Below are 144,179 nucleotides of genomic sequence, written 5' to 3' on the forward strand. Positions count from 1 at the left end.
GCGAGCGCCTTTATCCACCGGGGGATTGCCGAATAGCCCTTGGCCGCCCCACCATCGAGGGTAGTGAGGGTGAAAAGATCGGGACCGGGCAGTAAAAAGTGCCTCCCGTGACCTTGTCAGCTCTTCATGCACTTCCGGGAAGAAAGGAAAGGGGCGTGGCTTTGAGCGGCACCGTGAGCCCAGAAACCAGTCACTGAGCCGCGAGGGTTCAGGGAAGAGCAGTGAGTTCATCATCATCTCCACGTCAGCCTGTGACTGGGCAATCAACCCTGAAGGGAGGAGCCCAGCTGAGGCTTCCAACTGGACGAGCCCGCTCTCCGATGCTGTGCTCGAGAGCTCATCACTTCCGCGGGCTCCGAATAAGAGGTCGAACTCGCCATGAGACGAGCCGGCGGACTCATCCGGAAGCCCGATCGGGGCAGACGAGCATGCTGGGGAATGGGAGGTCCGCGGGGGGATACCCGGCAGAGGCGGTCCCATTGGGGTCCCCAAATCGCCCCCAGTGCTAGCCGCGATGGTCTCATACCCGTGGGTGAAAGGACCGAGGCGGGAGCCTCTGGGGTGGCTTGCTTTCTTACGAAGGCAAGCCGCGACCGCAACGTTGCCATGGACATATTCTCGCAATGAGAACATGACCATCCACGAACGCTGTCTCCGTGTGAGCAGTGCCCAGACACGAAAGACAGTGATCGTGACCGTCAGAAGGCGAGAGATAACGAGTGCAACCAGGAATAACACACAATCGGAAAAGCGTCTTTAAAAAGACACGTCTTTAAAAAGACATTCAGTGTGTGCCGCTCTTTTAGAGAAATATACTCTTTTAGAGAAATATACTCTTTTATTTCTGCCGAAGCACCCAGGGGCATTCTCTGCAGTGCACCAGTGCAGAGGGGGAGAAGCCGCTGAAATGCGCCATCAGATCCAGCAGAGGTGAATGAACAGTAGTATTCAGCTCAGTGAGCATGACCATTCGGCTCTGAAGAGAAAATCTGAATGAGTGGTTGCATACCAGCTCCTTTTATACCCGTATGTCCGGGGGAGTGGCATGCAAATACCACTCGCCAATTCTCATTGGCCTTTTATCAAAGACCAGAGGTGTCTAGGGCTCCCAAGAGTGACCCCTAGTGTCACTACATCGACACAAGTCGAGTGAGTGACAGATAGGGAACAAGTATCTGTTATCAGCACATTTTTTTATATTTTCTCTTTAAAGATATTTTCTTACTAATATACTGTTATAAAAACATACACAACTTGTGCAATCCTTTGTGATTTTGAGCATTGACTGTTTTTATTATTGATCGCCAGATGGCATGACAAAATGTTACTTTCTCAAAGAAAAAAGACCATACATGATGCTAATCGGGGAGGAAGTAATGTTTTTTGTAAAGCTTGTAATTTAGGAAGAGAGGGATTTTTACCTTCCACTATTATTTAATTATTTTATTTTTTTGTAATGTTTACGTGGATATACTTCCATGTTAATTTATTTAGTCCTGCAGTTTGACGCCTCCACATAATAAAAACTTAAAGGAAATGGTGACCAGTTACACCATCAATATACACTTTCCCTAAAAATATAAATTTGAATCTAAACACTTGCCATTGACAAAACGTTTGTCAACTACTGTAGGTACTTTTGTTTTGGAATTTGAATAGTTTTATTTATTTATTTATTTTCAGTAACAACACCACATTTGTAAGGTGATGGAACAAATTTGTCTCTTCATGCTTTCTCTGTCAGGTAAGAGTTATCATATGTAACAACATTATAAAAGGCATCAAAACAATTAAACAAAACCAAACGTTTGTGACTAAATGAACTCTACAGTATAACATACTGTACTACAAATCTACACATTTTTTATATCTGTGGTTTTTATACTTTAAACATATTTTAAAACTTCAATATTCTATGAACCTGGAAGGTTTATAAACATTTTAATGTCTCTATAGTTGTTCATACACAAAATTCTTTACGCTTTAAATTCTGTCCATATGTTAATATGGTCAATTTCAGTGTCTGTCCAATCATACAACAACTTTGTGAGCTAGTATTACACTTTACATAGGATTACGTACAAACATCACATCACTTTGGAAAAATCCGTACACATCCATGTCCATACCACTGACTTGAATTCTGATCTATATCACATGCCAGACCTTTGATTTCAGTATCAGCGTTAACTGTGGTGTATATTGTAGCACATTCTGCAGACAACACTGAATAGATTAGTGAAAACTGGATGTGTTGACATGGTGGTCAGAATTTCAGTATATAAAAACTATCACTGGTTGATCTTTTTAACAGGCCAAAAGGAAAATAGAGTAGTGAGAGAAACTACACAAATAAAGAGAATCTTAAAAGAATATTCTGGGTACAAGTTAAGCTCAACTGACAAACATTATTGATTATCAAAAATAAAATAAAATAAAATAAAATAAAATAAAATAATACTCATTCCTCCTTTTCTTTAAAAAAACAAATAGAGATTACACTTTCAGTGGAAGTAAATGGGTACATTTTTGGAGAGTTTAAATGCAGAAATATGAAGCCATTTTTTTGTCATTTTTTATGGTTGTTTAAGGGTTTGTGGCGTGATGTCTAGTGATCGACCAGTATGGGATTTTTTAATGCCCGATGCCGATATCAAGAAAGCAAGATGACCTATAGACTGATGTAATGGCAATGTATATATATTTATATAGAAAACAAATAGTAAGTTACATGTTCACTTTATTTAGCATAGTCATTTTTCAATTCCACACAAAACTTTAAAAAAAAAAATACTTTTTGTGTGTTTTAGATAGTAGATAGCTGCTTCGCATGCTTTCTGTTTAGTTATCCTATTTGCATGAAAATGTTTTAAAGACATTTATAAAAGGAAGAAAATGACAACAGTGTACATAACCACAGACAGATGTGCACATTAGCAATAACATTTTCTCACAAAAAGACCTAATACATTATTATTATTATTATTATTGTTGTTATTAACAAAATAATAAACATTATTATTATAATTTTTATTCTCATCATCATCGTTATTATTATTATTATTATTATTATTATTATTATTATGATGATGATGATGATTATTATTATTATTATAAATATTATTAGCCATTATTATTATTATTATTGGTATTATTATCATTAGCTTAGTAGCTTAGTTGACAATGGTCATTTAATGCAGTGAAACTTTCTCATCCACTATCCTATATACAAAAACCCAGTGTTATGGGGTTACATAATATTTAATAACTTTTAGCAGCCAAGCATATTTGGAATTACGCAATGTGGAATTAGTGAATGCTGTAGAATGAGATTAACTTGTATTGAACCTGGAATATTCTGTTAAGTTTTATTGAAAATATATTATAATTATTATGTTAATAATGTTAATTTTACTAATATTTATTTATGTTCTGTTAAATAGAACTCAAGTGTGAACTCCCTTCAAGAGTGACTTTTTATTTGTATAACCTGTGGAGTACGATTTTAACGATTTTGAACTGCCATCTTAGCAGCAGCAATATGAGATGTTTAATTGTATCATATCACAGTTTAAATCGCAATATTTGACTAAATAAGTGCATTATCAATTTTAAATTGTGCAGCCCTGGTTGCGACTCACCAGTTGAGAATCACCACTCAACACTACTGTCAGAGTTTTTTGCTTTAATGTTATATTTTGGCCACTAGAGGCCCTCATTGTGTTTCATTTCAGTTTCCCGCCATTTTATCATGTGTTATTGTTTTCACATGTGCCTTGTTCTGGGCTGTGTATTTAAGTTGATCACTTCCTCTTATTTCTTTGCTTGGTTATTTTTGTTCCTAGCCAGTTGCTGCCATAAGTCTGCTCTAGTTCTAAGTACTAAACCTTGAAAGCCTTTTGGATTGTTTTTTCCCTGTGTTTATTTTTGCTGTTTTTTTGGTGTCTTTTTCCTGATTTCTTTGGAGATTATTTTTTCCTCCTTTTTGGATCCTTTTTGGACAAAAGTTTTTTTCTGTTTTGTAGTTGACAGTAAGAAGTTGCTTTTTGTACCCTTTTTTTCTATTTTTGTTGTTAAACTCTTCTGAGTTCATTTAAGATTGCGTCTGACTATTAGGTTCAACTCTCTTCTGTGGCTCAGTGGTTGAAATTAAGACTTTTGTGCCAGAGACCCAAGTTCGCATCCCGGTTCTGACAACTACAACTCTATTCTATTCTATTAACAGGAGTCCTGTCGCTAACTCTGTCCATCACATATGACTACATTCTGATTAAACAGTTAAAAACATGGAGAGATGCTCAAACTTACTGCCAAAAGAACTATGGTGACCTGGCCACTGTTCAAAGTAAAGAAGACTTCCAAAGTCTGTGAGAAGAAGCAGATAAAAATACATTTTTTTCAATTGCCTGGATTGGATTGTACGATGATATTAATAGCTGGCACTGGTCTTATCAAGATGAAAACATTTGAGAGATGGTATCCGGGAGAGCCAAATATCTTCGGTGTGGGAGAGGCGTGTGGTGCACTAGGATCTAATGGATTTTGGAATGACTATCCATGTAGTCTAGTAACATATTTTCTATGTTACAACGGTAATAAACATGTACACAGGGTTGGGAGGGTTACTTTTGAAATGTATTCCACTACAGATTACAGAATACATGCTGTAAAATGTAATTTGTAACGTATTCCATTAGATAACTCAAGGTCAGTAACGTATTCTAAATACTTTGGATTACTTCTTCAGCACTGGTAGATTTTTTTCACTTGTTTTGACTGTAATAACTCTGCCAGTACAGTAAGACAAAATACTCGTTAAAAATACATTCTCTGAAAACATTTACATTACGTTTATTCATTTGGCAGACGCTTTTATCCAAAGCGACTTACAAGAGAGGAAAACATAAGCGAATCATCTTAAGGAGACAGTGGTATAAAAAGTGCTGTATTACAAAGTATCACTAGCATCATAATAGTATTCAAAATAGAATAAAGTGCAACAGAATTTATTTATTTATTTATTTTAATGACTGGTTAAGTGCTCATGGAAAAGATGTGTTTTTAGTCGTTTTTTTGAAGACAGAGAGTGAGTCAGCTTCACGGATGGAGTTGGGAAGGTCGTTCCACCAACGTGGTATGATGAAGCTGAAAGTCCGGGAAAGTGTTTTGGTGCCTCTTTGTGTTGGTACAACAAGACGACGTTCCTTAGCTGACCGCAGACTTCTAGTGGGCACGTAGCTCTGCATAAATGATTTTAGGTATGCTGGAGCAGACCCAGTAACTGTTCTGTATGCCAGCATCAGAGCCTTGAATTTGATACGTGTATCAACCGGTAGCCAGTGGAGAGAGACAAGGAGTGGTGTAACATGTGCTCTCTTTGGTTCATTAAAGACCAGACGTGCTGCTGCATTCTGGATCATTTGGAGGGGTCTAGTTGCACATGCGGGAGGCCTGCAATGAGAGCGTTACAGTAGTCTAGTCTAGTTATGACAAGTGACTGGACAAGCAGTTGTGTGGCATGTTCAGAGAGGAAGGGTCTTATCTTCCTGATATTGTAGAGTGTAAATCTACATGGTCTTGCGGTCTTTGAGATGTGGTCTGTGAAATTTAGTCTGTTGTCGATGGTTACCCCTAGATTTCTGACCAATTTGGAAGGCGTTACTGTAGTTGCACTCAGCTGCGCGGTGATGTTGTGTTCAACATCAGGGTTGGCGGGAAAGACAAGGAGTTCATTCTTGGCTGGGTTGAGTTGCAGGTGGTGCTCCTTCATCCAGGCTGAGATGTCCGCCAGGCAGGCAGAAATTCGAGCAGTCACTGTGGTGTCGTTGAGCTGGAAAGACAAGTAGAGTTGCGTGTCATCAGTGTAACAGTGGTAAGAGAAACCATGTGCTTGAATGATGGGTCCCAGTGATGTTGTGTATATAGAGAAGAGAAGTGGCCCAAGCACTGATCCCTGAGGTACCCCAGGAAGTAGCTGATGTGGCTTGGATACCTCACCTCTCCAGGCTACCTTGAAGGACCTACCTGAGAGATAGGAATTAAACCAGTCAAGCACAGTTCCTGTGATGCCCAGCGAGGAAAGGGTAGAGAGTAAGATCCGATGGTTGACTGTGTCAAAGGCTGCAGAAAGGTCCAGCAGAATCAGGACTGATGATCTGGATTCAGCTTTCGCTCATCTCAGCGACTCGGTGACAGACAGCAGGGCGGTCTCGGTGGAGTGTCCACTTTTAAAGCCTGACTGATTGTCATCCAGCAGCTTGTTCTGTGAGAGATAGGCAGAGATTTGATTGAAAACTGCCCTTTCAAGTGTTTTTGCCATGAATGGTATGAGAGAGACTGGTCTGTAGTGTTCTATTTGTGTGGGATTAAGTGCGGGTTTCTTCAGCAGCGGGGTTACTTGAGCCTGCTTAAATGTAGTGGGAAAAGTGCCTGTAAGTAGAGATGTGTTAATTATGTGTGTGAGTGCAGGTAGGATGGATGGAGAAATGGCCTGGAGAAGGTGGGAAGGAATGGGGTCAAGGGAACAGGTGGTGGGGTGGTTGGAGAGGAGGAGTTTAGAGACCTCAGTGTCAGTCAGAGGAGAGAACATGGAGACAGAAGAGTTGCATACAGGAGACAGGTGTTTGACAAGGTGTGGTGCTGAGAATGTATTGCTGATGGCTGCAACCTTATTAGTAAAAAATGTGGCGAAGACATCTGCTGTCAGTGATGTGTTAGGCGGTGGAGGGGGAGGGCAGAGAAGTGTGTTGAATGTTCTAAACAAACTGCGAGTGTCTGTGGTGCTGTTGATCTTGTTCTGGTAATAGGAGGTTTTTGCAGATTTGACATTATCTGAAAAAGTTGCAAGCAGGGACTGATATTTATCTAGATCTGTTGGATCTTTAGATTTCCGCCATCTCCTCTCAGCTGCCCTGAGGTCAGTCCGATGTTCACGAAGGACGTCAGACAGCCAGGGGCTGGGTGGTGTAGCACGTGCTGGCCTAGTGGAGATAGGACAGATGTTGTCTAGACAGGTTGTTAAAGTAGAGCTTAGTGTGTCTGTGGCAGTGTTTACATTAAGCGTGGTAAATATATTTTGTGTAGGAAGAGATTTAGAGACAGCAGTGGAAAGGCGAGAGGGTGAGAGGGAACGGAGGTTACGGCGAAAGGAAACCAATGGTGGAGTCTGTTTTAATGTAGATGGGAGTGTCATGTTGAATTGAACAAAGTAGTGATCAGAGACATGTAAAGGAGTAACAAGAATATTTGAGTTGGTACAGTTACGTGTAAAGATGAGGTCCATCTGGTTGCCCGATCTGTGAGTTGCTGTGGTGTGTAGTTTGTCCAAGTCAAATGAGGCCATGAGAGTATTCAATTCAGTGGCCTGGGGCTTGTCTTGGTGTATGTTGAAATCACCAAGAACCACAAGTGGCCTACCATCCTCCGGCAAGGAGGACAGCAGGACATCCAACTCCTCAAGAAAGTTTGTCAGCTGACCTGGAGGGCGATAGATGACAACAACATGGATTTTTGTGGGTTGCATTGTAGTAATAGCATGGAATTCAAAACTAGTATTGTTACATAGTGCAGAGTGTGGTGAAAAAGTCCAGTTGTTATGAATGAGCAAACCTGTTCCCCCACCCCTACTGGTGTGTCGAGGGGTGTGAGAGAAGGAGAAGTTGTTGGAGAGAGCAGCAGGTGTTGCTGTATCCTCTGGACGTATCCATGTTTCTGTCAGTGCCAGGATGCTGAGGGTGGACTGCGTGGCAAAGGCTGGAATGAAGTCAGCTTTGTTCACAGCTGACTGGCAGTTCCAGAGTCCCACTGAGAAAGAGAACGGAGCAGGTGCTGCAGTGCAAAGTGGCCGTAGGTTATGTGGGTTGCATTTGGTCTTGCATCGATGTCGTGTAAACTGTCTGTAACAGATAACAGGGATGTGCTTGAAGGCATGTGTTATTCGTGAAGTAGACATGTTAGTATATAGAAGGAAAAGAGATACAATAACAAGATACTTAAGTGCTATGGTGAGTGGCGCCTTGTCGGTGTCCTTGCTCGGTGGACTCGCACAGGTAGACTCGCTGGTCTTTACCCAAGTAGGTCTTCACATGATGAGGGCTTTACACGAGGGCTACCACTTCCGCTGCCGCTTCCGCGTCAGTATTCGAGTCAAATATATACACGATGATAATGAGCCGTTCAATGAAAAAGGCAGGACACGCCTTAATGCTACTTAGCACAACAAAGCTAGTCACGTGGTCAGCTGAAACTAAGGGTCGCGCGAGGTGACAAGTGCAACTTCCGTGCACTGCAAATAAATTATGCTGCACTTTAGCAATAAATAATACCCTAAAAAAAGTGAAGCACTGTTTATAAACACTAAAAACCACGATAGTTTTACACACACACACTGTCCAATCAATGCTAAATCTAGCAGTGAGTAACCTGGGACAAGTCAAAAACAATATAGCACACACACACACATACCAACCTTCGTATAAGCGACGTGGGTTCAAGACAGTAAACAAACAGCACAAGTCTAGCAATGAATACCACTCTTCAACAAAGTAAAACAATGAAATAAACACACTTACACGCAACTGCAGACTCCTGTAGATAGATTGCTTATCCTGAAAAACCTAAATATCTAATGCAGTGTTGTTTCTAAAACAAAATCAATCAAATTGTAATATTTCTATAGGAAAACAAAACAAAAATTATTATCAGGAATACAATTTTTGCCCTAATATCAAAAGTCTTACCAGAAAAAAAGAAATTGTGATCCAACGTGAATTTTCTTGATAAAAAAAATATGATCGTGCCTGGTAACATGTGCATGTAAAATGGCTAGAAATAGCATTTTAGCTTAGCGTAAAGTTGACACAAGTTTTATTTCTATTTCTTCTGCTTCAAACTTACTTCAAACTTACTTCTCTGTCTGCTCATATGAATGTAACACATCATAAGAAAGTGTTTCACCGCTGTTCAAATGCACTTTGGATCACATCATTTATATGTATAAATGTTTTCCATCTGAAAGGACTAAATATTAAATGAAACAAATGACAATAAAATCTCTTCAGTAATCAAAATACTTTTTGAATGTAACTGTATTCTAATTACCAATTATTTAAATTATAACTGTAGTGGAATACAGTTACTTATATTTTGAATTTTAAATACGTAATTGTAACACTTCTCAGTGGAAGGAGGAGGCGAGAAGCAGATTTCCTGGTTTAGGTAAGGATTTTTATTTTCCTCTCTGCAGCAGGTATACACTCTCAGAGCTTTTATGTTGTTCACTAAGCTAGTCTAAAACTACACAAACCACTTCACAAAATAAACTCTCAACATTGCAATAATTAACTCTTCGCTTCACACTCGGGTCTCTGGTGCCCAGGCTTTCTCTCGTATACCTACGGTGTGGCTCTATTTATGCCGCTCTCCCCGTGCTCACTGAAATTAGAGACATGTGTTAGACATAATTTAACTCAGGTGTAAGCGCCCTTACCGCTTTCTCTCTCTCCGGAGAGATGCTTGACCACGCCCCCACTGCCACATATCCCCACCACCCGACTCAGGCCGGGGCAGCATCCGGCCTGCCTACCACTCCCCCCCATTCCTGGAAAGGAAGCCGGCGACAGCCATCTGCGCCCCCGGTCTGTGGACCACCTTGAACTTAAATGGCTGAAGAGCCAGGTACCAACGGGTGATCCGGGCATTAGTATCTTTCATGCGGTGGAGCCACTGGAGTGGGGTGTGATCGGAACAGAGGGTGAAGGCCCGCCCCAACAGGTAGTATCGGAGAGTGAGGACCACCCACTTGATGGCAAGACACTCCTTTTCTACGGTGCTGTACTTAGTTTCCCTCAAGGAGAGCTTAAGGCTAATGTACAGCACCGGGTGCTCCTCCCCCTCCACCACCTGTGAGAGTACGGCCCCCAGCCCCCTGTCTGAAGCCTCTGTCTGTAAAACAAAAGGGAGAGAGAAGTCAGGTGAATGTAAAGCTTTAACTTGCGTGAACGCCCGCTGACACTGCTCCTTCTACTGGACCGGGTCTGGAGCTCCCTTTTTAGTGAGATCAGTCAGCGGACTGGTGACGTCCGAATAATTAGGCATGAACCTTCTATAATAGCCAGCCAGCCCCAGGAACTGTCTCACCCCCTTTTTGGTCTTGGGTCTCAGGCAGGTCACAATCGCCACTGTCTTGTCAATTTGGGAACGCACCTGCCCGTGGAACCCCAGATAACGTACCTCCACCCGTCCAATCGCGCACTTCTTTGGGTTCGCTGTGAGTCCTGCTCGGCACAGCGATCTCAGAACCGTCCTCAGATGTTGCATGTGCCGCTGCCAATCATTGCTATAAATGATGATGTCATCTAAATAGGCAGCGGCGTAAGCTGAATGCGGTCTGAGGATTCGGTCCATGAGACGCTGAAACATAGCCGGGGCTCCAAACAAACCGAACGGAAGTGACACAAATTGGTGTAATCCAAACGGTGAGGAGAAGGCGGTTTTCTCACGGGAAATTGGTGTCAAGGGGATATGCCAATAACCCTTCGTCAAATCCAATGTCGAATAAAAATGAGCAGTGCCCAACCGATCGAGCAACTCATCAACGCGAGGCATTGGATATGCATCAAATTTAGACACCGCGTTGACTTTCCTATAATCCACACAGAATTACACAGACCCGTTGCTCTTAGGCACTAGAACAACTGGACTGGACCAATCGCTGTGGGATTCTTCTATTACCCCCGTATCGAGCATTGCATCCAATTCTTCCCGAACGATTTTCTTCTTGTGTTCGGGTAATCGATAGGGGCGGCTACGTACCACAACCCCCGGCTCAGTCTCGATGTGGTGGTGGATGAGGTTTGTATGTCCCGGTAGAGGGGAGAACACGTCCACAACCTCCTGTTGCAACCTAGCAACCTCTGCAAGTTGACTCGGTGAGAGGTGGTCTCCGCAAGTGACCGGGGTGAACTGTTTATGTTTTGAGCTCACCTCCGGTCCGAGCTCCGCCTTCTCGGGAACTACCGTAGCCAACGTCACGGGAACCACCTCCCTCCACAATTTCAGGAGATTGAGATGGTATATTTGATGTGTGCCCCCTCTATCGGTTCGTTTAACCTCATAATCGAGATCTCCCACTCGTTGTGTGACCTCAAAGGGTCCTTGCCACTTGGCGAGTAATTAAGAGCTCGATGTGGGAAGCAATACAAGCACTTTATCTCCCGGTGCAAATTCCCTTAGCTGAGTTCCCCTGTCATACAGTCGGCGCTGTCGTTCTTGAGCTTGGAGCAAATTCTATTGTGTTAGCTGTCCCAAAGTGTGGAGGTTTGCTCTAAGATCAAGAACGTATTGAATTTCATTTTTGCTGTTTGAAGGTCCCTCCTCCCAGGCCTCTCGCAATACATCAAGCACACCGCGTGGGCGTCGCCCATACAGCAGCTCGAATGGGGAGAAGCCAGTGGAGGCTTGCGGGACCTCTCATACTGCAAATAAAAGGGGGTCGAGCCATTTATCCCAATTTCTAGCATCGTCGTGCACGAACTTACGAATCATGTTTTTGAACGTTTTATTAAATCATCCCACCAGGCCATCCATTTGAGGATGATACATGCTGGTGTGAATCGATTTAATATTTAACAACTCATACAGTTCGCGTAGTGTCCGTGACATAAACGTTGTGCCCTGATCGGTGAGGATTTCTTTCAGAATCCCCACCTGGGAGATTATTTTGAAGAGTGCCTCCGCAACACTGCGTGCTGAGATGTTGCGAAGAGGCACTGCTTCCGGATATCGCATTGCATAGTCCACCAGGACCAATACAAAGCGTTGTCCGCATGCTGACCGTTCTAATGGCCCGACGAGGTCCATTCCAATTCTCTCAAAGGGGACCTCGATCAAAGGGAGAGGACGCAATGGCACTTCTGGGGTGGCCGGTGGGTTAACCAGTTGGCATTCGCGGCATGCCGCACACCACCTGCGGACATCGCCGCCAATGCCCGGCCAATAGAAACGGGCTATTAGATGGGTCAGTGTTTTCCTTTCTCCTAGGTGACCCGCCATGGGATTATAATGAGCTAACCGCAGCCTCCACTCTATGCTTTTTCCCCCGGAATTTAATCGTCATGGTCACCACCGGATACTTGTGAATATCCCCGTGTACACATTTCACCTTCACCGTTTTAGTTGTGACCAGTGCCTCGAGTTGAACCAAGCGTTGGTGGATAGTGGTTTGATTACACCTGGTGTCCACCAACGCTTGGTGAGTACCCCCCTTGACACTTACCGGTATCCGGTACGCTCCGGCCCGGTCGGGGGCAGCCTGTGGGAGGTCAGAGACCCGAACCACCGTCCCCAGCTCCATCAGAGGGCACTGATCCCGGAAGTGGCCCGGGACTCCGCACCTCCAGCAGGCTGGCCCAGGCGCTACGCCTGCACTTGCGTAGGCGGGCGCCCCCGCTGAGGGGGAGAGCGGCAGGGCATTGGGATAGGGGAAGGTGTCGCCTCCCACACCCGGGGAACTGGTCTCAGGGGCTGAAGTCCTCCTCGTCTGCGTGGGGTAGGAACGGGACCTGGAGAGAGAGCAGAACAAGAGGAGAGAGGGGAGGGGGATGAGACAGAGGGAGGAGAGAGAGTGTAGGAGGGCTCTTCTGCCCTCGGGATCGCCGCCATGTGGTCCTCCGCAAGCCGGACGGCTTCCTCCAGCGACGCCGGGCGGTGGCACTGGACCCACTCCGCCGTCCCTTTTGGCAGCCGATGTATTAACTGTTCTAATACCACCTGGTCGATAATTCCGTCGACGTTGCAGTCCCCTGCTAGCAACCATCTTCGGCAGGCGCCACAGAGGCACTGGGCGAAGGAAAACGGGTGGTCAGAGCTCTCCAACTTCAAGCTCCGGAAGAGTTGATGACTTTCCTCCGGAGTGCGACCAACCCGTTGCAGGATGGCTCTCTTTAAATCTCCGTAGGCCAGGAGACTCGTCGCTGGCAGTTGTTGAGCTGCGAGCTGGGCTTCCCCGGACAACAGTGGGATAAGTCGGGCCGCCCATTGGCCGAGCGGCCAGCCCCAGATCTCGGCGGTCCGCTCAAACAAACCAGGAAGGCCTCGGGGTCGTCCGCCGCCCCCATTTTCTGTAATGCAGGTGGGGGTAATGGCGTGTGAGTGTCCGGGATCGCAGCTGGGGACACCTCCTGGCTGAGGAGGCTCCGGATCGCCTGCCAGTCCTCGGCTTGAGCACGTAGGAGCTCGACAAACCAGCGATCTTGATCTTGTCGGAGCTCAAGCAGTGTTTGCTGGTGGCTCTGATGTAGGCCAGCGAGGGCTTGGAGGATCTCCGCCAACTGGGAGGGCTCTACGGGGCGACTTCCATCCATCTTCAACCAAACTTCAATCCCGGGTTTCGGCACCAGTGTAACACTTCTCAGTGGAAGGAGGAGGCGAGAAGCAGATTTCCTAGTTCAGGTAAGGATTTTTATTTTCCTCTCTGCAGCAGGTATACACTCTCAGAGCTTTTATGTTGTTCACTAAGTTAGTCTAAAACTACACAAACCACTTCACAAAATAAACTCTCAACATTGCAATAATTAACTCTTCGCTTCACACTCGGGTCTCTGGTGCCCAGGCTCTCTCTCGTATACCTGCGGTGTGGCTCTATTTATGCCGCTCTCCCCGTGCTCACTGAAATTAGAGGCATGTGTTAGACATAATTTAACTCAGGTGTAAGCGCCCTTACCACTTTCTCTCTCTCCGGAGAGATGCTTGACCACGCCCCCGCTGCCACAGTAATCCTGTTACATGTATTCCGTTACTCCCCAACCCTGCATGTACACTCATTCTTTATTAACAATTTTTTTTTTCAATGTATGATGTAAATCTGTGCCCACAAATCATAACATCCAGAACACTTAAGGTCATTAGGTAATCTCATTCATTCCTTCTGTAATTTGAGTGAAACAGGCCCCACCTTCAAAACGTAACTGACCAATCATACCTATAAAGTCTACGGAAGTCTTGTGTGTTCAGATTGTTTTACACAGAATTTTATTAAGAAAACAAACAGGGTCAAATATGAATTCTCACAAGGGAAAGTTCACCCAAAAATCATCTCAAATCAAATTAAATCCTAGTAAACTCATGTAAACAGACACAAATCCAGGTTAATAACAGCGAACATAATTGGTTCCAGTATTATCACACAGGAAGTCGGCATGTTGTTTCAGAATGTCCCAGTACCCTAGGGTCAGCCACATTATTCGGACTCACTGACAAGTGCCATCTCATATCAGACATTTTTGCATTGGCTCAAGCAAGTTTACCTTCCTATGTGGCGCATAGCGTCAGCAGCATGGGAGAGCATAATTTGGATGTTGCATTTCTCCCCATAACATTTTTACTCCACTGATGGTTAGGTTTAGGTTTGGGGTTTGGGTTGTGGGAGTTTATAAAATATGCATTCCTATTCACTAGCCGCGTTTCCACTATTGGGCCAAATGAGGCGTGCTAGTGCTTGCCAGGGCCAGTTGCATTCCCACTGTAACTTCCAGGGATTCATTGTGCCTCTTCGGGGCTTTCTCACTGTCAGCGGCCAGTGGCCTTTGGCCCGCTGTTTACTCTTGGGCCAAACAAGGTCAACTGGGGACTGAGGCAGGTTCAATGTCAAAGGCTGTTTCGCTGAACTTCCCAGGTTGTGTATCCAGTATTGCTGTCAGTCGATTACATTTTAAAATTGTGATTAATCGCATAATTTTTTGTAGTTAATCGTGATTAATCACATATTTTGAAAGTACTGAAATGTGACTATATATACATCTTTTCCTGTCAAAATGCATTTATTTCCAATCTTAGGAAAGAAAACTGAACAAAATGTAATAATATAATGCTTTATTAACATTTTACAGGTCTACCACTGTATAAAGATGCACTTAAATAGCATCAATTCAAGTAACATTAAAAGTTTCCCAAGAGGGAGTTTGACTAATTGACTAATATACATACATACATACATACACACACACACTCATACGTAGAGCAAATCTAAATACAATTCGGTTATGTACAGTACAAGGAAATGTAATGGCAGAAGAGGTAGGATGTGTTGGATAATATAAAAAGACTAAGCTGTGTATTGCACAATAATTATTGCTCAAAGGGGCAGTTTTAACTGTTCATGAGATGGATAGCCTGGGGGAAAAAACTGTTCCTGTGCCTGACGGTTCTGGTGCTCAGAGCTCCGAAGCATCGGCCAGAAGGCAACAGTTCAAAAAGGTAGTGGGCAGGGTGAGTGGGGTCCAGAGTGAATTTTCCAGCCTTTCTCTTCACTCTGGAAGTGTATAGTTCTTGAAGGGGGCAGGGGGCAACCAATAATCCTCTCAGCAGTCCGAACTGTCCTTTGTAGTCTTCTGATGTCTGATTCTGTAGCTGAACCAAACCAGACAGTTATTGAAGTGCAGAGGACAGACTCAATGACTACTGAGTAGAACTGTATCAGCAACGCCTGTGGCAGGATGAACTTTCTCAACTGGCGAAGGAAGTACAACCTCTGCTGGGCCTTTTTCGCAATGGAGTCAATGTGGGTCTCCCACTCCAGATCCTGTGAGATGGTAGTGCCCAGGAACCTGAATGACTCCACTGCTGCCACAGTGCTGTTTAGAATGGTGAGGGGGGACAGTGTTTGGGAGTTCCTCCTAAAGTCCACAATCATTTCCACCGTTTTGAGTGTGTTCAGCTCAAGGATGTTTTGACTGCACCAGACAGCCAGCTGTTTAACCTCCCTTCTGTGTGCAGACTCATCGTCATCTCGGATGAGGCCAATGACAGTGGTGTCATCTGCAAACTTCAGGAGCTTGACAGAGGGGTTCTTGGCGATGCAGTCATTGGTGTAGAGGGAGAAGAGTAGTGGGGAGAGCACACATCCCTGTGGGGCACCAGTGCTGATTGTACAGGTGCTGGAAGTGAATTTCCCCTGTCTCACAAGCTGCTGCCTGTCTGTCAGAAAGCTGGTAATCCACTGACAGATAGACGTGGGAACAGAGAGTTGGTGTAATTTAGTCCAGAGAATAGCTGGGATGATGGTGTTGAAAGCCGAACTGAAGTCCACAAAAAGGCATATGTCCCTGGTCTGTCCAGATGTTGTAGGATATGATGCAATCCCATGTTGACTGTATCATCCACAGACCTGTTTGCTCGATAAGCAAATTGAAGGGGATCTAGAAAGGGTCCAGTGATGTCCTTCAGGTGGGCCAACACCAGTCTCTCAAATGACTTCATGACCACAGACGTCAGGGCGACAGGTCTGTAGTCATTAAGTCCTGTGATTTTTGGTTTCTTTGGGATGGGGATGATAGTGGAACGTCTGAAACAGCATGGGACTTCACACTACTCCAGTGATCTTTTGAAGATCTGTGTGAAGGTGGGGCCAGCTGGTTAGCACAGGATCTAAGACATGCAGGTGAAACGCCATCTGGGCCCTGTGCTTTTCTTATCCTTTGTTTTCAAAAGGCGTGGCTCACATCATCTTCACAGATCTTACGTGCAGGTTGAGTAGCAGTAAGATCTGTGAAGATGATGTGAGCCACATCATCGGCAGTGGTAGCTCAGCGGTTAAGGCGGTTAAGGCTCTGGGTTACTGATCAGAAGGTCGGGGGTTCAAGCCCCAGCACTGCCAAGATGCCACTGTTGGGCCCTTGAGCAAGGCCCTTAACCCTATCTGCTCCAGGGGCGCCGTATCATGGCTGACCCTGCACTCTGACCCCAGCCTAGCTGGGATATGTGAAAAAGAAGAATTTCACCGTATATGTGCAAAATGTATAATGTGTGATAAATAAAGAAAATTATTATAATTAATTAGGAGGGGGGAGGAGGGGGGTTGCAGGAGGTGTTGGTGTTTGTGTGAAGTGAAGGTCAGAGTGGGTGTGGGGTGTGAGATTGGGCCTTTCAAATCTACTGTAGAACATATCCAGGTCATCAGCCAGTTGTTGGTCCACCACAGGGTTGGGGGTAGGAGTTCTGTAATTCGTAAGTTGTTCCATGCCACTCCACACTGATGCAGGGTCGTTAGCTGAAAACTTGTTTTTCAGCTTCTCAGAGTATCTTCTTTTAGTCACTCTGATTCCCTTATTCAGTGTGTTCCTGGCCTGATTGTACAAGACTTTATCCCCAACTCTGTAAGCATCCTCTTTGGCCTGACGAAGCTGCCTGAGTTCCACTGTAAACCATGGTTTGTCATTGTTAAATGTTAAATACGTCCTAGTAGGAATGCACATATCCTCACAGAAACTGATATATGATGTAAATTACGATGTGATGCCTATTGTCCTGTATTTTAGCGGGCGGTGAAATGTCCTGTCTTAAAGGCTTTGTGTCCCATATTGAAGCATAAAGGGGCAGACAGCAAGACTCTTGAAGACAACCCCTTCCTGTACAGAAGCGCTCAAAATGCTTAAGCCTTCCATCTTGCATGAGATATTCAATACTTAATCACGTTGATGTGGCTCGAAGATGATGTGTGTTACTGCACCTTAGTGCTTCTCTTTAAAAAAATAAAAAACTTTGCTTTGCGGGTCCCCCTGGTGGATCGGGGGCCCTAAGCGGTCACTTCTACCACTTATAGCTAGAAACGGCCCTGTAAAATTATCATTCTGAACAATTCTAACGATCCTACAGCTTGGTCATTATTATTGCTTTCCCTTCAAAGTGCCCTGTGAAGGCATCATTTATGCCATTTGGAATGCAGTATGTCTTCTTGTCGCAACAACTGGTGGAACAACCTGTTGCACACAACAAAAAACACTTGAAATCCGATCGGACCGTTCAGACTAATGGTCTGATTTTCATTGGATTCCAAACCACCTATGAATGTGGTTTGGATCAGGCTTTGTAAAATTAGATATTATGTGTTTTTGTCCTATTCAGACTACAAAAACGTAAACGTATTTAAGTTAAAACAGATTTGTTCTGCTTATGTTAATGCTTTATGCAGTACATGCCATTGAAGAGACAGTAAGTCTATCACTTCCTCACTTTCATTAACATTAAAAATAAAATATGCTGTTACTGTGAATAAGGTCTACAGTATGAGCTGTTAATTAACGGTTGTCGACCCAGAGATCCCATATCGGTGCATCATGAAGTTCGACATTACTGACGTGTCGCCATATTGGATTTGTTCTGTTTACATGAGTGTACAATGATTTGATTTGAGAGGTAATAATAACTTTAATTTCAGTTCTTACAAATCTCACATCTTACAAAGTTATTGAATGCCTTCAGAAGACTTGTCTAACTACTTTTATGATACTTTTGGGTGCTTTTTAAAGCTTTAAAGTGATTTACCATCCAAGATGAAATCAGTGAATGGAACATAATTTAAAATACATTATTATGTATTAAGTCATAATGACAAAATATTTATTGGTGAATTATTCCGTTAAAAGGGAACATATTCCTTTACATAAAAATTTGGACAAACTTTCCACAAACTTGCCACTCATTATTTTTACATGCAAATGAGCTTGCGATTCGCCACAAATGTTTGCCGGTAGTGGTGAACCTGCAGCACACTTTTGGCAACAATGAAGAGTTGCTGCAAAGCCAATAGAACGCAACTCTGGTTCTGGAAGTAAAAATCGCATTAATTTATCCCATAGACAATTGATTTTCAATGATAACTTATAAACCTTTAAAGACAAACCTATCATGAGCTACGAGGTTGTTCATCGATGGTATATGCTTTCATTGAAGCTATCGTTTTTTATTCAATGACATCATTCGCAATGCTTCATGGGATTGCAATTTGTGCCCTCATGAAAGATGGTAAGTACACAGCCTTGGACCTTTGTCTTATCCGATTTTCAAATCCAGATGGTTGAAAAGGTGGGCGGGCACTGTTGCACTCTATTTGCATGTGAAAATAATAAGTGGCAATAATGAGTGGTGAATTTGTGGCAGTCCCACCCCAAATCCCACCCCAAACACCATTGGTTGAGCCTGTTTACACTCTTCAGGAAGTCAGTCTACCCAGTGGCTTACTTTTAGTTTTCTATGCATAGAAATATATATATATATATATAGATATAGATATAGATAGATAGATAGATAGATTTTCATGCATTTCACACCTTGACTCTTCATTTTTAATATTTTACAGAGCAGAGCAACAGCACAGACAAATCAGTTTTTGTTACTCAGTCAAAGACTTGGCTTGATGCATAGAAGTACTGCAGACAACATTATACAGACCTGTTCACCATTAGAAATCAAACTGACCATGACATGTTAGCAAAGAAGATTTATTGGATTGTAGGTCGCGTCTGGATTGGACTATTCAGGGACGCTTGGAAGTGGTCAGACCAGGCCAAACTTACAAACTCATCTGAAGGGACTGTTCAACATCTGATTGGAACAAATGAAGACTGCTAATATAGATTATTTGGGTTACATTGAGGACTGTGTCTGCTCTACAACTCTTTACTTCTATTGTGAGATTGGTAGGTCTGAGCTGAACTTCTTTTTGTCTATTCTTTCAATTTTGTTGCTGTTGGGGGACAAAAGTGTCACAACATCATTAAATTAATAGTTCAATGTGACGAGGAGGAGGGTGTGGCCGGGCCGTGATGGAGCACGGCTGGTGCTGAATCAGCTGATCAGCCGGAGAGCGAGATAAAGGGCGGCCGGAGACACCGGTTCAGGAGAGAGAGAGACGCACGCGTCCATGTTGCATATGTGTCTTTGTTTGTTTATGTTTGTTTTATGTTGAGCTTCTTATTAAACATAATGTTTACTGTTCAGCCAGTTCCTGCCTCCTCCTTGCCCATCCTTTATCTGTTACAGTGGTGCCGAAATCCGGGAGAGAGGAGGGACGTGCTGTCGCGGAGTCCTCGCTGCTGCCATCTGCCAGGGGAGCAGCCACAGCCATCTGCCTGGGGACGGAGGGGTTGCTGCCGGCTGCCGAGAGCCGGAGGAACCATGGCCATCTGCCGAGAAGGGGAGGAGTGGTTCTGTCCGCCAGAGGCCAGAGGACTCGCTGCCGTCTGCCAGAGGAGAAGCAAGCTGGCGTCCGCCAGAGGGCGGTGGAGTGGTTGAGGGCCGGGCAACAGCATGTCCGGGAGCCAGCGAGCAATTTCTTCTCTCTCTCTCTCTCTCTCTCTCTCTCGTGTCTCGCTCGCCCTTTCCCTCTCCCCACACCTCCCCTCATCTCTCCCCCAGGTACGTAGGATGCGGGGGGGACAACCGGCTGACAGAACGGCCGGAAGGGCAGCGTCTCCCCTCCAGAGATGGGGGGAGGGGAGTTAGTCAGACCGGTGGCACCCCAGCCTGAATCGGGGAGGAGTGTGATGAGTAGGAGGGTGTGGCCGGGGCATGATGTAGCATGGCCGGCACTGAATCAGCTGATCAGCGGGAGAGCGAGATAAAGGCCAGCCGGAGATGCCAGTTTGGGAGAGAGAGAGATGCACGTGGCCGCGTTGCATATGTGCCTGTGTTTGTTTATGTTTGCTTTAAGTTGAGTTTCTTATTAAACTTTATGTTTACTGTTCAGCCGGTTCCCGCCTCCTCCTTGCCAGCCCTTTATCTGTTACATTCACCCAATTATGAAAATTATGTCATTATTTCCTCTTATTTTGTTCCAAATTCATATGCTGTTAATTTTTATGGAAAAAAAAAATCACACTTTTTTTCATACAACTGTTAAGCTCCAAAAAGGAGTAAAAACACATTTAAAAAGTCATAAAAATAATCATCATGACTAGCGTGCTGTATTTCATGTCTTCTGCAGCCGTACGATAGTTTTGTGAGAAACTGACTGAAATTTCAGTCTCAGCTAATTACAAAATTTTATGGCTTCTGAAGACTTAAAAAATAGTAAACAGTTCATGTGGACTACTTTTAAGGTATCCTTTTTGTAGCTTTATAGACATGTTCATTATGAACTACATGAGGATGAGTAAATGATGACAGAATTTATATATTTGGGGATGAAAAGGCAGATCATGAGACTGGAGGTAAAAGCCGATCGGAATGTGAATGATGCTACATTGAAGGCTCTCGTCTTACAGAAGGTCACCCTCTTCTAATGCTCATATTAACACAAAAACAATATTTAAATTTTAATTTATTAATTTAGCAGACACTTTTATCCAAAGCGACTTACAAAATGAGGAAGGATGCAACATGACTCAATTGCATTGCATTATTTTTCTAGTAGTAGTAGACACATATGGATTTTTGCTGATACCAATATCTTGATATAAAGATGGCAGATGGCTTATATACACCGATTAGCCAAAACATTATGAACACCTGCCTATTAGGCTGTTGGTCCCACCGAGGCATGGACTCTACAAGACCCCTGAAGGTGTCCTGTGATGTCTGGCACGAAGACATTAGCAGCAGATCCTCCAAGTCCTGTGAGTTGCGTGGTGGAGCTGCCGTGGATCGAACTTGTTGGTCAAGCACATCCCACAGATGCTCAATCGGATTGAGATCTGGGGAATTTGGAGGCCAGGGCAACACATTGAAATCATGTGTGCAGTGTGGCAGGGAGCATTTTTGAGATAATATTGTGATATTTCCTAGTGTGATGATTAAACCACTAAAGGCTGAGATTAACGATCTGCATGTGCTGCATTAGTTTCAACGGTACATGAATGTCAGAGGCCACTGCTTATACACTAACCGCATCATTAACATCACGTGCACTCTGTGTCTGCATTAATGATAAAGAACAGAGCACTTTATTCACTATGAAGTGCATAGCACATGCAGACTACATATTTAAATCATTAAATCTAATTTTGTGGTTTAAGAAGCACATTAGCCCATATAGCGAACTGCTATATCATCAGTTTTTCTCAGCCAAAATAATTAATTAAACTTTAAAATCTGGAATTCAGAGAAAATAAAACATAAAACACAGAATTTGAGATAAAAATAAAACATAATTTGGAAATGTATGCTGCTAGCAGTATTTCATAGGGCCCTAATATTTTAATATCAGCAATATACCCAAAATTGCAAAAATTTACACATATTGTACATAATACTTAATAAAAAGGCACAATTAAATAAATAAACATAAATAAACAAAATAAACATTTGAAAACAGAAATTGTTTATTATCCATGGACAACTAAGTTAATAAGTCAATCAGACAATGTTATTGGTCTGTCTCTAAAAGTGAGAATTACAAACAAAACATCCAAATGCATTAGGGAAAACATATGTGTTTTTTTTTTTTTTTTTTTTTTTTTTTCCATGAGATCCACTCTGAGTAATCAAAACTTCTTTCTGTTGTTCAGTTACAGAAAACGATGAATGCACAGGGCTGGACAGAAGATGTCACTGTGACATGGATGAAGCAACAAGACGGTCAAGTCTTCCAGAAGACAATTACATGACTACCAAAAAGTAGTAATGGAAGCTCTACTTGCTCTGCCCATGAATTCTGAACTCATCTTTTGGCTTAGTGGAAAATGTATATAAAAATATATATTGCTTAATTTAGTTTTAGGGAGTATACTTCTGAATTATTAAGTTATGTAACAAGTTGAAAATACACGTAGGCTACATTAAATTCAGCAGATACTTTTAAAGTTATTAATAGCTGACATATTTCAAATATTAACATGTATGTTTTAGCATTGTAATATTTCACTGTTGCAATTGTGTTCATAAAGAATAAACACCTGTTTGAGGATAAAATGTTTTATTCTTTCAAAGCTTTTAAATTTCATAGCACTGATAATTAAGTAATTTAATTTACGGAATCTTATTGCACTTTAAAAATAATTAATTTACCAGTTGTTTGTGTTGACAAAATTCTTAAAAAATCATTTTGAATTAGACTGATTTGCTAATGAATCATTCAGACCAATAAGTAGGCAGTGACATAAAATTTTAAGAATTTGGGATTCAACCTTTACAGCTTTTACTGATCAGGCTTCCCCGAGTGATGGAGGCCAAGGTGGTAGCCAATCCGACAGAGATTGTTCCCCTGCTAGGTGAGGGAATGTTGTTCAGACAAGTTGAGGCAGCAGGTGGTTGTTCCTGCATACTATGGGAACGCCTACATTTAGCGATGGGACACCTGGGGTAAATGGAATTGAAGCAGCCATTCGTCAATGTTTTTATTGACCACGGCTTGGTGATGAGATACAAGAGTGAACTGCAGAATTTCCAAACTGTGTGCAAAATAAATCAGTATCAAAAGTAAAGTAAGTCAAGTCATTTTTATTTGTATAGCGCCTTTCACAACACACGTGGTTTCAAAGCAGCTTTACAGAAAATCATGCGTTAACAGAAAATGAAACCATAATATCTATAAAGTCTTCATTGTGTAGTTTGATTAAATTCGATTATGAAGTGTGTATAAAAATAAGTAATTAAATAATAATTGTATTTAGAAACCCAGTGAGCAAGCCGAAGGCGACTGTGGCAAGGAACACAAAACTCCAGAAGATGTTGATTAATGGAGAAAAATAACCTTGGGAGGAACCAGGCTCACTGTGGGGGCCAGTTCTCCTCTGACTAACATCATGAATATAATGACAATATTACTTATTTATGTGCAGTGCAAGTCATGGTTTAAAATGAGTAAACTAAGTAAGGGTTAAGGGCCAGTGTTTAAACAAAGATTTTGTAAGAACTGTAAGATTAACTACTAATGTCTTTGAAGTTCATCCTGGATTAACTGCAGAAGTTCATATAGATTCATTGTCCTTTGTTAGATGGTTGATGAAGGCTTTTGTTGGCAATTTATTGATAGTCTATGTATTCCATTTTAAGAGTGTAGTCCAACATCACAAGTCATTATTAACTTTGATAAGTGAAGTCTCTTTACTGCGGTGTGGCCTAAATCCTGACTGAAATTGTTCATATATACTATTTCTCTGCAGAAACATAGTTGGGAGGACACTACCTTTTCCAGAATTTTCGACATAAACGGGAGATTTGAAATCGGTCTATAATCAGCCAATTCTCCAGGATCAAGTTGTGGCCTCTTAATAAGTGGTTTGATAACTGCAAAAGGATTGAAGTCGCACGTGAGGAAAATTATGAGACACTTTTTTCTGAGGTACTGTGACAGATGATTGCATAATTCCAATTTTATTTCTGATTATTTCAATTTTATCAGTAAAGAAATTCATGAAGTATTACTATTGCGCTGCGACGGAATATCTGGTTCAGTTGAGGCTTTAATCCTAACCAATTTTGCCACAGTACTGAATAAACACCTAGGATTGTTGTGGTTATTTTCTATGAGTTTGCTAAAATATGCTGACCTGGCAGCTTTTAGTGCCCGTTTGTAGCTACAGACATTATCCTTCCATGCACCGCAAAATACCTCTAATTTTGTATTCTTCCACTTGCACGCCATTTTTCGAGCAGCTCTCTTGAGAGCATGATCATTGTACCATGGTGCGGGGCTTTTTTCTTTAATTTTCTTTAATCGAAGGGGGGGTGACACTATCAGGAGTGCTAGGAAAGACAGAATTTATATTTTCTGTTATTTCATCAAGTTCTTCTAGACTTTGGGGCTTACTGAGTATATGAGATAGATCTGGAAGATTAATAGTGAAGCTGACTTTAGTGACCGAAAGGTAATGATCTGAGATGTCATCGCTCTGCAGCAGAATTTCTATAGTATCAACATCAACTCCATATGACAGAATTAAATATAGCGTATGATTATGCGGATGAGTTGGTCCTGTCACATTTTGTCTGACTCCAAGAGAGTTGAGAATATCGATAAATGCTAATCCCAATGTGTCATTTTCATTATCTATGTGAATATTGAAGTCACCAACAACTAAAGCTCTATCTACGGTAACTACTATATCTGATATGCAAATTCATCAAGGAAATCAGAATAAGGCCCGGGTGATCTATATACTGTAGCAAGGGCAAAAGACGACACATTTTTTATTTATATCTGATGGTGTTATATTAAGCATTATCAGTTCAAAAGACTTAAACTTATATCCTGTCCTCTGAGTAACATCAAAAACTTCACTGTAAATTGTTGCAACACCTCCTCCTCAACCCTTCAGATGAGGCTCATGTTTATAACAATAACCTGAGGGAGTAGACTCATTTAAACTAATATATTCTTCCGGTTTAAGTCAGGTTTCAGTCAAACAGAGCGCATCCAAACTATGATCTGTAATAATTTCATTTAACAATTAGTGCTTTGGTTGAAAGAGATCTAATGTTTAGTAGCCCTATCTTTATATGATGTTATCTTTTTGGTAGTTCGAGGAATAGACACAGTCTCTATATGATATCTAGGTGATACAGTCCCTATGTGTCATAGTTTATGTGACCTGTGTGATGTCTCAGGGCAGCTAGCAGACGTACAGATTAGCCAGTTTGTCTGCTTCCTGACCTGGGCCCCAGTTAGTCAAATACTATCACTATTAAGACTATGAGCCAAATTAGTAGAGAGGAGAGCGGCACCTTCCCTGGAGGGATGGAGTCCGTCTCCCTTCAGCAGGTCAGGTCTACCCCAAAAACTCTTCCAATTGTTTATAAATCCTATGCTATTCTCCGGACACCACTCAGACATCCAGCCATTCAGTGACACTAATCTACTATAAACCTTGTCACCAAGATGAGCAGGGAGGGGGCCAGAGCAGTGTGTATTACAGTGTCTGACATCATTTCTGCAAGTTCACACACCTCTTTAACATTATCTCTAGTGATCTCCGACTGGCGAAGCCGGACATTGGTAGTGCCGACATGAATAACAGTTTTAGAAAATCTATGTTTAGCATTAGCCAGCACTTGTAAATTTGATCTGATATCAGATGCTCTGGCACCCAAAATGGATTTTACAATAGTGACTAGAGTCTCTATTTCCACATTCCTTACAATAGAATCACCAATTGTTAGGGCTCTTTCAACATGATTCTCAGTGGGTGCAACACTGAGTGGGGAGAATTGATTGGAAACCTAGAATGGGAGAGTAGTGTCGCTTAACAAGTGTGTATGCCGCCGGGACGTCACCCAGTCGCCCTGCTGCGGGGGCTCTAGAGCCGGAACCAAAGTGTGTGTGTTGCTCACTGTACTACCCGCATCCGAAACAGTATCTACCGGCTTCTCTTTTTCACTGACCTCCACTAGCGTTCAGATGCGGGTCTCTAACTCATTAACCTTCTCCATCAGCCTGACTAATTCCTTACTTTTATCACATGTGAATCCCTCACTGCTGATGGAAGAAGCTATAGTAAACATGTGGCATGTAATGCAGGAAGCAATAACATGAGCGGATGCCATGACTTACCACAATTTTTTGTTGTTGTTGGTTGTTCCAGAGGTCAAAGATGCAATAATCTGCATAACAAAGAGGAGAAAACGGGTGCGCGCTGTAAAATGCATGCAGTTTAACCACGATAAAAATAGAAAGCGGATGCACATGAAAAAAATGCATGCATTTGAATTGTGATAAAAGAATAATGCAGGAGAAAACCTGATGCACGCTGAAAAATGGCAGATATTAATGATTAAAAGCTGAAAACAGATATATAAGCGATGCTAAAAAAAGCTTTTTTATCCAAAGCCACTTACAAATGAGGAACATAGCAAACAATTTCCCCTATAAAGTTCAACAACATCTACGGTGTTGTACTGCCAAGCTCTTAAGGTGGATGGAGTAGTATAGGTGCTATAGCGCAGAAGAGACAGACAGAATTGTATGCTTTTGTCACTTGAAATCATCTGGGTGTCTGTTCTGACTTTTCTGAAAATCTGAAGCGTTTGTCCAGATTTTGAAAGTCGTAATCCAGCCTTAAGCAGAAATGCGGAGCATCCAAGAGGAAGTCTCTCATCGTAATGTAGAACGCAACTCATCAATCACTAGGTCTAGTATAAACTCATATAAACATTCTCAAATTACAATATTTATCTAAAATTTTACACATAATAATACAAATTTTGATCAGAAAACTGAGTAAAACTGACCAATTCCATTTTGAAAAAGTAGCAGAACCACTCTTGTTGATTTAACTCTTCAAGCCCATTTAATCTCTTGGTATTCACTTCGTCACAATGCATCAGAAGGATCCCTTATATATGTACAAAATCAGAGTTGACATACTGTAGTTAAGTTTAGTCAGTTTCAATGGCTGATTTCTGCCGTTAATTTCTCCTTAATTTGTTCACCGGTTCGATAGATCTTATTCTGACAACTTTTGCTCTGAGCTCAAATTTCCCGCCACAATGGGTAGAACAATTTCATCACACTGTTTAATCTGATAGGGTTTTGATCATCATTTTCTGTCTGATTTGTTGATCTTCTAACTGCATTTTTATTTAAATAAAATGTGCATTTATCCTGTTATTTATTCATCCCCCCTTAGAAGTTATTATTAGTAAGTTTTTAATTGTAATTTAATATAATGTCATTTTATTATAAAGTTAATATCATGATATATATTAAAGATTCATTGTCATTATTTTTATTATTGAATAATTGTGTACAACAGGACTAGAATGTACAGTAAATGTGTTTATTCGTGGTTTCCAAGTGTATGATGATTAAAATGTATTCGTTATACGTATTTATTTGTATTGTGTATTAATTGTGTAAATATGTAGTCATTGTGGCTCTTTACAAAACAAAACATGTCAAATTCACAATCATTAATATATCAAAAAATATTTTCATTCTCATGAGCTACATAAATATGCAACATTAAAATAATAATAATACAAAAATAGATAAATAAATAAAAATTCCATGTTATGCAAACCTCAAAATTAACAAAAAAATACACTGCACAAGATGACCTCACGGAGGGCAATTTTGTAAAATTATTGACAGGGTCAGAAATTAACTTTTCAAATAAGATTTCAGGGGCATTTTATACTTTATAGAGCTTTTTTTTTTAACCACAAAAATATATAAAGTGTATCCTTTTATGTCAAATACTTAAATTGAATTAGTCCATCAACATAAATTCTTAATCTCACAGTTTAGAGCCCCGTTGTACCCTACATCAGGGGTTTTCAAACTGGGGTCCAGGCAATGAGGTGCTAGGGGGCCCGTGGAAACATTTACCAAATTTTACATTTATTACAGTTTCATTCTGCTGTCTAAAGATTACAAAGAAATTTGAATTTAACTGGAAAATACTTTTGTTCAGGTTTATACATTTTACATTACTTTAATAGTGGGTAGATAAAATGCAGTGACTGTCACATAGACTCTGTTTTATATCTGTGTAATGTTCTGGATGACCGCTAGAGGTCGGCATCCCTGTTTTCTGTGCCTTGTTCCCGTTTCCTGTTTGTATTCTCTTATAGGGTTTGTAGTCCGTTGTAGTTCTGTTCTTTGCATGTTATCCTGTTTTGTATTCAAGTGCACTAGTTTCAGTTCTGTTTGTTGGGTTGTTAATGAATGTTCTGTGTACATGGTTTTGTGTGCAACGTACAGTGTAATGGTTTGCTTCTGTCTGTTCCCATTTGTTCCTGTGCAGATCTGGATTTACCCGTTCTGTATTTGGATTATCCCGGCAATTGTTACACAGACAGCTTGATACAAAGTAAACATTTTCCAGAAAATGTTTTTATATATATATATATATATATATATATATATATATATATATATATATAACTGTATACGTGTGTGTGTGTGTGTGTGTGTATATATAGTGTATATATATATATATATATATATATATATATATATATATATATATATATATATAAACTCAGCAAAAAAAGAAATGTCCCCGGACATTTCTGGGGGGAATGGCCCTAACCCTCACCCTCCGATCCAACAGGTCCCAGATGTGCTCAATGGGATTGAGATCCGGGCTCTTCGCTGGCCATGGCAGAACACTGACATTCCTGTCTTGCAGGGAATCACGCACAGAACGAGCAGTATGGCTGGTGGCATCGTCATGCTGGAGGGTCATGTCAGGATGAGCCTGCAGGAAGGGTACCACATGAGGGAGGAGGATGTCTTCCCTGTAACACACAGCATTGAGATTGCCTACAATGACAACAAGCTCAGTCCGATGATGCTGTGACACACCGCCCCAGCCCATGACGGACCCTCCACCTCAGAATCGATCCCACTCCAGAGTACAGGCAAACACGAGTCCGACCATCATCCCTGTTGAGACAAAACTGCGACTCATCAGTGAAGAATACTTTTTGCCAGTCCTTGAACAGTGGTGAAACACTTATGATTAGTTTCCTTCATACGAGCACGGTCACACTGTTGTGAGTGCAAAGTTTTTTTTTTCTAGTAAGACCTTTGATATTAGGGCACAGATGTACTGCAAAAGTTTTATTCCTAATGAGAATTTAAATATTGTTTTTCCATAAACCTATCTAAAAATCCTAAAAACAAGATACATTTACTTTAGTAGAAAAACTACATAAGATATTTAGGCTTTTTTAGAGAATGTATTTTTACAGTGAAGTGTATATTTTTACTTTATTTATTTATCTTGTTTGTAGTGAAAACACATGAGAAAAATCTGCCAGTGCTGAAGAAGTAATCCAAAGTATTTAGATTATGTTACTGACCTTGAGTAATCTAACGGAATACATTACAAATTACATTTTACATCATGTATTCTCTAAAATGTAGTGGAGTACTTTTTAAAAGTAACCTTTCCAACCCTGTATACACAGTATATATATATATTTATATTTATTTATTTTCTTGGCTTTAGTACAATGACAATGTAAAAGTCATGTGTTAAATTTAGCAAAGAAAAATATTTTTATAATATCATGCTTATTTTTCTCCCACTGAATAAATGGGTCATTCATTATACATGAAAATAATATTGCTGCCTTTATCCTATTTTAGGAATGGGGTCCCATTGTCATTCTTATATTTAGAAGGCCCTGGCATCAAAAAGTTTGAAAACCCCTGCCCTACATAATCTGCAGAAATAATATTTATATTTCATTTTAATAACAGAACCAAAATAGTGTTTAGTGTCATTTCTGAAAAAGCCAGAGAGTGAAAAAAGATGAATACACAGGAAGAGGGCATTATAGGACAGGACGAACAGAATGTGAGAACATATGTGTACTTTACCACGCTAACAGGATTTTACAGTTAAAAGGAGGGGCAAGGAGGAGGCAGAACTGGCTGAACAGTCAACGTCAAGTTTAATGATATAAATTAACTTAAAACAACATAAAAAATAAGGACACACAGACACACATGCAGCGTGGCCACGTGTGTCTCTCTCCCTTTTGAACTGGTGTCTCCGGCCCCCCTTCATCTCGCTCTCCCACGATCATCTGATTCAGCGCCGGCCGTACACACTCACAGCCCGGCCATGCCCTCCTCCTCATCATACAGGACAAAAATAGAGGGAAGTCAAAAATGTCTGTATTTTAACGTCTGTTTGAACAGTGAGGAACCTTGGCAGAAGAGAGAGAGAGAGAGAGATTAAATTCAATGGGATGCATTAGAAGAGGTCAGATTGTCTTGTGTATCCAGTGACAGTGAATCTATAACACGTATCAGGTAAGATATTTCCTTTTGATCATATGGCAACATATAGCTTTAATCAAAACAGAACTTGATTAAATTAAAGGGTTAGTTCTGTCACTTTATTATTATTATTTTTTTCCCATACAAGTGATTGGTGAATGAGGCTAACATTCTGCTTTTCCTTTTCTCCTTTTGTGTTCCATGGAAGAACAAAAGTCATATTTGGAATGACTTTAGGGTGAAATGAAGACAGAATTACTAATATAAGCAAGGCCTCAGTTTGTCGCACAGCAGTGTAGAATGATAAAATAACAAAACTAAAAAAATTAAATACCATTTGTCATCAACAGCAAGTTTTAATGGTATGGTTCAATTTACTGAGTTTGAATTTACTATGAAGCATGATGGTGAGGCAGATGGTCTCTTCATAAGTAGAGTAGGGTCCAGATGGTCCCTCCTTATACAGTTCTCACAATAAATAAAAACACACTTATATATAATATAGTAATATATCTAATTAGTATCAAATCTAATAAATGTTGATACATTATTCTCAAAATATTCAACTTTAATCTCATAATTTTGACTTCATTCTCAAAACATTACAACTTTATTCTTGTAATTTTTATTTAATTCTCAAAATATTCTGCTTAGTCACAACATTAAAACCACTGCCTAATATTGTGCAGGTCCCCCTCGTGCTGCCAAAACAGCACCAACCCGCATCTCAGAATAGCATTCAGAGATTATATTCTTCTCATCACAATTGTACAGAGCGGTTATCTGAGTTACCGTAGACTTTATCAGTTCAAACCAGTCTGTCCATTCTCTGTTGACCTCTCTCATCAACAAGATATTTCCATCCGCAGAACTGCCGCTCACTTTTTTTTGTTTTTGGCAACATTTGGAGTAAAATCTTGTAATTTTGTCTTTATTCTCAAAATTTTCCGATTTAAATCTCGTAATTTTGATTTCTGAAAATATTGTATTTAATCTCGTAATTTTTACTTTATGCTTAAAATATTCTAGTTTAATCTCGTAATTTTGACTTGATTCTCAAAATATTCTGACTTGAATCTTGTAATTTTGACTTTATTCACACAATATTCCGACTTTAATCTCCTAATTTTGATTTTATTCTCAATATATTCAACTTAAATCTTGAAATTTTGACTTTATTCTCAAAATATTCAACTTTAATTTCATAATTTTGAATTTATTCTCAAAATCTGGGCACTAAAGCAAAACTAGTTTAGTTATTTTATCCAAAGCAATGAGCAATGCATGCAACAAGTCATACAAAAGACAAAACACTTATACCAAAGACGGTCTTGCCCAAGTTTCCCAGCCTGTCTCTTTTTAAATCTCTTTAAGGTTCTGGTAAATGTTGGAAGTCATTTTGATCCGGCACGGAGCATCTTCCTGGCTCCCAGAAAAGGAGTGTACAGCTTCAGTTTCCATGTGGTCAAAGTTTACAACAGACAAACAATACAGGTGAGTGTAGCACACTATACGTGTTCAATGGTAAGATTTATTAAAGTGCGTGTGAAATTATATGTTTTTTTGGCTTTAATGAATTAATGGTAGCATTAAAGTCATGGCTAATGGATTTAACATAGGCATATTATGTTTGAAAAAATGCTAGAATGTCTGCCTTTTTCAATAATGGAAACCGTTGCTTCATTGTTTAATCGCACCATCTTCCTGAAAATCAAATTGAAGATATCTTTATTCTGGCGCTCTTTACTGCAATTATTGGAACACAGTTTACTCAAAACCTTGTCATAAAAAGCCAACAGATTCCCCAAGTTTCTTTTTCACTCGGCCTTCATTCAGGTCAGTCTGATGTTAAACGGTTGGCCAATGATCTCTGCTTTTGCTGGCGATCAGGACATGACACGCGAAGCAGCGACTAATGCAGGTCTGGTTACAATGGAGAGAAGAGACAATTCCTACCTCAAACTGGAGAGAGGAAACCTGATGGGTGGCTGGAAATATTCCACGTTGTTGGGTTCCTGGTTTTTCCCTTATAGACAGAACGCAAGAGAAGTGCATGAAGAAAGCAGAGACGATGACAGAAAGAGAATATGCACAATGATGCAACACATTCTCGTAATGAAATGTCACTTCTCATTTTTACCTGTGCACCCCAAAACGTCACTCTGCTGCTGTTTTCAACTCAAGGATTGTTCACCCAAAAATGAAAATTCTCATGTGCTATTGTGCAGTTTTGGATAGTAATACACATGTAATCTGGATAATCTAATCAGATTACAAAAAATAATGATCTTGTCTTTAGATTACATTACATTTTAAAATGTGCATAATCAGGTAACAGTTACTTTTTATGGACAATCGACTCAGGGACTGACAAACAGAAAAATCGTTGTTTGATTTGACATTGCTAATGTTTAATGAAAGGAGTCTAAATTGGTACTTAATACACTTACAATTAGAATTTCATTAAAACATTCGAAAAGTAATCCAACAGTAATCAGATTACTTTAAAGTGTAATGTAAAAGATTACATTACTGATTACAATTTGTGTTATTTGTAATTAGTATCAGGTTACATTTCAGGAGTAATCTACTAAACTCTGCTCTTGCACATATAAAAAATGTATGTAAATATAAAATCGGAAAGTCGTTTAATGCGTTTACATTACCACACATTGTCAGCTCAAGCATAATCGGTGTATAAACATGAATATGACTGCGCTCATCACATTTTTCAGCTTAGCTACAACAAATATTTCCCTATTAAAGGAGGAGATTTCCACCTCCACGTCTGTATTAACGGAGAAAGTGGAAAGGCGGAAACATACTCTACGCTAGTACGTGAATGCTTCTAACTTTCAAAGCTCGATTTTGTGCGTAGTTGCATCCTAAATGTGTCAGATCGCAATTCATAACACAACGCAAGTACGCGTTTTATTCTCAACGTTGCCTCAAGGTGCGCTATGGCGAGATTAGTGCGAACTGTCCGCTTCTACTGTTTTTTCTCTTTCAAGTCAACTACTGTCATAGCGGAGCAACAGTTTAAAGAGAATATTGCAGAGCAAGTGCATTAAAGTAATTATATGCATAGCAATTTACTAGAATAAATAACAAATCCACAAGGAACTCTATCACATCCTTGAATACTGAGGTTCGTTTCTGCCACTCTGCGAAATGTGCTCACATCTTCATTTGCATACTGAAGTATAGTTCAATGTGGATCACATCCGCTTTGTAAGCCAATCATAAATTGACCATGACATCAATGAATCATTGTTCGAGTTTTTTGACAGTCAGACACAATTTCTGGCAAATACTATAGATCGATACCTGCAAAAGCAGTTTATTCAGTGAACTGAAGCATCTCTGTTATTGGCTTCCATTCAGATAGAACAGACTCTTGTCTTTCTGTTGGATTCTGCGGCATTATGCAATTTTTGCTAACCTACTAAGTCTGTGTTTCATGTCATTAAAACATGTGATAATATGCAAAGACTGCCAAGGTTCTAACATAATAAAAGAAAATATCGCCAAAGCAACGTTTTGGTTGTGCAGGATAACAGCAATATTTTTGTAATGAGACTATCCTGGAATGATGGGTCAAGGGACACCAGGATACTCTTCAATAAGGTTTTCGACAATTCTTCATCCTATATTTTGTGTACATATATTGCTGGATATTATTCCTTTGCATGTTAATGCTTGTTAATACAGGAGGTTCATCCATAAGAAAGACCTCATAAAGCTCATGAATCACCGTGTTGTATTGTACCATATTCTGAAGTTCAGAGTGTAAATATGGACACAGGTGGCTACGGTTTCAATTTATCATCATTATGTGCCATCTGTTGTTCTGGCTGCAGACGTAATAGACCTAAACAACGATCTTTCTCCACGGTGCCCAAGAATAAGTGGGGGTACATGTAAATGTTGGCTACTGGAACGCACAATAAAGGACACATGCTTTTTTCCTGACATAAGATGTATTATTGTGTTTAAAAACAACTAGACAGAATGCAACAAACTGGAGTAGAAAGACGGGGTCTTTAGTAAACTTGGACTACTTTTAACTTGTGTTTTATAACATGATGTCTTAAAAAAGCAACACTAGTGGTGTGATGCTTAAAAAAAACAACACAAAAAGCAACTCAATGGACTGATATGTCAATACAAGTATATATGGCACACCACACTGTCAGCATACTCGTTAAAACTCCATTGCTAAAATATCAAAATAAAAAATAAGTTGCCTAAATTAGTCATCTTCGCTAATCAGCTCTTAGGTTGTCAGATAACTAATCGACCAGCGTGACCCATCTCTAGTGTGCAAAGTATTGGAGTGTTTCAGACAACTCTGAATGTTCCCACCACCTACTTAAAAATAATGACTGGAATGCCGCTCAAACTTGGACATGTGACTTGTGAAGTCAGGGTAGATTGATCAACTCCAACCTTAGCAAGAAGCATCATTTGACATCATTTCTGAGATGGCAGCAACCAACGAGTATTATGCAACGATATAACTTTGAAGTGTTTTCACTGCACGAAATGCATGAACATTCAATATACAAGAAATACTAGAGGATGTTAAGAAATGTTTTGGTGTATCAGTCAATGCCTGCATTTCCCCTATTTTGCTCGTTCAGTAGCTACTAGATAGCCAGCTAGCTAGCATCTGGAAGACTTTGCATGCCATTATATGTGACATGTGTACATGTGTCATGTGACTGACCAGACTGATCTCACAGTGAAATCAAAACAATAGGTTAACTTTTAAAAATCGGACTGTGCTTTCCGAAATTCAATTCATTGCCCCCAGTGGCCAAAGCAGTAAGTGTTGTTGGGCATATGGCCACGTGAGAGCTCCATTTTCCGGGTGTAATGTCTACAGATGAGTGCCAAAAGTGAGTTGTTGACCATAAGTGGAATACAAATGAGGGGGAAAATGCAGCTTCTGAATCTAATTTGTCAACGATTATGCGAACGTGATTACTTCCTGGTTTCAACGTGGGATCCAAGCCCGGGTCTCCCAAGCTGGAGATGCAATGTGCTTCCAGTTCAAAACAAGGGAAGGTTAACACGCAGGAGCCAATGCAAAAATGTCTGATAGGAGACAGATCCTAGTGTAACTCTCAGAAACAACATGCAGACTTCCCACGTGATCATGTTTGACTGACTGGAACACATTGAGGTCAAATGTGGGAAATTTCAACTTGAGTATTCCCACCTCAGACTTCGTAGGTTTTTATAGTCAAAGTATAAATTGGTTTCATGGTTAAAAGAGTATTTTTCAAAAGGCTGACCGCTTGATTGTTTGCAAAAAGTAACAGCACGCGAAAGTACAGTGTGCCCAAGCCTTAAGAGGTTTCTGAGGAAACTACAATCGGTACCTATTATTACTACTACGTCATCCTCCCACCCAATCCACAGCATTTTGTCCTGAACACCAGGAGACACAAGTGGTGCTGATGATGCAGATCTGTGCCAAAATAACAGATGGGGAGACGGGATTTGGAAAGCTCAGAATGCCAGGACCCTGTTGACTAAAACCACACGCACTGTCAGTCTTGATTCGCACAATGGCTATTCTGTTCTCTGCGTGATACTGGCATACTGCCAACGTTTTGCTTTTAGAATACAAATATTTTCTCCATCCGATGATACAAATGGAAGGATTAGGCCCAGGATCCAAAATCATTACTTGGCAAGCACAATGAGTAAATTAAACGTTACTCGCAAGTGGCTGTTAACTTGATTTAAGCATGATCTTTGTTTTTGTGTTGAAAGCAGTTTTCACGTCTACACTAATCCACTGAAGTTTGAAAACGCATTCATTGTGGATGAGTGTACGGCACCTCCAGCGTTTCGAAAACACTTTCCATTACCACATACTTTGGAAAATGATGATGTTAGGGTTAGGGAAACACGAGTTTTCAAATTTCAATTGTTTAGTGGACGTGACCAGAGACTCATCTCATGTAAGTAAAATGTTGTAAATGACACAATGACCTGTACCATTTGACATTAAAAGGGGGAAAACAGCTAAACAATCCCATTATCTTTGAGGCAAATACACATTAAAATACAGTTTCATGGCTGTTAAATTTACTTACCATAGGGAGAAAAATGTTTGGACCCCAATTAGACCTATTAAGAATGAGCCTGAGACATCTTTGTAGAAAATATAAAACATTTAATTTAAGGTAAGCTACTGTAGGTACTTTGTTAGCAATTTTTTTTATTAAAACAGTAGCACATATCACAGTCTGTCATACTGAAAATGCCACTCACATAATGTGCTCACTTCCAGGTTCAATACAAGTTAAGCTCTATTGACAGAAATTGTGGTATAATGTTGATTACCACAGAAAAATCAATTCGACTCGTCCCTCCTTTTCTTTAAAAAAAATAAAATAATAAATAAATACAGTGAGACACTTACAATGGAAGTCAATGGGGCCAATTTTTGGAGGGTTTAAAGGTGGAAATCTGAAGCTTATTATTTTATAAAAGCACTTACATTAATTGTTAAAACTAATGAATTATTTGAGCTGTAAAGTTGTTTAAATAGCCGTTTTTACAGTTGTTTTAGAGTTTACGGCGTGACATTGTCATTGCAACGAAGTTGTAAATTAGAGCTTTACACAGAAAATGTTAGTAAGTGATTTTATCATAGTAAAATCATGTTAACATACATATTGTTTGTCTTGTGTCTATACTTTTGAAACAGTGAGTATTTTAATGTTTACAGATTTGTGCTTTTTTTTTTTTTTTAAAGAAAAGTCCATATACATTTTTATGCCACAAATGCTGTCGATTGAGCTTAAAATGCATTGAACCCGGAATATTCCTTTAAAAATTTAATTGCCCCTACCCTTCGCCAATATTGTGTAACACGTTAATTTGGGAATGAGGGTTGACACATACTTCAATTCACAGCATGCAGACTTTATTTATTTTCAAGATTTAATGGATTTTTTTAAATTTATTTTTTTTAAGGTAAACTATAAAAAAATAATGTTCCTTTAAAATAACCTGGAAATAATTTCTGTAATGTTCTGTTTAAAACTCTCCAAACACACGGGACTTAAATGAGAAAACAGCAAAAGCTTTTCTGATAATATTAAGGCAGAATCGCTCAGAAACATTTTTAATGCTGGATGAAGGATCAGTTATGTAGAAAAAGGAAAACCAACACACTCAACCACATCAACAGATAAAGTTTATCTGAGGAGAGCGTAAAAAAGCCTTTGGGCTTATGTCTTCTTATACGAGTTCTCTGATTGATAGTGAGCTCTGTTGGCGCTAGACGGAGCTGTCTGGTGCCTTTGACGGGATCTCTGAGAAATGTTCATGTAGTTGTTGTTGCCAATCTGAACTGCACTGACGTTGGACATATTAATGGAGACGCCGCCTGAAAGGAAGTCAGAAAAAAAAAGAAAAGTTATCAGTGAAATAGTGAGTCACTAGTTTCAGTTCCTGATTGCATTAAATGTGACATTATTAGCAATAAAACTGACCTGGTGTTGATGATTGACGCTGTAAGGCAAAAACAGACATAAAACAGAAAAACAAAGGTTTGTTTGTTTGTTTGTTTTTACAATCTGAGGGACAATTTGAAATATAGTTTTAAATACTACGCATTATTAATTTGCTTTGCTTCAGACCTGTGGTGTTTTGTTAAAGTGAGGCACCCCAGACATGACCGGACGATAAAAGGATTCTATGAAAAAAAAAATAATAATAATAATCACAAATTCATAAATCATCAGTAAACAAAAAAAAAAAAAAAAGAAAACTGTAATTAATTTAACCTTTTTTTATGCCCTCTGCATTTTTATTGGCACCTGTTTCCTAAAGGAGAAAAAACAAAAACAAAAAAAAAAACAATTTACACATTTAAATAATTACATTTTGATCTACTATTATTTATTAATATTATTTTAATCCTTATTTATTAGTATATACTGTTATCTGATTTCGATTTGTTTTAAATTACAAAATGTATTATGAAATATTAAACATTTAATCATATTTAATATTATTACAATGACTTTGATTTGAATAAAAACATATTATTTTCATCTGGCTTTGCAATACACTGCTAAAGTCATGTTCTTTGAGGTTGTACAGATTAGTAAACATTATTTACCTGTTCAGGTGGAGGACCTGTGACACACGACAAAACATGAGGACGTACTTCTAAAAGATGAACAAAATGTCAAATACCATGAGAACATTTCTGAAATTGCAAGCATTATAATACTGTTGAATAGTTTCCAAACACAAATGTGATGAGGATTTCAGTGTATTTTAACATTTTTGCTTCATGTAGAATAGGATGTATATAATGGGACGTACTATTCTGTGGTTTAGGGCTGATTTGGACCGATCTTAAACCGGAACAGATGTCATCGTCCTAAAATAATTGAGAGAAACATACAAATTCTGGTTAATAATCCATCTGTTCAGAGTAAAATAATAGGGCCCAAAGAAATAATAAATAAAAACAACAAATGCTTTGTGTACATCTCCTATTTTTTGCACATTTCCATTTGATCTCAATATTAATATAAAGATTTAGCAAGTATGAATTAGAAATCAAATCATTTTATACCAGTTGTTTGAGAACATCATGAACAGCATCGTTCACTCCACGTTTGTGCATGTCGAAGACCTTTTCAGTCACATGAACACAATCTAAAAATGGCAAATGGGACAATGAGGTGAGCATATACTATACAGACAAAAACTGCTTAGAAATGCAACAATCCAAAATATTTAAACAGCATTAACATATTAGAAAATAGTGTACAACTCATAAGTGGCCTTTATGACACTTTTATGATGTTATTGAGTCCTTTTTGAAGCTTGAAAGCATCAGTCCCGATTCTCTTCTGTGTTCCACAGATGAAGAAAAGTCTTACGGGTTTCTGTCATTAAATGACCACATTTTCTGACCTCTGAATGACGGTCTCTGGTTGGGTTCTTGAGTCCAGCACGCTGACATGAGCTGAACTATATCATCCAACCCTGCTGCCACACTGCAGTCGATTAATGTCAGATCCGGTCTCTCACCTCGAGGGATATGAAAGCGTACCAGGACCGAGAGAACATCTATAAGACACACAGAGACAGAAGTTCGAATAAAAACAGTAGCGTACAGTAGAGTGTTGGTTTAGCTCAAGTGTGCTTACTAGCGTATGGCTCCTTTCCAGTGATGATGGACCACAACAGCACACCGTAACTGAAGAGAACAAAACACACATCAGATCAACTTTTGTGGCTCAGAAACAGCATCTGCATTTACACAGACTTTTTAAAAAGGAGGCAGTTTAAATACACCAAAAAACAAATCCTTGCTTCAAAGCTGATTGTTAATTCTTTTGTTCAAGTTGACAGAAAACAACACTGGCACTTACAATGGAAGTGAATGGGGCCAATTTTTGGAGGGTTTAAAGGCAGAAATGTGGAGCTTATAATTTTATAAAAGCACTTACATTAATTCTTCTGTTAAAACTTGTGTATTATTTGAGCTGTAAAGTTGTTTAAAGCATCGTTTTAGGGTTTAACGTCGCCATTGCAACAAAGTTGTAAATTGGCTATAACTTTACACAGATGCGGTTAGTATAGTAGATTTTTATATCAACATGAGCTAAAAACAGAAAACAACTAACATAGAAAGCCTGGACTTTGTAAGACCCAGGAGAGGGCATATGAGGTTACTGAAATTGCTGATGTTGCAAGAAACACTCTGTGCACTCAGCTGTAGCAGAGAAAATTATACTGAGACATGAGAAAACTCTGGGAAGCACAGCAAAGTTACAGATTAACACAACCAATAATCAAAATAACTATATTATGCTCAGATTGTGATATATTATTCACTCAGAATGTATACTTTCAGAATAAATGAATTTAAAAGGTTTTTTTTTTTTTAAATGGAATAAAAGCCAGGTTTCCACCATTAAAAATAAATCAGAGGCTCTGTGAAATAATAGTGGCGAACAGAATCCACTGGATACAAAAATATTAAGAGGGCATAGACATGAGGTAATGCTAGATAACAAACTGTATAAAAAAGGAGGGTCAGATCTCAGCTGACATCTCGGGTTTGTTGGTTTGCTCAATAAACTCTAACCTTTGACACCTGGAACTCCTGACATCGAGAGTTTTCTTACAGAGAGGGGAGAAAAGTTTTCCACGCTCCACAACATTAGTAAGTGAGTTTATCACAGTAAAATCATGTTAACACACATATTATTTACATCTTGTGGCTATATTTTTGAAACAGTGATGATTTTAACATTTACGGATTGGCCCTATTCACTTTTTTTTTTTATTAAATTGAAATTATTTTTGTGGTAAACAACATTATGCCAAAAATGCTGTCGATTAATCTGACCTTTTATTGAACCCGAAATATTCCTATAATCTTGTCAACAAAATTTTCAATGACAAAGGTTTTTTTTTATTTTGTCAATGATAACCAGGATGAGACAAAAAAGGTGGATAGTGGCGATAATCAAACAGTTGTGAATAAAATATGCTGTTGACAAAAATGTTGAGAAAAAATAATATCGCAAGACATTAACAAAGGACTAACATTGTTTATTTACGCATTTATTTTAACCTTGTGCGACCCCGCGTCCACATGCGTGGACGTTGTATTTTGGCTTCGCTATACGAAAAGTTGGTTTAAGTTAAATTTTATTTAACTTAAACCAACTGATCTCAGATCAGGAGACTCTGTGCTGTCAGTAAAGGGTTAACCTTTGACATACAGAGTCATGTGACAAAACAACATGGCGCCGATCACAGCGGAGTTTGTCTTTGGAAGAAACGCCAACAAAAATACATCTGCTAAGAAACCTAATTAAGTTATTACACTGAAACCTGTTTGAGTCAAAAGATCAGAGTCTCAAGTTTCATCCGATATGCCATTCTTTTTTTTTTTGCGATTTTATTGCGAAACGGCATGCTGTTAAACACAATGACCACATTTGTGGACTGTAAGCTCAGCTTCAGGCTTTATATGGAGTTAGGATGAAAATAAGGTGCATTTCAAACTGTTCTGAGACCAGTGCAGACAGACAGCACACTGGAGGTTAAGTCATTCACTAAATAGGGAGCAAGGGAGCATCCTATAGCTCTCTATGCAGTTAAGTGCATTCACTCCTAAAATCTGATCAAAAGTTCAGTTTCAGGCTGCAGATGATGTTTGGATCACTCAACATGTTTGACAGACATGAGACAGTGATAATCAGTACATAGATTCAGAATTTATAATGTATCATTTTATTTTAACATGACTGACAGTGATTGGATGATGCTGGACATTACTTTGAATCTGAATTAATTATGCTAATTTCTGATGTAATGTCTGTAACGTCTCAAAAACATGAATATTCAACACTCCTGGAAACATAATTAACAATCTGACTTTCTATAGCTTGATAATATTTAAGATTTCACAACTTAGTTTTGCTGTCCACATATGAGGACATTAATTTTTAGGAAATCTATTTGATCTAGAATAAAAAGTTAAATGTAAAATGCACACCGCAGTCACGCTCGGGTCTCAGGTGGTTAAAGGAAGAATGTTGGGGATTTTCCCACTTGAGCTGTGTGAGTTGGACACTTATTCATGTTCAAAAGGGCTGAACGATTAATCGAAGTAAAATCGAAATTGCGATGTGACTTATCAAACCGCAAAGACTGCAATTGAATTAAATAAATAAACAGTCTAAATAGGGCGCATCACTGTTCTCTGTACCGTATTTACACATACTCAAAGCACGCGTGAGTCTAATGAACTGAGCTTGTTATATTTACAGCACTCTAGATTCACTAATTGCACATTTTTGTGTAATTCCAAATATGCTTGGCTGCTCAAAGTTACTTTCCAAATCTAATGTAACCTCATGTTTTTGTGGACAGAAGAGTGAATGAGAGGAATTCTCTCCATTAAAAGGCCATTGTAAACTCAACAACAAACCAATGTCTTCCTTCATGTTCCATCAAAATAAAAGTGTGACGAGGAGGAGGGTGGGGCCAGGCCGTGACTACACATGCCCGTCCCCCAATCGGGCTAATCAACCGAAGAGAGGGATAAGTGCAGCGGGATGCGGCAGTTCGAGAAAGAGAGAGAGCCATCTGCCAGGGAACGGAGGAGTCGCTGCCAGGCACCTGGACGCAGAGGAATGGCTGCCGTCTGCGAGGGGCGGAGGGGCTCCCTACCGGCTGCCAAAAATGTGGAGGGGCATTCCATCTGCCAGGGGTTGGAGGACTTGCTCTGTTCCGCCCGGGGAGGAGTGGCTGTCATCCACCAGAGGGTGGAAGGGCAGCTGGAGGGATAAGTGCAGCGGGATGCAGCAGTTCAAGAGAGAGAGAGCCACACGCAGCTGCCGTGTGTGCGTTTGTGTTGTGTGTCTGTGACAAGGAGGAGGCGGGAACCGGCTGAACAGTCAAAGTAATATTTAATGAAACAAAAGGACACACAACACAAACACACACACTGCAGCTCTCTCTCTCTCTCGAAATACCGCATCCCACTGCACTTCTATCTATCCTCGGCTGTTTAGCCCGATTGGGGGATGGGTGTGCGTAGTCACGGCCCGGCCCTGCCCTCCTCCTCGTCACAAAGAGCTTTTGTCAAAATAAAGGCCCGCGTTGCTATGCCACATTCAGGTTAAGACAAAATAGCACACATATGGTACTGTTATAATAATAATAATAATAATAATAGTTGTTGTTAATATTATACAAAAATACATTTCCATAATAAAATCATAACTTATTATTATTGAGTTCCAAACAATAATGATGAAAATCGGGCTGAGACCTAATCACAAAGTGGACAAATACAGGTACACAGTAAAGTGATACAATGTGAAGATGACATGAATCTGTTTTTTCTACATATATATTTTACTGTATTTTTTTTATTTATTTAGTCTGGATCTTTTTAAGAGGACCCTTTCTTGAACAGTATTTCTATTAGCAGGAACACTATTTGTTATGTTAATAATCGAAGCGTAGTTTAAATCGCAATCACAATATTTTTCAAAATAGTCACGATTAGATTTTTGGACCCACTTTATATTAGGTGTCTTTAACTACTATGTACTAAAGCATTTGATAAAATGTGCTAATTATGTATGCATATATGTACCTGCATTTATGTACATCTGTAGTTACACTTTTTACCTTACCCCTAAACCTAAACCTAATCTAAACTCTAACCCTAAACCTCAACCTCAGAAGCAGCACACGTAAACCTTGTGAGAATTATGCAGAACAACATGTAGTTACACAATAAATATGTTGTATTGCTTGCATTTTAATGTTACTACATAGTAGTTTAAGACACCTAATATAAAGTGGTACCAGTTTTATTTGTCCAAATCATTCAGCCTTAATTTTTAATGTTTCATACATTTAAAAAAAATTGTAAGCAGTTTAAAAAATGTGAATATGTGGTCAAAGTTTGGTCTGTTACAGTTTGGTACATGTTTTTGTCATTTCAAAATATGTATGTTACTATTACAGACTTCCTGCACTAGTACAAAAATAGTACAAATAGTCACAAATTCCATTTCATTAAAATCGACTAAAAATAATGAAAATTATGATTTAAAGTGTATTTTCATCATAAAAAAGTTCAAAGTGACCACGTCTGTCAAGCTCCAAAAAGCTCCATAAAAGCATTTTAAAGGTAGTAGAGGTCGACCGATAGTGGATTTTTTACCGATACCGATAACTAAGCTGGTGGGAAAGGCTGATTACCAATTAATCGCCCAATAGTTTTAAAATCTATTTATAAAATGTTAAAAATGTTCTTATTCTTTCTATATCATGGCAGGCAAAGACAAAGAGTCCAAAATGAATAAAATCCCAGGTGCAGTTTTTTCAACCAAAATCCCAATAATAACCAGTAAAAATGAAGATTTGGTGCATAAAGTGGGACTTTTAAGTATAAACAAGCCCAAAACACATTGGGGACTCTTATTTTGAAATGACGAAATGAAAAAACAAAAACATAAAAACTATCAACAACTATCATCATAGATTTTTGCCAATAACCAACAGTTCAAAAAAGAAACTATCAGCACTGATTATCGGTAAAACCGATATATCGGTCTACCTGTAAAAGGTAGTCCATATGACTTGTGTGCTATATTCCAAGTCTTCTGAAGACTTTTGGTTTGTTTGTCTTGATACCTGTAAATGTCAGAGGCTTTGTTTGGTTTGTAATTCACAGAGTTCAGTGCTTCAGGTGGCATGTAGCTCAAAGTTCCCCCCTCTGATTCATCTTTCTCTTGGACACTTTTAGAAAGACTTCGAGCGACTCGCGACAGACCAAAATCTGTTAGCTGTAGGAAATAGAAAAGTTAGAGAAAGAGTTAGGCCTGTTTCATACCGATGTTGCAGTTGCTGCTTCGCTTCAGTGTTGCATATGTAAAACAGGCCTTAAGCCTGGGACTCGCCTTGGCGTTGAGGCTGTCATCCAGCAGCACGTTATTGGGCTTCAGATCCAAGTGTAAAAGGGGAGTGGCCAACTGATGCAGGAAGTTCATTCCCAGACCGATCTGATGAGTGATGCGGAAGGTCAGAGCCCACGGAGGGGGTCCACTCAACGCATGCAGCAGATCAGCCAGAGAACCCCTCGACATGAACTCCATCACCAGACCTACCCGAGACAGGTTATGCGTACCGCCCAGACGCCCCTCATACAAGCCGAAGATCCGCAGGACGTTTGGATTTCCACCCTGGAACATCAGATTAGCTTCTCTTTGAAGAGACGCCGCCGAACTGCTGAATGAAGGAGAAGAATATAAGATGAGGAAAAGAGGTGAATACATTGTCATTATTTACTGATTGATTGATCAGTGTTTAAAGACAACTTCCAAAACATTCTCATTTTGAACTATTCATGAATTTCTTTCAACCAGTGCTTTCTGGACTGAATATTGATTTTGTTAAAATTAATTTTGCTAAATCATTGCTTTCCATCATTTTTCACATCGACACGCCCCTTCTGTCAGGAGAATTTTACTAGACTGTAAACTGATATTGTATTTAGGTTGAATGATTTTGACTAGAAGTCGACCAATAGTGGATTTTGCTGATACCAATAACTAAGGTGGTGGGAAAGGCTGATAACCAATTAATCAGCCGATAGTTTTTCAAATTGATTTATAGAATGTAATTTATATATATATATATATTATTGTTTCTTTATTATGCCGGGCAAAGACAAAGAGTCCAAAATGAATAAAATCCCAGATGCAGTTTTTTGTTCAACCAAAATCCTAATAATAACAGCAACAAAAATGTAGATTTGGTAGATAAAGCAAGACTTTTAATTACAAACAAGTCCAAAACACACTAGGGACTCTTATTTTGAAATGACTAAATTATAAAAAAATCGGCAACTATCGACAAATTTTGGCCAATAACCGATAGTTCCAAAAAGCAACTATAGGCACCGAATAATCGGTAAAACCGATATACAGTATCGGTCTACTTCTAATTTTGACATTTCTATATATTATTCCAGTGACGATTATAATAATAATTGTATTTTTCTTGAAACTTTTTTTTTAATTTTATTATTTTGGTAAAATGTCAAATACAGAAGATGAAATGGTCAGACGCCAGGCCATATTTCATTCACTTCCTGTGGGAGACCAAATGCTTTAGAGCACAACATTCAGTTTGTGGAAGTAAAAATACCATTAATTTCTTCCATAGACCAATAGATTTTTGCCAATAACTTATAAACCTTTAAAGACAGACCTACCGTGAGCTCTGAGGTTTTTCATCAATGGTCTATGCTTCTGTTGAAGCCATCAATCCGCTTTATTTCAACCTCATTGTTTAAAAATCGTGTTTAATAGCAGAGTTCCTGGCGAACAACTACATTACCCATGATCCAATAGAGAAAGATCCACCAATCAGAGAACTGCTGCCAATAAAGCCTGCCAAACAAGCCTGGAAGCGACCGCCCACTCCCATGCAATTTCAAATAATTTTGCCTCAAATCAAAGTTTGTGATGTTGTGATTCACCTCAGAGCTGGTTGGTTTGGTTCATGGCTTACAACTCTATTATGAATGATTTTATGAAAAGTCGATGGAAGAAATGAATGGGAACCCTGAAAAAGTGGGCAGGCACTGTTGCACTCTAGAGCACCTGTTTGGAAAACATAGTTAATTAAGAACACAATTAAGACCTCTGTTTCCTGTGAATGTAGAATATGAATGGACACTTTTTACACTATACAAAAAAAATTATTGTATAGCCTATTGTTGTGTAATTTGTTTTGGCAATAAATAAATAAATAATAACGTTATCCACCTTTTATTTAAAGGAATATTCCAGGCTCAATACAAGTTAAGCTCAATCGACAGCATTTGTGGCATAATATTGATTACCACAAAATTAATGTCGACTCGTCCCTCCTTTTCTTTAAATGTGTGTTCCAGTGAGACACTTACAATGGAAGTCAATGGGGTCAATCTGTAAACGTTAAAATACTCACTGTTTCAAAAGTATAGCCACAAGACATAAACAATGTGTGTGTTAACATGATTTTACTGTCATAAAATCACTTACTAACCGCATTTTTGTAAAGTTACCCATTGCCATGATGACATAATGCATAAAAGACGATTTAAGTAACTTTACAGCTCAAATAATACACAAGTTTTAACAGAAGAATTAATAAAAGTGCTTTAAAAAAATTATAAGCTTCACATTTCTACCTTTAAACCCTCCCAAATTTGGCCCCATTGACTTCCATTGTAAGTGTTTCACTTTTTTTTAAAGTAAAGGAGGGATGAGTCGAAATTAATTTTTGTGCAAATATTTGCCGCCTCCGATTGATTTTAAGGGTCTTTTTACTTTGAGGAAATTTTTTTCTAAACATATAAGAAACCAACATTTCATGTCAAATACTTGAACTGAATAAGTTATTTCAATGAATGATTGGCAATGTCTGCTTGTCATGAAAAACAACACATAGGCTCAAATTACCCGTCATTATAAAGCAATAACTTTATCGCCACGTCGGTTCCCCATCCCTTGTGTTTTGCTCGGTAGATCTGTCCGAACCCGCCGGATCCGATCACCGTCCAACCGTCCAGACAATCATCGCGAATCAGATCGGACCGCAGACAGTACAGTCCGTCCATTCTCACTGCAGCGCGACACGAATTTCTTTAGAAATGAGTCTTAAGTGCGGAATGTTTAAACATGTTATATTTGAGTTCAAACTCACACAGTCACTTTTTTCCCTCAAGTTCCCTGTTATTAATGGCGACGATTCACATTGTAAAGTTTGTTCCACTTCCACACTTACACACACACACACACACACACACACACACACACACACACACACACACACACACACACACACACACACACACCACAAAGTGAGGAAGTTAAGAATGACGTAACTTCACCTACTGCAGTGTACAGTCAAACTGATGGTAAATAGACACTATTATATATTTTATTACATCATTCTGTTATTTAGATAATGTCGTTTGGCGATGTATTAAAAACGAGTTCAAGTATGTAGAGATTATTTCGCAGAGACGGATCACTTCTATTAAAACGCCGAACGATTGTAGGAAAGGAAGTCCCGCCTTGCAGGTAAAAGAGCCAATCATATTTTAGATACAGCGCTCGCTTGTCAATCAACTCGAGAACGCGCATGCGCATTAACTGAACCAGCCTGAAAAAACAGCGTTTTCTTTTTTATGGTTTTTTGGGCGATACGAGCTAAAGAAGCACAATGTATGACACCATTTTTGTCAGTTTTTACTGCTGATTTTAAATATGTTCTTTGATCGTAATCTTGACCAACCGTTTGGAGAGTCCCTTCTTTCCCCATTCAAGCAGATTGGAGCTGCACTTCAATGCCGCTTGTTTACATAGAAACAGCTTCGCGGGCGCGTCCTAAAGATGGCCGCCGAGTGGACTGACTTGCCTCGAAGCTTAGACTTCTCAACGGAAATGACTTTAGTCAGTGGAAATTCCCATCTGTGTAAAGCTTTGGCAAAGTCTCCGAGAACACTGTTTGCGTGAATGTAACTTATGTAAATATATGGAATGATGGAAAATGCAATGGCATTGTATTAGTGCAAAAACAGATTTAGTTTTGCACCTCGTTTTACACGATTAGATCAAATATTTGGTAACACATTAAAGTGCTGTGGTCAATTGTTCATGCGCCTCTTTCCTGTTTGTTACGATAAAACATCGAGAACGCAAATGGAGTTTCCCTTTAGTTTCATTCGATTAACAATGATACAACTGATGATCAGTCCTAAATGTGGACAGTCTGTCTAACCATGCGGGTGATTTTGAAAGGAGAAACATGTTTTAACCCGACAGAACTATATCAAGATTGATTCTGGTGAAGCTGAATGTGATATTGTCGTTTGATCGTAATCTTGCGGTGCGGAAGACCGTAAACAAGTTTAAAGAGATCAAAGTAACAACGCGAGTTTGGTTAAATCTTTCTATAATGTGGTTATCTCTGTTTTCAAATATGTTTATTATGACTTCATTGGGGAATATGTTCTTTTTTCTTCTCCAGAATCGATAGTTTATTTATTATCAATAGAACATTCTGTAACCAGGTCATATTGGTTTGGCCTTGCACACATTATGGTGAGTAAAGTTTGTTGTCATGACTGTAAAACTGTGGTATGTTTTTATTATTTAATGGCTGTTAACGATAGCTGTATTAATAATGCGGATATAATACTATTTAATTATAGCGACTGAGCTGTATAGCTACTATATATATATATATACACACACACACACACATACTCAAACATACATTTTTATTTTAAATTATTTGACAGCGAATTGTGCAGGTCCAATGAAAAGGCTTGTGTGAGATTGGTAATGGAGGAAGATGAAATACCTGCTGTGCTACTAAATGTTTGTTTTGAAGTATATGTGAAGTGAGCATGATGACTGCTTTAATCATTTGTCAAATATGCGGTAACACTTTACAATTGTTTAACATTAGTTAATGCATTAGGTATTAAGAGCAACCAAGATTAATAAATGCTATAAAAGTAGAGATCACTGTTATCTAATGTTGTTTACTACTGTTAACAAATGCAACCTTATTGTTAAAGGTACCATATATGCCTGTACTAACACTGTAGCTCCAAGATACAGAGTATTAAACTGCACTAAAAACAGAAAAATCCAAAGGCCCCTCCAGCTGCCTTGAACTACATTTACAACATTTTATAATGAAAATACATTTATTTTTGGGTCAGTGACTTGACTCTCTCTCTCTTTGTCCAGATTTTTAATTATTCACAAATAGATACATTAAAAATGCAATTCGAACAAAACAGTGACTTTAATACACCTCTTCTATGATGAACATGTTTTCAATTTCTGAGTTCGAAGTCATTTTGACAAAAATGCCATGTGGTGTAATTATACTGAGACAGTAATTAAAAAAGCAAAACAAAAAAAATCTTAGAACTAATTGCATGGGTAGTACAGAATAATATTTCTCTATTAGCTCTTTAAAAATAAGCAGTGAAATAATTATGTTTTTATTTATTAATTATGTTTTGAGTAATATTTTAAACACTTTTGTCCACCAAATCAACCTGTGGTGTAACCAACATGTATATAATATATATATATATATATATATATATATATATATATATATATATATATATATATATCATTAAATATAAATACTTTGACATTTTCATGTCAATTGGAGTAACCCTGAGAACTTTATTTTGAAAAATATGTTCAAAACTATTTTGAAATCAATGATTAAGATGTGAACACATATTTAAGGTAATATTTATTTATTTGTTTGTGTTTTTTACTTGATGGTTGTAACACATGACATTTTTAAAGTCATTATATCATTTATTTATGTATTCATTTTGGTTGAAAATGCTTTTCAAACATTTGTGAAAACAACATGAATACAAAGATTATTACATTTCTATGAACTTGACGTGTTGTAAACAAGATATGAAAAAGATTTCAAATTTTTGTCACCTTGGATAACCTCATTTCTTTTTACACGCATTGTTTCTCCATCAGGATTCAATAAAACATTATATATATATATATATAAATAGATAGATAGATAGATATATTAGTCATACACTTGGGCCCAGGAAAAATTACCCCCTCCCCTGGATTTCCCCTGTTGTACTGTAAAATGATTAAGAAATGACTAAAGCCTTTTCTCTGCTGTCTCTTTCAGTAAGTTTTATCATGGCTCTCTCAGCCCTCCCATTTGAAGGATTTAAATCCCAATGGACGGATGTCCGGACAGAGGAGCAGGAAGTTGAGGATGAGTTTACCTGCTCATGTGTTTTGAGGGGGGCATTAGTGGCCCTGCAGCCCACTGTTGAGCGGGTGTTTGGAGTGTCACTGAGCATCGGAGGGGAGGATACAGTCTCGTCACAGGATGGACAGATCTGGCTGCATTTGCACGGGATCGCCAGGGATGTGGAGTCAGCAAAGGTGCATTTAAAGTTTCACTTCCTGTATATGTAACGGGAACCAGCTGGTACGTGATAGCTGTGCAGTATGTGTAAACCTCACTCACCTGACCTCAAGAGATGCACTAGCAACTGACGCTAGAGGCTGTAACCAGCTGATGCCGGTTCGAATCCCGTTCAGAGCAGGTGAAACAGGACCGGTTACATATAGATAAACTGAAACTTTGACAGCAAAAATTTGGATGCTTAAGCCACACTTAAAAATGTCTGAATGTCATTGCATCAGATTACAACATATTAAACCAAGTTATTTTAAAATAAATATTCAGTTTAACCAGGCACTAAATGCACTGAATAGTGTTGCGCAGACAGTTTTCAAATTAAATTGCTGACAAACCCCTCCTTTCTAAAATAGGTTTCATTAAAAAAACTCAGCACTATTTGCCTGGAGAAAATTATATCAGGTTGTTAACGCCCAAGGAAAGCAGAACAGGAACATACAGTACATTTAATTACATTTAATAAAAAAAAAAAGATGTTTGTGTACCTTTTCTGTTGTTCGTAGCAGTAGTTATTCATCAAATGATAATCAAATGTAAATTTAACCGGTCATATATCCACACCTTCTGTGTAGTTGAGCATACTTACTGCATTGTTGATCTTGATTTGCAGAATTTATTTGAATGGGGTACTAAAACAATCCAGGCATCTTATGCAAATTAATGGCGGCAGAAAAATGAAATATACCCTAACCTGTACTCTACAAATCACCTTGACACCATTTAGTGTGACTAAATAGTCCAAATACCTTTTGGTGCCAGATATTTTTGTTTATTAATTCAGTTCCTATAAATACAGTATCCATGTTTTATTTGTATTGTTTAATTGTTGAGGGTTTATTGCCTTTCTGCTACTCTTAGCTTTTTGTGAAAGGTGTCGTCAATCAGGAAGCTCAACAAGAGATCCAGTTTCCAGAGGTCCTTCACTGTGTGTTCTGTGGTGCTAAAGGGCTGTTCATGGATTGCCTGATTAAAAATACCTCAGCGCATATTTTGGTAAGTAAGAAGGGGGTTTATTAAAGACTGAAGATTTGTTTTAGGAGACTATCTTTATTATGCCTGATTCAGTTGACCTGTTACCTGCGAACAAATAATGACAGAATTTTCATATACTTAACCTATCTAAGTACCTAAAGTATCTAAGTACCTAAAATAACAATCAATTTCAGTAGATATACACATTTACATTCATTTTTTTCCAGGAAAAATGAACCACACTTTATGATGACATAATCTCCTGTTACAAATATGAATGTTGTGCCCAATAAAAGGTCGTCTAGCATGAATGTAAATATGCTTGTCCCCAATACCACCTGCAACTGTCTATTACTAGCAAGTAGCAAATCATAGTTTTGCCCCATGTTCCTGTTTCAATAAAAAATATGTTAACACAGGACAGAATTATGTATTTGTCAAACCATTTCATGGGCTGAACATGGCAAACATTTGCTTTATCTGTTAAAACTGCATAATATCTACATAACAGCTACAGTTGAAGTCAGAAGTTTACATTCACCTTAGCCAAATACATTTAAACTCAGTTTTTCACAATTCCTGACATTTAATCATTGAAAAAATTCCCTGTCTTCGGTCAGTTAGGATCACTACTTTAAGAATGTGAAATGTCAGAATAATAGCTGAGAGAAATATATATTTCAGTTTTGTCTTTCATCACATTCCCAGTGGGTCAGAAGTTTACATACACTTTGTTAGTATTTGGTAGCATTGCCTTTAAATTGTTTAACTTGGGTCAAATATTTTGGGTATCCTTCCACAAGCTTCTCACAATAAGTTGCTGGAATTTTGTCCCATTCCTCCAGACAGAACTGGTGTAACTGAGTCAGGTTTGTTGGCCTCCTTGCTCGCACACGCTTTTTCAGTTCTGCCCACACATTTTCTATTGGATTGAGGTCAGGGCTTTGTGATGGCCACTCAATACCTTGACTTTGTTGTCCTTAAGCCATTTTGCCACAACTTTGGAAGTATACTTGGGGTTATTGTCCATTTGGAAGACCCATTTGTGACGAGCTTTAACTTGCTGGCTGATGTCTTGAGATGTTGCTTCAATATATCCACATCATTTTCCTTCCTCATGATGCCATCTATTTTGTGAAGTGCACCAGTCCCTCCTGCAGCAAAGCATCCCCACAACATGATGCTGCCACCCCCATGCTTCACAGTTGGGATGGTGCTCTTTGGCTTGCAAGCCACACCCTTTTTCCTCCAAACATAATGATGGTCATTATGGCCAAACACTTACATTTTTGTTTCATCAGACCAGAGGACATTTCTCCAAAAAGTAAGATCTTTGTCCCCATGTTCACTTGCAGATTGTAGTCTGGCTTTTTTATGGCGGTTTTGGAGCAATGGCTTCTTCCTTGCTGAGCAGCCTTTCAGGTCATGTTGATATAGGACTCATTTTACTGTGGATGTAGACTTGTCAACCTGTTTCCTCCATCTTTACATCCAATTCAGTACACTTCCTTTCCGAAGCTAATTGTCTAAAGGCTTGACATAATTTTCTGGAATTTCCCAAGCTGCTTCAAGGCACAGTTAACTTAGTGTATGTAAACTTCTGGCCAACTCGAATTGTGATATAGTCAATTAAAAGTGAAACAATCTGTCTGTAAACAATTTTTGGAAAAATTGCTCATGTCATGCACAAAGTATATGTCCTAAACGACTTGCCAAAACTATAGTTTGCTATTATTAAATGTGTGGAGTGGTTAAAAAATTAGTTTTAATGACTTCAACCTAAGTGTATGTAAACTTCTGACTTCAACTGTATATAGTTTGACATTGTCATACTCTAAATCTCTCTTTCAGGTAGGATCTCAAGGTTGTCTCCTCATCACCGGACTTGCAGAACCTGTGGTGAAAGCATACTCTTACATTACGGACCTGGTAGAGAAGTACAATAGTAGCCAGGGACAATGTCCTGAGGGTGGGCTTGGGACAGCAGGCGAGTCCCTGGATTCACGTCGGGCCTTCAAGTCCATGGTTGAGAACCTGGAGGACCGTCACATCCTAGACCTGCTAGTGTTACCTGTGATAGTAAAAGAAGCTCTGTTGGATTTGGTGAAGCAGTCTGGATTGAATAGGGGTAGGGGCCTGGATGCTGAAAGGGGCCAGGAAACACTTAAACAATTAGAAAGTAATGGATCTTGTGCAATTCAGAGGACTATAAATGAAATTATGGTCAGAGAGCCTGAAGAACTTGGACTAAATAAAAACGGAGAGAGCTTGGTCCTCCAAGACAAACCAAATATGATGTCTTTGAAGTCACATTCCAAGTACTCCGGTGCCTTTCCACAATATGGATATCATAGTCTTAATGGCACAGATGATATTGCAAGGAGGATGACTGACTTCAGTGAATCCCAAAATCAATTATCCTACAGTTTCCTCCCTGTCCCAACACATAGAACTCACCCAGAGAACCTAGAGGTACCACAACGTGGTTCGCCACAAGAAGTGGAATCTGAAATGCCTTCACAAGAGACTGTCCTAATATCTGCAGGGAGTAGAGAGGAATTTGAGCACCTTCTCAAGTTCTTCACTGCGATGGGCTTCAACGAGGAGGTGGTAAACAAGGTCCTGGCCCGTACTGGCCCCAAAGAAGCCTCACAGGTTCTGGATTTGATCCAGCAAGAGCAGGATAAAACAGACCAGCAAAGAGACACCTGTAACACCAAGGCCCAGAATAAAGACAATGTGGCTGGGATAAGAGCCATGATCAGTGAAGGACTAAAGGAGGTTGTTGAAAGTTTAGAGACCAGTAAAGATGAACCAGAGGCCAAAGAGGATGACTTTGTCTTGAGTGTGTTGAAGAAGGCCGCAGCCACCTGTGGGTATACAGAGGAAAGAGTAGAAGAAGTGTATAGCAATTTACCAGAGCTGAACCCACATGAGCTGCTACTGGAATTGCAGAGGCAGGGAGTCAAAGAGTCCAACAGAAGGAAAGACAGCAGTACAAGAGCTGAGCAGAAGATTGGGAGGAATTCAGAGGCAGATGTGGAATATCTTGAAACAGGGGGAGAAAAAACCGGAACAGAAGCAAGAACAACAGGGACTGTCCAACAACCAGACACAATGAAATTGACCAGCATTGCGCTAGAGTCACCCACAATATCCCAAAACCCGCCACCACTTCACAGCAACCCTCTGTCAGTGAGAGGTCCACCACAGACAACCTACCCCTCAAAACTGACACTTGAAAACTTGGACTTACCTGACATCAACCCAAACGTACAACTCATGAATCCGCACATCCATTCTGGAAGTTCACATCCACAGAGTGCCCCTCAGAACCTGCATCTTATTTTCCCAAAAGTACCAAACATCTCCAGCCTTCAGCAGCATGTCAACCTGCCCAAGCAGAGGCAGGGCAAATCCGCCACAGCGTCTGTGGTCACTGGACCTCAAAGGTTTCTTGAGGGCCTCAAGATGCCCTTCAAACTAGAGTTGTCGGATGATCCTGGTAACTCCATGCTGCGTCAGATCATCATCGACGGGAGCAACGTTGCAATGAGGTAAAAAAAAAATCAAGGTATGAAATGTTAAAAATTTAATATGAAAAATGTAGCTTAGAGGAAAGGTAAGAATGAGATACTTGGCACCTGAAAAAAGTGAAAGGGTGTGTCTCATTCCACTCCTTAGTTCCCTACGATTTAAATCAGTACAATTTTGGGCACTGCAAGGGCCTTGATTAATTAAACATTGGGACACTGATGACTCTATTACCTGTAACACGGTTACAAGGTCACGTAACAGGGTGCCAACACAGTAGAGTTGAAGAATGTGGCAAATCGACTGATTTCAAAGGGGAAGGTGTGACACAAGGATGTGGAGAAAAAAGGTTTGTGAAAGTGACACCCTGTCATGCGACAATAAAGTTTAAAAATGTTTACTTTTGCTGTAAAACTCTGACATCCATTAACCAATGGTAATTTCAGAGAGGCGGAAACCTTTTGGCTTTTGAAATTCTAGTTCACTGAATTCCCAGTTGGTTTGAAACTCAAGGCTCTTTTTCCCTCCTTTAGAACACATTAGTGTACCTACTACTGAACTAGGTAGCGGCTTGAGACCCACCCAGAGTGAGGGAGCACAAAAGTGATGCAGGAAGGATCAAAGGAGAAACAGAACAGATAATTGCTGTCTCTAATTATAAGATTAAGATGCACTTTTATTATATTGGAACTGATGCAATGTTGCTGGATTTTCTGCAGCCACGGTTTGGGGGTGTTTTTCTCCTGTCGAGGCATCGCTCTGGCTGTGCAGCACTTCTGGGGGAAGGGTCATCGCAAAATCACTGTGTTTGTCCCTCAGTGGAGACAAAAAAAACATCATAACATTAAAGGTAACACTCACTAGAGAACTATACACATGTCACACTGTGTCCTATTCAGTTGTTAGGGCATCAAGTAATTGTTCTGTCCTGAACATTTTACTCCTGGTATTAACATGCATCTAAAACATCTCCTGTGACCACTTCTATCGGACATTGTTGAAGGGAGGGTCTACAGGTGCATCTCAATAAATTAGAATGTTGTGGAAAAGTTCATTTATTTCAGTAATTCAACTCAAATTGTGAAACTCGTGTATTAAATAAATTCAGTGCACACAGACTGAAGTAGTTTAAGTCTTTGGTTCTTTTAATTGTGATGATTTTGGCTCACATTTAACAAAAACCCACCAATTCACTATCTCAAAAAATTAGAATATGGTGACATGCCAATCAGCTAATCAACTCAAAACACCTGCAAAGGTTTCCTGAGCCTTCAAAATGGTCTCTCAGTTTGGTTCACTAGGCTACACAATCATGGGGAAGACTGCTGATCTGACAGTTGTCCAGAAGACAATCATTGACACCCTTCACAAGGAGGGTAAGCCACAAACATTCATTGCCAAAGAAGCTGACTGTTCACAGAGTGCTGTATCCAAGCATGTTAACAGAAAGTTGAGTGGAAGGAAAAAGTGTGGAAGAAAAAGATGCACAACCAACCAAGAGAACCGCAACCTTATGATTGTCAAGCAAAATCGATTCAAGAATTTGGGTGAACTTCATAAGGAATGGACTGAGGCTGGGGTCAAGGCATCAAGAGCCACCACACACAGACGTGTCAAGGAATTTGGCTACAGTTGTCGTATTCCTCTTGTTAAGTCACTCCTGAACCACAGACAACGTCAGAGGCGTCTTACCTGGGCTAAGGAGAAGAAGAACTGGACTGTTGCCCAGTGGTCCAAAGTCCTCTTTTCAGATGAGAGCAAGTTTTGTATTTCATTTGGAAACCAAGGTCCTAGAGTCTGGAGGAAGGGTGGAGAAGCTCATAGCCCAAGTTGTTTGAAGTCGGTGTTAAGTTTCCACAGTCTGTGATGATTTGGGGTGCAATGTCATCTGCTGGTGTTGGTCCATTGTGTTTTTTGAAAACCAAAGTCACTGCACCCGTTTACCAAGAAACTTTGGAGCACTTCATGCTTCCTTCTGCTGACCAGCTTTTTAAAGATGCTGATTTCATTTTCCAGCAGGATTTGGCACCTGCCCACACTGCCAAAAGCACCAAAAGTTGGTTAAATGACCATGGTGTTGGTGTGCTTGACTGGCCAGCAAACTCACCAGACCTGAACCCCATAGAGAATCTATGGGGTATTGTCAAGAGGAAAATGAGAAACAAGAGACCAAAAAATACAGATGAGCTGAAGGCCACTGTCAAAGAAACCTGGGCTTCCACACCACCTCGGCAGTGCCACAAACTGATTACCTCCATGCCACGCCGAATTGAGGCAGTAATTAAAGCAAAAGGAGCCCCTACCAAGTATTGAGTACATATACAGTAAATGAACATACTTTCCAGAAGGCCAACAATTCACTAAAAATGTTTTTTTTTTATTGGTCTTATGATGTATTCTAATTTTTTGAGATAGTGAATTGGTGGGTTTTTGTTAAATGTGAGCCAAAATCATCACAATTAAAAGAACCAAAGACTTAAACTACTTCAGTCTGTGTGCATTGAATTTATTTAATACACGAGTTTCACAATTTGAGTTGAATTACTGAAATAAATGAACTTTTCCACGACATTCTAATTTATTGAGATGCACCTGTATGTGGCCTGTCTCACAAGGCAGGTTAAAGTTTCAGTTTAGTTTGCAAAATCAAGTGTTGATTTTAAAACACTTGTTTTGGTGAAGGGATTTAAAGTTATTTGAGTAGGTGTTCTTTTGCTGTTGTCTAAGACACATTAGTTTTATCATTCCTCTACAGAGAAGCAGTATCTGACTGAACTGCAGGATCTGGGTTTGCTCTCATTTACTCCCTCCAGAGAGGTGGAGGGTAAGAGAATCAACTCTTATGATGACAGGTATGTCCTAAAATCTTCGCAAATAAACACAATTTAGACTGTAGCTCTCAGTGCTTATTAATTCAGAATAAGGTGTAAAAGTATTGTGAGGTCTAGCGTACTACTTGATCTCTCTCTACGTCAGAAGATATTAAAAATACTAGAGGTCTGTCTGATATTCAAAGTCAGTCAACACCTTGTAATGTTAACTCTTCTAGCAGCTTTAGTGTATTGGATAATCTTAGTTGTGTCTTTCTCAATGCCCAATCTGACTTTGTCTGACCAGCACAAGTACAACAAGTGTTATTAGACCAAGCAAAGGCAATGGAAAAATACTGCTTTACAACATCGTCCTGTGACGTTGAAGACCTTGAAATAAAGACAACACCTTATCTTAACTTGTGAAGACCATACAGCAAACAACATAAGAGTAAACAAATAGCAAAGCATAGCAAGAGCAAGTAATGATATAAAAAGGCAAAAGGTTCCATTCATTAAATGCATTAAACTCACAATTCCTGACATTTAATCGTAGAAAACATTCCCTGTCTTAGGTCAGTTAAGATCACTACATTATTTTAAGAATGTGAAATGTCAGAATAATAGTAGAGAGAATGATTTATTTCAGCTTTTATTTCTTTCATCACATTCCCAGTGGGTCAGAAGTTTACATACACTTTGTTAGTATTTGGTAGCATTGCCTTGTTTAACTTGGGCCAAACGTTTTGGGTGGCCTTCCACTGTTGTGGAATATTGAAGTCTCTTTCTCTCTCAGTAAGAAAACTCTCAAAGTCAGGAGTTCCATATGTCAAAGGTTAGGCTTTATTGAGTGAAACAACAAAACCTGAGATGCCAGCTGTTTATCTGATTCTCTCATTCAAAGCTTTCATCTTTATACACTTCTGTTATCACACATTACCTCATAAGCACACCTCTCTTGCTATTTTAGTCAATGGCTGTGTTGCTTTTATTTTCTCACTTTCCACAATTATTTCTCAATTTCTTTGGCTTCTCAGAGTGCACATGTACTCCTCACAGCATAATCACGTAAGCCTTACAGCCTTCTAACCTTTTTCCTGGATTATATAATGCCGAAACTATTCTATATAAGTACCTTTTTGATATAAAAATATACTATACCACAAGCGTCTTGCAGTAAGTTGCTGGAATTTTGGCCCATTCCTCCAGACAGAACTGGTGTAACTGAGTCAGGTTTGTAGGCCTCCTTGCTCGGAAACACTTTTTCAGTTCTGCCCACAAATTTTCTATCGGATTGAGGTCAGGGCTTTGTCATGGCCACTCCAATACCTTGACTTTGTTGTGCTTAAGCCATTTAGCCATAACTTTGGAGGTATGCTTGGACCCATTTGCGAATGAGCTTTAACTTCCTGGCTGATGTTTGCACTTGCAAACTGTAGTCTGGCTTTTTTATGACTGTCTTGGAGCATTGGCTTCTTCCTTGCTGAGCAGCCTTTCAGGTTATGTCGATATAGGACTCGTTTTACTGTGGATATAGATACTTGTCTACCTGTTTCCTCCAGCATCTTCACAAGGTCCTTTGCTGTTGTTCTGGGATTGATTCGCACTTTTCACACCAAACTACGTTCATCTCTAGGAGACAGAATGCGTCTCCTTCCTGAGTGGTATGATGGCTGCGTGGTCCCATGGTGTTTATACTTGCATACTATTGTTTGTATAGATGAACGTGGTACCTTCAGGTGTTTTTTCTTTTTTTTTCTTTTGTACTGATTTCTTTTGAGTTTCCCATGATGTCAAGCAAAGGGGCACTGAGTTTGAAGGTAGGCCTTAAAATATATCCACAGGTAACCTCCAATTCAGTACACCTCCTATCAGAAGCTAATTGGCTAATTGTCTAAAGGCTTAACATCATTTTCTGGAATTTTCCAAGCTGCTTAAAGGCACAGTTAACTTTGTGTATGTAAATGTCTGACCCACTGGAATTGTGATATAGTCAATTAAAAGTGAAACAATCTGTCTGTAAGCAATTGTTGGAAAGATTACTTGTGTCATGCACAAAGTAGATGTCCTAAACGACTTGCCAGAACTATAGTCTGCTAATATGAAATCTGTGGAGTGATTAAAAAATGAGTTTTAATGACTTCAACCTAATCTAAGTAAGTAAACTTCTGACTTCGACTGTGTATGTTGAAATTAACATTAACCAAGATAAATAAGTGCTGTGAAAGTTAATGTTAACTTTTTTAGTTAACTAATGTTAACAAATGCAACATTACATAAAATGTTAACACTTTAAAGTATTTTTTACTTTTTCCAGATTGCTTATTTGTAGTTTTATAACAAGACTAACAACATTAAAATAAAAAAATGAGTTTGTTCAACACAGATTCATGCTCGCATTGGCTCAGAAGACAAATGGAGTGATTGTGACGAATGACAATCTGAGAGATCTAGTGGATGAGTCACCTGCATGGAGAGACATCATAAAGAAAAGGTGCCCATTACCAATAAGTGAAAGATTTGCTCATCTAAGATAAACTTTTACATTTGGATAACATTAATTGATCTAATCTAATCTTACTGAAATTTGAAATCCCATTTGGATATAATTGTAATCCTCCTCCTCATGGAAATAAGATTTCATGATGATTAAGGTGATAATAGTTCTCAGTGACCCACTCATGATAACCATTTTATAATTTTATGGCCATTATTAAAGAAAGAACTCAATGCAGTAACCCAGAAATCACATTATTTTCAGTTTGCTACAGTACGTGTTTGCCGGAGATCTTTTCATGTTACCTGATGATCCAATGGGCCGTGGTGGACCGCACCTGAATGACTTTTTACAATCACAGAACAGGTATTAATATCATAGTCATGCACATATTTCCCTGAGCATTCATCTGGCATGTAGACACATACAGTGGCCCCAAAATGTATTTGTTTACCAAAGTCATACATACAGTATAAATATATGAAAGTCATTGCATTGGATAAGAAATTATGAAAGCAAGTGTCATCTGCAAACAAATGTTGCTCCAGCTTTTCTCACAATTAATTTAACTTTTCATTAATTATGAACATGTTCCACTAACACTTGCAATTTATATGTGTGTGTATGTGTGTATATATATATATATATATATATATATATATATATATATATATATATATATATATATATTTATTATCAAAACGGAACACTTCTGATTTTTCTGCAAATTTCAAAGCACTTGTTCAGTTTTGGTCATAATGCCTACATGCACTGGAAAGTAGAGCTTCTAAGCTTTTCATTAATTATGAACATGTTCCACTAACAAAAAGTGTCTTCATTCAACACTATATCTATTGATTTATCATTTAACCCTTTAAGCTCTGAAGGTTTTTTTTTTTTAAAGATTTCCTGTTTCAGTGGCATACACAAAATAACTTGACAAAAAAAAAACAAACAAAAAAAACATGGAGGGTCAAGTGTTTGGTATCATAGTAAAGAAAACTTTTCAAATTTGTTAATGATATAGATTTATATATTCTGAGACTCTCAGCCTAAGAAACTGCTGAAAAATCACACACAAAAAAAATTAGCCCAAAATGTAGTTTATTTCTTATTTTTCTTATTTGACATTATATATCTCTGGGTGTAAATAAGGTGGCTCTGAAAAACTTTTTCAAAAGCTTTTGTTTTGTTCCAAATCATTTCAACTTTATCTGAGAAAAAATTTGTGTTGATACAACAAAGCAATCAAAAGTTATAGCATTACAAAAATAATTTATCATAGTGTCCAAAAATGTCTCCAAGTGACCAAAAGCCTCTCCAAACAAATAAAACATAATAATTGTACATAAGAACTAATTACACATGCAAATACAACAATGACTAAAAGTTTGCATAGCATGCAGACATGATTTTAGTAATGAGATTTCACAGAATGAGTTTAATTCTGTGTCATTTGAGTCATCATTGAGTCTGTGTCATGTATTTGGCGCCATCTCCATGGTCATATGTAACATTGTGCTTCATGTGGATTATCTAATGATCTATGCATCCGATTACATTGTGTGTGGGCTCATTTGAAAGATAATCACCTCCTCTAAGTATTGCTATGTGACATTTTATGTTCTGTTTATTTTTCTTGAAGTTCTAAGCAAAAACGCAGCATATAAGTAACACCAACATAATTGCAAAAGACAAATACTTAGCTATTACTCAATATTTGTTTGTCTGTGAGTAAAACAAATAGGCTGGTTGTATTCTACTCTTTGAGAGCTTTCCAACAACATATGACACATGGCTATTTAATGAGTTTGATGTTTTTACTGATTGCAATATTATGTACAGTACAATGCAATTTATTTATTTTTTTACATAAATTATAATAAAGGATCAATAACATGAATATGCATGATTTGGTTTTCCATCAAAATGGCAGCCAATATGAATAATGAAGAATTACCTAAAGCAGCAAAGTCCAACACTTGAACCTGCATCATATCCGTTATCATGTGCTGTGCCCATCGACAATGTCAGTCAACTTGAGATGTTCTTCAGAAGTCAGGATCAAATTCAGTGGGGAATGTGAACCTAACATGTTCAAGGAATAAGTCTGATGAATAAATGAATATTTTTCACTTAAGTCATCTCAGGGCATGCTTGTTTTGAGTTGATCCACGGTATGTACATATGCCACAACTTCAAAGACGCATTTTGATTCAACTTAAATGGAGTAGTTTTTAATGCTACCAAAATTCCATAAAAATGGTTTGTTTCATGAATTAAACTACTTGTTTAATATAAAACAAAAATTTAGAAAGACATTTTCTCTGCATACACAATCGATGTAGAACGTTGCTCGGAGCCACTGATCCAGACTCATCTGTTCTCATCTTATTCTCCCAGGGAGCTGTAACACGGAGCAGTTCGGCTGCATAAGTCCATGAATTGAGCGAGTATTTCACCCTGTGTATCATGTCGTGGCCGGTGGAAGACTAGTCTTATAATCTCTCTGCCTAAATGTGTTTACTGATTTTTTTAATGCAGTGTGTGTATTAACACATGAATCAACCGCGTTTCACAACCGAATGTTGACATATTACTCTAAAACACGAAATGCGCATGCGCGTTAGCGAGTTGATTGACAGGTGATGTCTGTATGTAAAAGGTGATTGGCTCTTTTACCAGCAAGGGGGGACTTCCTTTTTACATCCATTGGCTGTTGGGTGCTAGAGCTTCTTGGTTGGGCATTCCAATTTCTCCCATTCATTTAAATAGAAGTGACTTGTCTCCTCTGCTAAATTGTCTCTGGCCTCACACTCTATAGAACAACAATGCCAATCATGCACTACGTCTCCTCCCCGAAGTTTACACTCTCCTGATTTCTCGTAATATAGGGACAGTAGATGTGTACAAAAGCAACGCATTACTTTATTTAAAAAGTAGCTCAGATATTATGGTCTAAAATAAAAAGATATAGTTACTTTACTCGTTACTCGAAAAAAGTAATCTGATTATGTAATGCATGTTACATTTATCGCGTTATCCCTAACACTGGTTATGAATATTTTGAGGATATTTTTTTTTCTAGTGGGCCTTTAAGGGTTAAAGTCAACATGAGAACAAAACTGATTCTATTTTACTTTCTTAATACATCAGTGTATGTGTAATAACTTGCTCAGCCTCTGAAATGACCTTCCTTTTTGACTGATGTTACTTTACAAACACCTGTCATATAGAAATAGTAAATTACTCAGTTATCCACTACAAATGACTAATTGTTTTTTAAAATTGTAATCAGATTACTTTACTGATTACTTTATCAAAAAAGTAATCAAATTCTAATGACTTTACATTTAAGTTACTTTATAAAATACTTATCACAGAAATGTTTTTGTTTTTTTGCTCAACGAATTCAAACTAATGACTATATTTCCACCTCGTTCATTGTGGCACGAAAGTCAAACATTTAGCATAGCACATTTCTCCCATATAATGACTTATTAGGGGGAGTATGCCATTCAGCTGTCACAAAAACACAAAGTTTCTACTTAAAAATAGTGCTGTCAGTCAATTAAAATTTGTAATCACGATTAATTGCATAATTATTCGTAGTTAAACGCAATTAATCACAGATTGTGAAAGTGCTGAAATTTGACACTTTATATACTTTTTTCCTGTCAAGATGCATTTATTTCCATCTTAGGAAAGAAAACAAAACAATATGTAACATTATAAAGCTTTATTAACATTTTTCAAAGCCTTCCACAGTATAAAGATAGAAATGCACTGAAATAGCACCATTTCAAGTAACATTAAACGCTTCTTAATGTCTAAGTGAGAGTTTGACTAATTGAAAGAACTAGTTTCCCCACATAGGTTACATATTTATTGCAATGGACATTTAATCTTTTTTTCTCTAATCCTACAAAATCTGTTGGTAGACTGTGGCTATCCGCTTTGTTACAGCAATCATGAAGCCGCATTCATGATTCGCATCACCATGAAAAGTGCTTGCAGACAAAAACATCTCATTCTGCTTTTGGTGTTAGTTAAGACTTGATGTGCTTCTGTGGTAATTAAAATGTGCCTTACGTAGGCTGAAAAACACTTGATTTATGTCACAAGTTCCATTTGAGCTTGTTTTGTACATCAAATAGTGTTAAGAGGTCCTTTCTCCATTATTTTATAACTGACACAGAAGCACTGTTGCGTGTTGTGAAGTGTATGTCAGTGTAATGACTCCGGACGGACACATTATAAAGGTTCCGCCCTTCTATCCAGTGTTTATGTTGGTTTATGCTGTATTAACAATAAATGTGTTAATTGCAACTAAAAAAAAATTCACACGTTAAACTTGAATTAATCGAATGTGTTAACACGTTAATTATGACAGCTCTAAAATAATACATCTCTATTTTAGAGATGTGTAACCAAGTAATGTATTTAAAAAATGTCATGTATTGCAATACAGTACTTTTAACTAAAAAAGATTACAGTACTTTGTAATCAGATTACACCCAAAACTGCATATAAAAAGTTTTTCACCATTCAATCAATTCCCTGCGAATAAAATCATATTAAGTCCTGTCCAACATCATTTTTTTATTGAATGTCCCGTTTCACTTGGAAATGTATCACATAATAGAAGTAAAATGTTGTTTCATTTAGATGTTAGACCCTAACAAACTCCTTGTATAATGTTTTGCTTGAAAAGTGTGTTGGTGCCATAGATCATTAGATAATCCACATGAAGCACAATGTTACATATGGCCACCAGGAGATGGCGCCAAATACACGACACAGACTCGATTATGACTCAAATGACACAGAATGAAACTCATTCTGTGAAATCTCATGTCTGCGTGCTATACAAACCTTTAGCCATTGTTGTGTTTGCATGTGTAATTAGTTCTGATGTACAATTATTATGTTTTATTTATTTGGAGAGGCTTTTGAACACTAAATGTTTGTAATGCTATAACTTTTTGATTGCTTTGTCATTTCAACACAAAATTTTTCTCAGATACAGACGACATGATTGCGAACCAACAAAATAGAAATATAATGTCAAATAAGGAAAAAAGTAAACTAAAAAGCAACATTGTTTTGTGTTTTGTTTTCAGCAAAGTGTTTTAGGCTGGGAGTTTTAGAATGTATCGGTCTATATCAATAAAAATATTAGAAAAGTTTTCTTTACAATGATTGTTTTTTTTTTGTTTTTGTTTTTTTTAATAGTTATAGGCCTTTAATTTTGGTTATGCCACTGAAACAGGAAATCTATAAAAACACCTTCAGAGCTTAAAGGGTTCAAATATTTAATAACTGATATTGTGTTATCTAATGCAAATACATTCACTTAAGCTTCTGATTACTTCTTTTGTCCACTGTTACCTTTTGTGCTCTCTCTCTCTCTTCAAAGCAGGTCACCTCCTCCAGGAAGTCACTCATTTGCGGGCATGTCTTCGTCCATTCCTTCTGCGTCTCCAGCCCCTCGTGCCTACACTGAAGTCCTGCAGTACCAAGACTGGACACCACAGGGTCAACTTCACAAGGAGGCGAAGGAGAGGACAGGCGAGGAGACGCTGAAGTTGAAACAGAGTTTGGTGCAGATCTTTCCAGACCAGGAAAATGTCATTATCATGATTCTACAGTGTCACCCAACAATCAGAGACATAAACAAGCTCACAGACTTCATACTCGAACAACAGGAATAAACAGAGACGAGAAGAGACATTTTACAGTGTATAGTGTCTCAGTGTTTAAATGAAAAGAAAAATCCTTCATTTTTTCATTTTTTAACCTATTGTTCTTCCTTTTAATTCCCATATAGCTATATATTCTTATGTGTTTTAAATTTTAAACTTAATTTATATATTGAGTCACTAATATGCTTAAACTGATGGTGATGAATCCAGTTTTTACAACTTGAATTGTGCTTTTCAATGTGCAAGAAGTTTATAATTCATTTATAATACTCTGTTTTGTTGATTGCTGTTTATTTTTTTACATGGTCCTTTCTTGAAATAAGGATAATAAAAATATCTTAAAAAGTGTAAGATACCAAATCAAGCAAAACTTTCTGTGGACCTCCTAGCACCTCCTTATAAAGCCCCTGCCATATAGAGTTACATTGTTTCTGTTTGGGGTCAATAGAGCGCTATAGTGTCCATCCACATTTTCTGCTGTCTTGGTTCCAGAAGTAATTTATCCCATTATTTTTTTTTTTCCATAGGGATTTAATAAAATCCTTCTAAACCATGAACCAAACCAACCAGCTCAGAGGTGAATCACAACATTACAAAGTTTGAGAAAAATATGGGGTGTTTTGTGTCAGAGCTTTTGTGTTTATTGGCTTCTTGCAACACTGGGAACTACTTTAATATGACACTTTTGTTATATTCTTTTATGCCCTGATGAAGGCAGTCTGTCTGCCAATACGAGTTGGTTTTTAATGTATATGGCCTATTAAAATAAAGGCTTTTTACGAGTGGAGACTGAGTGCCTTGTGTGTTTTTAGGGTATCTTACCCTCATCATTTTACATTACAAAGTTTGATTTTAAGCAAAAAAGTGTTCAGAAATCTGGCAAAAACACAAAGATACAAGACTGTTTACTTCACGTCTTTCATGAGGTATATGAACTACAGTACAATCCCATGAAGCATTGCGAATGTTATGATCAAATTAAAAATGAGACGGAGCACTTGAGTTAAAGTGAATGGGAGAAATTGGAACACCCAAATGGCATATCTAGGCAGAAAAGAAAGTACTGCTTTACAGGTAAAGGAGCCAATCACCTTTCAGATACAGATACCGCCTGTCAGCAGTGCTGGGAATATTACTTCTGAATTGTAATCTGGTACGGATTACAAATTACATGACTAAAATTGTAATTAGGAACGTAACCTATTGAATTACATTTGTCTGTTTCTGAGTGAAATAAAAAAGGCATTTGAAATGTTCTTACTCAGACAATTTTGGCATTAAAAATGCCATCAGTGTGTGGTATCTGAATCAACGTCACAAAAAAAAAAAGAAAGTCTCAAAAGTGGTCACAAATGTAAATCCAAGCACAGAAGTAATTTGCGAAACTAAAACTAACTTTACACACATAATGCAATTGTGTAGATTATTGATCCATCTTCAGTGTAATTGTGGCTGGTCAGGTTTTTATATGCAATTCCGCACATTTTCATGACCCTTTAATTTAGTCACAGAATAATTTAGATTTTAATTTTGTGTTTATTGTGTGTACATTTGCGACACTCCCTGTCTTGAACCTCCTTGTCGGGATCGCTGTATGGCGCTTTTCACTTTTGATGCTAAAAAAGCAGGTAATGTTCCAAAATTATGGTGTTCATGATGTGATTTAATTCTTAAATGTCACCCCTTGTTCATGTTTTAAATGTGTCAATGAGACACTTAACTAAAGTGTGTATTGCTGGTGATATTTACCCCTTCATTTATTTGTTTTCAGATATTTAAATTGCTCATTCCAAGCCAAGACTTAAAACGATATGTTTTACAGTATGACTTATTAAAGACTAATTAAAGGCTAGTAATCTAATTCAAGGCAGGTCAAAAGTTTGGACTCCCTTCAGTACATTTTTTTTTTACAAATTATGTGTACATATTGGAATTGGAAAAGAGGGGTTCCCAGAAAAATAAGGTTGGGATCCACTAGTGGAGATGTCAGTAGCTCCAGGTTTCATTGAGGTAACTTGGATGGTCAGGGTATGAGTCACAAGCCTTCCAGTTTTGCTGTTGTGTATAATTTTCCTTCTTGTGGAACTCTTGACCGTCTGCTTGAACTTTCCATGTCACTTCAGCGTCCGCTGCCATTCCATGCTGCTTCAGTTTCTGCTCTATCTGATGAACAAAACCAGTCTTATGAACATTATGTTTGTTATGCAAGAAATCATAAGACATAAGACAGTGGCACTCACTTGCTGTAAGATGGTGTCCTGAATTTTAGGATTGGTCAAATTTTGATCTGATTTTAACTCCATTCTCACCTTAATCTTTTTTATCACTATGGGAACATAATTCCAAACAAAACAACATACTTTTCATGAGATCAAGCTGTCACTTTCACATTAAGTTAGGAGAACACATTTTAACAAAAACCACACACTTCAGTTTTAACTAGTAATATTTTATCGGCAAGGAACATACCATTGTTGCAGACAAACGGATGCCGATCCGAGCATGCTGTATCACCTGTATTGCCTTCAGAATTAGCATAAGCACATGCCACATTATGCAGAATATTATCTGGTTCTCCAAGAATCCATTTAAAGGAGGTGATGTTGGTTCCATCCGACCACTTCCAGAAATCCCGGAACAATCCGATCCAGATATTTGTATACATTGATTGTTGCTCCATCAACTGTTTAAGTTTATTCTGATCACTTATATTGCGTACAGTGGCGAGGTCTGTATAATTTTGTCTGCAGTAATTCTGGGCCTCGTACCAAGTTCTGACCTGATCTTTAACAAGGATGAAATTATCTGTCACTCCTGTCAAAACGCAAAAACGAAAGATGAGAAAATATGTTTAGCAGTATTATAGATCTCAGTATTGCATTTTTCATTTGTTTTAAATGAATAGTTCACAAAATAAATAAATAAATAAATAATAATTAAAAAAAATATATATATATATATATATATATATATTTTTATTTATTTTTTTTATTTTTTTCTGTGTAGCATAAAAGTAGATTTTTTTTCTTCACATCTGTTAAAGGAATGTTCCGGGTTCAATACAAGTTGAGCTCAATCGACAGCATTTGTGGCATAATGTTGATTACCACAAAAATTAATTTCGACTCGTTCCTCCTTTTCTTTAAATCTGTGTTCCAGTGAGACACTTACAATGGAAGTCAATGGGGACGATTTTTGAACATTAGAATACTCACTTTTTCAAAAGTACAACCAAAAGATATAAACAGCATGTGTGTTAACATGATTTTAGTGTGATAAAATCACTTTTCTGTATAAATTTATAGCCAATTTTACAACTTCATTGCCATGACGATGTAATGTCAACAAACCCTAAAACTACTGTAAAAATGACCATTGTAAACAACTTTACTGCTCAATTAATACACCAGATTAACAGAAGAATTAATGCAAGTGCTTTTATAAAATTATAATCTTTTCAAAGCCTTCAAAAATTGGCTCTCTTCACTTCCATTGTGTCTCACTGTAACACAGATATTTGCTTCTTCTTTTTTAAAGAAAAGGAGGGACGAGTCTAAATTAATTTTTGTTGTAATCAATATTACAAATGCTGTTGATTTAGATTAACTTGTATTGAACCTGGAATATTCCTTTACGATCCTAAAAAGCCAAAAAAGTGTCTCGTTTATGGCTATTGTAAAGGTAGCCAGCTGGTAGGTAGCTGTGCAGTGTGTAAAAACCTCACTCCCCTAGCCTCAAGAGGCACACTAGCAAGTGATGCTAAGGGTTGTAGCCTTTAGCCTCCTTGTTAGCATGCCTGCCTCCCATGCCAGAGATGCTGATTCAAATCCTGCTTGGAGCAGTTTGAGTAGGACTGGTTACAATAGCACACTTTTTCAAGTTTTATGAAAGTCATATGAAAGTTTAGTTTGAGGAACAGGCAAAAAATAAATAAAACAAAAGTCTTTATTTACTGATAATTTTCCCCCTCCACTGAAGCTCACATCTAGCCTGTATTCTTTTGGCACCCCAGAAATGAACTGATGTTAATGGACGCTTTGCTCAAATTGAGCTGAACATGCCCCTAAAGTGCTGTTTGTGGGCTTGGAACACCTCCTTAGTGCATTTGCTTTGACAGATATGAGGTCAAATATGATCTACGAAAATCTTCTACCACTATTTGTGATCTAATGGGACCCGTCTCCACCACAGCAGAGCATAATGGCTGTTAAAGGATAGCTAAATAAAAAAATGTAAAACCTCTGCAATTATGTCTTTGCATTTATTTTGACAATAGTAAATATCTTTATACCCCTTAAACTCAGAGGGGGCGCTTTAACACAAAGTAAGTTTATGCTTAAAACGTTAAAGTCCCCAGACACATAAATTAGGCATATGTAGTATCATTTGAAAGCTTAGAGTCTGAACTTTTTTCATTTATGTTACATAAAATAGCAAAATATGTCCTGAAAACATCCGCGTCGCAAATAAGCGACATCTAGAGGTAATGTGGTAGAAATATTCATATGAATATAAAAGTCCTTCGCATAGCACTTGAATACAACTCTCATTCTCAGGAATACAACGCGTTTATTTGGTTGCCCTAATATCAAAGTTTGAAAGATTTTCAAAATAATCTCAAAGTGAAATATGATTTCTGTAAGTCACCAAAAACAAATGTCTCTTTTATGCACTGGTCACTGCTGCTTTAAGCCCCAAATAGCTAAACACTTTATATCTGCTCTTCTCTAAGGCAGTTTAGATATTGCATTTAGCCTTTGCAGGGAAGTACTGTTAAAGTATCAATGTCATTTCTCACCATCATAGCAGAAACAGTACATATATGTGGAACAAGGTCGATCATTCCAAGTATTACTAGACCAAAAGTGAACACACTTCTCATTGCCACCAAAATTGTTAGGTTCTCCGGGGCTCCAGTTGGTAAACGTTACGTTCTCGTCTTGAAAGGACCATCGCCAGCTATTGATGTCAGAGTATTGAGAGTATAATCCAACCCAGACATCTGAATTAAATTTACTAGCAGCCAGGTAGTCTCTGAAGTTATTCCTGTCATTATCATTGTTAAATGTGGCCAAGTCCAGGTGATTTGCTCGACAGAACGCTTGAGCGTCTGACCATGTTTTCTTCTGCTGGATCAGAATATACTGACCCCTAAAGCTCAGTGAACTAGACAGAACTCCTGCAGATAGAAAAGGTGATTGGATAGACAGACAGACAGACAAACATTTTCTAAGGGACTAGATGTGGATTCCCATATAGAATTACCATCAATAATAAATAAATGAATAAAAACATGCATATTTTCAGTTACTCACCAAGTAAAAGAAGTACTTGAAGCAGACCTTGTTCCATCTCTGATTACCTACTGAAATAAAATGTTACCATAAAATAGTGAGAGGAAATAAAAAGGTTTTTAACCCTCCTATTCTGATCAATTATTTTGCTGTTCATGGTCATTTTTGACCAGACACAGTACAGGTCAGCATATTTTAGCAAAATCAAAGAAAATAGCCACAATAATCCTAGATGTTTATTCAATATTGTGGATAAATTAGTAAGGAATAAAGCCTCGACTGAACCAGATATTCCATCGCAGCACAGTAGTAATGACTTTGTGAATTTCTGAGAACTGATAAAATTGAAAACATCAGAAATAAAATTGGATTATGCAACCATCTGCAATAGCACCTATGAAGACAGAACTTCAGTTCTTCGTTGTCATAGGACAGGAAGAGATAAACAAACTTATTAAAACAACAAAATCAACAACAACCTATATGTTAGATTCAATACTGACCAAGCTATTAAAAGAAGTGCTTCCTGTAATCTCAGAACCTCTTCTTAATATTATTAACTCCTCATTATTCTTAGGACATGTCCCAAGGAAATTTAAGATAGCAATTATAAAACCGCTTATTATGAAACCATATATTGATCCTGGAGTGTTGGCTAATTAAAGACCCATCTCAAATCTCCCATTTATGTCAAAAATACTAGAAAAGGTAGTGTCCTCCCAACTATATTCATTTAAAAAAAATGGTATATATGAAGAATTTCAGTCAGGATTTAGGACCCATCATAGTACAGTGACTGCACTTATCAGAGTTACAATTGACTTGCTTTTATCATCTGATCACGGCTGCATTTCTCTTTTAGTGCTTTTAGATCTTAGTGCTGCCTTCAACACCATAGATCATGAAATATTATTAGTCTAAATAAATATTAGCCTTTCACAGATACATCGGTATCGGCGTTTATGTTTACCGATATGCGCAGATATGAAAACTTTTTTTCAGAACATATAATGCAGAAAACAATGCTTGAATTGGTGTCATAACGTAGTTTGTCCAGCAGAGCGCGCTCCGACTCCATTGTTTACAGAGCTGAGCTGAGGGTGGCCCTGCAGACAGGGTGGAGTTAAGCAGTGCGGAGCTAAGCGGTGTCTTCTGGGTAAGTTGCTAACTAGTTTGTGAAATACTTACTGGAATGTTAATAAACAATTACCCCATCATTTTCCCTTTTCAGTATAACTAATATAACGTTAACCCTGTCCCTGACAACCATGTCACTCATGTTTATCACATCTGTTTGTTGTCAGCCAGCTATAGTTTGTCAGTGCAATCAGTAATGTAGTAGATTGAAAGGTAAACATCAGAGCATCTTTTTGCAGCTCAGCAGACAACGGTGCGGTGGTGGATTGTGTCTGTTAAGTGTTGATTTCACACTATGTTGTTACCTAGTTGGTGAGACGCAATGCTGGAAAGTAAATAAAGTCCATCTTTTACTCTCCGTGACAACGAGCTTATACATAAACATACGTAAACATGTATTCACCAAACTGTTTTATTCAGGATTCACAGTTTGGTGCCCCCTTCAAGTGAACAATTCCAGTTGTTGCATTTACAAAATGTAATATTTAAAAGTCTGGTTTTCCACCGTTGAATGTTTCCCCTGAACTTGTATAGCAGAATAAGGTGTAACACCACTGCCACAGTTTATCTCTTGTCTCGGCAGGTGTAAATGCTTCTTGTTTTACAGCCTACCCCTAATTGACTGGCAGTATTAATATAGTCAGCATTTGACTGATTCTAAACAGTACTATTAATGTTTATTAAGCTATTTATTGTATTTTTATTTATTCTTTATTTTCTCAGTGTTCATTTCTAGAATTTGTTGACAATGTATAATAATAATGTCAAATATTCTTTGATAAAAATAATTAAGAAAGCAGCCTTCTGAGTATCTTTGCATAGTCATATCGGTGCACAGTCCACATAGAAAAGGTCTGTTTTCATTCCAGCTCAAAAATTAACTATATCGGCCACCATATCGGTAATCGGTTAATTTCCCCCCTCTAAAATCATTATCGTCTCAAAAATCTACTAAAGACTCATATTTTCAGACAGGCAAACACCTAATTTATCTATCAACTTATAGTTATGCTGCATTAGTTAGGTCTGCTGGAACCAAAAACACATCTCATGTTCTATAATCCTGTTTTAAAGTGAATGGCTACGCTAATATTATTTATATCCCTGTCTTAACATTGGGATACATATCCTGAGGTTACCAGAGCCAGCCAGATCCAGCTCTAGTCCTTCCTGATATCCGACTCCCACTACTGTGTGTTGCTGAGTGATAACGACTCAATACAGCCGGTGCCAGTCAGATATCACTTCAGTCTACTACGATGAACTTCACAGAGGATGAACTGATGCCAGCACCAACCGTCAGACACGGGATACTTCACTGGACACTGCCTGAACCTTGGACTTAAGATGGACTCTACCAGAAATTAATCTGCCACAAGCTTACAGTCCGACAGCAGTGCACCTTACTGACCTCTGCCTGCATTACCTTGGTCAAGGGATGGACTACGCTCTTAAATTGGAATACATAGATAATAAATTATTTGTAAAAAATGTTTTGTGTTGTGTAGAAAATGGACATTATAACTGAAATATACCCAAATGAATCAGTTTAATCTAAATCAGAACTGAATCGGAATCAAATTGGAAAATCTTTATTGATTCCCAGCCCTGCTAAATAATAAGTATGTTGTAGTTATTTCATATTGCAATAAAAAGAAAAAAATTACCTGTAATAATGGAGAAAACTGAAGATCTTTAAAATGTTTTGGACTTTTTGCCGTTGATGTTCTTGCTGTAGGTGTAATGCTCTGAGCGGTGTATTGTGTTTTATTGATTATATGGTTTACACTGCCTTCTATGCAAACCACTCTTTCTACTCAGACAACATGATGTCATGGATGGAAAAGTTTGTTTATCATTTCCAAATGATGCTTGTTATGCAAACACAAACAAAACAGGAAAATGTAGGCTGCATGGTCCTAATAAGAGGAGGAAATATGCTACAATGAAACATTTCAAAGAGAGACACTTAAAACACTTATTATTTTAATCTATAACTTTAATTCAAAATGTCTTTAAATTGCAGTTTTGCTTTTAAATGTCCAAATAAATTATTGACATACAATATAAACTCATTAAAAAAAAAAAAAAAAAAGATGAGTTGATAGAAAATAATAAATAACTTGCCCAGTTATTACATACCTATGTTTAAACCCACTACAGTTTTATCAAATTACTAATTATTATAATATATTGGATTTGTGGTTATTAGGCTTTGACAAGTAATTTAAGTCGAATAGTCATCTTGAAGGTTTTATCCACAGAGTGCTGTAAATGCAAACAAGGAACAAACCAATGCAACTGATGTCACCGTTAGGCAAATAAATTAATTAATTAAAAGAGCACAATAGTCCATATGACTCCCACACTACAAGATCACAGAAACTTTTTTGAAACTATTCATGTAACCTCCTGAAACCAGAGCGTGACGGCTGTGTGCATTTTCCATTTCCCTTTTTTATTTGTAAGTAGTAGCACCTAATAAACAAGCAAAATAATAATAATAATAACATTAATAATAATAAATGTTCTAGAGCAAATAGTTTTACTAAAAATTGATGTCCACATATGTGGACAGCAGGACTAAGTTGTGAAATTTTAAATAATACCAAGCTATAGAAAGTCTTGTTTATTATGTTTATTTTGTTTCCAAGAGTGTTGACTAATCATGTTTTTGAGATGTTACAGACATTACATCAGAAATTTACATAATTAATTCTGATTCAAATTAATGTCCAGCATCATCCAATCACTACCAACCACATTAAAATAAAATTACACATTATAAATTCTGAATCTATGTACTGATTATCATTGTCTCATGTCTGTCAAACATGTTGAGTGATCCAAACATCATCTGCAGCCTGAAACTGAACTTTTGGTCGGATTTTAGGAGTGAATGCACTTAACTGCATAGAGAGCTATAGGATGCTCCCTTGCTCCCTGTTTAGTGAATGACTTAACCTCCAGTGTGCTGTCTGTCTGCACTGGTCTCAGAACAGTTTGAAATGCACTAGAGCCCAACCGATATGGGATTCTTGAGACTGATACCGATTTTAGAGGGGGAAAATTAACCGATTACCGATATGGTGGCCGATATAATTAATTTTTGAGCTGGAATGAAAACAGACCTTTTGTATGTGGATTGTGCACCGATATGACTATGCAAATGTACTCAGAAGGCTGCTTTCTTAAACATTTTTATTAAAGAATATTTGACATTATTATTATACATTGGCAACAAATTCTAGAAATGAACACTGAGAAAATAAAGAATAAATAAAAATAAAATAAATATCAGTCAAATGCTGATTAATATTAATACTGCCAGTCAATTAGGGGCAGGTTGTAAAACAAGAAGCATTTACACCTGCCAGAGGTAAACAGTGGTGTTACACCATATTCTGCTAGACAAGTTCAGGGGAAACTTTCAACGGTGGAAAACCAGACCTTTAAATATTACATTTTATAAATGCAATGACTAGAATTGTTCAGTTGAAGGAGGTACCAAATTGTGAATCCTGAATAAAACAGTTTGGTGAATACATGTTTACACATTAGCTTCCTCTCAACTGACAAGCAATGAAAGTAGCTACGTGATTAGCTATGAGCTCGTTGTCACAGAGAGTAAAAGATGGACTTTATTTACTTTCCAGCATTGCGTCTCACCAACTAGGTAACAACATAGTGTGAAATCAACACTTAACAGACACAATCCACCACCGCACCGTTGTCTGCTGAGCTGCAAAAAGATGCTCTGATGTTTACCTTTCAATCTACTACATTACTGATTGCACTGACAAACTATAGCTGGCTAACATAACAAACAGATGTGATAAACATGAGTGACATGGTTGTCAGGGACAGGGTTAACGTTATATTAGTTATATTGAAAAGGGAAAATGATGGGGTAATTGTTTATTAACATTCCAGTATGTATTTCACAAACTAGTTAACAACTTACCGAGAAGACACCGCTGAACTCCGCACCGCTTAACTCCGCCCTGTCTGCAGAGCCACCCTCAGCTCAGCTCTGTAAACAATGGAGTCGGAGCGCGCTCTGCTGGACAAACTACGCTATGACACCAATTCTAAATCACCCAAGCATTGTTTTCTACATTATATGTTCTGAAAACAAAGTTTTCATATCGCCGCATATCGGTCGGGCACTACAATGCACCTTATTTTCATCCTAACTCCATATAAAGCCTCTGAAAACAACATTTTTCCAGCATTTGGATGAACCCATTGATTCTCAATGTGATAATGCACAGTAAATATAGTATTTGTAAGGAAAAGATGCGCTAAAGTACACATTAGTGTACATTGTGTTTAACAGCATGCCGTTTTGCAATAAATTGCTAAAACAAAATGGCATATCAGATGAAACTAGAGACTGTAATCTTTTGATTCAAACAGGTTTCCGTGTAAAAACTTAATGAGGTTTCTTTCCAGATGTAGTTTTGTTGGTGTTTCTCCCAAGCACAAACTCCGCATGTGACAAAAAATGTTGTTTTGTCACATGACTCCGTGTGTCGAAAGTTTAACCCTTTACTGACAGCACAGAGTCTCCTGAACTGAGATCAGCTGGTTTAAATGAAATTAAATAATGCGTTGTGTATATCGAAGCCAAAATACAACGTCCACACATGTGTACATGGGGTCACACAAGGTTAAAGTCTGGTAAATCAGTGCATACCGTAAATGTTGAAGTGTAATGTCCAGTCAGAAAGTTTCATTGAGATATCCGTTTAGTCACAGGGTGACACGATTATCAACAGAAGAAAAATTATGTTTTACAATATTTTTTTGTTTTTACAAAACAGTCAATGTCCTTACTTGCAGACATCTGCTTTACATTCTCATTTGTACTTTACAAATTTTGTTCAAGCAAAGTATGCAACAGGATATCTCAGAGTGCCCAGCTTCTCTCTGAAGGTCACAGACCTGAAAAAAAAAAAAAATCTCTAATTTAATTTGGATAAAATCAGTATAGTCTCAAAAGCCAAAGTTGAATCAAAAGCAGATTAAACAGACAGCTGAGGGGAAAACAATTTCTAATGTTCTGGCAATGTTCTCTTTTGGTTATATTTTCTATAACCTTAAACTTTTGTTCCCAGAGCGCTGCAGGGAGGTTTTTGTGTGACAGCCTAAAAAGAATACTCTCTAATGGTTATTTGTATTTAGTTTTTGTTTATTGACACAAATGATACAATACATTTGCTTAATAAATGTGACTATTGAAGTAAAATATGTGATTTTATAAAAGAAAAAAAAAATACAAAAGAAAATATCACTTACATTCTATGATTACTTGATAGACACAAACATTTTAGTAAATTTTTAAAAGTTGCTCAGATTGTCTTCAATGTTCCTACTATTACCCGATTGCTCTGGTGTCTTCCCTTCAGAATGCAAAGCAAAAGATAGGAGCTTATTTACTTATTTACCTAATGCAAAGTATGTAACAGGATATTTCATAGTGATCATGTGAAATTTAAAAAGGATAATCTCTCATCTAAATGCATCTAACACTGTCCATTTGTCATTAAAACATCCAGACAAAATGCAAAAAAGTAACTTTTACCCAAAAATGACAATTCTGTCATCATTTCCCACATGTTGTTTTAAATCTGTAAGTCTTTCTTTCTTCAGCAGAACACAAAAGGAGGATGTCCCGTTCACTATTTCCCTACAATGGCATCCAAAGCATCCAAAAGTGAAATAAAAGTCCTTGTAGCTTGTGCGTCATATTCTGAAGGTATGCATTAGGTTTTAACGAGAAACAAGCTGAAAGTTAGCTTATTTTTTATAAATGAATTTTAGTATTGTTTATTGTAAATGCACATTTTTAGGTTCAAACTGACTTTATGAGCTGAATCATTGCTGGGACACATGAAATAAACATCATTATTAATAAAAACTCAATAAAAGAATGGTACTAAACAGCAATATGCGTCTTTGGCTTTATTAGAATGTAAATTCAAGTTTGTAGTGTTTTCATGTGAAAACTACTGCAAAGTACCAGATTTAACTGCTTATTGCACAAAGAGTTGATGTTTATTGCAAATTTGAAGCTTTTATTTGTAAAGTGTGATCTTATTTTATATTCTACAACAGTTTATTAAATTAATTGTAATATCAGCTATTTCTCATCAACATATATGCAATACAACATATAGGATAAGTTATCATATAATACACAATAACACACAAATAAACATTATTTTATTTAACTTACATGCATCTGTAATGATTAAGCTTGCATTATGTTTTCTACATTTCATCTCAGTGAAAAAGACTTCTGGCATTTTCCTCATAAATCCACATAGTTACTGTAATACAGAACATTGTGTTCAAATCACAGTAATGCTAAATGTTGCATTAGGGAAACATTGCATTAACATAAAAGTTTACTTAAAAAAAAGTGTGATCAGTTTAGATCTAAAGGCTAATGCTTAAATTCTTAAATTAAAAATATAACGTGTGTTTTGAGTAGTTTAACGATTCTTGATCTACACTGCATACGTCCTATACTTCCATTTGTGTTGTTCTATAGTGATGACTTTACTATTATTGAAAGATGTGGAAAATCGTAAAATAAACAATTAGTAGATATGTCCAAACTTTTCACTGATATTGTACATTAGTATATTTGTTACATACTATAGTTTTACCTTTTAACATGTTCAGATGTTATTTAGTGCAGGTTTGGGAATTTTTAATAAATACATACTTTTCCAGATCACATTAAATGTATACTGCATTTACATAGCTTAGAAATGACATGATTATGATTAAGAATAAAATCTTTAAATTTTTTCTTAGCTATTCTAACACAATAATGTAACAGACATCTTTTAAACCAATCTGGTTCTCAACCTGAAAATGGGTTGCAGGTCTGTTCTGAGAGGGTCACGGCAGAGACTGTTTAATCTGAAACGGACCACTTGTATTAAAATGATTGGGAGAAATTGGAGCGCCCAACATGGCAGGTGGAAAAAGGAAGTCCCGCCTTAAGGTGAAAGAGCCAATCACCTTTCAGATACAGACATCACTTGTCAGTCAATTTCATTAGCAAGACCAGCCTGAAAACTACGCTTTTCTCAATGATTTTGAATATTGTTGGGCCTTTGTAGTTTACGGTATATTAATAAATTGCAATGTTTGTTTTCAAGGACATTTTTGTTTACTTTTGTTCAATAAACAATGTTAAAACTGTTTTGGGTCTCCACTAGATATCCAATGGAAAATCTTGGTCCTGAAACAAAACCAGTTGAGAACCACAAGCTTTAGTTATGAACTAGTTCTCTGTACTCTACATTTGATTGTCCTCTAGAGGTCGGTAATGTGTTTTTAACTCCATGTTTCATTGAGGTAACCTGTATGGTCACGGTATGGGTCACATACTTCCCAGTTTTGCTCTTGTGTGTAATTTCCATCTGCTTGAACTTTCCATGCCACTTCAGCGTCTGCTGTCATTCCAGGCTGCTTCAGTTACTGCTGTATCTGATGAACAGAACCAATCGTTATTTAAGATTGTAGGCGTACCCCTCTCTAAAGGTCTGTCTTTCTGTAATTGGAATAGTTCACCCAAAAATGAAAATTCTGTCGTCATTTAGGGTACAATGGGGTTAAAGGCACACCTTAAGGAAAAAAGTGCTTTTTCTCTGGTCACAAAGTGTATAAAAGTGTATCAATATGAAAAAAAAATATATGTATACATTTTAGAAAATTGATTATAGATTAGAAAGAGAAGCTTAGTTTTTAAGTATGTCTCAAATAAGAAGAAATAGTATGTTTGTTATGTATGAAATAAATAATCAAAAGTTGTTGTACTTGGGCAGTGGCACTCACCTGCTGTGAGATGTTGGCCTGAATTTGACGAATAGTCACATTAGCAGGAAATTCACACTGCAGGAAAAATCGGATTTTTTTGAGTGACTGTTCAAACTGCAAGTTATATGTGGCCAGATCAGATTTTTTCTGTTCAGGCTACAGTCGCTTTTGCTATCATGTCCACATTAGTTGTCATGGTAATGCAGCAAACTTGCATATATTCACCATGCATGAGATTTTAATGATGGACATTTTACCATTGATTATGCTTTTCATGAGGTCATTATCCAAATATGAACATTTTTCACAGACAAGGGGTTAAAAATGGGAGAGGTGGCATATGCAATATTTGTCGCTGCTAGTTTTTTTTTTGCTGCCCATTTTAGCGGGGACATCCTGTATTTTGGCCGAGATCACGATGTCCCATACGGGACTCCTTTTGTCTTGGGGTCCTGTATTTTAGCAGAGAGCGAAACAGCCCGTATTAAATCATAAATAGGTCGGGTGGAGAAACGAGGACCCGCGTCCTGTGATGAAACGCTTAAAATGCTCAAGTGTCCTCTATTCGCATGACATTCAATACTTTATTGTGTTGCGGTTTCTCATGCGTATGGGTTGCTGCACCTTAGCGCATCTCTTTGGGTAAATTAAGCCAATGTCTGTATTTTTTATAAGAGGTTTGCAGTGCTTTGCGTGCCCTGTAACATATAAATGACATGGATGTGTTTCGTTCTGAAGTTATGATCTCTATGCCCTGTTTAGCTTCCACTGTGAGAGTTTTGTTGGGCTGAAATGTGTAATAAAACAGGCTGAACTCACTTTTGAAGTCAATTTTATTGAAAATTCTGTTTGTAACGATCCTACTGCGTGGATCCGATTTTTCTTAATGTGCCTTAGTCTGAATGGTCAGATCAGATTCCCCCCCCCATGAAATCTGATCTGACCAATCAGACTGAGGCGCATTAAGAAAAATTGGATTTTAATCGGATTCCAAACCATCTACAAATGTTGTTTGGATAAGGCTTGTAAAAATCTGATTCATTATGTTTTTGTCCTGTTCAGACTACCAAAACTTAAATAGATTTGAGTGACAGTGTCCAAAAAATCTTAATTTTTCTGCCTGTGTGAATGTAGCCATTGTGATCTGATTTAAGCTCCACTCTCACAACATTCTTTCTCATCACTGATGGAAACATAATGTCACACAAACACACAATATGCGCAGACACTGTAATTTATGCTCATATAACACTCTACATATTCAAGCTTTCCATGTTGTGATTGGTCATGTGAAAAGGTATGGCATTCTGATAAGTTAACTTTACTCAATGGATAGAGTAAACTTATTCCCTCACTTGAATTGAATAATGGTGTCTCTAAAACATTTGTAATTAAGTTCACTCTACTTGGTGATCATATAGAATTAACTTAACTATTTAAATTAAGGTAAGTTGATGCAAGTAAACTAAACTCAGATTTGCTATTTAAATGTTGTTGCTTTTACTTAATCATTTTAATTGAATTACTCTGGTGGATTTTGCAATTTTTCACAATCAAATTTAAAACCTCACCAATCACACATACTGTGGACTAATTGCAAAAAAACTGGTCTCATTTTTCAGAGATCCACCCAAATAAAATAAAAAAAAAAACTCCCAATTATTCATAAATAATATTATATGTGTTTATAATAAAAAAGAACAGAGCCCTCACAGATGTGCTTGTCCATAGACATTCAGTCTAATTTTCAGTTCAAGCACCACCCTTGTTGTTTCATTGAATATCTTAGTCACTAAGTGGAACAGAAGCTCAATCCAGGTGTCATTAGAAGAGTCATTCCACCGAATGGGTGCCATTTCCATCCCAGGACATTATTAACTGTAAAGCACATTTTATTATTAAGAAAATTGTCCTGCACATTGATCTAATTGCAAATTTAAGATATATACTTTAAAACATTAATAAAAACTACCTAGAACACTGAAAAAACTGCATGTCCCTGCTCTCTAACACTACACTTTACCATGAAATATAATGATTAAAATTCTTCAGAAATCTTTTTATTTTTTATTTTATTATTAGTATTTTTTATTTTTTTTTTTGCATTGTTGTGTGACTCCATATCCCATCTATGCTTTAAATAAATGTTTTTCATGAGGAATCCATAATATTTGAGTTAAATACACATTTTAGTCATGTCCCCAGGTTTTCACTCAGTCCTGTTACCCTAACACATTCCCCACTATGGAAAATTTGGAACAATCTACAAGTCACATGTTCAACAGGAAGTTGCATTATCTGGATCTTCTGAAGGCCATGAGAAGACCAAAAGTAAGTTCTCTCATTTTCTTTTCTGTATATCTGATGATTTTGTAACTATGACTGAGAAGGTCAATCTCAAAGTACTGTCCTATTACCTAAATTATTTCTTAGATGTTGTTTATTTTAAAAATACTCATTTTTGATAAATCACTAGAATGTGCTCAGTGTCCTCATGCTATTAGCATGGACGCCATGTGGCTATATTTCATGTATTTGCTAATTCTATGCTAAAAACTCAGTCCTGTTACTCATATTAAGGTAACAGTAACAGGAGTGAGTAGCGTCCTCTGGTTTATTGATTTATTAGTGTGAATATTAGTCAATATAATACTATTCACCTGATTTTTAAGTTTTACAGCTGAAATTACTGAAGTTGTTGACATTTAAGATCAGTTTTACAATGTGAGTAGCATACAGGGAGCCAATCCACCACTAAGTGCTGCAGAAAAGCAGCGGCGCTATCGTGCTCGACATGACGCTGACCCAGAGAGGAGAAAGAAATATTTAGAGAGGGAACATGATAAATACAGGAAGGACCTAGAGTCAGGCAGGAAGAAAACCATCAATGATCTCAGAGAGAGAGAAAAGTGCAGACATCGCAGAAAGTGGAGGGAGACTTACCATAGGATCAAGGACAGGAAATAAGCTCTACAACACCTCATCACCCCTCCACACAGCCCCCAGCTATCACCAGTGTAAGCTGTAGATCTACAGCCAAGCACTACCAGGTCTAGTTTTAGTTTATGAAATGGATCAAGTGTCAAAGAAAATGTGCAAGGGGGCAATTGAGCATATGTGTGTGTTTGTTATAATGTAATAGCAAAGTGTTGTGTAATAACTAAATGTTACAATGTACTTACGAAGTAGCTAATGGAAATAGATATGATTACATTCCAGTATCAAATTAACCAAATTCAAATCAAATCAAAATCAAATCACTTTATTGTCACACAACCATATACACAAGTGCAATAGTGTGTGAAATTCTTGGGTGCAGTTCTGAGCAACATAGCAGTCGTGACAGTGATGAGACATATACCAATCTACAATAAACATCAAATTTACACAACACAATATAAAATCTAATATACACATAATTACACACAACACAATATACAAATAATAACATACAATGTACATTATACAATACACACAATATAGAATACACATTATACAATAAAAAAATTAAAAAATAGTATATATATATAAAATGTACAGTAGGTCGTATCGTACTGTATTGACATTTAGGCTGTCGGTTGATAGTCAGTTGCCAGTGTTTTGTTAAGAGAGAATATAATTTATGACAGTCCAGTGTGAGATAATAAGATTAATAAAGTGCAGTGCTGATGTATATTGATCGTGAGAGATCAAGAGTTCAAAAGTCTGATTGCTTGGGGGAAGAAGCTATCATGAAGTCGGCTGGTGCGGGTCCTGATGCTGCGATACCGCCTGCCTGATGGTAGCAGTGAGAACAGCCCATGGCTTGGGTGGCTGGAGTCTCTGATGATCCTCCAAGCTTTTTTCACACATCGCCTGGTATATATTTCCTGGAGGGAGGGAAGCTCACCTCCGATGATGTGTCTGGCAGTTCGCACCAACCTTTGCAGGGCTTTGCGGTTGTGGGCAGTGCTATTGCCGTACCAGGTGGAGATGCAGCCAGTCAGGATGCTCTCTACAGTGCTGGTGTAGAACCGTGTGAGGATGTGGCGGTTCATTCCAAACTTCCTTAGCCGTCTCAGGAAGAAGAGGCGCTGATGAGCCTTCTTCACAATGGCATCAGTGTGTGGACAGACCATGTGAGTTTCTCAGTGATGTGGACACCCAGGAACTTGAAGCTGCTGACTCTCTCCACTGGTGCTCCATTGATGGTGATGGGACTGTGTTCACTTTCTCTTCTCCTGAAGTCCACCACAAGCTCAATTGTCTTACTGACATTGAGGGAGAGGTTGTGCTCCTGACACCAGCGCGTCAGAGTGAGCACCTCCTCTCTGTAGGCCGTTTCATCATTGTCAGTGATCAGACCTACCACCGTCCTATCATCAGCAAATTTAATGATGGCATTGGAGCTATGTGTTGCCACACAGTCATGTGTGTACAAGGAATACAGTAGTGGGCTAAGAACACAGCCCTACGGGGCTCCAGTGTTGAGGGTCAGTGATGAGGAGATGTTACTGCCCATTCTAACCACCTGGCGTCTGCTTGACAGGAAGTCCAGGATCCAGCTGCACAGCGAGCTGTTTAAGCCCAGAGCCTGGAGTTTCTCATCAAGCTTGGAGGGCACTATGGTGTTGAATGCTGAGCTGTAGTCTACAAACAGTATTCTCACATAAGTGTTCCTTTTTTCCAGGTGGGAGAGAGCAGTGTGTATTGTAGATGCAATGGCATCATCAGTGGAGTGGTTGTTGCGGTGTGGAGCGGTTGTTGCGGTATTCTACATATCAGGTCACAGAGGTTAATCTAACAATGTAACAGTACATTGTAAAAACTATTGCAATGTATCATTTATTGTGATGCACATGTGTGTTTTAGGCAACGTAATCAAGGGCGGAGAAGAAGCCAAAAAAACACTAAAGGACCTTCAGAAACAAATTCAAGAACTACAGGTTCTGGGGGCCTGGGTAGCTCAGCGAGTATTGACGCTGACTACCACACCTGGAGTCGCGACTTTGAATCCAGGGCATGCTGAGTGATTCCAGCCAGGTCTCCTAAACAACCAAATTGGCCCGGTTGCTTGGGAGGGTAGAGTCACATGGGGTAACCTCCTCGTGGTCACTATAATGTGGTTCTCGCTCTTGTGGGGCGCATGGTGAGTTGTGCATGGATGCTGCAGAATAGCGTGAATCCTCCACATGTGCGGTAACGCGCTCAACAAGCCACGTGATAAAAGTACAAGAAACAAGTCCAGCACATGAAAAAGAATAATGCATCTCCGCACACAAAAGTAAACAGACAGATGAGACAGCTTCCATGTGCGGCCATTCAAAAGACCCTTTTGTTTCATGAGGCTCTGGTGGAGGACATCTGAAACAAATACAAAAAAGCACAGGGGGAGAGGGAAAGGCAAATCATTTAAAAAATAATAACAGGAAAAGTTCTGAAAAAGTACAGGCTGCAACACTTTGCTCAAAATTTATTGGGCTTTTCAAAGAAAAGATGGAAGAATGAGAAGAATGGGAAGGTTAACTACACCTACCAACGGAAGCGGAACAACAGGGTTGCGTATGGTTTGATAAACAGAGTGAGAGCTTTCTACTCAAGGGATGATGTGAGTCACATCACAGCTGGAAAGAGGCAGACCCTCACTCAGAAGAAAAACAAAAAGCAAAAATGGTTCCTTTTGGATACCATGAAAAATTTGCACAGGAAGTTTTTGGCTGAAGAAGAAAACTCCATCTCGTACTCACTCTTCTGTTTGCTCCGACCTTTTTGGGTTGTTCATCCAACTCTGAGTGATCGGGACATGTGCATGTGCAAGATGCATGAGAATCTGTGTTTTCTCGTGCAGAAGCTGCACCACTTGAAAGTGATCAGCACCGTCAATCTGGATGACCTTGTGAAAGCCATCACATGTGTTACAGAAAATATGTGCATGTACGGAGAATGTTCTGAGGGCATGGACCTCTCTTGCCCAGTCTCTAGTCAGTACAATGCAGATAGTCAAGTGTCGGAACTGTGAGTGTTTTAATGCAAAGCGTTTCACGTTCAGTCTTCAGCAGATGGCTACGACAGCTCCCACAGCAACAGAAGTTCAGTGGCAAAGTCCTGAAGTTGTTGGCAAATGGTGTGTACTGAAGTACAATGGTGACCTGTACCCTGGTGTCATCACAGATACAAGTGAAATACATGTTAAGGTCCATAGTGTGCAGAAGATTGGGGTCAACAGGTTTTTCTGGCCAGCCCGCGAAGACATCATTTGGCACCTGTCTAAGGACATTGTGTGTATCATCCTACCCCCAAGGCCAGTCACATGTAATCACATGGAGATTGAGAAAGAAGTCTGGGTCAAATTAGAGAGGGCTTCTTAGGAAAGGTCAGGCAAGTTTGTTTTCATGAATTTATTGCAATTCTAGCTAAACACTATTGGATGTAGTTATTGCAACTGAACATTTTAGTGTTTTGTAGACAAGCAAGAATATTTTCAAGTTGATTTTAGGTACTGGTAGTCAATGCAGAGATCTGAGGACTTACGTAATATCTTCAGCTTATTGTCTTTGTTGTCTTTCTTACATTTTTGTAGAAGAAGATGGAGAGAAAACATACTGTGCAGGAGCCAGAAACACCCACTAATTTTTAATGATGTTTGGTCCATCATGTTTCCATTTGTTTAAGAAATTACATGATAAAAAATTTGATAAACTTGAGGTTTGGGTCTCCTTTAAAAGGAAAAAAAGGCTTTGCATTTGTTAGAAAAATACAACTTGTGTGCATATACGTATAGTGATTTGTTTAGTCACAAATATCAATTACATAAACATGTAACCAACCATTTATTTAACATAAACACTTTCTTGATGGGAAAACAAAGGAATTAGTTGACATGCTTTTAAACATGCTTTTTAAATGACACAGGAGTTTAGGTAACAGGACTGAGAAAAATGCAACTATCTTCTGCTTAGAAAGCTTGTAAAAAAAGAAATAAAGTTGAATGAGATTGACCAATACAAATTTTGAATAGTTAAATATGTTTGTTATTAGATTCAGTGTTGAAAAAAATGTAAAAAAATAAAAATAAAAAATTTAAGTTTCATTTGAAAGAGTTACAACAAGCAAATGGCACCCATTTGGCAGAATGGCCCAGAAAGCTGAGATTCCTTCTGGATGGCATATTTTGTTCTGGATATCTCAGATATAGCACTGGATTATTCAGCCAAGCAAGCTTACAGACAAATAAAAACTTTCTATATTTACTGTGTGTATATATATATATATATATATATATATATATATATATATATATATATTTTTAAGAAAACTCCCTAAGGTAAAAGCAGATATAAGTTTTTTGGCTACTTGGGGCTTACAGCAGCAGTTATCGGATCATAAAAGAGATTGTGGAGTGGGACTTGGTCGTGTGTCTGTCACTGGGGAGAGAGGAAGCGGTAAGGACCATCACCTGGTGATTAATGATGCGTAACACCAGTTTCTCGTTACAGTGATGATGGAGATGGGCTTAAAAAGGCTGCTGAGAATGCCAGTGAGAGAGGGAGAGTTACATGTAGCTGAAAGCCACGTCTGTGTCTGAGAACCTGTTTAGTGTTACATAAAGCTGAAAAGCCTACTCTTTGTTACATGAAGCTGAAAACCTATACTTTGTCTGTGAAGCTGAACGCTGAATAAAAGCTGATTTACCTGGACTGCCAACCCACTTCCCCCTTCCTTCCTGGTGAAACCTTTACACTGGTGCCAAAACCCGGGAATTTGAAGGAAGAAGACTGGTCGCTATGGACACCTCACTGCTGGGAGAAGTCATCCGCGGCTGGCTAGTATCCAGGAGACCCATCACCAAGCCCTACTCGCCCAGGAGCGTCATTTCCAGGAGCTCCTCCGGCCCAGTCCGAGGATTGGCAGGCTCTACAGAGCTGGTTAGCTCCAGGCGGATCCTCCGCCACGACCCCGGAGGCAGCGATGAAGCCGCAGCTCCTCCTGATGAAGATGGGCACTCAGGATGACCCAGAGGCATTCCTGGGCCTCTTTGAGCACTCAGCCACCGCCTCCGGCTGGCCTCAAGCCCAGTGGGCCCTCCACTTGCTACCGCTGCTTTCCGGGGAGGCCCAACTCGCAGCGAATCAACTGCCAGGTGCGGACCACCTGAGCTATGTGAAACTGAAGACCGTTATCCTGCAAGCCCCGAACAACATCGCCAGCGGTTCTGCTCCATTACGCCGAGTGAAGTCGGCCGCCCGTTTGCATTTTCCCAGCAGCTCCGGGATGCCTGCTGAAAATGGGTGCTAGCAGGGGAAGGGCACGCTGTGGAGGACATAATAGAGCTGATGGTGCTGGAGCAGCTGACTGTTCGTCTGCCCAAGAAGACTGCAGAATGGGTCCAGTGCCATTGCCCCACGTCGGTGGATGACGCCGTCCAGCTGGCCGAAGCCCACATGGCAGCCTACCCTGAAGCTGGTGAGCAAGTCTCTCTCTCACTCTCTCTCTCTCCTACTCCCCCCTCTGCCCCTCCCTTTCCACCCTCTTGACCTGTTCCCCCCAGAAACGGGGGGCGTATTTACCCAAACCGGCGCCCCGCTTCCGTGGGCTGCACTACACGCCAAACCCCTCCCCTACCCCTCTCCATCATCCTTCCCAGGGTGATGTCTCCACCACCACGGGTGCAGCCAGGGAGCCTGGGCCGGTCTGTTGGAGTTGCAGGGAGCCGGGACACTTCCAGGACCGGTGGCCGGTTATGGAAGTGGGGACGTGGATCCGGGTCCCCGACATGCCACAGGCCACCCCCGATCGAGTTGGGACATATCGCATACCGGTAAGGGTTAAGGGGCATACATAAGGGGCGTACACAAGCCCTGGTGGATTCGGGTTGCAATCAAACCTCGATCCACCACAGCTTGGTTCATGACAGGACTTTGGGTACAAATCACAAGGTGTTGGTGAGGTGTGTGCACGAGGATGTTCACAAATACCCGGTAGTGACCACTGTTATTCAATTCCGGGGTGTAAAACTTAGAGTGGAGGCCGCGGTTAATTCCTGCCTCACCCATCCGCTGATTTTGGGAACAAATTGGCCAGAGTTTAAAAGGTTATGGGAAGCGTTATGTGCGGATGGGTCCTGCAAACCGAAAACACTGTGTGTGATGTGTGACGCGATGGTTGGGGAGGCGGAGCCGGGGACGTCCGCATCTGCTCAGCATCAGATTGATGCAGGAGGGGAATCCTCCAGTGTTCCTGCCCTCCGGGAATTCCAGGAGGGGGACTTCCCTCTAGAGCAGTCACATGACGAAACCCTTAGGCACGCCTTTGGCCAAGTGAGAGTAATCGATGGCCAGCAGCTCCAGCTGGACGTTGCCCTCACATACCCATACTTTTCAGTTATTTGGGACTGGTTGTATTGAGTGACGCAGGACACTCAAACCCATGAAAATACAACCCAGCTATTAGTCCCGAGGAGCCGTCAGGAAACACTTTTCCAGGTGGCTCACCACAATCCTATGGCGGGTCACTTAGGACTGGAAAGAACACTACACCGTTTAATGGCCCGCTTTTATTGGCCAGGCATTCGTGGGGATGGGCGCAGATTGTGTGCAGCATGCCGTGAATGTCAGTTGGTGAATCCACCAGCCACCCCAAGAGCGCTAATGCGCCCATTACTGTTAATCGAGGTCCCCTTCGAAAGAATTGGAATGGACCTCGTCGGGCCATTAGAAAGGTCAGCACGCGTATGCCATTTTGTATTAGTCCTGGTGGATTGTGCAACACGATATCCAGAAGCAGTGCCTTTACACAACATCACAGCACGCTGGGTTGCGGAGGCACTCTTCAAAATTATCTCCCGGGTGGGGATTCCGAAAGAAATCCTCACCGACCAAGGCACAACGTTTATGTCACGAACACTAAGCAAACTTTATGAATTGCTGGGAATTAAATCGATTTGCACCAGCGTTTATCACCCGCAAACTGATGGGCTGGTTTAATCAAACCCTTAAAAACATGATTCGTAAGTTTGTACACGAGGACGCTAGAAATTTGGATAAATGGCTGGACCCCCATTATTTGCAGTCAGGGAGGTCCCGCAAGCCTCCACAGGGTTTTCCCCCTTTGAGCTCCTGTATGGATGCCAGCCCTGCGGAGTGCTTGACGTCATACAGTAGGCGTGGGAGGAAGTACCTTCCCAGAGCAAAAGTGAAATTCAGTACGTCCTTGATCTTTGAGCAAAGCTACACACACTGGGTCAGTTGTCACAACAGAATTTGCTCCAAGCTCAAGAGACACAAAGCCGGCTGTATAATAGGGGCGCCCAGCTACGGGAATTTGCACCGGCAGACAAAGTACTTGTATTGCTCCCCACATCGAGCTCCAAATTACTCGCCAAGTGGCAAGGACCCTTTGAGGTTACACGGCGAGTCGGGATCTCGATTATGAAGTTAAATGAACGGATAGAGGCGGAGCACGTCAAATTTACCACCTCAACCTCCTTAAATTGTGGAGAGAGGCAGTCCCCATGTCCATGGCGATGGTAGTTCCAGAGAGGGTGGAGCTTGGGCCAGAGGTGAAGTTATGTGTAGCTGAAAGCCACGTCTGTGTCTGAGAACCTGTTTAGTGTTACGTGAAGCTGAAAAGCCTGCTCTTTGTTACATGAAGCTGAAAAGCTTATACTTTATCTGTGAAGCTGAACGCTGAATAAAAGCTGATTTACCTGGACTGCCAAACCGCTTCCCGTTTCCTTCCTGGTGAAACCTTTACAGAGATGTTCATATTTGATGACTTACAGAGATCATATTTCACTTTGTGATTCTTTTTAAAATCTTCCAATCTGTGGTATTAGGGCAACAAAATGTGCAGTCACATTCCTGAGAATGAGAGCTTTCATTTGATATATGACATCATTAACATAATGTTCAATTCAATATTCTTGTTTCTATATGGCTCAGTCTGAAGATTATCTGAGCCAATTTCAGGGTGAATTGAATGAAGTTTGTAATCATACATTTACAATAAATAAAGAATTTTGTGTCTAGGCCAAACGTTCTAAGTTCACAGTTCTAAGTGAATATTTGAACTGGTGGTGGCGCTAAAAAGTTTAGGGACCCCAAATTTTGTCAGAGGGTTATTTATATCCACCTCAATCAATAAGCCAGATTTGATCAATTTCTTGTACACGGTTCATAGGGCTGCCATATACTCCCATTGGGGAGGAAGAAGAAAACTAAGAAAACAATGTTTTGAAAGTGATATAGTGTTTAAAATTTTACTTTGGAATTAACCAGTGATTGGCTTACCTATAGTTGACTCTGCATATTGCACTGGGATATGAGAAAGTTAAAAAAATTACATGCTTCAGTTTTTAAGAAAATTATTATTGGCAAATGGATGTGCATTTTGAACATACCACTGTTGCAGACAATTGGACGCAGATACAAGCATGCTCCACCACCATTGCTGCCTTCAGAATTAACCACATGCTTTATTTTGAAGACCATCGCCTGTTTGTCCAGGAATCCATTTAATAGAGGTGATGTTGGTTCCATCTGACCACTTCCAGAGCCAATCCCAGAACAAACTGATCCAGGCAAAAGACACTGAGTGTTGGACCATCAACTGTTTGAGATTATCGTGAACATCAGAGCTGCTTACAGTGGCGAGGTCTGTATAATGTTGTCTGCAGTAACTCTGAGCATCATACCGAGTTCTGATTTGATCATTAACAAGGATGAAACTGTTTGTGATGCCTGTCAAAAAAACAATGTAATATTACATATTAACATTAAAAAGTGTGTGTAAATGATGACAGAAGATTCAACCCTGACAGTGATTCTGAGAGGTACAGAACAATCTTTCTGAAGGCCAAAGTTGATTATTATTAATGTATTAATGCTATTTCTCACCATGATAGCAAAAACTGAACATTTCTCTGGAACAATCAACATAATTCCAAACCCCACCAGGCACAAGCTGACCCCACTTCTCATTGCCCCCAGAATTGTTTGGTTCTCCAACGGTCATCTCGACTCTTTGAAGTACTGGCACTGTAGAGCCACATGTGTTTTGACAACTTCTACAAATGTAACACTTTAACTGCTAAGAATATACACTGATGCAGGTGAAAACAATGGAGACTGGAAAGTGAAAACACGTGGAACACTTCTGCGTACACATGACAAATTACACATGTTCTACTGCATTTTTATTACTTTACATCATCATCGAGTGGTTAGAACAGCTTCTTTCACTGATCGCATGTGTGTTCTATTCAAAAAATAAAACATAATAATTGATAATACATAAAAGGCAGATTTAATATGACATTTGGTAAGTTTTACAGTCTTGTCCGTCTCATATTTGAATGCTCTTCTAAATGCCTCTCCCAGCTGCATGGCCGGTGTCCAAATGTTTGCAAAAGAATACATTGCTCTGCTATTTTGAGCTTCTTTTTGGCTCTGAGCAAAAAATAACTTTGACACGAGTGGGGTTGCCACTCATCCTATAAAATACAGGATCGTACCATATTTAAAGATAATGAAGCATAATGATGCGTCCCATATCAAATCAATATGGGATGAGATTTGTCCCGTATTTAAGCAGGTCCGATGCCGTCATGTCAAAATCATCCAATAATTTTGCCTTCAGTGGGCACGCGAGCATTGGAAATGGACCTCGGAGCAGTGTAAAAAGCTTGTCTGGTCCGATGAGTCCCATTTTCTTTTATATCACGTGGACAGCCATGTATGTGTGCGCCATTTACCAAGGAAGTGATGGCACCAGGATGCAATGTGGGAAGATGACAAGCAGAGGGAGTGTGATGCTCTGGAACATGAAGAATGAGTTCAAGGTGTTGCCCTGGCCTCCAAATTCCCCAGATCTCAATCTGATTGAGCATCTGTGGGATGTGCTGTACCAACAAGTCCGATCCACAGCAGCTTCGCCTCACAACTTACAGGACTTGAAGGATGCTGCTAATGTCTTGTTGCCAGATACTACAGGACACCTTCAGGAGTGCAGGAAGGCTGAGCGAAAGTGGCTCAAAGATAAACTACAAGTTTCCTATAAGATTTTGAGAGACTGTTTGAATAAATTTCAATGAGCAGTTAAATTAGCCAGATCAAGCTATTTCTCTAATATCATTTCAAAGAACTGTCATAATTCTAAAGTTCTTTTTTCTACCATTACATCATTTCTTCATCCAGTTGCCCTTACCTCCATCTCCCCTTTGGTGGACACATGTGAGCAGTTTTTTAAAAATGTTACTGCTAAAATTGCTGGTATATGCTCATGGATATTACCTTTTAGTAATGATATCGTTACCTATTCTGTTCCGCAAAATCCGTTGACCTGTTTTGTACCTGTGTCCCTGTCTCAACTCAAACACATAATTGCACATATGAAGCCTACTGGTTATTCATGTGATGTTATTCCATCCGCTTTAAGGAGGTGGTGGACTCAATTGGTCCAAGCGTGTTATCGATTGTCAACAGTAGCCTGACCACTGGTATTGTTCCCAGCTGCTTCAAGCATGCTGTTATTCAGCCTCTTCTTACGAAAGCAAATCTTGATTCGTCTGATATGAACAACTTTCGACCTATATTAAAATGATCCTTTATGTCAAAAATATTAGAGAAGACGGTGCTTGCACAATTAAATGATTTTTTAGCTAGCAATAATTTGCTCTATAAATTTCAGTCAGGTTTCAGATCTCCACACGCAGGGCAGTGGCGTTCTCACCCTTCACTGAGGTAAAACAGACACTGCTGAACCCAGGCGGGCACCTGGCCAACTGAATCGGATAGCCGAGTCGGACGGTCCTGGTCAGCCATCGCTACAGGTTGGGGATCGCTTTGGACGTACCGGCAGGTGGGGCCTCGCAGCTGGAGGCGCCATGTTGAGGGGGCTCAAACCCTGAGTTCGTGGCTGTGCTGAGTCTGGGGACATCAAAGCACTTTCTTGGCTCCGAGTACCCACCATAGGACTGGTCAGCGACAGGGGAGGAGGGGAACCATCCTCGTAATCCGTCACAACCGCCCAGGTGTGAGTGTGTTTGTGCCACAGCTGGGCGTACAGGAGCAGGGGGGGCCTGCCTCTGCAGCGCCATGCTTTCCATAAATGTGTGGTGTCCGGTGATCGTGATAACGATCTGAAAATGTGGGTACAGCAGCCCCTCGGGCATGCAGCGAAATAAAAATAAAAGGCAACAAAAGATTCTCCTCCCGGCCCTCCACCAGGGGATGGAGTGGTCTGCTTACCACCTCCAGGCCTGTAGTGGGTCTCTACGTCCCTGTGTTGCCCATCTCAGGGGTGCTTAGAGGGTGCTTGCCTTCCTTGGGTTCTTGGCGGCAGGCTGTGAGACAGGGGGCGTCTGCTTCCTGCGGTGGGCTCTACTCCAGGCCCGGGTTGCAACGGTGCCAGTGCCGTTGCCACAGGGGGACGCCCCTGGTGACGAGCAGACAGGGTGCGGATCTTGATCCACGCCGGGGCCGGATATGCTGGATGGCCTCCGTCTGCTTCTTAACCGCTGAGAACTGCTGCGCAAAGTCTTCGACGGTGTTGCCAAATAGGCCAACCTGGGAGAAGGGGGCGTCGAGGAACCGTACCTTGTCAACCTCCCTCATTTACATTTACATTTATTCATTTGGCAGACACTTTTATCCAAAGCGACTTACAAAAGAGGAAAACATAAGCGAATCATCTTAAGGAGACAGTGGTATGAAAAGTGCTGTATTACAAAGTTTCACTAGCATCATAATAGTATTCAAAACAGAATAAAGTGCAACTTTATTATTATTATTTTTTTCATGACTGGTTAAGTGCTCATGGAAAAGCTGTGTTTTTAGTCATTTTTTGAAGACAGAGAGTGAGTCAGCTTCATGGATGGAGTTGGGAAGGTTGTTCCACCAACGTGGTATGATGAAGCTGAAAGTCCGGGAAAGTGTTTTGGTGCCTCTTTGTGTTGGTACAACAAGGCGACGTTCCTTAGCCAACCACAGGCTTCTAGTGGACACGTAGCTCTGCATAAATGATTTTAGGTATGCTGGAGCAGACCCAGTGACTGTTCTGTATGCCAGCATTAGAGCCTTGAATTTGATAGATGCATCAACCAGCAGCCAGTGGAGAGAGACAAGGAGTGGTGTAACATGTGCTCTCTTTGGTTAATTAAAGACCAGACGTGCTGCTGCATTCTGGATCATTTGAAGGGGTCTAATTGCACATGCAGGGAGGCCTGCAATGAGAGCGTTACAGTAGTCTAGTCTAGTTATGACAAGTGACTGGACAAGCAGTTGTGTGGCATGTTCAGAGAGGAAGGGTCTTATCTTCCTGATATTGTAGAGTGTAAATCTACATGATCTTGCAGTCTTTGAGATGTGGTCTGTGAAATTTAGTCTGTTGTCGATGGTTCAGCTTGGTCATCTCGACCAAGTTGAGCCATAGGTGGCAATCCTGGACCACCAGGTTGGACATCGCCTACCTGAGAGTCCGTGCCATGACCTTCGATCACCGAGCGCAGCTCCTGCATCAATCCTGGGTCAGAACTACCCTCGTGCAGTTCTCTCAAGTCCTTGGATTGGTGCACCTGCAGGAGAGCCATGGCATGCAGGGCAGAGGCAGCCTGTCCAGTGGCACTGTAAGCCTTAGTTGCCAGTGACAACGTAAACCTACAGGCCCTGGACGGGAGTCTTGGACGGTTCCGCCAGGAGGTGGCGTTTTTCGGGCACAGGTGCACCACAACCGCCTTATCCACCTGGGGAATCGCCGAGTACCCCCTGGCAGCCCCACCATCGAGGGCAGTGAGAGCAGAGGAGCTCAGAGGTCGGGTCTGGGCAGTAAAAGGTGCCTGCCACAACCTCGTGAGCTCCTCATGCACCTCCGGGAAGAAAGGGACTGGGGCAGGGTACGGCCGTGAGCGGCTCTCTGAGCCCAGGAACCAATCGTCAAGCCGCGAGGGTTCAGGGCGGGGCGGAGGGTTCCACTCCAGCCAGCTCCGCGTCAGCCCGTGACTGGGCGACCGCACCCGAAGGTGGGAGCCCAGTCGAGTCCTTGGCATCAGACTGGACCAGCCCGCTCTCCGATGCTGCGATCGACAGCTCATCCTCTTTGCGAGCCCCGAATGAGACCGCGAACTTGCCCTGAGACAAGCCAGCGGTCTCATCCCAGAAGTCGACCAGGGTGAACAAGCGTGCTGGGGAATGGGAGGTCCATGGGGGGTTACCCGGTGGAGCGGCTCCCATTGGGATCCCCAAATCACCCCCAATGCTAACCGATGCGGCCTCATACCTGTAGGTAGAAGGACTGAGGCGGGGAGCCGCTGGAGTGGATTTCCCTCTGACAAAGGAAAGCCACGACTGCAATGTTGCCATGGTCATGTTCTCGCAGTGAGGACATGACCCATCCATGAACACTGCCTCCGCGTGGGCACTGCCCAAGCACGTGAGACAGCGATAGTGGTCATTGGAAACGGAGAGGTAACAACCGCAACCAGGAATTAAACACAGACGGAAAGCCATCTTTAAAAAGATGCTCTCCGTCAGTGCCACTCTTTTAGTAGAAAATCTACTCTTTTATTGCAAGAATATATATTCTTTTAGACTGTTGATGCATCCAGGGGCGTTTTCTGCTCTCAACCGGTGCATGAGGGGGAGAAACCGCTGTAATGCACCATAAATCCAACAGCTTTCTTAGAAGTGAATGGAACGGCAGAGGGATTCAACTCGCTGAACACAACCGCTCTGCTCTAAAGAAAAATTCTGAATGAGTGGTTGTAAGCCAGCTCCTTTTATACCCGTATGTCCGGGGGAGTGGCATGCAAATTCCACTCGCCAATTCCCATGGGTCTTTTCTCAAAGATCAGAGGTGTTTGGGGCTCCCAAGGGCGACCCCTAGTGTCACTACATTGACACAACGTCGAGTGAGTGACAGATAGGGAACTTTTAATTATCACCAAGCAAGATAAGTATTTGAAGCAGACCTTGCGCCATTCTGATTACCTAATGGAAATATATAAATGCAGTTAATATCTCCAAACAAGGCTTACTCAAACATAGACCTCCAACAAGCTGGCTTAATACAACTGCACCCACATGATATATATTTTAGTCTCAGGATGGACTTCACAGACAATGAACTACTGCCTGCAACCAGCTAGACTGAAAGGCACACCTCACTGACCACTGCTTGGATCTCTTCATTCTTTTAAAATTGAATACATAGAGAATAAATTACTACCAACTAAAACATTTACCACTCAAACAGCAAAGGACACCGCATCTATACCTGCACCCCTGCAGTTAATTTGGGATGAACTTTAAATACACTTAATTATTAATCCAATAGTTCAATCAACAGGCCTACCTTTCAATTTTTAAACATTCATGCCAGAGGAGAACTGGCTCCCCCAGCTGAGCCTAGTTTCTCCCAAGGTTTTAAATTAACCAGACTTCCCTCCCTACCCCAAACCCTTAACCTAAACCTAACCGATAGTTTCATAAAAGCAAATGAGAGATGAAAACACAATTACTGTATCGTCTCTTGTGCTATAGTAAAAGTATTTAGATGTCATAAGATAGCATTATATTTTCAAAAATACTTTTCAAAAAGTGTTTTCAAATGGATAATCTGCCGTTTTGTTCATGATTTGTGTGAAAGTGAATTGTCGTTTTAGCTGTGCTATTTTTCATTTCACCATAAAACAGCCATGATACGAACAAGACACATAAAAGTAATTTTTCCAAAATGTGGTTATAGTAACGTGATTCTGTGAGACAAGATTGTGTAGTTTACTGTCACGGATAATGCCAGAGTATTCTGTATGTCTGTGTGAGTTGAGCTGCCCAACGGTTTCAATGTAATTCTATAGCGTTTTTCGCAATATACAATGTTCCAAAGAAACTTTTTGAAGAATAGTACCCTTCAACCCCACCCACAGTGAGTAGGGTCAAGTGACAAGGAAAATTTCATAATGTTTAAGTAGATACAGTGCATCCGGAAAGTATTCACAGTGCTTCACTTTTTCCACATTTTGTTATGTTACAGCCTTATTCCAAAATGGATTAAATTCATTATTTTCCTCAAAATTCTACAAACAATACCCCATAATGACAACGTGAAAGAAGTTTGTTTGAAATCTTTGCAAATGTATTAAAAAAAAAAAAACAGAAAAAAATAAAAAATCACATGTACATAAGTATTCACAGCCTTTGCCATGACACTCAAAATTGAGCTCAGGTGCATCCTATTTCAGGTTTTTTTTTTTTTTTTTTTTTTTTTGGAGTTTGACAGCCATGGTCACTATGAAGTATTGTATGGCAATAACTTGTATAACACTTTTTTTTTTTTTTTTTTTTTGCAAAACCTACACAATGACTATTCTACATATATTACGTATCAGACAAAATAGCCCTCAGGAAAAGATGACTTAGCTAATTATTTTATATACATTCTGAAATGTTTTTTTATAACAACTTTATATTCTTTTCTTTTTTTATTTATTTTTTTTTATTTTTTTTTTATTTTTTTTTTTACATTTTTGAGCTAAATTCAATTACAGATATTGAAATGGGTGGATTTTATTTAAAGACAATTTGAATCTAAGTTATAAATTAAAACTGTGTTTAAATAATAAGAATAAACACTGTCTGGCCTGGTAGTTTTAATATGTAGCATTTCCCTTTTTGTTTGAATTTGCATTTCCGATCGCTTCTTCCATTTACAAATTCAAGTTTGACTGCTTGGTGCACAATATTTAAAGTCCTCTGAAGTCATGAAATAGATTTGAGTGAGGAACAGACACAAATGTAAGTCTATCTAATTCTAAGCATGGGATGGTGACTTTGAAGAAGCTAAATTGTAAAATAGTTTAGATTATTTTGAAATTTTTTGGTCGCTACATAATTTCCATACTTTTGTTTGTACAGTACGCCATATTATTTGGTCATACCTCGAATGTCTAACCCTTTACTGACAGCACACAGTCTCCTGAACTGAGATCAGTCAGTTTAAATGAAATTAAGTAATGCATTATGTATAGCGAAGCCAAAATGCAACATCCACGCATGTGGACGCGGGGTCGCACAAGGTTAAACTAGCTCTGTTTTGTATGTGTGTCATACAGTCAAGTTGTAAACATTGCTAGTACACATGGCCGGGTGTAATTTTCCTTCCCGAAACATTGGGAACTAATGTTAGTTTAATCTATCCTTGGGTTATATACTAACAACAGGACTGTGAGTGTTCTTGCTAGTTGTGATAATTTGGGGGGACCCCCTACCCCCACCCCCCTGGAATCAACACCCCTGGTGTAAGAAATGTAACAAATCCCATGTAGCACAAAATTTCCTTCAGAATATTTGAAAGGATATTTAGTGGAACACTCCCATAACCAGCCTGTCTGTACTCACTTATGCGAGGCAAAAATGACTTAAAACATTTCAAAACACTTCTCGCAAACCATCACATGTGACAGGGCCAAGAACATGCAAACACTTTTTAGGAGCTTTTTGAGATTTAAATCCCCTTGTCAGACATCAATATCAGGTTGAAGTAGTATAATGGCCAAAATATCTCTTCTGAGGAAAAAAAAACAAAAAACGAACTGATGTACAGGAACAATAAAAATATTATTTGTGTGATCCATCTTTACATATATTAAAGCACAAATACCAGATGAAATTATGATTTTTTTTTTCACCTGCCAGAATAAATACATACCAAATGCTACAACCTATGCATATTTAATGAAAGGCCAGTTAACCTTGCATACAGTACACAGTGATGAGTTAAACCTTTACATCCTGTAATGAATCTCAGAACCCCATAATAAACTGTATCGGGCATTATGTAATGATGAAGCTGAATCATTTCTGTATAAATATCACCATAATCTAATACAGTTAAAAAAGTAGCAGTAACAAGTCTTTTTCTAGCATTCAAAGAAAAACAAGACTTATTTCTAAAACAGAATCCCAACCTCACTCTCAATTTCTTTACCAAACGATTCATGTGTGGTTTAAAGGATGGACTATTATGTAAAAATACCTAAATATTTAAAGGTTGACACCATCTCAAATTCAAATGTCTTTATAGGAATGAAATCATGAAATATTTTTGAATGAGTAAAAATCATAAATTTGGTTTTGTCTGGCTTTAAAACTAATTTTAAGTATTGAAGTTGGGTTTCTTGTTTTCCAAAACAGTTTTCAATTTATAAGCAGAACAATAAATAACCATATCATCAGCATAAAAATTAAAATTTGCATCATGAACATTACATCCCAAATTGTTAATATAAATAATAAACAATAGGGGACCCAATACTTAGCCTTGCGGGCCCCCTTTACAAACAGATACAACATCTGAAAAAGTCCACTGTGTTCGTACTGCAAGATAATTAATAAACCATCCAACTGCTTGATCAGACAATCCAGTCTTTGTCAAGCATTGCAGAAATACATTGTGGTCTACTGTATCAAAAGCTTTAGCTAGATCTATAAAAACAGCACACAATGCTGCTTTTTATCAAGACACTGAATAACATCATTCACTACCTTCGATATTGCAGTTATGGGACTATGATGCTTTCTAAAAACCTGAAAATTTGTTAAAAGAGCACAGTTTTCCAAATACTCCTTTAGCTGATTGCCTATCAAGCTCTCCACGATCTAAGCTAGAACTGACAGATTTGATATTAGTCTATAATTAGTCAAAAATGAGGGCTCACCACTTTTCAACAGTGGACAATCAAATGCCTTTTTCCAAATTCTAGGAATTTTATTACTGATCAAAGTAAGATCGAAAAGATAGGTCAATGGTTCTGCAAAATAATCTGTAGAAAGTAAAAAAAGTAAAAAAATAAGGATCCAGGTCATCCGGACCTGCTGGTTTATTAGGATTACGATATTTAAGTGCTTTATGCACCTCACCAACTGAAAAGGCATAGGTGTGTGTGTGTGTCAGTAAGATACGTATAATATAGGCTAACATTCTGCCTAACATCTCCTTCTGTACTCAACAGAAGAAACTAAGTTACATGTGTTAGGAACAACATGAGGGTGAACTATTCTTTTAATTACACACTGAAAATAAATGACTAGTAAGATTTACTTAATTTTTATTTCGCAAGTCAATCTTAATGGTATAAAATTAAGTAAAATCTACTTAAATTCATGACAAAATATTGATTAGAGTAAATTTAATTTAAACATTTAAGTAAATACAGTAACTTTTACTTAGAAATATTCTATACATGGTAATTAAATAAACGTATGTGACAAAGAGGAGGGCATGTCCGGGCCGTGAGGGTGCATAGGCGGCGCTGAATCAGCTGATCAGCGGGAGAGCGAGATAAAGGGGAGCCGGAGATATCAGTTCAAGAGAGAGAGAGAGAGATGCATGCGGCCACGTTGCATGTGTGTCTGTGTTTGTTTATGTTTGTTTTAAGTTACGTTTGACATTAAAACTTTATGTGTACTGTTCAGCCGGTTTCCGCCTCCTCCTTGCTCGACCTTGAACTGTTACAGTGGTGCCGAAATGTTGCAGAGTCCTCGCCGCTGCCGTCCGCCCAAAGGGGCAGCCGCGGCCATCTGCCTGGGGATGGAGGGGTTGCTGCTGGCCGACAAGAGCTGGAGGAACCGCTGCCATACGCTGAGAAGGGGAAGAGCAATTCCATCCACCAGTGGTCGTAAGGTTCACTGCCGTCCACCGGGGGAGGAGCAGTTGAGAACCGGGCGACGCATGTCTGGGAACCGGCGGGCAAGTTTTCTCTCTCTCTTCTCTCTCTCTCTCTCTGTGTCTCTCACTCACCTTTTCCCTCTCCCCACGCCTCCCCTCCTCTCTCCCCCAAGGTTCCCAGGGGGTGGGGTGGACCACCGGCTGACAGAATGGCCGGAAGGGCAGAGTCTCTCCTCCAAAGATGGGGGGGAGTAGGTCAGTCTGGTGGCACCCAGGCCTGAATCGAGCGGGGGAGGAGTGTGACGAGGAGGAGGGTGTGGCCAGGCTGTGAGGGTGCACAGGCGGTGCTGAATCAGCTGATCAGTGGGAAAGCGATATAAAGGGGAGCCGGAGACACCAGCTCGAGAGAGAGAGAGACGCACGCGGCCGCGTTGTGTGTGTCTGTGATTGTTTATGTTTGTTTAAGTTGAATTTTACACTAAACTTTATGTTAACTGCTTAGCCGTTTCCCACCTCCTCCTTACCCATCCTTTATCTGTTACAACGTAGTAACATTTAAATGAACGTATTATTAGAACATATTAAATTTTTTTAACTTTTATTTACAAATACATGTTTAATTATGTTCCACATGACAAACACTAGCCTCCCACAGGGAGTTTAACTCAAGTTAAGTAGTCTATTAGACAACATCACCATCACCTTATATAACTGGTGATAGAAATAAAATATTGAGGTGTGCACGCAGACCTGAGCACTTGATGAACAAAACATAACAACAAAATAACAACTATAAAAACTGTAATAAACTTGCAAATGGTGAAAACACACTGAAAAGAAACAAAATAGAAAATAATTATATTTATATTTAGACCCCCAGTGAGCAAGCTGAAGGTGACTGTGGCAAGGAACACAAAACTCCATAAGATGTTGATTAATGGAGAAAAATAACCTTGAGAAACCAGACTCACTGTGCGAGCCAGTTCCCCTCTGACTAACATCATGAATATAATGCCAATATTAGTTATTTATGTGCAGTGCAAGTCATGGTTTAAAATGAATAAACTAAGTAAGTGTCACGGATCCTTCTGACCCACCTACCAATTTCACTCAACCCTCTCACTCTCCTGAGTACTGATCACCCACTCTGCCTCCAATCATTGCATCAATCAACCCCTCTATATAAACCTCACTCCTCTTCCATTCTGTGTCTGGTCTCAACTTCGTGTACAGACTCACTTACCTGTATCTCCAGCGTTAACGATTCCGCTCCTCTCCAGCGACTCTTCTACTCCAAACGTTTGCTCTCCAGTGTCCATCTGCTCAACGCAAGTTTTGTTGTTGCAAACCCTCCACCTCAAGGAAAGTCACCATCTCTATCAGCATTAGTCTTCATCACATAACCTATCACCACTGCAACCCAATACTGTCATGTCATCTCTTACCTGCTGTCTTTGTTTGTGTCAATAAATACCTATTTAGGTTCAACCATCATTCTCGAGTCTCAGTATACATTACAGTAAATGTTAGGGGCCAATGTTTAAACAAAAATATATTGTATTAACTGTAAGAGTAAGTTTTAATTTACTTAAGTCTTAGAATTTACATTCTTATTTAACTGCGGAAGCGCAAACGGATGCATTGTCTAATTGTATCAGTTGGCTCAACAACCATAAGATAGGATAATATACACATTTATAAAATAAATAAAAAAAATAGCTTAATTTGTATTAATGTGAACAACACAAAATATTAATTATAATGTGAACTTGAATGAGAGTGATACATAAAGTAAAAGAAGTGAGTTCCTTTAACGTCTTTGGCTTAAAAATCCATAAAATTAAGATTTTAAGAACTACTAACTCAAACACTCAAGTGCAGAACTGAGGTGAATACTGGTGAATACCCATAAGCCCTTGTGCTTGAATAAATTAAGCATGTTTGTCTGGTCAAAAGGAACTTATTGGTGCATTTAATTAGTTGTTATCAAATATTCATAGAGATTTTAGCCATTTTTAGTATTATTGATGTTTTACTGTAATTCGTTGTTTTGTGTAAAGTCACCATTAGGGTGATTAGTGTTTCCTTTGAAGTTGGAATCTGTTCAATCTGTGTCATTTTTCCTTATGCTTGTGAATGTGTGTAGCTTAATTTCAGCTTCATCTGCACTTCTTTGGGGAATTGTTTAATGACAGACCTCAGTCATTATTTTCTTTTGAGCCAGTTGAATTAAGTAGAAAAAATATATATATTAAAGTTAATTCAAAACAATGTGATAAAAGTTGTTAAATCATATTTTTGTGACATACCTTTTTAAGAAAACAAAGTTCAATGAACTGATACATTTGTGTATATCTAACAAAGGTTTTGTAGTTATGCTAACATAAAATGACCATAAGTTGAATTTACTTAAAAAGCATAATGCAAAAATGCTAGATATATATTTTTAGTAAATCCAACACATTTTTTTCAGTGTATGCAAGCTCATTAAGCACAGTGCATGCTGGGAACACCAGCTTCAAAAATTAAGTAAAAATGTACCAGTGAAATGTACTCAAATCAGCAAATAAATATGACAAGGTTTTCTGCTTTAGGGTTGATACATAATGATGCATTGCAAAGATAACAAACAATCATAAATAATATTTACTTATAAGCTAGATTATTTTTAACATGTTTGAATGTAGAATTTACTTAATATTTTCAAGTTCAAGCTTACATTAACTTATTAAATGCAGAAAGTACTTCATCTTTTTTTGCTATATTTACTTCACAAAATCTTTTTTTTTTTCCAGTGCAAACAAATATTATTATATATGATTGTGGTGTGGGCATCTAAAATAGCACCAGAATTGTTACGGTTGATCACATTTTAGAATGACTTTTTATGCCACCCTATAGTGACTGCTAGCCCATAAAGAAATCAGTTTCTGCCACTGATTTTTCAGTTCAAGTGTTGGCACAAGTAATCAGTTGTATTCTCAGTGAATAATATATCAGTTAACCTTAGATCACATGCATAGTCAGCATCCCTCTCTTTCTGTGGTCCTCTCAGAGACTAAAGACATTGGGTGGGAGTGCCAGTGGGGAAAGGGGTCATTTTCCCCATTCGATGCTACTCAGAGACCGATAAAACACTTAAACTTAGAGTTGTGGTCAAGGGAAGGAGACTGCTTTTGTATTTTAGAGGAAAATAACTAGTGCGGAGTTTTAATGGACTTTCAAGAACGTCAAGGGTCCGAAAAACTTCGTTCAGTTAACATTACGACGGGTAAACAAAGGCGTTTTCTGCCTCTTTAACTTTTTTGCTGTCTTTTTAATCTGCAACCAATCTGCAATCACTTTCAAGAGACGCAACATGTTTTGTTGAAGGCTTTTAATGAAAAGTTTTTAAAATAATATTTAATAACCGTTTCATACAAACGATGGAAACCAGACGTATTGTTTATTTGCTCGTTCTCCTGACGGCACACTTGGTCTCGATATGGGCTCAAGAGAAGAGTACTGATCAGAGTCAACTTTCCTCGGGACTCATATCTCCAACCCTCAAATCTGCTGTTGGGAAAGACAACTTATTGAAACGCAATGTGTCCATGACTCGACGAACAAGAGTTCTGCCGCCAATGTGCACAGGACCCACAGAAATACGGGATACTTTCAAGTATATTAACACAGTGGTTTCATGCCTAGTGTTTGTGGTTGGGATAATCGGAAATGCTACACTGCTCAGAATCATTTACAAAAATAAATGCATGCGGAACGGTCCTAATATCCTCATCACAAGTCTGGCGCTCGGGGACCTGCTGCATATCATCATAGACATTCCCATCAGCGTGTATAAGGTAAGTATCTCTTGGTTGACTTTATTAAATTGGCCATTTTGCAGCACACCTTTTTTATTTAATGATTTGTTTAGGTATATTTAGTGCTTCTTAAAAAAAAAAAAAAAAAAAGATCCTAATTATGCAAGCCATTCACGCATCACCATCAATTCACGCGTCGCTTTATTATTATTTTTTATATTTATATTTATTATATGTTCTTGCTTTATATGTTGCTTTTTGCTTCTTGGTCACTCAGTAAATTTGTGACATTAATTGTATTAACTTATTTTGTTACCAGGTTTTCTTGTTTTATTAAAGCACGCACGCAAGATGCTCTGTGGAACATTCACATGATGTTGGATATCATAATCATCATGTTTTACACAAACTTTTCACTTAAAATGCACTCAAAAATAATTGTAAGATTTACGCAGGCATTTCAATTTAATAAATTCCATCAAATAGATTAATATTTATATATATAAAAAGTTTGTATTATTTATTTATGTATTTATTTATTTTTTAGTTAATTGTTGCACAATTCAATTTGATGGAAATTTAAAACAAGCTGAAATATTGTTGTTGATATTATTATTTGTAATGGAAAAATAAACTATTAAATAAGAAAAATGCAAATAAAAACATTTCACAAGTGGACTCAAACCTTTAAACATACACTCATTCAAAAAAAGTAACAACTTAAAAATCATCTAATTCTGTAGCTAAATCCACATGTTTCAAATATGAATTTTGGGAGCATGTGACACTAGGTGTCTATATGTTTACAGTATTTTGACAAGGAGATCTTTCAGCAATAAAATAATGGGGAAATGTTAGTAATATAAGGATGACTTTACAAACCATTTCAAAAATAACTTTTAGGCTCATTAGCCTTTGGTCAATTGTTTATCCCCTGGAATAGATTCTTGATTTCTATATAAACCTGTCACTCAAAATGTACATAGAGCAATGTATTAATACTTGAGGAAATTATTTGCTGCAACTTGTCAAAACATCACATCTGACTTCTTAAAACTGTAGTATTATTTTTTAGCAAACTTACAAAGACCTGGGGCCTGGGTAGCTCAGCAAGTAAAAAGGCTGACTATCACACCTGGAGTCACGAGTTAGAATCCAGGGCGTGCTAAGTTACTCCAGCCAGGCTTCCTAAGCAACCAATTGGCCCGGTTGCTAGGGTGGGCAGAGTCACGTTGCGCTAACCTCCTCGTGCTCGCTATAATGTGGTTCTCGCTCTCGGTGGGGCGCGTGGTGAGTTGTGCGTGGATGGTGTGGAGAATAGCATGACCCACACACCCTAGGTCTCTGCGGTAATGTGCTCAACAAGCCATGTGATAAGATGCGCAGATTGACGGTCTCAGACGTGGAGGCAACTGAGATTTGTCCTCCACCACCCGGTTTGAGGCGAGTCACTACACCACCACAAGGACTTAGAGCACATTGGGAATTGGGTATTCCAAATTGGGGAGGAAAGGGGAGAAAAAAACAACTTGCAAAGACCTGTCTTGAACACCTCTTTACCCTTGGTTTTGTGCTAACACATTTTGTTAACACATTAACACATTTCCCAGTCAAAAATGACTGGCCCATTGTTTATAAATCTCTCATATTGCATATATTATCACAAGATATCGCATTAAATAATTAATTATGACAGATTTTGTACTCCTTTTTTGAAAATATTTGTATTTATTTTTTGATAGAAGGATTAATTGAACTGAGCTCATAACGTGCTAGTGGAGGGCACTCCCTGCGGAAATAAATTAATTAATAATTACATAATAAATTAATAACCACTTGCTTGATCTGAGCAAAATGTTTGTCATTTAAAGCTTAAAATCTTTACAATGCATATAGCTGACCCTACCAATTCTTAAATAATGCTTTTTTTAATTTGCTGACAAATAAGAACTGTTTCATTCTCATAATCTGCAAATTTGTTGTCCCAACAATTATATTCAGAGTTAGTAAAACCATAACAAGATGAGAGAGCCATGTGTTATATATCGTTGGAAAGGTCTCAATTAGTAAAATGCAAAGAGCAAATTTGTTTCACTCAGAGGACAAACTGCAGTGAGTTTTAGTGTATGAAATTCCCACAGAAACACATCAATATAATAAACAGGTGTGTCTTTTTGTCATGTTTTTCCTTATTACTTCCTGAAACATACATATAACATAAACTTTTATTATTTTGTTGAATAATTGATTCACTGTGTCATTTTATGTCCGCTTTCATATACTGACAGTACAGTATCTGTATTCCAGCTTCTGGCTGAAGATTGGCCATTTGGTGTTGGACTTTGCAAACTAGTTCCCTTTATACAGAAGGCATCAGTTGGCATCACAGTGCTGAGTTTGTGTACACTGAGTATAGACAGGTATGTATCTTTTGTTTCATATGAATGCTCTTAGTATGTTAAACCTTACTTGTAGCACCAACTAATCTTGCATTTGGCTTTGATGACATTGTCCCTAAGGTATCGAGCAGTAGCATCATGGAACCGCATCAAAGGCATCGGTGTACCCAAATGGACAGCCATTAAAATTATTGTGATATGGGTGCTGTCCATCCTACTTGCGGCGCCAGAGGCCGTTGCCTTTGACATGATCACAATGGACTACAAAGGAGAGCACCTTAGGGTCTGCTTGCTCCATCCCATGCAGAAAACCAAGTTCATGCAGGTCAATGTGTGTTTGTGCATGTCATACAATAGTTGGATCAAACAAACTCAATGCATGATCCCTAATAACGTGGTTCTTTAAATCCCATTCTTGTTACAATTATTAGCAATATTCAGTGTTACTTGTCATGACAATTTGGTTTCTTTGTTAAATTCCAGTTTTATAAGTCAGCCAAAGACTGGTGGCTTTTTAGTTTCTACTTCTGCATACCGCTGGCCTGTACTGCCATATTCTACACACTCATGACCTGTGAAATGCTCAGAAAGAAGAATGGGCTACAAATTGCACTGAATGATCAGTTGAAACAGGTCAGAGCCCTCTTTACATTATTTTTGGAAATATATATTCTTTTGAGAGAGCCCATATACTTCCTACATGCACTTAAAGACTAAACTTAAGATCACCTTCACTTTCACACCTTGTCATAAAGCTAATTTATACTCTGGAGATTTACTCTCATTATGCCTTATTGTACTGTGATTATCAAGCAAAACAATCAGCATTAAAGATTATTGTGCCCCACAGCGGCGTGAGGTGGCTAAAACCGTGTTCTGTCTGGTGCTGGTCTTTTCGCTGTGTTGGCTTCCACTGCATCTCAGTCGTATTCTTAAGCTGACCATTTATGATGAAAAGGACCCCAACCGCTGCGAGCTCTTGAGGTAAGATAGAAATAACACTTCAACTATTTTTACAAATCTTTCATAAGGAATACCTTGTTAAAGCCCTGCAATGTTACATTTGGCTGTAGATGGACATCAGTTCTTGCATATCGTCTGGAAACAAATACTTTAAGATGGAATGCAGAAATGGCCGAAGGCACACCTTTATATATATATATATATATATATATATATATATATATATGTAAGGGGGTTCAGTGGAAAGGAGGAGGCGAGAACCGGCTTGACAACTTAAATAACAATTTATTAACCAAAAAAAACACAACTAAAACCACACAGTACAGCTGTCTGCAATTCTCTCTCTCTCGAACTGTCGTCCCCGGCCGCCTTTATCCCTCGCGCACCCCATCAGGCTGATAGGGGACCGGGTGTGTCTCATTCCAGCCCGGCCCCGCCCTTCTCGGCTCTACACTGCTCCCGGCGTTGCTTCAGGCCGGGGAGCCCCCGGCATGACGTACATCCCCCCCACCCTTCCTCTCCGGGGGGGGGCGTGCCTTATGCCCCGACTGCTGGCGGGTCCTCCCCGCCTTCCTCGACCTGGGAGGAAACAGGAGGAGAAAAAACAACAACACAAAATGGCGAGGGAAAGGCCAACACGGAGCGACAGAGAGAGAGAGAGGAGAGAGAGAAAAAGAAACTCATCAGTTCTCTGATGCGCCGTCGCGTGGTCCTCGATCACTACTCCACCCTCTCAGGCGGACCGCAGCCGCTCCTCCCCTGGCGGACCGGAGTCAGACCTCCGACCCCCAGCGGACAGAACGCCCCTCCGCGTTCCCGGCGTCCCGTGGGGACTCTCCTCCGCCCCTGGCAGCGGCCCTACCACTCCAGGCGGTCGGGGAGTCGCTTCCCTCCTCCCCCCCGCAGACGGCGGTCTTCTCTCGACCCCTCCGTGTTCCTGGGGGACGGCAGGGCACTCCTCCGCCCCCGGCAGCGGCTCCCTCGCTCCAGGTGGTTGGGGAGTCCCGTCCCCACTCGCCTCGCGGACGGCGGCCGTTCCCCGCATCCGGGTGGTCGGGCTACTCCATCCCCCGTCGGACGGTAGCGGCGCTCCCCTGGGTGGACGGCAGTGTCGAGGATCCTGCGACGGGAATCCCTCCTCCTTCCCGGGTTTCGGCACCAGTGTAAGGGGGTTCAGTGGAAAGGAGGAGGCGAGAACCGGCTTGACAACTTAAATAACAATTTATTAACCAAAAAAACACAACCAAAACACACAACTAAAAACACACAGTACAGCTGCCTGCAATTCTCTCTCTCTCGAACTGTCGTCCCCGGCCGCCTTTATCCCTCACGCGCCCCATCGGGCTGATTGGGGACCGGGTGTGTCTCATTCCAGCCCGGCCCCGCCCTCCTCGGCTCTACATATATATATATATATATATATATATATATATATATATATATATAATATATAAAATAAAATTTTATAATAAACATTCTAAATGTTTACATTCTAGGGGGTTGGGGTTGACATCTCATCAGCCTCTCTTCACAATATCACAGTTTTAAAGACTGTTTTTGTTTTTTAGAATTTGTTTTATGTTTTTAAGAATATGAGGTATCATTAGAAAGAAAGCGTATCAACTGAACTTTTAAGAAACATTAGTGTTTCAGAGAAAAATACTAACAATAAAGAAGTCAGAGATTTAAAACTCGCTAAAAGTTTCCAAAATGTATAATGTTTTCATCTGTTTAACAACATTAACTTACAATAGTCAAAGATGCTCATTCATATTAATTATGTTGCGTGCCTTCACTCTAACTGATTTACTGAATGTGGACTGTGACAAGTGAGCACTAACCAATGGGATTAGCGCTTTTGAGTTAGTTCCACCCACTGCCGAAGCAACCAGCTGGGTCTTAAAGGCTTCGTTTTAGGCAAATGGCTGCTTTTTTCAGTTGCACTTCAATTAAGCAAAATAAACGTATTAAAATGTAGTTATTATTGTACAAAAAATAATGTATATTGTAATGGAAGGTGATTGAGGAAAATGTATTGAGGAGAACATTTTCTTTTTTCAAATGTAAGTTTATTATAAGATTGTAAACATATACACTTTTGTTTTATGAATTATTGGATTTTTTTTTTTTTAATTGGGAGGTTTTCTTTAAAATAATACAAAAAAATGCACCAGAGTTGAAGAGTCCAAATTATGCATATTTAGTAATGTTGTAATCTCTTGACCAGAAGGTAGCGCTGTACCCACACTGCTCAGCTACCAAAGAAAACACCAGATCGTTGCCAAGGTTTAGCCTAATTTTCTGTTTGGCCTCCTTGTCGTCATCTTCAAGAGGTCATTTCTGGGAAAGGGGTTTAAAAACCGAAATACATTTGATAAATATTGTACTGCTTTACTTGAAGATAATCTAAACCGAATTTGGTAAAGATTGGACCAAATTGGGGGCCTGGGTAGCTCAGTGGTAAAATACACTGGCTACCACCCCTGGAGTTCGCTAGTTCGAATCCCAGGGCATGCTGAGTGACTCCAGCCAGGTCTCCTAAGCAACCAAATTGGCCCGGTTGCTAGGGAGGGTAGAGTCACATGGGGTAACCTCCTCGTGGTCACTAAAATGTGGTTCATTCTCAGTGGGGAGCGGGGTGAGTTGAGCGTGGTTGCCGCGGTGGGTGGCGTGAAGCCTCCACACGTGCTATGTCTCCGTGGCAACGCGCTCAACAAGCCACATGATAAGATGCGCCGGGTTGACGGTCTCAGACGCGGAGGCAACTGGGATTCGTACTCCGCCACCCGGACTGAGGCAAATCACTACGCGACCATGAGGACTTAAAAGCACATTGGGAATTGGGCATTCCAAATTGGGAGAAAAAGGGGAGAAAAAAAAAGATTGGACCAAATTTGTACGAGTTTTCATTAAAATCAAAGATGGGGGAAATTGAAACATCTGGTACATTGGGTGCATTGAACCAAAGGAATCAGAGGTTTCTGAAACATACAGTTAAAAAGGTATGAGCAGAAATGTAAAAGTTGAGCTTTTGGAGGAGCTAGAGGGTTTGAGAGGATGTGGAAGGATGCCCCAAAATTGATATTGATGATATTGAACAAAAATCGGTGTTTCCCAATAAGTGGGAATTTTCAAACCAGGATAGGCATTTTTAACCGTCTAATCAAAATTGGGAACCTCTATGTGTTCATTTTCCGGGTGGTTGACGTAGACGTAGACCTACATACGGAAGCATTTCACACATGTATACAACATTTTCGTTATGAATACATAGCCTAAACAACATTCTTGTGACAGATCATGATTTTAATAGTCTAGTCCGACCTCAAATTGTTGGTTAAACTACTGAAGTCAGCGAAGGTGAATTAGTGTTGCAATAATGAGTGAGCTCAGACATTATTAAGGTAAGAAAGGTATTGGGAACTGGCCACTCAATTTTAGAAAAAATAAAGCAGATGAAAAATGCCCATCCTAGTTTGAAAAAAGCCCACTGGTTGGAAAATGCCTATTTTTGTTCTGCAGAGACCTATACTTCCCAAAATTGGTAAGATTTAAGCTTAAACCGCCCCTAAACTCTGTGCCAAATTTCTCAACATTTTACTTTAATACAAAAGGTTGTCTAAGCACCTTCGTTGTCTGGTCTCTAATAGAAATATTTGTTTGTGTGTTTGTTTGTTTATACCTGTAGCTTCTTCCTTGTTCTTGATTATATTGGGATCAACATGGCATCAGTGAACTCATGCATCAACCCAATCGCATTGTACATGGTTAGCAAGCGATTCAAGAACTGCTTCAGGGTAAGAGATTTAAAAATATTCACAATAATATCACAATCAAATTCAAGTTCTCTCATATAGTACTTACTATTATTTGCTGTTTCTAACTGTCAGCATGAACTGATTTACAAAGGCATCAGCCAGAGTGAGTAAAGACTGGATTCATGCAATAGTGGAAGAAAGTGTTTTTAACAACAGAGGGTATATGAGAATCAAAAGGGAGAGAGGAGTCAAATAAAAAAACAAGATTATGGACAGAAGGGGAGGGCTTAACATGAACCCCATCAATATCAAAGCACAAGTCCATTCTTTTTACTTGAGTAGTGGAGCCAATTAATAATATTTCAGTTTTGTTGTTATTGAGTTCAGGGACATCCAGTGTTTGATGTCCCTAATACATGGTTGGATCATTATTGCAGTGATTAATATGTTTCAGCTGAAAAAATTATTTTAACCCTAACTGATGCAGTGTGTAGCTTCTCATTTCTTAAACAACCATGTTGGAAGACGTGTCCCGTGGTCATGGAAAAGTTGTTCCTGTGTTTCAGAAGGGGCAAAATTGTATATTACTAATCACGACCACGAGGAGGTTACCCCATGTGACTCTACCCTCCCTAGCAACCGGGCCAATTTGGTTGCTTAGGAGACCTTGCTGGAGTCACTCAGCACACCCTGGATTCAAACTTGCGACTCCTGGGGTGGTAGTCAGCGTCAGCAATCGACGCATTATTAAAACCTGGAAGGAGAGTGGTGAACCATTAGAAATGTGGTTGGAAAAAAATCTAGAATGACCGTGATCGGAGTTCACTAAAACGCTTGGTGGAGTCACATTGTAAAAAATGGACAGTAGAAGTCACAGCTAGGCAAGGCAAGGCAAGTTTATTTATATAGCACATTTCATACACAATGGCAATTCAAAGTGCTTTACATATAAATGATAAAGAAAATACAAGATAAAATTAATTTTAAAAACAATTAAGAACAAGAAATGAGATTAAAAAGTAATAAATTGAATTTAAAAAATAAGTAAAAATGATTAAAATTAATATAAAGAAAAAGAATACAGAAATAAAATGATGCAGTGCAATCAGTAAATGCACAGTTCATTCATTCTGAATTTGAATGTGGCTAATGTTGGAGCACACCTGGCCTCTTCTGGAAGCTGGTTCCAGCTGCGGGTGGCATAATACTTTGTTTTGAGTGAACTCTCTGTATGTCTAACTGACTTGATCCTAATGATCTAAGAGGTCTGGAAATGTATTTAGGTCCTAGGCTATTGAGCTATTTACTGTATAAACGAGTAATAGTACTTTAAAATCAATTCTAAATGTAACTGGAAGCCAATTTTTTGGTTCGGGTGAGAATCCTGGCATCAGCATTCTGAATGAGCTGCAGGTGTCTAATGGTCTTTTTGGGAAGGCCGGTGAGGAGTCCATTGCTGTAGTCCACCCTACTGGTGATGAATGCATTAACAAGTTTCTTGACTGGATACAAAACATCTAATTCTCACTATTTTTTTGAGATGATAGTAGGCTGATTTAGTTATTGCTTTGATGTGCCTACTGAAATAAGGTCTGACTCCAAAATGACACCAAGATTCCTTACTTTATTTTTTGTCTTTAGATCCTTGGAGTCAAGGAATGTGTTCACTTTGGGAATTTTGCCTTTGTTGCCAAATACAATAACCTCTGTCTTGTCGTTGTTTAACTGAAGGAAGTTTTGGCACATCCAACTGTTACTTTCATCAATGCACTGACACAGAGTCTCTGGGGCTGTAGTCATTTGGTGATAGGGCTAGATAGATCTGGGTGTAGTCTGCATAGCTATGGAATGCAATTTGGTTCTTTTTCATAATTTGGCCTAGTGGGAGCATATATAGGTTGAACAGGAGCAGTGCAAGAATTGAGCCTTGTGGCCACACGTCATGGATTTCCACTCAGATTCATAGTTGCCTATTGATGCAGTGAGATCCAGCAGATGGAAATGACTTCAATAAATCAGATGATTTGTAGAAGGAATAACAACTTTAATTTGTAAAAATTAATAAATGAATAAATATGAAATAATACTGAGAATAAATGCGATAATACAGAAAATAAATATTTGATTATAAATGTTAAGTAGATATATCTTAAGGATATATCCAAGAACTAAGTCCTGGAATAAACTTAGCAACACAAAGTCTTGTCTTTGTCTAATGAACTAAGTAATAAATGGAAAAAGTTAAAGTACAGAGATGAGTCGAGATGAGGCCTCAAAGTTGGAGATCAGATGCGAAGAGCTAGAGAGCTGAGGTGTTAGTCTGACACCCAGATATTCGTTAAGGTCTTTATACCCTCTTGAGACTGTGCCAGCAGGCATTTCCTTTTTAGGTACAGAGAGTTCTGCACAATCATGCAATAACCCTAAGTGTCAAGTCAGGCGGTTATGACTTATAGAAGTGTGAAAATTGCGGTTTGAGTGGAAAGATAGACTATAGCTCCACTCGTACATTTATTTATGGAAACGACTCGTAAATTTACTTATCTCAGTGAAATATGAGGACAGGTGTCTCGCAATACATCCTGTTGTGTACTAGGTCTATGTCTGTACTATGTCTGCACATTTCTTAGAACAATAGCAGACATAAACTATGCTCTCTCACTCCAGCTCTGAAGCCTCATCAGGTCAAAAGGGTAACAAACTCATATATTAGAGGACCAAATGTATCCATTTGTATACACATGCATTTAGTTCTCACAGGAACATTGGATACATAAGGCATCAAGCATGAATATAATGATAGTTATACAGTGATGATACAAATGAATATAAGACTGAGTACATAAATGTGAATATACAGTATGAATATGATTGCATAGCTTCTGATTATAGATGATTTCAAGCATAATATCAATAAGTAAAAATATAAAATATAGAAAAGACTCTAGCCACTTGCATCACCTATGTTCACATAGAAACCTCTCCCTTCTAGATAAGACCTGAGCCAGTTGAGGACCGTCCCAGAGAGCCCTACCCAGTTTTCCAGTCTGACTAGGAGAATGTTTTGGTCAACAGTGTCAAAAGCAGCACTGAGATCCAGTAATACTAGCACTGATATTTTGCCTGAATCAGGATTTAGCCGAATATCATTAAGGATCTTTATGATTGCCGTCTCTGTGCTATGATGCGGTCGGAAACCAGACTGGAAATTTGAGTTATCTAGATTGCTCTTTTTAAGAAGGGGCTTGACAACTGCAGTTTTCAGGGACTTCGGAAACGTTTGTTAGTCTCTCTGCAGTAGCAAAAAGAGTGCGGGTGTTGTTTATATTGCAGTTAATAATGTTTGAGAAGAAGGTCTGTCTAGCTGTGCCTAATTCCAAATTGAAAGCATGAAGGCTGTCTTTACAGATATTATAATGGACTTCAAGTTGTGTTTTCCACCACATTCGTTCTGCTTTCCTGCATTTTCTTTTCATGTTTTTCACTGCTGTTGTGTTTCTCCAAGGTGCTTTACACCTGCCAGTGATCGTCCGGACCTTTACAGGAGCAATGCCATCAATAGCATTTTTAACTTTTGAGTTTAAGTCATCGAGGAGATCATCAACACAGTCTGCGGATATACTCAGTTTCAAAGATATAACCTTGATAAATTTCACACTAGTGTTCTCATTTGTGTACCTCTTTTTGACCGAGACAGATCAACTTCAGTGACAGGAGAAATCAATATTTCAAAGAAAATACAGAAATGGTCAGATAGCATGATGTCCTTAATAATAGTGGTTGAAATGTTCAGACCCTTACTAATGAGCAGATCAAGAGTGTGTCCACGATTGTGTGTGGGTCCATCTACATTCGGAGTCAGATCAAAACTGTTTAAAACTGTTATGAGTTCTTTGGCAGTGATGTGTTCAGGATTATCTATATGAATGTTGAAATCCCCAGCAATAACAAAACAGTCAAATTCAGAGGAAGTTGTAGATAACAGTTCTGTAAAATCATCAACAAAGCCAGGAGAGTATTTTGGAGGCCTATAAATAATTATAAATACAATGCGTGGAGCACCTTTTAGTACAATACTTAGATATTCAAAGGTCAAGTAATCACCAAGTGACACTGCATGCATTGAAAGACATCTTTAAATATTGCCGCTAATCCTCCAACTCTCCCAACAGCTCGGCAGACACTCATAAAAGTAATGTTTGGAGGGGCTGATTCATTGAGGACAGTTGCACTGCATCTCATTTAGAAACATAAAGTCCAGGTTGTTTGTGGTGATGAGGTCACTGACTAAAAATGACTTGTTCTTTAGTGAGCGGATGTTTAAAAGTGCTAACTTGCTCAGCCCCTAGATTGAGTTTCTAGTCCAGTCAGAAGCCGAGATATTTGACAAAACATTGGGGAACATACATGCCATCCAAAATTGACTGGATGTTTATTATGTGAGTTCTCAGCTGTGTTAGAGCGCCACCTACATTTCAGATCTGTATATTGTGATGGAAGGTGATAGAGAGAAAAATATGTTTCCTAGTACTTGCTGTCATCTAGTGGAATAAAATAAGTCTTCTTGCTGGGAGAGAGAGCAAACAAGAATTGCATACTAAAAAATTTGGGACATCTATCAAAACAAAAACAAATATATTGATTTGCACCTAATAAAGAAGCAAATAAATAAATAAATAAATAAAAATTCCTAAAAGTTGATGTGGACAGTGTGTTCCTCCAGTATGCTGTCTGTCTGCACTGGTCTCAGAACAGTTTGAAATGTACCTTATTTTTATCCTAACTCCATATAAAGCCTCTGAAAGCAACATTTTCCAGATTTTGGATGAACAAATTTATTCTCAATGTGATAATGCACAGTATACTGTATATAGGAATGCATTTACTAATGTTAATGAATAGAATCGTATTGTACAGTGATAACAAAATAAAATATAACAAAACTGATATTAAAGACCCACAGATGTGTTAATGTTGAAACTTTTGAGGGAATAATGAATGAAAAAAATGTGGACATCATGTTTATCAGCGCGCTGACGTGTGAAAAATGAATGGATTTTTTAAAGGGGCATATCAAACAAAACTAGAGACGATACTCTTTACAACCAAACAGGTTTCAATGAAAAAACATAAAGAGGTTTCTTACCAGAGGCACTTTTGTTGGCTCTGCACCCATAGAAGCGCTTCATGGAAATCAACGTCATGTTGTTGTGTCACGTGACTCGGTGCGGCAGAAGTTTAACATTTAAATGACAGTCTAGAGTCTTGTGAACAGTATTCAGTCGGATTACATTCATTTTAATTATGCGTTGCGTAAAGCGACGCCAAAATACAACGACGCGGGGTCGCACGAGGATACAGTATTATTTATTAATTCTTGGATTTTTTTTTTTTTAAGGGTTTTCTGCTAAATGTGACCGATTTTTTGCAATTAGTCCACTGTGTGTTTGCAAAGTGATCTTTTCAATTTAGGAGTGCAGCCAAAAAAATGCACCATAGTTTAGGAGGTTGTCATAGCATGAATGTTATATATATATATATATATATCAGAGCGCTGATCTGAAAGTCCCTGTGTGTACAAATATGTTTAACCCTTAAGTCAGTGTTTTCATAGTGTTTTCATTTTTTTTTCTCATCTGAATATTTTATGGCACTATTCAGAGTATATAAAGAATATCCATGATGCATTGTATCTAATAAATATTAATTTTCCTTTCATGTTCCCTTCCAGTCCTGTCTGTGTTGCTGGTGTGTGCCTCCTGACATGTTAGCCATGGATGACAAGCAGTCCTGCATGAAGCTGAGGGTGACGGAGCGAGGATCTGATCAAAGCAACAGTCGTGCCACAAACAAGTACACTTCAACTTAAAAAAAAAGTATACTGCATTTAAAATGTAGTTAGTATGCCAAAAAGTTTAATTCTCCAAACGTTCATATCTGAGGAATTGTGATGAGACTAAATGTGGCGTAACACTGCTTCATTTCATTACAAGATTTTCATTGAATGTAAGCCTGCACTTTCAGAAGACCTCAGAAAATCCCCATAATTGGCATATTTGACCAACGCTGGGTTTGTGATTGTATGGATTGATCTTGCAGCATATTTCTGCTAGCTTTAAAGTCAACAACCAATATTTGATTGCTCTTTTAACACCAGAAAATACTATTTACTATTAATAACTTTAACACAAGAAATAAGAGTTTATATCATGAGGTGATTTTTTTGTGGTTCAGTTATGGCTGAACATGAATGATTCAATTGTATCTTTTACGATCGTGTATTTGTCAATGTTTGTCAAAGTTGTACATGCTTTAATGATTTTGCCAATGTTTTTTTGCATTTAGAGGATCAGGACTTTCTTGAGAACTGAGTTGCATGAGAACAGAGGGCCTTTACACAAAAGGTAGTTTTATGATCAGTTCCAACATGCCCCAAGGCCTCAAACGCATCAAAGATGACTTAATCACGTGTGTGTTTGTATGTGTGTGCAATATAAATCTCGCCATCTCTACACATTGTCTCTGTTGTCCTTTCTGTCCTGTTCTTTCTGTATTTCCTGGAAGCACACATTATTTTGTATCTGTAATGTATGAAGCATCTTTTTTGTGTTCTATATTAAACGCATTTTACAAAAATATTTTTGTTACATTTTTAAGGCAGTTCAAAACTGTTTCTTGAATTAATGTCTATGTTTTTCAGGTAAAGACCTGTAAAATACAAGCTATTTTTATGTCTCAACAGTTTGTGTGTTTACTCATGACCTCATGTTTCAGATAGACTGAGCACTTTGTCAATAGACCGTTCCTCTGGCAAGACCACTGTGACCAGTTTAAAATCAAATATGATATCAGAAACATATCAATGCATCTAGATCACAGTATTTGCTTTATTTTTATCCTCTTTTATGTCAAGGTCACATGACTCATAAGAGCATGATTAAAGGACATCATGTGAGATGTTTTGAGGAAAGTGCTTTCTCTCATGACCTGCTAATGTCTCTCCCCCTTCTTTAAGTGGTCACCCTGCATGGCAAATTAAGCCATGAAAGAGTCTCTCTGTGTCATTTCCAGCGAGATCCCTCGTTCTTTAGTAACTGTGAAATCTACAACAACAGCACCTCTGACAGTCAGCACATGAGGGGCTTCCCGCTTCTCGTTATCCATGTGAACAGTCCTTATCGGTCAGGATGCCCGCTGACCTTAGAAAGGCAATAAAGTCACTCCCTGAGGTGTTTTGGCTTTGGAGATGCATGTTACAGAAGAAAGCAGACTGGTTTGTTGTTCAGGTGCTTGTGTCGTAACAAGGCTGGTACCCTCCTTTTTTTGCAAACACAAATACACAACAATGTGTTGTATTACTTACAGTTTGCTACACTTGTAATAAAAAGTTCCTCAATATAAATTGTTTGACATTTTTGAACTGCAATGCAACATACTCTAAATTCACACTTAACCATACTGCAGATGTGGCCACTGTAATTGAACCCTTCTCAGCACGATGTATCAGTTGAGCAGATCAAACAACTAGAAAGCGAAAAAAGGGCTGGAATAATACAAAGCCTTGAGCTTAGAGGGCAAAAAGAGAGAAAGGTATGAGACCTTTCTTAGACTGATCCCTCATTTTTGTTTAATAGATAAACATACAGAGGAGGCTACATATGCAGTTGTTGATGTTGAGTTATCAAAGTATTCTGCTTTAAAGTGTATGAAAGATAGATAAAAGAGGCGTTTTGGAGCCCTGCAGTATAATGCAAATAATACAAGGTGGGAGCATGGAGGATAAAGTAATGTGTATCACGAAAAGCAGTATCTGATTTTAACTTTTTGAGTTGTCAGTTAATTTGCACAACTGCATAATAATGGAGCTGTTCAGCCATGACATCAATTTGTAGGCGAACCCAGAAGCCTAATTCGCCATGGGTTCCCTTGGGATTTTCCTATGGGTTTTGAATTTTGTAGCTGCCATATGTTTTTTTTTTTTTAAAGTGTGTAATTCAATATGGCTTCAAAATGCACGTTTGATGTATGACTGTGTGTAATTAGTTTAATATATATTTAAGCAATATCACACGAGCAAGAGTGCGATATGGCCCTACATCAGCACTGCTGTGATTCGGTCGTATATAATCACAACAGTGCTTATTTAGGGCCATATCACACAATTGCGAGTGTGATATTGCTTATATACAACAGTTCAATGAACAAGTACATTTTAAAAAATTAGGAAAAACTGAGTACAGTCATAAAAATGCATTTGTGCATGGAACTACTTTCTTACGCAACGGATCGGAAACTGCCATTGCTGGTTCAAACCAAATGATGCGTCCAAGCCTTTGTTAGTAATTCAAAAATGTCACCAGAAATAGTATCACGGCTTGTGCTGTTTCTAACAAGTTATTGGATAAACAAGGATGGGTGTGTGTGTGTGTGTGTGTGTGTGTGTGTGTGTGTGAGAGAGAGAGAGAGAGAGAGAGAGAGAGAGAGAGAGAGAGAGAGAGAGAGAGAGAGAGAGAGAGAGATGGAGCGTGTGCCATCACCTGTTGCCACTCCCAAGCAGAGATGCTGTCAGCTTTCTGAAGATCAGCTTTCTCAGTGGAAAAGTAGCCGGTGCGCAAGAGTCATTCACTATAGAAACCACAATCTTCTCCATTTTAAACAGCACGTCCTCTCCAATGTGGTAAATCTGGTAAGAGGTAAGCGCCTTGAGTTCTGTAATGAATCAGTCTGTTGTGTCTGTCAGCTGTGATGAGCCGTAATGCTGAAGTTGTTCATTTAAAGCCATTTAAAACTATTTCCTAACTTTAGTAGTGTAGTAGTAATAGGAGCGATAACGTAGAGCTGTTGTATGTAAACACTGACTGACACTGACACACTTCACGTCACCAGCTGGCTCATATTACAGTAAAGAGACCACTCTGTGACAGCTGTAGAATTTGTAAACAGCAAACAAAAATGTGTCCGTGGACACTGACGCTTTTCACCTGTCAATCATTTTGCTCATTCTCCTTTGAAATGGATTGAGGCTATGATTCATAATATTTGTCACTTGAGGGCATTTTATGCCATTTGACAGCCACAGGATCAAACAATGCTGCTCTTTTGTTCGGTTTTGTTCTCAAAATGATCTTTGGCGGGAGGGGTTTTGGAATGAAGGGGTGTGGCTAATTCAACAGCTCAGCCACGTGAAAGCTTCAGGCTAAAATTGCTTACAGCACCTTTAATGGACAAGGATTATAACTAAAGTTGGTCTTTCTTATTCATTTTTGTTTACTTGTGGGAAAATACCATATTCATAAGCAAAAATGGGCTAACGGAAACCCAAATATTTTGTTACTTAAAATACAAATGGAACATTATGTTGAGTTATTTCTTGGATTGAAAAATAGTTAAGCAAAACTAAATTATGTGAAGATTTTAAATTTTTATGTGATTATCTAATACCTGTTTGTTTAGTAGGGCCCAAGCACTGAAAGTGTGTGTGTGTGTGTGTGTGTGTGTGTGTGTGTGTGTGTGTGTGTGTGTGTGTGTGTGCAACATCATGCCAAAGAAATTGTAGATGCTAAATTGCAAACTGATTTTTTATATTTTGAACGGTGTCACCATGGCATAGCAATACATTTATGGCAAAAAATGGAAAACAGACTTTATAAGGCAAGTGCCTTATATCTTCTGTGTGCTCTGAAGTGCCCCCTATGAAATGTGCATGTAAGACGGCCTCTGTAGCACCCCCATTTTCACCTACAGTCACCAAACGTGGTACATATATAGTTCTTGGACAACTTTCATAATTATAGTCATTAGCTCCGCCCAACAGGAAGTTGGCCATTTTGGATTTTCTGAAAAAAAAGCAGGCTCTGAACTTTTATACACTCCTCCTAGGGATTCCTGTGTCTGGCACCAAATTTGTGCAACATCATGCCAAGACATTGTAGATGCTAAATTGCAAACAGGTTTTTGATATTTTGAACGGCGTCGCCATAGCCAAGCAATTCGTTTATGGCTAAAAATGTGAAACAGGAATTTCCTTATATCTTCTGTGTGTATTGTATGATTTTGATGAAAATTCAGCTGTATGTTTGGAAATGGGGGCTGATCACATTTATGCAGCTATTGTGGGTCATGGTCATAGCGCCACCAACTGGCAGCAGGAAGTAAGGCAATTTTAACAGCCTTTAAAATAGACTCCTTGTGTTTACATGAATTGCAAAATTCTTTAGAATAATGTCGACACTGCTGATGTAAATTTGTAAAGGGATATTTAATATCTTAAATACTGTTGCCATCACAGTTTATTGTGCAAGTGAAAGCAGATTTTAAAGTGAAATAAAAAAAGTTATAGAAGTTTATTGTAATGAAAATGTACTTCACAAACTTTTTATTTTTTATAAAAATAAAATATAATACAATTTTATTGCACAACGTTATATAAGATGTTTACAAGATTAGAAATATTATAATAAATTCAAAAATAACTGGTTACAATGTAAGTGCTGTTAGCAGTTGGAGCCAGCAACTATTTTCATTTTCAGGCCGTTGGCTGCTCTGAGTGCCCGGGCAAATTATGCGGCCCCAACCGTTCTTCGAGTATTCCTTCTCAAAACTGCGTGGAAAATGATCGCTTGAAATGATCACGTGGTTGATGTCGAAAAAGTCTAGCCCATGTAAACATGGAAACCTCACACTGTTGCCTACATGACCTTCCAGTCAAACCATTACTAGAGATCTATTGGCCGGATTGATCTAGGTAAATAGTCAATGTGCATTTGGTAATGCCACTGTGCATCTGATCTGTGTTGAATCAGATCTCTGGCTGTGAATCACAGATCAAGGTGTGGGTGGGCTCAAAATTCGTGGAAAAGTCCACAGAATAAGGGAAAAATCGATTTTGATAGCATACAAATGAATTAGTATCAATATTGTATTGAAATGAGACATTTTTGATTACATAATAACATAAAAATTGAAGATCAGTCGGGTTTTTTCCCCTGTTTTCCCCCTTATTCGATGTTTTGGATAAAATGGTTGAGTCCATTTTCATCAGTGGACCCTCACATTAGGCTCGTTTGAGATGTCAAACACCTCTCCTTGAGAGTAGATGAGAGCAGGCTGGTGCAGTCTAGGGAAGAGTGAAATAAGAGCTGTCAAGTCAGACAGTTCTCACTTCTCGTAGTGGATCAACCGCTACGATATCAAAGGCAGATATTGTGTGATTCATGTTCAAGTGCTTTGATGTTAATAAAGTGCATGCAATTTAAATTATGTTGCTTTTAAATGAAAATAAATATGATGAACAAAACACTCAATGTTCCTATTATTTAATTCCACCCATAAGACATGTCTTTCAACAAATTTTTAGTTTAATAAAGACACATATTTTAGACATTTCAGAAATATGATTGTAGAGCCGAGGAGGGCGGGGCCGGGTTGGAATGACGCACGTGAGGCGGTCGGGGAGTCCCGTCCCCACTCGCCTTGCGGGCGGCGGCCGTTCCCCTGGGTGGACGGCAGTGTCGAGGACTCTGCGACGGGAATCCCTCCTCCTTCTCGGGTTTTGGCACCAGTGTGAGGGGGTTCAGTGGAAAGGAGGAGGCGAGAACCGGCTTAAGAATATAAATAATAGTTTAATAAACAACTTAACCAAAAACACACAACCATAAACACACAGTACAGCTGCCTGTAATTCTCTCTCTCTCTCTCTTGAACTGTCGTCCCCGGCCGCCTTTATCCCTCGCCGGGCGTGCGTCATTCCAGCCCAGCCCCACCCTCCTCGGCTCTGCAATGATACCAATCACATATCCTATACAGAGATTGCACTGTCAGAATGTTGCACTGACAGAATATTTCACACATATATATATATACACACAAAAACATGATATTAGAGATAAAATATCAAACATTTTAAAAGAGAACAAAACATCACAGTTGTTTAAGCCAATCAGCAAGTAATTTCCCATCGTGCTTGCAGTTTGCACAGCTCGGAAAAAGCAACTGCTCCACCTGTCTGCTACAACTACAGCCACCTCACACTCGCAGGAGTATTTTTGACATATGTGGTCATGATATCACAGCAGGTCAGACAGATTTCTAACCAGCATGCACCTGTCCATGTTCACCGGTGATTGGACTATGCAGAACTTGCTCATCTGAAGCGAGACTAATGAAATGCATGCTGTTTTTTCTTCAATCATTGGATTGGATCATAAACAGAGAACATGAAACATAAGTAGCCTACTGTCGCTCACATGTTGCATGTTTTAAAAATGCACTCTTTTAACATTTTAAAATATGTTTTTCCCTGTAATGTTCTAATTGCAAAATAGACTGTAGAAGATGAAAGTTGAGGTTTTTAAGCTTTAATCTGATACCAAGTATGTGAACATTGATTACGTTTTTGATATAAAACAAAGAATTTGTTTTTTAGCCACACTCAAACAGCTCACCTGTTGGCAGTTAACGGGTTTAAAATGGGCATGTAAGACGGCCACCCCCATTTTCACCTACAGTCACCAAAATTGGTACATATATAGTTCTCATCAAACCAGACAACTTTTATGATTATAGTCATTAGGTCCGCCCAACAGGATATCGGCCATTTTGATTTTTTTTTTATATTGCAGTCTCTGAAATTTTAAATACTCCTCCTAGGGGATTCATGAGACTGTCACCACAGTTAGACAACATTATGCCAAGACACTGAAGATGCTAAATTTTTTAAATTTTTAGTCTTTTTTTTTTTTTTTTGCCATGGTGAGGCATTAAATTAATTACAAAAACTGGGAAACAGGAAGTGTCTCATATCTTCTGTGTGCAATGTGTGATTTAGATCAAAACTGAGATGTATGTTTACTCTTGGGGCTAATCACATGGATGTGACTTTTGGGTCACGGTCATAGCACCACCACCTGGCAGCAGGAAGTGTGGCTCTTACAACAGACTTTAAAATGTACCCAGATTGTTTCAAAATTGTTTAGAATAATGTTAAATGCCAAATGCATGTCCACCTTGCATTGTTTTCCGAAATCCACCGGGTGGAAATGGACCCATGGTGCTTGGGCCCATCATTGCTGTTTGCAGCTATATTATTGTTTTTGTTTTTTATTAATTAATGCCATGTACAAAATAATAACATATAAACAAATATATTATTGTTTTTGTTGTTGTTTATTTATTATGTTATTGTATTATGTAAAATTAATTGTGATTTGTCAATAAAAAAAATAATATATAAAACACATTTTTCTACTAAGTTCAAAAACCCCATTATAAAAACCCATAGGAAAATGAAACTCCCGAGGGAACCTATTGCCAGAGATATTCTATACAGAGATATCAATCTCCGTGCTTTTACCATTGTAGAGAGTGTAATGATCAACTTGGATCATGTGAGTCTTCTCTGGCCAATCATTTAACTGCTGGCATCAATGGACTGCATTCAGTGTTTTATGACAGTTTTCCAGTGTTTTTCATTGCACTTTTTCTTGTGGTAGATTTTGAGATATATCTATTTTAGTTAATGTATTGTGGGAATGTAATGTTTTTGGAAAACAGTGCATCCAGAAAGTATTCACAACACTTCACTTTTTCCACATTTTGTTATGTTATAGCCTTATTCCAAAACGGATTAAATTCATTATTTTCCTCAAAATTCTACAAACAATACTCCATAATGACAACGTGAATGAAGTTTGTTTGAAATCTTTGCAAATTTATAAAAAAAAAAAAAAAAAAAAAATCACATCTACATAAGTATTCACAGCCTTTGCTCAATACTTTGTTGAAGATCCTTTGGCACCAATTACAGCCTCAAGTCTTTTTCAGTATGATGCTACAAGCTTGGCACACCTATTTTTGGGCAGTTTCTCCCATTCTTCTTTGCAGGACCTCTCAAGCTCCATCAGGTTGGATGGGGAGCGTTGGTGCACAGCCATTTTCAGATCTCTCCAAAGATGATCAATCGGGTTCAAGTCTGGGCTCTGGCTAGGCCACTCAAGGACATTCACGGAGTTGTCCTGTAGCCACTCCTTCGTTATCTTGGCTGTGTGCTTAGGGTCGTTGTCCTGTTGGAAGATGAACCTTCGTCCCAGTCTGAGGTCCAGAGCGCTCTGGAGCAGGTTTTCATCAAGGATGTCTCTGTACATTGTTGCATTCATCTTCCCCTCGATCCTGACTAGTCTCCCAGTTCCTGTTGCTGAAAAACATCCCCACAGCATGATGCTGCCACCACCATGCTTCACTGTAGGGATGGTATTGGCCAGGTGATGAGCGGTGCCTGGTTTCCTCCAGGCATGACGCTTGCCATTCAGGCCAAAGAGTTCAATCTTTGTTTCTCATGGTCTGAGAGTCCTTCAGGTGCCTTTTGGCAAACTCCAGGCAGGCTGTCATGTGCCTTTTACTGAGGAGTGGCTTCCGTCTGGAAACTCTACCATACAGGCCTGATTGGTAGAGTGCTGCAGAGATGGTTGTTCTACTGGAAGGTTCTCCACTCTCCACAGAGAAACGCTGGAGCTCTGTCAGATTGACCATCAGGTTCTTGGTCACCTCCCTGACTAAGGCCCTTCTCCCCCGATCGCTCAGTTTGGCCGGGCGGCCAGCTCTAGGAAGAGTCCTGGTGGTTCCAAACTTCTTCCATTTACAGATGATGGAGGCCACTGTGCTCATTGGGACCTTCAATGCTGCAGAAATTTTTCTGTACCCTTCCCCAGATCTGTGCCTTGATACAATCCTGTCTCGGAGGTCTACAGACAATTCCTTGGACTTCATGGCTTGGTTTGTGCTCTGACATGCACTGTTAACTGTGGGACCTTATATAGACAGGTGTGTGCCTTTCCTAATCATGTCCAATCAACTGAATTTACCACAGGTGGACTCCAATCAAGTTGTAGAAACATCTCAAGGATGATCAGTGGAAACAGGATGCACCTGAGCTCAATTTTGAGTGTCATGGTTAAGGCTGTGAATACTTATGTACATGTGATTTTTTTCGTTTTTTATTTTTAATACATTTGCAAAGATTTCAAAAAAACCTCTTTCACGTTGTCATTATGGGGTATTGTTTGTAGAATTTTGAGGAAAATAATGAATTTAATCCATTTTGGAATAAGGCTGTAACATTAAAAACTGTGGAAAAAGTGAAGCGCTGTGAATACTTTCCGGATGCACTGTATGTTTCAGTGAGCAGGAAAAAGAGCGACCCTTTTGCTGCTGCAGATTTCGGCACGAGAGTCTTAATCTATTAAAAAAACAAATAATAATATATATATATTTGGACTCAAGATGGCGCCGAGTATGGCTGCTGCGTTGCGAGCTCCGACACAACATAGTAATGTTTTGTTTGTTTTGTTCACAATTCTTATATTTTTGTCTTGGATGTTGTCTGCCTTATAGTCTACGACAGACAAACACTTTTGGACATTGGTTCAGCAATTTCACACCGTAAACCGGACTTCAAATTTCTCAATGCCGACCCGCTGTTTACAAACACGCAAGCGGAGCCCTTTGTCTGGGCAGCACGGCCGCGGAAACGCAAAAGGAAAAGGGGAAACAGAGCCGGCGTTCTCATCAGAGTAAGACGCTGCGCAAATCGACCCCCGCTACCCACTATTCTACTGGCAAATGTTCAGTCTCTGGATAACAAGCTCTGCGAGCTGAAAGCGCGGATCTCTTTCCAACGAGATACAAGGGACTGCTGCATTATCTGCCTTACAGAAACTTGGATGTCTGCGGAGATTCCAGACTCAGCCATTGAACCCGCAGGGTTCTCTGTGCACCGAGCGGACAGAGCGAAAGACCTCTCAGGTAAAAGCAGAGGAGGTGGTGTATGTTTTATGATCAACAAATCCTGGTGTGATCAGAGGAACGGACATTCTGTCAAGTCTTTCTGCTCTCCTGATCTGGAATTTCTTATGCTTCTGTGTCGACCATTCTGGCTACCGAGGGAATTCACAGTGGTCATTATCACAGCTGTGTACATCCCGCCACAAGCCAACACAGACTGGGCACTCAAGGAACTGAATGGGAGTATAAGTGAGCAGGAAACTGCGCACCCTGAGGCCGTGTTCATTGTGACCGGGGACTTTAATAAAGCCAGTTTAAAATCAGTCACACTAAAATACCACCAGCACATTAGCTTCAACACATGAGGGGACCGGGTTTGGGATCATTGCTACTCTCCCTTCCGGGATGGCTACAAATCCCTCCATCCGCCCACAATTTGGCAAATTGGACCACTCTTCCATTCTGCTTCTGCTCGCTTACAGGCAGAAACTGAAACAGGAAGCACCCACCCTCAGAACGATCCAGTGCTGGTCGGACCAATCAGATTCCATGCTACAAGACTGTTTTGATCACACGGACTGGGAGATGTTCCGGTCTGCCTCTGATGATGACATCGAGCTTTACGCTGATAGCGTAATGTGTTTCATCAAAAAGTGCGTGGAGGACGTGGTTCCGACCAGAACAATACGGATCTATCTGAATCAGAAACCATGGATTAATAATGATGTTCGCGCGGCACTTAATGTGCGGACCTCCGCTTTTAATTCCGGGAACACGGAGGAGCATAAACAAGCCAGTTATGCCCTCCGAAAAACTATCAGAACCGCAAAACGCCAGTACAGGAGCAAGATTGAAGGACAGTTTAACACCACCAACTCCAGAAGCATGTGGCAGGGAATTAACATCATCACGGACTTTAAATGGAATAAAAACTCTGCCATGAACACCGCTGCCTCTCTCCCGGATGAGCTAAATACTTTTTATGCTCGTTTTGAGGGAAATAACACTGCCCTCGCGGAGAGAGCTCTCGCGGCTGAAGCTACAGAGGTTAGTTCACTCTCCGTCTCTGTAGTGGATGTAACCCGATCCTTCCGAAGGGTGAATATCCGCAAAGCCGCGGGCCCAGACGGCATTACGGGCCGCGTCATCACAGCGTGCGCGAACCAGCTGGCTGGTGTTTTTACGGACATTTTCAACCTTTCCCTCTCTTTGTCTGTAGTCCCCGCATGCTTTAAAACATCCACCATTGTGCCTGTTCCAAAGCAATCAAAAATAACTTGCTTAAATGACTGGCGTCCTGTTGCTCTGACCCCCATCATCAGCAAATGCTTTGAGAGACTAATCAGAGATTACATTTGCTCTCTGCTGCCTCTCTCTCTTGACCCATTGCAGTTTGCTTACCGCAACAACTGCTCCACTGATGATGCCATTGCATCTACAATACACACTGCTCTCTCCCACCTGGAAAAAAGAACACTTATGTGAGAATGCTGTTTGTAGACTACAGCTCAGCATTCAACACCATAGTGCCCTCCAAGCTAGATGAGAAACTCCGGGCTCTGGGCTTAAACAGCTCGCTGTGCAACTGGATCCTGGACTTCCTGTCAAGCAGACGCCAGGTGGTTAGAATAGGCAGCAACATCTCCTCATCACTGACCCTCAACACTGGAGCCCCGCAGGGTTGTGTTCTCAGCCCACTACTGTATTCCTTGTACACACATGACTGTGTGGCAACACATAGCTCCAATGCCATCATTAAGTTTGCTGATGACACGACGGTGTTAGGTCTGATCACTGACAATGATGAAACAGCCTACAGAGAGGAGGTGCACACTCTGACACACTGGTGTCAGGAGCACAACCTCTCCCTCAATGTCAGTAAGACAAAGGAGCTTGTGGTGGACTTCAGAAGAAAGGACAGAGAACACAGTCCCATCACCAGCAATGGAGCACCAGTGGAGAGAGTCAGCAGCTTCAAGTTCCTGGGTGTCCACATCACTGAGGAACTCACATGGTCCATCCACACTGAAGTCATTGTGAAGAAGGCTCATCAGCGCCTCTTCTTCCTGAGACGGCTGAGGAAGTTTGGAATGAACCGCCATATCCTCACACGGTTCTACACCTGCACTGTAGAGAGCATCCTGACTGGCTGCATCTCCACCTGGTACAGCAATAGCACAGCCCACAACCGCAAAGCACTGCAAAGGGTGGTGCGAACTGCCAGACACATCATTGGAGGTGAGCTTCCCTCCCTCCAGGAAATATATACAAGGCGGTGTGTGAAAAAAGCTTGGAGGATCATCAGAGACTCCAGCCACCCGAGCCATGGGCTGTTCTCACTGCTACCATCAGGCAGGTGGTATCACAGCATCAGGACCCGCACCAGCCGACTCCATGACAGCTTCTTCCTCCAAGCAATCAGACTTCTGAACTCTTGATCTCCCACGATCAAAATTCATCAGCACTGCACTTTATTACCCTTACTCTTATATCTCACACCGGACTGTCATAAATTATATTATTATTATATTATATTCTCCCTTAACAACTGACTATCAACCGACAGCCTGAATGTCAATACAGTACAATACTGTACATTCTATATATACTACTATATATACTTTTTTATATATTTTTATTTTTTATTTTTATTGAATAATGTGTATCTATATAGTGTGTATACTGTACAGTGTATGTTATTATTTGTATATTGTTGAGTGTAATTATGTGTATAACAGATGTTTAAATTGTGCTGTGTTAATTTGATGTTATTGTAAATTGGTATATGTCTCATCACTGTCACGACTGCTATGTTGATCGGAACTGCACCCAAGAATTTCACACACCATTGCACTTGTGTATATGGCTGTGTGACAATAAAGTGATTTGATTTGATTTGATTTTGATTTGATATATATTATTTTATATCAGCATTATTGGGCACACACAGCAGTCATAATAGTCATTACATTAATATAATTACATATATAATATATTTATCATTACAATTTATTTAAGTCTAAAATAATCTGATGCAATTTGTGCGAGCTGGAGACAGTAAATAAAAGAATCTCTGTAGGCTGGCTGGGGTTAAAGCCGTAAATGAGTCCTACCTGTCGCTTCATTCTCTACTCCAACATCTCTTATAAAACAGCAATTTTATCGTAGTAAACTCGACACATAGTTCATCTCAAAAGGATTGTTTAGTGCAAAACATGTTGAAGATTAGTGGACAGGTGGTCAGTTCAATAAGTGGTGAGCTGTTTCCACACAAAGCAGTTTATTCAGCACGCTGAAGCATCTTCTCCATAGACATCCATTAAAAAAAACGGCCTCTTGTCTCCTCACCAGTGTACCGCTGCATTATGCATTTTGATGCTAACCTTGTAGGCTCCATTTTAGAATGGCTCGCTAATGCATAAATTGGGGACAATGCTGTCTGCTGGTTAAGGTGAATTCTAGGAGTTTAATGAGATATGCTGTGGGAAAATTGCGGCGATTGTTCAGACTATATTGTTCAAAACACACGTGTTACTAATGTATTGTGTTGCATTTATGTTCTGAATGTTTTAAGAAGCTATTTTTTTCATGTGTTTGGCATCGAATGAATCATGTTTTTGAAATCATGTTCATAAGACACTAGTACATTTAAGTCATTCCCTATTGTAAATTAAATCCACCCCCAACATATTAATTTGTTTGAAAAAACAGACTGGTGTGAAATACATTAATTAACAAAATCACAAATTCCATATGATTCAATGACTTCTAATGCTACTTGCATTGACTGTTATCTAAATGACGTTAATACACTGCCCCTGTCCAAAATGGCACCCTCCGCCATTGCGGTCTTTCTCTGAGTGCAGACTTTGTGACGTAAGCAAGTGCAGACCAATGGGGCACTAGTGGTAAAAGTGTGCATTTGTGACAGGCTTCAAGACCTCAATCAGATGACACATTTTTTTTACATTAAGTTTTTATAAACATGCAGTTTTTCAAATTATTATTTGAAAAAGTCATGACATTGATAGATAGGGTAAAGGAACCCACTTTAAACTCACTATTGAATATTTGTTTTTATTAAATCATTTCATGCAACACACTGACAATAAAGTATTAGATAATCTAATCAAGAACCTCTGAAAAACAAAGCGCACATATAACTACAGCAACAAAACCCCATCATTTTAAATCTTTAGAGAACAAATAAACATGATTCAGACACCTGGATGGTTACAAGCAGGTGCTTAGAATACAGTAAAATGCATAGAAAGAACATACCATCATATATTAGCAAAAATAGTTATAAAATCCACAAAGCCACACTTCTGCAGGTATAAATATCACTGTTAAACAGAATGTTGTTATATCAATATACATAAACAATCTTATAAGCTACAGCCATGTGTGTTAAATTATTCTCTCTTGTCTTGATATTTTAGAGACACGCAATAATTCTAAAATCCTCTTTGAAACAACAATAGTAAAGGTTTAGTGTTAGGTTGCTTACTTTTATGAACGGAAATCTTCCCCAATAAAAACTTTTCAATAAATTGAATAGGAGTAATTCCATATCTCTGGAAAATTCAATAAAACACAGCTTTGAACCAGTTCTACACATCAGACTTAAAAGTGATATTATATACACATGATAAGCAAGTGATCCACCAGAGGGGAGGAGGCAAGATGGGGCAGTGGTAGCTCAGCGGTTAAGGCTCTGGGTTACTGATCAGAAGGTCAGGGGTTCAAGATGCCACTGTTGGGCCCTTGAGCAAGGCCCTTGACCCTATCTGCTCCAGGGGCACTGTATCATGGCTGACCCTGCACTCTGACCCCAGCCTAGCTGGGATATGTGAAAAAGAAGAATTTCACTGTATATGTGCAAGTGTGTGATGAATAAAGAAAATTATTATAAAAAAGATGGCAGACTGAGCAGGTGAATTTTATTTGCTCTAGAAATGAGACACAAACGATTATGTATTCTCCACTTTTCGCTAGTTGAATTTTAGCTCCTTATGTAAGATCTAAAGCAAAATGGATGGAAGAGGGGAAAAAAAAAATTCTTCTGTAATCTAGAAAAAAGACCTCAACAAAGGAATAATATAAGTAGTTTATTAATAAATCAAGAAGAATGCTGTGATAGCAATATGATGGCAAAAGAGGTTTTTCAGTTCTACTCGAAGTTATATTCGTCTGATTACTCTAGTGACAATACAGATACTTTCTTTAATAAAGTGAAGAAGGCTATTCCCACAATGGAAAATTCTTTCAAAGATTTATGAGAATTGGATTTGACAATACAAAAATTAGATCTGGCCTTAAAAAAAAGAAAAAGAAGAAAACTGGAACATCCCCTGGGCCAGATGGGTTAACTTCAGAGTTTGACAAGTTCTTATGGGAAGAGGTAAAATATTTGCTCTTTGAAGCATTACAAGAATGTATTGAGAAAAATGAATTACTGCTGACAATGAAACAAGGTCTCATCAATTTGATTCCTAAACCTGGAAAGGATAAAAATTCTAGACAACTTACGGCCTAACACACTTCTTAATAATGATTACAAGATATTTTCTGGAGTGATTGCTGATAGATTAAAGATAGGACTTCCCCAAATAATTAGTGAGACGCAATCTGGGTTGCTTAAGGGTAGATCAATACATAACAATATTCGGCTAGTACTTGACATCTTAGAATATAGCTACCTAATGGTTTACCTAATTTTATTTTATTTCTAGATTTTTTTAAAGCCTTTAATATGATTGAACACCCTTTTATTTTCTAGACACTTATCACTTTGGTTTTGGTCCAAAATGTATAAATATCATCAAGATTTACATTTGGCAGACACTTTTATCCAAAGTGACTTACAGTGCACTTATTATAGGGACAATCCCCCTGGAGAAACCTGGAGTTAAGTGCATTGCTCAAGGACACAATGGTGGTGGTGGCTGTGGGGATCAAACCAGCAACCTTCTGATTACCAGTTATGTGCTTTAGTCCACTACACCACCACCACTCCAGTGTTACATAAAGACATAAATAGTTCGGTGGCTCTCCTGAAAGGAACATGCCCAAGATTTCAGGTAAAGAGAGGGATAAGGCAGGGTTGTGGAAGTTCACCGCTGTTGTTCATTACAGTTGCGGAATTGTTAGCCATCCTAGTAAAGAAGGATAATATTGCAGGTATTAACTGTATGGAACACAAATTTGTTATAAGCCAACTTGCGGATGATACTACACTTTTTTTTTAAAAGACCAATGGCAGATCCCTGTAGCTCTCCATTCTCTAAAATTCTTCACTAAAGCATCAGGCCTACAGTTAAATACATCTAAGTGTGAGCTGATGGCTATTCATGAGCACCCTGCGTCCTCATATAATATTCCAATTAAAAGAGAGGTGAAATACGTAGGAATTACAATTTTGAAAGATGAGGAAAGGTTGGAAATGATTAATATTGATGAAAAATTAGATAAAAGTAAACAAATAAATAAATATGTGGCTGATGAGAGATATTACAATATTTGGAAGAATATTGCTTATGAAAATAGAAAGTATCTCTAGATTGATTCATCCTAGTTGTTCTTTGCCAATCTCATATAGAAAAATAAAAGCGATTAATAAACTCAACTTTGATTTCATTTGGAGAAACAAATATCATTATATTGGGAAAAATAATATAATAAAAGACTGTGAAGAAGGAGGGCTTAGGGTAATAGACTTTGACATCATGAATGGGGTTCTTAAACTCAAATGGTTACAATCCTTTATTAAAAATGAAAATTCATATTGATTTGCTATTCCATCTTGTCTGTTTAGAAAATGTGGCAGTATATATATATATATATATATATATATATATATATATATATATATATATATATATATATATTTTTTTTTTTTTTTTACAATGTGACTGAGTTGTCTAAAACACCACTAAAACTATCAGCTTTTCATAAGCAAGTCCTTTTATATTGGAAAATGCTGTACAAACATAATTTCAGTCCACATAATGTATACTTATGGAATAATCACTATATATTATTCCAGAGAAAATCTTTATTTTGGGAGTACTGGTGGAAAAGAGGGATTTGGTCTGTGCTACACATTATGGAACAAAGAGGATGCTTTCTGAACCACAATGATTTCTGCACAAAATTTCAATATAACTGTGAGAAAAAGGATTATATGAAAATTATTACATGTATTCCTTTACCACTATCTATTATGTTAAAAGGGATTTGATCACTCCCAGACTAGCTCAGCTTAATTTAGGTGATATAAGTTTTGTTGATAAGAAATGCACTAATAAGAGTATAAGAAAATGTCTTGTACAAGAATGCTATCCTGGTCGGATAAGAAGAGAACATATTTTTCAACATCTTAACAGGAATTCTGTAAATGTGTTTAGATGTAAGTATCTTTCATTTCCCCTCCCACCTAAATATAAAGAAGTACATTTTAAAATTATGTATGATATTTACCCAGCAAAAGAATTCCTAAGACTAAAATTTAACGTGGAATCAAATGTTTGCCAAATTTGTAACAATGATATAGAAACTGTGCATCACTTATTTTTTTCAATGTGACATGTTTAAACCACTGTGGACTGATATATTTAATTGGATAAGTCAAAAAATAGCAAACCTTCCTCATTTTACTTGGGACACAGTGAGATTTACTCTTGGATGATAAAAATGTGAACTATGTTATAAATTGTGTACTGCTTATGTTAAAATATTTTATTCACAAATGTAAAATTCTGAAAATAACACCCCGGCTTATAATATTTAAAAAGGAGCTTGCCTTATATATTGAGGCCTTAAAAGTAATGAGAAGTCACAGAGCCAGGAAACTATTTGACTTATTTTATCTTTATAACTTTTTGTAAACCCTTACAATACCTTCTTTATTTATTTTTATTTATTTATTTATTTATTTTTTCTTTTCCCATCAGTCTGTGGGATAATTCCTTATTGAAGAATGTACTTTACACATCTGTATCTCAGTCTGCTATAATGTTTAAACTCATATATGTTAGCCTAAAATGTTCTGTTATTGATGAATTGCAAAAAAATAAAAAATAAAAAATAAAATAAAAAATAAAAATGTCGCCTCATCCTATATTTTATCCAGTCCGCTGTGATTGGTCGAAAGGATCAGTAGCCGTGACTGTTGGGTAAAAGTCCGCTTTGATTTGTCGAGAGGATCAGTAGCGGTGACTGTTGGGTAATAGTCCGCTGTGATTGGTCAAGAGGATTAGTATCGGTGACTGTTGGGTAATAGTCCACTGTGATTGGTCGAGAGGATAGGTAGCGGTGACTGTTGGGTAATAGTCCCTGTGATTGGTCGAGAGGATCATTAGCGGTGACTGTTGGATAATAGTCCACTGTGATTGGTCGGGACGATCAGTAGCAGTGACTGTTGGGTAATAGTCCACTGTGATTGGTCGAGGATAGGTAGCAGTGACTGTTGGGTAACAGTCCCTGTGATTGGTCGAGATGATCAGTAGCAGTGACTGTTGGGTAATAGTCTATTTTGAATGGTTGAGAGGATAGGTAGCGGTGACTGTTGTGTAATAGTCCCTGTTATTGGTCGAGAGGATCATTAGCGCTGACTGTTGGGTAATAGTCCACTGTGATTGGTCGAGAGGATCAGTAGCAGTGACTGTTGGGTAATAGTCCACTGTGATTGGTCGAGAGGATCAGTAGCAGTGACTGTTGGGTAATAGTCCACTGTGATTGGTCGAGAGGATCAGTAGCGGTGACTGTTGGGTAATAGTCCACTGTGATTGGTCGAGAGGAACAGTAGCGGTGGCTGTTGGGTAATAGTCCGCTGTGATCTTTTTTTGTGTCCCACTCATTTCCCTGCTATTTTGGATTGTTTGCAAAACCAAATTTTCAAACTAGTCCTAGGCCATTCGCTGGATCGGAACCAAACCAGTGCATAAATATTATATGGAGTCCCAATATTAATAATTATCCAAAAAAGTTTGAACATTTGATTCATCGTCGTGAAGGCACGCCATAATGTACGAAGCGGGTGTGGCCATTTTTACTAAAACGGTTCTAACTCTTGAATGGAATGAGATGCTATCACCAAATTTGGTACACCTATGGGGTCATTCAAAGGACACACACAAAAAAACATTGAACTATCAAACCACTGGTCCGATCTACTTAAAATTTTGCATGTAGTGTCTTTGTCCAAACATGGTCGTCATCGACCAATCAAATTTCAGCAGCTATTAGATAGGGTTCAAAAAGGCCAATCGGAACGAAACTGGGTGGGCTTATTTATCTCTTGGCCCAAGAGTTCTGTGCAAAGTTTGAAAAACATTGGCCACCGGGAGGCACTATGGTGTTTTTCATCTTTGTAAATGGTTGTATATAATGCTGTGTTTCACACAGACACAGGTTATTCATATCTTATGATAGATGTCCTCATTCTGAACAACTTTGCATCAGGAACCATTGGTGACAGTCAAATCGTTCAATTAATATTTGAGATTATTGAAAATTAAGACTTTTTCAAACTAGTCCTAAGCCGTTTGTCTGATTTTAACCAAACCAGTGCAGAGACATTCTCTAGACTCCCCAATCGATAATTATCAAATAAAGTTTGAACTTTCAATTCATTGTCACAATGGTACGCCAAAAAGTATGATTTTAATTGTTATAACTCTTGAACGGAAAGATATTATCACCAAAGTTTGGACGTTTATGTAGAATGTCAATCTGAGGACACATGTAAAACACTGCACACCTCTGCCTCTTGGTGGAGTTATAACAATGAGGAATATAAAAAATGGCATATCTCTGTGCTACCTAACATGATGGTTTTGAAAATTAAGGCACTTTATCATTGTTTTAGGTGCTAAAGGACTGTCTTATTAATACTTAATATCTGTTACTTATGTACTTAAAGGCCCTTAAATGCTTGAACCCTGTTATTTGCGGATTGTAGCTATATTTCTTATTTATTCTTGATCTCTAACTTTGATTATATTGTCTTTTTTTTTTTTTCAGTATATCCAGTCTGGACACACAGATATCTTCCCACAGAAAGATGATTGTCTTTTGCAAACACAAAACAAAACGGACAATTATTCTTTTGCAGTTGCCTCTAAATGCCAAGCCTAAACACCTTCAACTGTGTTGACTTATCACAGTACTGTCATGCTTGGCAACAACATTTTACAAATTTTTAAAAAGCTGCTCAAATTGTTCCTACTATTAGAGCCTGATTGCTCTATCACTGGTATATTCCCTTCACAATGCAAATCAAAGGATAAAGCTTTTGCATTCACTTAATGCAAAGTATGTAGCAGCAAGAATATGTCTAAATTGAAAAAGCAACTATGTACACTGGTGGCCAAATGTTTTTGCTGTGCCAGAAGGAAATTGGTACTTTAATTCACCAAAGTGACATTCAACTGATCACAAAGTATAGTCAGGACATTACTGATGTAAAAAACAGCACCATCACTATTTGAAAAAGTCATTTTTGATCAAATCTAGACAGCAGCCATCACTCCAACACCTTATCCTTGAGTAATCATTATAAATTGCTAATTTGGTACTGGAAAATCACTTGCCATTATATCAAACACTGCTGAAAGCTATTTGGTTCATTCATTGTTTTTGAGTTACCACAGTATGCAATAGACTGGCATGTCTTAAGGTCAATATTAGGTCAAAAATGGCAAAAAAAGAAACAGCTTTCTCTAGAAACTCATCAGTCAATCATTGTTTTGAGGAATGAAGGCTATACAATGCTTGAAATTGTCAAAAAAACTGAAGATTTCATACAAAGGTGTACACTACAGTCTTCAAAGACAAAGGACAACTGGCTCTAACAAGGACAGAAAGAGATGTGGAAGACCAGATGTACAACTAAACAAGAGGATAAGTACATCAGAGTCTCTAGTTTGAGAAATAGACGCCTCACATGTCCTCAGCTGACAGCGTCATTGAATTCTACCCGCTCAACACCAGTTTCATGTACAACAGTAAAGAGAAGACTCAGGGGTGCAGGCCTTATGGGAAGAATTGCAAAGAAAAAGCCACTTTTGAAACAGAAAAACAAAAAGAAAAGGTTAGAGTGGGCAAAGAAACACAGACATTGGACAACAGATAATTGGAAAAGAGTGTTATGGATCTTAACCCCATTGAGCTTTTGTGGGATCAGCTAGACTGTAAGGTGCGTGAGAAGACAGTCACATCTATGGGGAGTGCTACAGGAAGTGTGGGGTAAAATGTCACCTGAGTATCTGGACAAACTGACAGCTAGAATGCTAAGGATCTGCAAAGCTGTCATTGCTGCACATGGAAGATTTTTTGATGAGTAGTTTAAGAAGTTCTGAAAAAATTTTTCAAATTGTAATAGTAATTTTTCACGTTATTAATGTCCTGACTATACATTGTAATCAGTTGAATGCCACTTTGGTGAATAAAAGTAAAAACTTTTTTCCATAAGAGCAAATTCTGTACATTATTTCAAACTTCTGGCCGCCAGTGTATATATATTTAATGTTTTTTTGTTTTTTTCTGTTGTTGTTATTTATTTTTTTTTTTTATGAGTTTAATGTTTATGGCATTTTAAGTTCCGCTAACTCAGAAATCCATGTTTTTATAACAGTATAATCTCTTCATGTAATCTTGTTTATTAAAACAATTCAGGATTTTACATGTAAAAATTCAAACATCTGTCTATTTGAATGTCTATGTTTCTAGGTTTCATGATTTGGCTTATACAAATATTAACTCTTAAAAAGGTTTCTGTATCCTGGGAGATACAAATTTTTGAGTGACTGGGGAAAGTAGTACTGATCGAGTGGGCAAAATTTCTGTCAAAATTATTGAAAAGGGGGTCCCTGCAAATACTGAGGTCATGTGACTTTGTATAAAACTCTGGCATCAACTCACAATCTTTATCAAAATGTGGCATGGTAGCATGCCGTTAGGGTTAGGAAAAATTGCTGAACTTGAGGAAAAGTTGATATCTTTAACATGTTAACTATATTTTTAGGGACATTCTCTGCTTAAAATACTGTTGTTACACTGAAAAAAGTATGTGTTGGATTTACTTAAAATATATATGTAGCAATTTTGCATCACCCCTTTAAAGTAAATTCAACTTGTGGTTGTTTAATATCAGCATAACTAGAAAACTTTTGTTCGATATGCACAAATGTATCAGTTTATTCAACTTTATTTACTTAAAAAGGAATGTCACACAAATAACATTTAACAGCATGTTGTTCCAAATTAACTTTAATATTATTGTTTCTATCTAATTTAATTGGTGCTAAAGAAAATAATGACTGAGGTCAATCATTAAACAATTAATTTCCCCGAAAAAGTGCAAATAAAGCAGCACTTCAGCTACATAACCACATGCGTGTCACATATTCCCTGTTGTTTGTTTTGACTTTTATGTTGAAATTCTGGTTTAGTTCCTGTTTCCTGTTAGTTTTGTAGTCCTTTGTAGTTTATTTTCATGATTGGTTTTCCCCTGATTGTTTCCCCAGGTGTTCCTCGTTCCCTTGATTTCCCTTGTGTATTTAAGCCCTTGTTTTCCCATTTTTTTTAAATTTATTTATTTATTTATTTTTGTCAGTCTTCATCTGTATTTTGCTGTGCTTTGTTCCTTGTGTTTGGTTTCATTATGTTCTGTGTTACCTGGTTTACCTTTATTTTATTAAAAAAGGCTGCATTTAGATCCTCATTCCTCTCCTGCCTCATCACAGAAAGGAAAAAAAAGTAAAAATATGGATTGAACAGGATCCAACTTCACCAAAGGGAACACTAATCTATTCAAGAAAATGTAGTGATCTATGGTGTCGAAGGCAGCACTAAGATCTAAAAGCACAAGAAGAGAAATGCAGCTGCGATCAGATGATAAGAGCAAGTCATTTGTAACTCTAAGTGCAGTCTCTGCACTGTGATGGGGCCTAAATTCTGTCTGAAATTGATCATATACAGTATACTATTTCTCTGTAGAAATGAACATAGTTGGGAGCACAATTCCTTTTCTAGTATTTTTGACAAACATGGGAGATTTGAAATCAGTCTATAACTAGCCAGTTCTCCAGTATCAAGCTGTGGCTTCTTAATAAGCAGATTGATAACTGCCATTTTAAAGTTTCTTGGGACATGTCCTCAGGATAGTGAGGAGTTAATAACATTAAGAAAAGGTTCTAAGATTACAGGGAATACCTCTTTTAAGAGCTTAGTTGGTATTGAATCTAACACATGTTGTGGCTTTTGACGTTTCAATTAGTTTTGTTAGCTCTTCATGACCTATGATAGAAGGATTGAAGTTGCTCATGAGAACAATTATGAGACACTGTTTTCTGAGGTACTGTGACAGGCAATTGCATAATTCCAATTTTATTTCTGATTTCAATTTGATCAGTAAAAAAATTCATGAAGTCATTATTATTGTGCTGCGACATAATATTTTGTTATTATTTAGCCATAGTACTGAAAAAACACCTAGGATACTTGTGGTTATTTTCTATGAGTTTGCTAAAATATGCTGACCTGGCAGCTTTTTGTGCCTGTCTGTAATTACAGACACTATCCTTCCATGCACCGCAAAATACCTTTAATTTTGTATTCTTCCACTTGCGCTCCATTTTACGAGTTGCTCTCTTGAGAGCATGAATGTGATCATTGTACCATGGTGCGGGGCTTTTTTTTTTTTTTAACCGAAGGGGGGCGACACTATCAAGAGTGCTAGAGAAGACCGTATTTATATTTTCTGTTATTACATCAAGTTCTTCTAGACTTTCTGAGTACATGAGATATGTTAATCTGAAAGATTATTAGTGAAGCTATCTTCAGTGGTCAAAAGAATAGTTCTACCTGAATGATAGCATGGTGTAGATTGATTAACATTAGCTGATCACAGCATACAAGAGACGATGTAATGATCTGAGATGTCATCCCTCTGCAGCAGAATTTCTATAGTATCAACATCAACTCCATATGACAGAATTAAATCTAGTGTATGATTATGGCGATGAGTTGGCCCTGTCACATTTTGTCTGACTCCAAGAGAGTCGAGAATATCGATAAATGTTAATCCCAATGTGTCATTTTCATTATCTATGTGAATGTTGAAGTCACCAACAATTAAAGCTCTATCTACATTAACTACTAGATCTGATAGAAAATTTGCAAATTGACCAGGGAAATCAGAATACGGCCCAAGTGATCTATATACTGTAGCAAGGGCAACAGATGACAGAGATTTTTTATTTGTATCTCACGGTCACAGTAAGCATTATTATTTAAAAAGACTTCAACTTATATCTTGTCCTCTGAGTAACACCAAAAAGTTACTCACACCTCCTCCTCGACCCTTCAGACGAAGCTCATATTTATAACAATAACCTGGGGGAGTAGATTAATTTTAACTAATACAGCTGCAAGCAGCAATTAACAGGGATCAAGCCTTTAACCCTCTGGGGTCCGGCGCGTCCTTCTGGATTTTTTACGCATAACAGCGGAAACAACTTAAAATACTCATTTTTGGGCATACAGATAAGTGTAAGACATCATTAGAAACTATAAAGGGTCTACTTTTATTTGTGTACACTCACAATAACAACAAAACCTTGTGCTTTTGTAAAATAAAGAAAATAAACAGGGTGCGCTTTCAGCCGTCTCTGTCTCCGCGAGCATCTTTCTGAAACACGTCACAAAAATGAACTGAAACTCAGCGAATACTTATCACACAAACATGAAACATATGTCTAAAGAAAGCTTAAAATGTCTACTTTTAAATAAAACAATTCAAGTTTAAAACAAATATTATCCTGCAATGTAATCTGTATGAAACAAAGCGATGTACAGTTTCTCCTGGCTCATCTAATTATCTCTAATATGATCACACCCACCAGCAGAGCGCGCTGTTCATACGATAATGTGCTGAGGTGGTCTATGCAAATATTCAAATGGTAAATGCCTCCACAACAATGCCTTAAAAAAAATCAAGTTTCATCATCAGATTCA

At 38.8% G+C, this 144,179-nt stretch overlaps 5 protein-coding genes across 12 annotated transcripts; 3 read left to right on the forward strand and 2 right to left on the reverse strand.

Moving 5' to 3' along the window:
• The first annotated feature begins 29,975 nt into the window (after window positions 1–29,975).
• Window positions 29,976–32,698, forward strand: LOC127411797 (cerebellin-1-like). Its single transcript, XM_051647579.1, has 3 exons — window positions 29,976–30,020; window positions 31,823–31,942; window positions 32,285–32,698. Exons 1-3 carry the CDS (start codon window positions 29,976–29,978, stop codon window positions 32,684–32,686), a joined length of 567 nt encoding a protein of 188 aa, XP_051503539.1. The 3' UTR covers window positions 32,687–32,698.
• Window positions 32,699–37,197: 4,499 nt separating this feature from the next.
• On the reverse strand, window positions 37,198–47,871 carry ripk3 (receptor-interacting serine-threonine kinase 3). 5 transcript variants are annotated; one of them, XM_051645758.1, is made up of 13 exons: window positions 47,729–47,832; window positions 47,485–47,647; window positions 44,935–45,262; window positions 44,669–44,820; window positions 39,643–39,692; window positions 39,407–39,562; window positions 39,063–39,145; window positions 38,807–38,864; window positions 38,598–38,647; window positions 38,260–38,299; window positions 38,113–38,168; window positions 37,966–37,984; window positions 37,198–37,859 (listed from the first exon to the last, which is right to left on the reverse strand). In XM_051645758.1, the coding sequence occupies exons 2-13, from the start codon at window positions 47,640–47,642 to the stop codon at window positions 37,702–37,704; spliced, it is 1,308 nt and encodes a 435-aa protein (XP_051501718.1). In that variant the 5' UTR covers window positions 47,643–47,647; window positions 47,729–47,832; the 3' UTR covers window positions 37,198–37,701. The 5 variants fall into 5 exon arrangements, with proteins under 5 accessions (XP_051501718.1, XP_051501738.1, XP_051501722.1 ...); XM_051645778.1 differs by lacking the exon at window positions 47,485–47,647 and having other exon boundaries at window positions 44,935–45,259; window positions 47,729–47,871; XM_051645762.1 differs by having other exon boundaries at window positions 44,935–45,259; window positions 47,485–47,823.
• Window positions 47,872–48,438: 567 nt separating this feature from the next.
• khnyn (KH and NYN domain containing) lies at window positions 48,439–67,335 on the forward strand. 3 transcript variants are annotated; one of them, XM_051645731.1, is made up of 10 exons: window positions 48,439–48,952; window positions 49,058–49,131; window positions 50,729–50,991; window positions 51,890–52,024; window positions 53,855–55,560; window positions 56,257–56,387; window positions 58,293–58,389; window positions 60,734–60,841; window positions 61,109–61,210; window positions 66,267–67,335. In XM_051645731.1, exons 3-10 carry the CDS (start codon window positions 50,740–50,742, stop codon window positions 66,556–66,558), a joined length of 2,823 nt encoding a protein of 940 aa, XP_051501691.1. In that variant the 5' UTR covers window positions 48,439–48,952; window positions 49,058–49,131; window positions 50,729–50,739; the 3' UTR covers window positions 66,559–67,335. The 3 variants fall into 3 exon arrangements, with proteins under 3 accessions (XP_051501691.1, XP_051501687.1, XP_051501696.1); XM_051645727.1 differs by having other exon boundaries at window positions 48,441–48,952; window positions 66,264–67,335; XM_051645736.1 differs by lacking the exons at window positions 48,439–48,952; window positions 49,058–49,131 and having other exon boundaries at window positions 50,856–50,991; window positions 51,903–52,024; window positions 66,264–67,334.
• A 126-nt stretch (window positions 67,336–67,461) lies between these two features.
• Window positions 67,462–75,602, reverse strand: LOC127410701 (macrophage mannose receptor 1-like). Of its 2 annotated transcripts, none has more exons than XM_051645890.1 (6): window positions 74,648–75,602; window positions 71,865–71,914; window positions 71,348–71,728; window positions 69,019–69,363; window positions 68,790–68,875; window positions 67,462–68,712 (listed from the first exon to the last, which is right to left on the reverse strand). In XM_051645890.1, exons 2-6 carry the CDS (start codon window positions 71,899–71,901, stop codon window positions 68,536–68,538), a joined length of 1,026 nt encoding a protein of 341 aa, XP_051501850.1. In that variant the 5' UTR covers window positions 71,902–71,914; window positions 74,648–75,602; the 3' UTR covers window positions 67,462–68,535. The 2 variants fall into 2 exon arrangements, with proteins under 2 accessions (XP_051501850.1, XP_051501859.1); XM_051645899.1 differs by having other exon boundaries at window positions 68,563–68,708.
• Window positions 75,603–105,513: 29,911 nt separating this feature from the next.
• On the forward strand, window positions 105,514–120,715 carry LOC127410657 (endothelin receptor type B-like). Its single transcript, XM_051645793.1, has 7 exons — window positions 105,514–106,300; window positions 108,569–108,681; window positions 108,781–108,985; window positions 109,144–109,293; window positions 109,511–109,644; window positions 113,312–113,420; window positions 119,113–120,715. The coding sequence occupies exons 1-7, from the start codon at window positions 105,884–105,886 to the stop codon at window positions 119,248–119,250; spliced, it is 1,266 nt and encodes a 421-aa protein (XP_051501753.1). The 5' UTR covers window positions 105,514–105,883; the 3' UTR covers window positions 119,251–120,715.
• The last annotated feature ends 23,464 nt before the right edge of the window (window positions 120,716–144,179 follow it).

This window comes from Myxocyprinus asiaticus, chromosome 2 (assembly GCF_019703515.2).
Source record: "Myxocyprinus asiaticus isolate MX2 ecotype Aquarium Trade chromosome 2, UBuf_Myxa_2, whole genome shotgun sequence".
Classification (NCBI taxonomy): Eukaryota; Metazoa; Chordata; class Actinopteri; order Cypriniformes; family Catostomidae; genus Myxocyprinus; species Myxocyprinus asiaticus.

Coding starts and splice junctions, on each gene's coding strand:
- LOC127411797 (XM_051647579.1), top strand. CDS start 29,976: ATGAATACACAGGAAGAGGGCATTATAGGACAGGACGAACAGAAT. Junction 30,021..31,822: donor TAGGACAGGACGAACAGAAT/GTGAGAACATAT, acceptor AATCTCTTTAAG/GTTCTGGTAAATGTTGGAAG. Junction 31,943..32,284: donor ACAACAGACAAACAATACAG/GTGAGTGTAGCA, acceptor GCCTTCATTCAG/GTCAGTCTGATGTTAAACGG.
- khnyn (XM_051645727.1), top strand. CDS start 50,740: ATGGCTCTCTCAGCCCTCCCATTTGAAGGATTTAAATCCCAATGGACG. Junction 50,992..51,889: donor GGGATGTGGAGTCAGCAAAG/GTGCATTTAAAG, acceptor TGCTACTCTTAG/CTTTTTGTGAAAGGTGTCGT. Junction 61,211..66,263: donor TTTTTACAATCACAGAACAG/GTATTAATATCA, acceptor CTCTCTTCAAAG/CAGGTCACCTCCTCCAGGAA.
- LOC127410701 (XM_051645890.1), bottom strand. CDS start 71,901: ATGGAACAAGGTCTGCTTCAAGTACTTCTTTTACTTG. Junction 68,876..69,018: donor TCCGTTTGTCTGCAACAATG/GTATGTTCCTTG, acceptor ATGTTCCCATAG/TGATAAAAAAGATTAAGGTG. Junction 68,713..68,789: donor AGGACACCATCTTACAGCAA/GTGAGTGCCACT, acceptor TTTGTTCATCAG/ATAGAGCAGAAACTGAAGCA.
- ripk3 (XM_051645758.1), bottom strand. CDS start 47,642: ATGGACGGACTGTACTGTCTGCGGTCCGATCTGATTCGCGATGATTGT. Junction 39,693..44,668: donor AAAGCCTCTGACATTTACAG/GTATCAAGACAA, acceptor TGTTCTCTTCAG/TTACGGTGTGCTGTTGTGGT. Junction 38,648..38,806: donor CAGCCCTAAACCACAGAATA/GTACGTCCCATT, acceptor TTCATCTTTTAG/AAGTACGTCCTCATGTTTTG.
- LOC127410657 (XM_051645793.1), top strand. CDS start 105,884: ATGGAAACCAGACGTATTGTTTATTTGCTCGTTCTCCTGACGGCACAC. Junction 108,682..108,780: donor TGTACACTGAGTATAGACAG/GTATGTATCTTT, acceptor ATTGTCCCTAAG/GTATCGAGCAGTAGCATCAT. Junction 109,645..113,311: donor AACCGCTGCGAGCTCTTGAG/GTAAGATAGAAA, acceptor TTATACCTGTAG/CTTCTTCCTTGTTCTTGATT.